This window comes from Phalacrocorax carbo, chromosome 6, assembly GCF_963921805.1.
Source record: "Phalacrocorax carbo chromosome 6, bPhaCar2.1, whole genome shotgun sequence".
NCBI lineage: Eukaryota > Metazoa > Chordata > Aves > Suliformes > Phalacrocoracidae > Phalacrocorax > Phalacrocorax carbo.
Window position 1 is genome coordinate 46,837,022 of NC_087518.1, and position 144,179 is coordinate 46,981,200.

At 41.1% G+C, this 144,179-nt stretch overlaps 3 protein-coding genes and 1 long non-coding RNA gene across 9 annotated transcripts; 2 read left to right on the top strand and 2 right to left on the bottom strand.

Annotated features, from left to right (window-relative positions):
- The first annotated feature begins 2,040 nt into the window (after positions 1–2,040).
- On the top strand, positions 2,041–54,914 carry TTC39A (tetratricopeptide repeat domain 39A). 3 transcript variants are annotated; one of them, XM_064455110.1, is made up of 18 exons: positions 2,041–2,224; positions 15,808–15,912; positions 24,486–24,617; positions 25,299–25,375; positions 25,893–25,960; positions 28,804–28,868; positions 31,310–31,409; positions 32,536–32,601; positions 38,980–39,088; positions 39,666–39,733; positions 39,855–39,914; positions 40,690–40,851; positions 42,033–42,124; positions 43,155–43,275; positions 45,634–45,745; positions 48,380–48,494; positions 49,200–49,316; positions 52,314–54,914. In XM_064455110.1, the coding sequence occupies exons 1-18, from the start codon at positions 2,184–2,186 to the stop codon at positions 52,432–52,434; spliced, it is 1,731 nt and encodes a 576-aa protein (XP_064311180.1). In that variant the 5' UTR covers positions 2,041–2,183; the 3' UTR covers positions 52,435–54,914. The 3 variants fall into 3 exon arrangements, with proteins under 3 accessions (XP_064311180.1, XP_064311183.1, XP_064311182.1); XM_064455113.1 differs by lacking the exons at positions 2,041–2,224; positions 15,808–15,912 and adding an exon at positions 16,206–16,346; XM_064455112.1 differs by lacking the exons at positions 2,041–2,224; positions 15,808–15,912 and adding an exon at positions 16,728–16,823.
- A 6,948-nt stretch (positions 54,915–61,862) lies between these two features.
- On the bottom strand, positions 61,863–95,101 carry RNF11 (ring finger protein 11). The gene is made up of 3 exons (XM_064455114.1): positions 94,418–95,101; positions 63,665–63,834; positions 61,863–63,083 (listed from the first exon to the last, which is right to left on the bottom strand). Exons 1-3 carry the CDS (start codon positions 94,538–94,540, stop codon positions 62,912–62,914), a joined length of 465 nt encoding a protein of 154 aa, XP_064311184.1. The 5' UTR covers positions 94,541–95,101; the 3' UTR covers positions 61,863–62,911.
- Positions 95,102–134,934: 39,833 nt separating this feature from the next.
- Positions 134,935–141,797, bottom strand: CDKN2C (cyclin dependent kinase inhibitor 2C). 4 transcript variants are annotated; one of them, XM_064455115.1, is made up of 3 exons: positions 140,958–141,797; positions 140,442–140,582; positions 134,935–136,863 (listed from the first exon to the last, which is right to left on the bottom strand). In XM_064455115.1, the coding sequence occupies exons 2-3, from the start codon at positions 140,568–140,570 to the stop codon at positions 136,489–136,491; spliced, it is 504 nt and encodes a 167-aa protein (XP_064311185.1). In that variant the 5' UTR covers positions 140,571–140,582; positions 140,958–141,797; the 3' UTR covers positions 134,935–136,488. The 4 variants fall into 4 exon arrangements, with proteins under 4 accessions (XP_064311185.1, XP_064311186.1, XP_064311187.1 ...); XM_064455116.1 differs by having other exon boundaries at positions 140,928–141,797; XM_064455117.1 differs by lacking the exon at positions 140,442–140,582.
- Positions 141,798–141,972: 175 nt separating this feature from the next.
- Positions 141,973–143,415, top strand: LOC135313940 (uncharacterized). Its single transcript, XR_010373445.1, has 2 exons — positions 141,973–142,613; positions 142,691–143,415. It is a non-coding gene; the product is annotated as an uncharacterized LOC135313940 (long non-coding RNA).
- Positions 143,416–144,179: the final 764 nt, after the last annotated feature.

The following is a 144,179-nucleotide window of genomic DNA, read 5'->3' on the forward strand; positions in this document are numbered from 1 at the left end:
CTGGCACTGGCCAGCAAGAGATCCTTGTAAGACTGTTTGCAAACTCACCTTTCTTGGGTTTGTATCTGAGAATGCCCAAGTCAATAAAAGGATTCATCCTGATCCACTTTCTCAGACTGAATTTCCTGTGTGGACAGATTCAGTATTTATTCTGTTGAGACTATGTAGCACTCAACTTTTGTATTCAAAGCCAAAAGGTCTTGTTTTTCACAGGATGCAGTCTCCCTTGAGATCTTACATGAACAGGTGTGGTCACTTCTATTGAAAAAACCCTAATTTTGAAAGGCTTAATGGATTTTTAGTTAAAATCTTTCTTGTAGGTTTTTTAAAATACATATCTGAGGCTCTGTTAATACCTCCTTATTCTTAAATGCTGTTCTGTAAGATAGACCAGGGTCTTTAAGTTCTGAACAGTTCTGAGGAGTTTGGAGTATTAATCCTATTTTGGGCCCACATCCAGTAATAACTTTTACTGAATAAATAACTTGGTTGAGGTTCAAACCAGTGACCCAGAATCCTAAAAACTGGATGAAAAAGTACTAGTTGAATGCTAGTTATAGATTTAAATTCTCTAACTTTCCTTAATATGCTATCAATTTATCTTAAAATATTTTAGTCAGATATTAAATGCATTACTTCTGTTCATGAACAGACAATAATATGCTCAGGAGAATAACTAATTAAAACTGTCCTGTTTTAGCTTTTTACAACTTTCTCCTACAACATAGAATTCCTAAAAGTTGTAAAAAGCAATTTAGAGTATATTCTGGGATGGGTATTAATAAAAATGTTCTTTAGGTTAAATGTGACTGGCTGTTGAAAATGGGCTGTATCGAAAGTAAAGATCTACACGGGAAGTCTGTCTTCACTGTGAAAGCTGTAAGCCGGAATGTATGAGCTTCACAATTTTTTTAAAAAAGATAAAGGTATGTAACAGGTATTTTATGCTGAAAAATGCGGTTTTGCATCTGTACCAAAACAGCTCTGTGAGGGTGCTTGTCACCACTCCTTTACAACATCCCTCATTTAGCTAAATCAAACATTTAGATCAGACAATCATGAATTTTTGCCTGTTGTCAAACTAAAGAATCATGCTCATATGGATCAAGTGTGCTCTCTTCAGTTGTCTTTGCTTCTCCCTCAAAACAGCTGCCACTTGTGCACTGGAGCGTGCGGCAGGCCTGCTGCCTACCTCTTGTTCTTCACATCACGGACCACATTGTCGGTGTTCAGCTAATAAATTCTTTTTTTAACCTTATACACCCACTGTTCTCATTAATGTGCCCATTGTTTCTTTATGTCAACCACATCCTTCTGTTTGTCCTGCCACTCCCTCTGCTGTGTACACCTTTGCCTTCTTTCCCCTGCTCGCTTCCTTCCACAAACTCCTTTCGTTAATCTCTTCTTAACTTTTATCCCTGGAGCTGCGTGACTGATGCGATTACTTTGGCCATTCGTATATTATTTTTCAGTATTGCATATCTATTAGTAATTTCAATAAGTTTAGCTTTTTTTTTACTCTTTAAAATAATTTGAAGTAAATAATTTGTTCACAAACTGATAAATTCGAAAGATAAGCACTGTTGGGTGTTACTCCTCTTGTGCAATTAAGTGACCATTGTGTTTTGGGGTGGAGGGCTCCACCCAGGCAAACACTTTCCGGGGAGCAGGCTCTTAGCCTACACGTTGTAATTTAAAACTCGGCTCAATACGAATTATATTTTCCTCCTGTTTTTTCTCAAGAGGAATTAATGACACTTACACCAGTACCTCCTAATCATGCATGTTCTCCTCACAGCAGCTCTTGGGGCTACCCTCCCCTTCAGCTGAGCAGTTGAGGGCCTGAAGCCCTTCATCCCACCCAGCAGAGCACACGCCCCCAGCCCCGCACTGGTTCCGACTGAAATGTCCGACTGCCGCTGTGTCCCTGGGGGAGGCAGCCGGGGGCCGGGCAGCCCGGGGCCGGCAGCGGGGCGGGCGCTGCCTCAGCCGCTCACCTGCGGGGGCGGCCCCTCGGCCCGGGCCCGGCCCTGACGGAACATGCGCCGAGGCGCCGCCGCTTCACACCATGCGAGGTGGCTGCGGCAGCCGCCCGCCACGGGGAACGGCAGCGCCGCCAGACCTCGGCTCCGGCCTCCCTTCCCGCAGCTACTGGAGCCGGGGACGCTCTTCGCGACGCCTCCATGGACTCCCGCGCGGCCAACAGCGGCAGCGGCGACGCCCGGTACGGGGCTGAGGCGGGGCGGGGGAGCCGCGGCCCTCGGAGGGGGCGCCGGAGCCGTTACCTCAGGCCGCCGGGGCAGCGGGGGTCTCTCCCGGTACAGCCCGCGACGGCGGCCTCCGGCGGGGCTCTCCCTCCCCCGGGGCTTTGGGAGCGCTCCGTCCCGGGTGGGGAAGGGGGTACCGCGGCGGCGGAAACCCCCGTCCCGCTGCCAGCCGAAGGTCTGATCGCAGGAGGCGGAGAGGGGTGTGAGGGCGGCTCGTCTCCCGGATAAGCAGCCCGCCTTGGTCTGAAGCCGGTTAATCGAGTTTGTTACCTGCCTGACCGTGGGGAGTCGGTGCCTCTGCCGCTTCAGCCCGCCTCGCCGCCCCGAGGCGGGCCGGGACCCCGGGCCGGTGCTGCCCCGGCGCAGCCCGCGCTGGGACCGAGCGCGCTTCGGCCCGATCCCGCCAGCGCACGGCGCGCAGCGGTGGGCGAACGCCTCCCGCCGGAACGCGGCGACTGAAGGGGCAGAAACTGGTTCTTTGCACTTTCAGGGGCTTTTTTTTTTTTTCTTTTTCTCGGACAAAAGCCTTAGCTTAAGCTAATTACATACCTGTGCTGCAGTCCTCCAGTAGTTAGATGTCAATTAACTTTGGTCTTCAAAGCGGTGTTTAAGAGCCATGTCACGCCTCTGAAGGCCGAGTCCTTTCCCTTGAGCTCCTGTTTGCACAGCTTGTAACACACCTTGACAGCGAAGCGCTGATGTTAATTACTGTGTAACTCAATGCCTTCTTGCTCGCCGTATGAACAAGCTGCAGGTAGATAACTTTCCTTTCTCCTTTTCACGTGTGCACTCCCGCTGCCCCCAAAATACATAAACTTCTGTTCTGTGTGTGTGGGAAGAGTTGTTTCTTCAAAAGCTGAATCAGTGTGCAAATAACGTTCTTCCCCAGTGTTGACGGCATGTGAGATTTTAAACATGGCTGCGTTAAAGGCCTGTTTGTGGATTCCCTATTTGACATGCGACTTTTTGAAATAATCTGCTTTTTAATCTATGCAGGAGTAGAAACTCCTAAGAGTGTAGTTGTTTGAGAGGTCAGCAAACCACTTCTCTGCTTAGAAGAGTGGTAGAGGGGTCTGTTCATGGCTCTTCATAAAGACCAGAAAGTGGTGTTTCGCTCTGCCTTTGCCTGCATGCTTTCCCTATATCTTAAAGTTGAAACCAGCAAACGTCAGCCCAAGACTTTAATTCATCTGCAGAAACCATGATGGAAAACATTTCCTGAATTTTAGATTATATAAGCTGCACAATAGTGCATGTTTTTTGGTGGCACCTATATTAACAATAGAATTATTACAGAGAGTTGGAGGTAGGTGGTCCAGTGGTACTTAAAGCAGCAAAATCCTGTAGGACTAAAAAATATGGAGTTTGCTAGCCCTGCTAATGATCCAAAATGACATGCGTGTTAGTATTTGTCATAGCCTTATACAATTTTGTTGTCACATTCTCTCTCAGTAACTCTGTAATGGATGAACAGGTTTTGCTTGTTTGTTTGTTTTTTAACTTTCTAGGCTGGGAAGGTGGGCCATATGTTTGCAATAATGATTTTAAATTACATCATTAGACAACTTCCAGGTCTTGTGTTTGCATTGACAATAGTAGCAGCAAAGGCTGAGAGATTGTAATTGTGACTCCATTGCACTTCAGAAAGCTTTGAACGTACAGAAGAACGTTTGCAACAATGTTCAGAAGTAGGAAGGAGTTTGCTGAATTTTGCCACATTCGGCAGGTTGTTCCAAACGTCAGACTGTTTCTGAAGCTGCTGGAGAAGGTGGTGCTGGGTCCTCACCGCCTTTCTGTAGCTCCATCTACTGGAACCTGCTGTCACGTTCCAGTGTAACATTGCACGTGGATATAAAGTACTGCAGGTGTTTTGGTTATTGTGCTACAAAATGTTGAAAACATATATATCAGGATTTTTGCTAATTTTTGGAAAAAATTAGTATTTCCTTGTTGTAGTTCACATTTTACTTAAAATGCTCCTTTAAAACCCTGATGAAGCTCCTAGACAATGTTTTTGCAAGGTTGAGCTTGTGGTTTCTTAGGTTTCAGATATATTTTGGGAATAGATTGACATTATTAGATCATAGTTGGAGGACATGATGGTCTAGTGGACTGGTTGGAACGCAAAACTAAATGCCAGATTTTTTGAGTAGGGATGATGGAAAATGACCTCCTATTTTGCAGATTTTCAACTTTTGTCTTCACTCTGATAATAAAACTTTGTCATCTTTGTGAAAAAAAACAACTACCAGAAGAGAGCCTGTATGTTAGGATGGTAATTTAGATATGCTTGACTTAATGGCTTATCAAACAGAATGCAATACTGAACTTACATATAATTTTATCTTTCCTTCTCTTTGGCTCTATCTGAAATTGTCATCCTGAGCCGATGAAATCTCACCAGCTCTGCATTGAAGTTTTGAATTTTGACCAATGCATGTTTCCTGTCAGAAGGGGAAAAAATGCCAGAAAGATGCCAGACTGCTCTGATTCTGAGATCAAAGTCAGCCTTGCTTTTTTGTCTGGGTTGGTTTTTTTTTTAATCCTCAGGTAGCTTGCTTAGTTGGTTTTGTACTCTGAAATGGAAAGAGTAATAACTATCTGCTTCTTGAAGCCATTGTGCCTAAAGAATAAATCTTTTAAATGGCTTTAGAAATAACTGAGTACCAGGAAAACCTGCTGCTAGTACTTTTTTCTGCTCTTGAGTATTGATTGAATAGGCAGGTTCAAGAAAGTTAGAAAGGTGTATTGAGGTGCTATGCTTGAATTTTTATTTAATTAGAGAGAAAGCGGCATTGTTATTGGTCAAGGTACCATGAAGTATGCTTTGTAGATGACTTCTGACATATAAAGTCAGTTTGTTGGAAGCTCTCAGGGAAACATAATCTGAAATTTAATGTAAAGCAATGATTAAAGGCAAAGCAACAATCCCCCTTTGTTAAAGTATTTTGTGTCATTCCTATGTATGTATTTTTAATAAGAACCTAAAGTACTGTTCAGCAATGGAATTGAAACAAAAGCATGATTATTTTTAAGTTGCAATAAAACATATTACAGAGTAATTGATTTTGAAAATGCTTTGCATAAATTTAATGCAAAAAACCCCAAACCAAATACCAAACCAAGAAATGTTTCAGCTCAGATTAAGTACTTTGGGAAAATGCCTTTTTGGCCAAAATGTGTATTTCATCCCTTCCACGTTCATCACCACACTGAAGTCTGAAAGCAGTGAAGTGTAAGTCACCATAAGGAAGTACAAACCAGACTTTACAAAACGCTGAAGGAAGATGCATAGGTAACTCTTTTGTGACCTACCAGTCAGTCCTTATTGTTGCTAGGTAATGGAGAATCCGGCCAAAAGGGAAAGTTGCAGATCATCCCACCCTGAATTCTCGTGGAATATTATTTAAGAAATAATACAGACCTCTACCTTGATCTTGTAGTGCTTACAAAAACAAACCTCTCAGATTTTGTCTGGCTTCTTACCATGAGTGTGGCAGACATGAGCTTCCATTTCGCTTAATGCTTTTTTTGTTAGTTTGCTGGGTACCTAAATGTGCTCAACACCATTGCAAGACAGTGGTGTGGTATAGCTCTTGTTGGTTTCTCGTTATTTTTAATATGAACAGAAACAGACCTTTAAAAATCAAGAATAACTATCTCAGAAGTGTAGGTTGACCAGAGGCAGTAAAACTATCAAAAGTTAGAGGACTTTGAGAAAAGTGCAAATGGGTATTGTAAGGTTGTCCAAAGTCCTTAGGACTCAAAAAAAAAAAAAACCCCAAAAAGGTAGGATATGAATCACATCTGCCCTTCAAAGTGGCAAAGATTGTAGAGCATTTGAATTGAAAAAGAAGAGTGGTTAAAACCTGCTAAGTGTCAATACAGACTGATTTACGATGAATATTTACTCTTAACTGCAGCATTCTTGCAAATTCCTTTAATGGTAGATATATTTGTTTTCTTTTAGTTTTGACCCTGTGTGAGCTAATTTTTGCTATGTACTTTCCAATAAGTTATTGCACTTCCAGGATGCATGGGTTTATAATTTGTAATTTGCCAGACTGTTTTGTGTGTGTATATATATTTTTTTTTCATTGTCTTTGATGCAGGCAGTTCTACTAACTGGGAATAATCACCCACAATGGTGCATTTAGCTCTCTGTGAGCAGTCATGGCAGTAAAATGGGGAAAGGGAACTGCGAAAATGACACCAATACTTTTTATTTGTCTGAACAAACCTATCTTAATGAATTTATTGTGTTGTTCGCCTGTTCAAATACAGGATGAGAACTGAGGACGTAATGCAACCTAGATCCTGCTTGGTTCAAGTTAAACACCAGTGGAACCAAGGGCAGAACACATCCCTGGACTTTGTTCTGTTCACTTGACTGCTTTGCCACAACCCTTTGTTTTGTGAGCTTTCGCTGAAACAGAAGGGCCAAAAGCTTGAGTATCTTTAACAAAAGACCTTTGGCATTGCCGAGGCATCAACAGCTCGGTGGTTTCAGAGCTCAGTTAACCTCAGGAATAAACTGTGTCATACTCCATGTACAACTTGAAATACTGACTAGGATCTCCTGAATTCCAGAATTGCATCACTGTTGTGTCTCTATACAGAATATCTGGTGAACATGAATATTGAAACCTTTTAATTGCTTTGTTGTTGTTAGAGGTAATGTCATATCTGCAGCACTGAGAAGTCTTAGTCACAGGCCAGAAATGTGTTCTAGAAGACAAACAGATAAATGCTGAGGTATTACTAGCTTGGCACATAGAACAGGAAAGGATACAGTAGAAGTCATTTTCTTGCATTAACTTATTTGCTTTTGAATTATGAAGAAATTCCTGTATTGTATGAACACTGAACAGTAACAAATTATTGAGAGAACTGTTTTGTGGTTCTCCTTTTCATGGTAATGATTGAGCTGTTCATCCGAGGTTATTTCTGATCTCATGTGGTTTTGGAAATGTTTGCAAAAGAGGAAAAGAATTCTTCCCAAGTGATGTAATTTTTGTTTTCTTTGAATGTAGAGATTTTTTTTTCAGTCTCAGGCTCAGAACATTTGTAATGCAGTGTTGCCAAAAGCAGGCATCTATTTAGAAAAGTAGTAGTCATCGATTTAGGAATGACCTGGCAAACTTGAAAAGGCTAAAGAGAGTAACCCCAGGTGTGACCTGGTATCTCATAAGGTCTCTGTGATTATCCAGCATTATGAGAACAGAAAGTGCTGTCATGGCAAGAATTTCTATATTCAGTGGTGATAATTTTGAAAATACGCGATGAGAAGGACACCTGGGTGTCGGCGACAGTACGTGGCCTGCTTATCAGCAAGCCAGGTTGTGTTTATATGCGGGAGGTGTCCTAGATGTTTGGGTTGGTTGTTTTTGTGGGTTTTTTTTACAAACTGAAACACAGACCTCTGAAATGTGCTTTGGTGTGCTCCTTACATCTGTGAATTGTTAGCACTGATGAAGCTTTGGTAGCCCAAGTGGCACAGTGTTTGTAGGCAGCAATATGGTTTTATTATTCCTTCCTCTCTGGAAAGAATGAAGCCGCTTTGGGCATATGAAACTAATCTCTTTTCAGTTCCATTTCATACTCTATAAAGAGGGTGTTTAAGAATTTGTTACTTTTTTTTCTCTGTACCACGTGGCTGGAAACAACCCTCTCTAAATTTATTTGTAAAGATAGAGAGAATGTAATGCTAGTTTTTGTTCCTGTGTATGTCATGAGCTTTCCACCATCATAGTAGTAGAGGTGTGCTGCCAAGTGTATGTGCTATTGATGCAGGTGGCTTAAAATAGCTGCAGAAATGTGTGTGGGTGCAACCCAGTCCTTTCTACCAGTGCTATGAGTGTTTGTGTTGCCTTTTAATAGCATAAGATTAGCATTATCATGCAAAAATTGAAACTGTATGTTACATGGAGAGCCCTTGTTATAAAGGGAGTAAAGGAGGCCAAAACACCGTATTCTCCAAATTGTTAAATATAAAGTTAAATCAAGAGCAAGTACTTCAAAATGACTTAACAGGAAACTTAAGCTGAATGTGTAACCCTTCGGATGAAGAGCCTTCGACGTATTAAGTTTGGATGCCGAACAGTTTCTGTTGTGTTGTGGAAGAAATGGTTCAGTGGGGTGGCAGTAGCAGAAGCCAGCTGTTCAGTAGAGGTAGAGCTATGGCAGCAATCAAGCCAGAACGCAGCTTGCTGTTTACTAGAGTAGCTTTGTGGATGTTTCTGCATAAGATGAAAGCAGCGTCGGTCATTACTGAGCCCAGTTGCTCTGGTGCTGTTCAAGCTCCTGAGAGAGAAGTTCCCTAGTATGATTACAGAGATTTTGCTGTGAACTTTATTTGGAATGGGAATATAATCTTTCCATTAGATGTTTTTCTTTGATCTTGCATCTTACTTGGGTTAAGTGTTTGGGACTAGTCTGTATTTGGGAAAACATGGTGTGCTTCCATTTCTCCCTGCTCCGAGAGTCTCCTGATAATGGAGAGAAGAGTCAACTACTGAGTCACCAGCTTTTGGTCTTCTCTGTGGTGGTTTCTCATCAAGTACTGTTTTAGCTCAATTGTGCTTGACTCTCTGTATTTTATTCTATTCCTCCAAAGTAAGTTACCTGTGCATACTACCTCAACTGACTTATGCAGATAACGCAGATTTGACAGAGAAATTTATTCATATTTTAGGATATGACTGATTTAACTTGCCTTCAGTGTTTCACAATACTGAAGGAGCTCTTGAATTACTATTAAAAGCATGACTGTAAAGGCACAAACTTCAGATTTACCTTTTTTTTTATTGCAAAGTTCTGATAATTACCGAGGTAGTTCAGCATTTTGCAGAATACAAGGTTCAAGATCCTTTTTGTTAATGAAATCCATAAAACTCAGTGACAAATCATAAAGCATATGTGCTGCAAACTTATAGTAAGAAACCAGTCAATATCATGCACACAGTGAAATAAATTTTATGCAGAAATATGGTAATTGCCCTGCTCAAAAAAGCCTTCCCCCCTGCTCTTGACCATGGGAAACATCATGATTCTTTACTTTTGAAAGTGCTTTACTTTTCATTAATATTCAGAAATTTAATTTTGCTTACTTCTGCTTATTTATTTTGTTCTATATTGCTGTTGGTATAAAAAGGATTTGATGTTTAAATAAAAAGGGCATTGCTGAGGGTGTCCCAAGTAATTGCTCATCTGACTAGAGACAATGGGGATGCAGTGGAGTAAGAAGATCAGGCCTTACCTTAAGTCAGAGGATACACTATAATTATGATTTGTGAAGCCACCCCAGTCATGGTCCCCAGGGCAGAGAATGATGATTTCGTAAATAATAAAACCACAATGAGAACCATATGACTATCCTTGCAAGACCTGCCACCAAAAAGCAAAAAAGGAAAGAAGCTTCTAAAACCAAAGGGGCAAATGGCCTAAATTTGGAAATATTTCAGATCTTAATTTTTTTACATTTGTTTCTTTAGTTAAAAGAAAACACTGATATATGTGAGGGAAAAGAGGTTGCATGCATAAGGTTGTCTGGACATGTAATTGTTACCAGAGAAGTGACATTCAAATAAAAACCTCCCAACTCAAGTCTTGAAGAACTTGGCCGAAACAGCCCGAGCCTTCACCATATAGAACTTTAAAGACCATTTGGAGAAATACAGTATCAATTAAAAATTGTATAAGCACTAGTGAAAATGATGAATAATATTTTCAGGGTAGCTCATGATCCTGCAATGGAAGCACCCCAATTAATTTTAAGTTGTAAGCAGTAGCTATTCCCAACTGGGGAGAAAAAAAACCCAGTAATGTCTTTTATCTTCTGCTGTGGCCCAGGTACATAGTGCTGTTATGAGCATGTAATGGAGTCATTAACAGGACAGCCTGTGGATCTGTTACAATAATTTCTATACCAAATGCAGCACAGACTTTTCCTGTACAGGATGTTATAAAAACAGCAAGGGATTTAATCAGGTATGTTAATTGCCTTCAGAGTATCTTCCTGATATTATCCTTCACTTGTTTATAATCTTTGGGTCTTCCTATAGCAGTTGATGTCTTCAGTATTGGTACTGCTTTGTGTAATCTAACAAATAAGACTGGATAAAGGAGAAAAGAAATGTATAGTTTTTAACATTAGATACTCTTGGAGAAACTAACTTAGATAATTAAATCATTGCTGATCAACTTCTACAGACCAGCAACACAGTGAGAGACATGACTGGTTTTGCTGCTGGTAGCTGCCCTTCTTACTACATGACCAGTACTGCTGATGTGCCAGCAAAGCAGTTTGGGAGCATACACTATGTTACTTTATGCAAAATCGGCCAAATGAACTCACTCCACTGATTAAATAGTTTATGCCAACCCATGTCATTTTGCATGGCATTAAAGATTTTTACAAAGATCATGTAAAGTCTTCCCAAATTTATGGGAACCAACAATAAGCAGCTGTTTGGCTGGCAGATTGAAGCCAGTTTTGCAGAGAATCCTTGCTCGGAAGGAGTACTTTCTCATCTCTTTGCCTATCTGCTTCTCACATTTGCAGCAATTAATGCCTCGATTTTCCTGCCTGTCAGCTGGCCTCATTTGACTTTTCATTCTGGTTCACAGGTTTCTGACGTGGTCCACTGCCACATGCAGTAATTTTTGTTGTTTCAGATCTGTAATGACAGGGATATTTGACTTCTGCCTAGTTTGTACTGAATGAAAGATAGCTGACGCTGCACTAATTTCAGACAGGTCTGTAGGTCAAAGATATGCTGGCAGCTGTCAGCACCTGCTACATTAGTAATAAGTATCTAGTGATATGAACTTCATGTGTCATGGATCGGCTTACAAATAGCTCATTTGTAGTAAGCTGTAAGTGAAGTAGCGATGCTCGAAGCTCTCATCGTATCGCCCATAATGACCAATCAGAGAGTACGGTATCGCAGGCAGACACTGCCCTGCCCTGCGCTCGTACTGTGACTGTCACCCAGAGCTGGTTAAGTAGCACCAAGTGCTGCTGCTGCCGCTGCTAGATGGTCGTGCCTAAATGCTGAGTGGGCATACAAATGACTATGTCAGAAAACACAAGAGATTTAGCAGAAAGGTAAGTAGTACAGCATTTTCCATTTGTCTTAGAGGCAGCTCTGATAGTGCTGTTGAAAGCAGGAGAGAATCTGCAGCCCACTGAAGCATGACTAATCACTTTGCTAAAAAGCTCAGCACTCTCTAGTTTAAAGTATTTCTCCCCTATTGTTAACAGGAACAAATGATGATTTGTAGCAGATATGTAAGGTGTGTATTGTGTTCAGGTTTTAAGACATTTACTTGGGAACTACATCAAATGTCAGGTTTCCTTGGAGCATGAGGGAAGTGTGCAACTTGTATTTTTGCTGCTGCTGGGGGTTGCACTGTGTTAATAATTCTTATTCAGAAAAGATGCTGAATAAATAATACATCTTATTTGTGCTTTGAGCTTCAACAGTGTTTTTTTTCTTTGTCATCTTTCTGTTTCAAAGGAATATTTTGAAAAGGTTAATTTGTATTGTATGGGGTAATTTTTCTGCATGACAAAAAACAAACAAACAAAAAACCCAGATAAAATATTACTAGTCTAAATATCTTAAAACAGATGAGAGTATGTTTTATATAGTGTTAAATATGCTGTTTGGCTCAGAACAGAGTTTTTAAAAAGCAGGTAAGAATTGTAATATGTGTAAACAATAATTGGCAAAGTTTTAATTATTACAGTAAGGCTCAGAATAGTTAGGCAGACGTGATATTGCATGTTCTATGAGACGGATGCCAAGACTTGGTTAATCAATGTTTGCAAAGCGCTTGAAGAGTCTCTTGGGTACAGAAGGATTTGCAGTGTATCTGAAGTGTGATGACAACAACTGCTATGAACAGTGTCATATAATGTTTCTCTCAAATATATAATCCTGTTTTTCACATACATAATTATGCTTTTTTTTCTTTGCAGTCATTATTCTTAAAAACAAAACCAAACCACTGCTGCAGTTGGTGGTTATTACTGATGCTATCTGTTTCCTCTCTGCTTCCCTGTCTTTTCCTCAAGATGATAACCAGGACTCTGCTTTCTGTTTTATCTTTCAGCAGGCTGTCTTGTGCCATTTTTTTAAGGAAGTAGCATAGTTTCACAGAAACACAGAATGGTTGGGGTTGGAAGGGAACTCTGGAGATCATCTTGTCCAACCCCCCGTGCTCGAGCAGACACACCTAGAGCAGGGGGCACAGGAACGCGTCCAGCTGGGTTTTGAATGTCTGCAGGGAAGGAGGCTCCACAACCCCCCTGGGCAGCCTCTTCCACTGCTCTGTCACCCCCACAGGAAAAATGTGTTTTCTCATATTCAGGTAGAAATTCCTGTGTTTCAATTTGTGCCCACTGCCCCTGGTCCTGTTGTTGGGCACCGCTGAAAAGAGTCCAGACCCATCCTCTTGACACCCACCCTTCAGTTATGTATAAGCATTGATAAGATCCCCCTCAGTCTTCTCTTCTCCAGGCTAAACAAACCCAAGTCTCTCAGCCTTTCCTCGTAGGAGATGCTCCAGTGCCCTGATCATCTTTGTAGCTCTCTGCTGGACTCCCTCCAGCAGTTCCCTGTCCTTCTTGAACTGGGGAGCCCAGATTGGGACACGGTGCCTCACTAGGGCAGAGTAGAGGGGGACGAAAACCACCCTTGACCTGTTGGCCACACTCCTTTTCATGCAGCCCAGGACACCGTTGGCCTTCTTAGCCACATGGGCACGTTGCTGGCTCAGGGTCAGCTTGCTGTCCACCAGCACTCCCAGGTCCTTCTCAGCAGAGCCGCTTTCCAGCAGGGCAGCCCCCAACATGTAACGGTGCATGGGGTTGTTCTTCCCCAGGTGCAGGACCTTACACATGGTTTTGCCTATAGTTCCCCAGGTCCTCCTTCTTGCCCTTTTTGAAGACTGGAGTGACATTTGCTTTCCTCCAGTCCTTGGGCACCTCTCCCATCCTCCATGACCTTTCAAAGATGATGGAGAGTGGGTTGGCAACAGCATCCATCTGCTCCTTCAGCTCTTGTGGGTGCATCCCATCAGGGCCCATGGATTTGTGAGGATCCAGTTTACCTAGGTGATCTCTGACCCAATCCTCCTCAACCAAGAGGAAGTCTTCCTTTCTCCAGATTTTTTTGTCTCTCCTTGGCGGGCTGGGATGCCTGAGGGCCAGACTTAGCATTAAAGACTGAAGGAAAGAAGGCATTCAGTAACTCTGCCTTCTTTGCATCCTGTGTCACCAGGCACCCACCTCATTCAGCAGCAGGCCCGGTCTTCCTTTTACTGCTGATGTATTTAAAGAAGCCCTTCTTGTTATCCCTGACATCCATTGCCAGATTTAGTTCCAAGTGGACCTTGACCTTCCTCCTTGCACCATTGCATGCCATTACAGTGTTTCTGTATTTTTTCCAAGTGGCCAGTCCCTTTTTCCACATACTGTAAACCACCTTCTTCCATTTGAGTTTTTCTGGAAGCTCTTTGCTCATCCATGCTGGTCTACTGGCTCCTTTGCTTGTCCTCTTCCTCCTAGGGATGCACCGATATTGAGCTTGGAGGATGTGATAGTTAAATATTGACCTACTCTCTTGGACCCCCCCCTACCTTCTAGAGCCCTAACCCATGGGATTCCTCCAAGCAGGTCTTTGAAGAGGCTAAAGTTGGCTCTAAGGAAGTCCAGGGTTGTAATCCTACTTGTTGCCCTGCTTCTACCTTGCAGGATCCTGAACTCCACCATCTTGTGGTCACTGCAGCCAAGGCTACCCCCAACCCTCACATCTACAGTTAGTATAAGGTCCAGCAGCACATCTCACCTTGTTGGCCCCTCCACCACCTGTGTCAAAAAGTAATCTCCGATGCTTTGTAGAAACCTCCTGGATTTCACACTCCTCACCATGTTGCTTTTACTGCAAATACCAGGGTGGTTGAAGTCCCTCATGAGAACGAGGGCCTGAGAGGCCTGAGGCCTGAGACACCCACAGCAGTGTCACCCATATTTGCCTGCCCCTTAATTTTTACCCATAAGCTCTGGACTCATTCTTTCTCTACTCCTAGGCAGAGCTCAATACGTTCTGGTTGCTCCCTCACATAAAGAGCAACTCCCTCACCTCGCCTTGCTGGCCTGTCTTTCTTAATATGTAGCCATCCATGACCACATTCCAGTCACTTGAGCTATCCCACCATGTCTCTGTAACTGGAATCAGATCGTGGCCTTGCAACTGCGCGCAGGTCTCTAGTTCCTCCTGTTTATTCCTCATGCTGTGTGGGTTGGTGTACAGGCATTTCAGAGGGGTAATGGAGCATGCGGGTTTCCCTGGCGGGGTGCACAAGGATCCACTATAGCCATGCACGCCCTTGAGGTGGTTGGTCTTCTGACTGTCATCTTGTGAGGCAGCTAAAACATCTTTGTTGCCACTGTGGTTGGCCTGGCTTATTCCTGGCTTATTTCTAAGTCACAAGAGAGATATCGTCAGTTTGAGCTGTTCGGAGTCAGGAACATGATGAGGATTTGTTTGTATTTTGATGGGGAGCTTTTTTTACAGACTTGTATACAACATATTAGTGCAGTATAGCTATTTGGTCGTTAGATGCAGACGTTTCAACTGTCCTAACTTTGGACAGGTTACCTTAACTTTGTTAGTGCGAGGCCTTATTGTTTCTTCTGTGGATTTTTATGTCCAGCAGTGGTGGTGCTGGTGAGCTTGGGCCAAACTTATTCAGCTCGTGTGTATTATCTTGTTGCCAGTAACCCAAAGACCAGCTGAGAACCCTTGTGTGACAGGTCAGGCTGACATCTGAATGTTGTAAAGGAGAAAAGTACAGCCAGAGTAAACCATTGAGATAATCTTCTGACCTTGAGAAGCAGCAGCAGGTTTTTCTGTTTGAGTGCAGTAGCACTTCTTAGGGACAGTGATGTTCCCAGGAGCATGCACAATGTGAAGTTTTAACCCACCTGCAAGTCTGTAGTGGTCTACTGGTCAGGAACCATACTGGACATGAGCTGAAATAGATGATCCAGCAGCAGTTGATACAATAATCTGATGCAGTTTGGCAGTGTCTCATTCTTAAAGTGACAACATGAGCATAATGTCACCAGCCTGTAGTCTCCGTCAGCCCTACGCACAGTCAGATGTGCATTGTCACCCGGTGCTTCTGTGTTGCTGACACCTGGGTTCATCAAATTGCCATGGCCCTCCATGGCAAATTCTGCATGTCCAGGCTCTTATTTACAGCACATGCAGTTTATCTGATTTTCAGAAAGTACAAAACTTGAATTGCTTTCCACATGTTACAGAATAAGAGCATAGTTTAAAAAAAAAAAAATCAAACAAACAAAATCCCCACAGATATAATGGAAGACACTTTCATTTTTTGCAAACACTGGGAATGGAATAGCAGATTATACACGGGAATAAGGCTAGAGCTGAAGATGGGGAGTTCAAATGTAGCAGTAATGGTAGGAGAACAGATGTGCTGAGTTTATTCTCTCTTCCGGCAGGTCACCTACATCAGACCTCAACATGGCATTGCATGAGTGTATGGCAGCTCTGGATTTATTTCTTAACAACAAGTTCTCAGATGCTTTGGCTTCTTTACAAGCAAAGTAAGTTGATTACCTTTACTAGTTTTCCTCTGTTTATTTTCTTTACTTCACCATCTCTCAGAATTGACTAGACAGCTAATTCTCTGTTCATAGTTGATAAGACTGCATGGTTTTGGTTCAGAAGGGGGCGGTAAGTTAATGTGTCAAGTTTTGGGGAAGACAGAATAAGTGTTTCACTTGGATGAGTAAATAACAAGATTGATCAAAGGTAACTACAAAAAGTAGAGAATTGTTGTCCAAAGAAGTAACCCCTCAGCTGTAGTACAGTATGTGAGATTCTTACTCCTGGAAGAATAAAAATTATCTTCTGTCACTTTTTTTTTCCCCTCCTTTCCCGTATTTTTCTGCATACTGTGAGTATTTGAGAATTTATAGTTTTGTGTCTAAGTGAGCAACTGGCCGTGAATTGCCAGGTTTGGGACACATTACTTTAGGTATGAATTCTTTTTTCATTTGTTTTTTAATAACCACTTGCAGAACCTTTGTCACAGCTTACTTTGCAATTTCGTGTTGTGGTCATGTACTCTCTTTCCTGATTACATTGCAGCCCAGCATGTAATGAGTGGCCGAGCTGCAAGCGGTGAGGTCATAAGATAGCTTCTAAAAATTGTATCTTTACAATGTCAGTGATTTTTTCATGCCCTGCCCTGAATTTACCTGTGCTCTTGGCTTGTTGAAGTCTGTGGTTAAATCACGTTTTTTCCCCCCAATTTGATGCATTTATTTTTGAGCTATCAGCAAATTACATCATGCCTTCTTTCAGGCCACTGGAATACGAAGCAAGTAAAATTTATAGATAATGGGTAGCGTGTGTTTGATATGCATCAGGGGTAACTACAGTGAATACTACATATCTGCTTTGCTGAGTTATCAGCCTCAGTCTTCGATGTGAGAATCTGAAGCTTAACCATGTAAGTATACTCTGTGAAAGACATTAATGATAAATTGTGGGCTCAGATATATTAATAATACTGGTTTGATTCACAGCAGTGTTGTTTTGTGTTTATATATAATCAGAAGATATAATAAAAATGGTAAGAATAATAACTGTATTTTCATTAAATTCTGACAGTAAAGTCCTTGTGCCCGTCTGGAAATGCTTACTCAGTGCTCAACATAAAATAGGGAGATATTTTATTGAAGGGGGTTTCCAAAACACTGCAAAAGTTAGTGAGGCTATGGAGTTTTTTTTTCCTTTAAGTCATTTTTTCTTCTATTGCATATGGTTTTCATTCAGCTTTTGTTGGGCCCTGCGGAATATATTTCATGAGCCTGATACTCTGGTTTTTTACCTGACTGTATTCCAAACTGAAAAACCATTTTGAAACTGATTTTTCATGTTAGCCTGTTGTTATGAGGAGGCCCTTATTCCTGTTGCCTTTGGCAGCGAGTGACTTATGATCTTTGCGAGTGTAATGCAGAAACAGAATGCTAAATTTCCCCACAGATGATACCCATTATGGACACGCTCCATCACTTTAGGGAATGACAAGAGCTGTAGAGTGGGCACATGTGGTAATACTGAGTATTTTCTTTAGGAGTCATCAGTTCCTCACTGTTGCCTTTTAGCGTGCTGAGATTTGAAATTGGTTTTCACAGTCCATAAACATGCTATCTTTGTTTAAAGAAATACTTTTCAGCTTTTACATGCTTGTAAAGAATTTCATACCATAGATTTTGCAGCTTTACCACTTATGTTGTAGGACATACTCTGCTCTGTATTACATTACTGCAGATTCACTAAATTACTCACATTTGGCTTCCACAATAAGTGTATTTTCAACTGATTTGTACCATGTGTAACTAAGAGCAGATTTGGCAATGTATGAGAGTTAAAATCGGAAGATCTTCCCTAACAGCTTAAAAATGAATATCTGAGGATGGTGTCTAGACTTGTGTTGAAGTAAAGCTCTTCTTTTCCTGTTATAAAAGCAAATCCATCATAAAGAAGAGATCTCGTTTCATAAAAATAAATTGATCTGGTGTTTTTGCTCCATGTTCCATAACTTTTCTTGTTTCCTCAGCTACTTTTTAGTTTTTAAAGTCAGTTTTCTTTATTATCATTAACAATCGTTGTACAAGAGTGGGCTCCAGTTATCTTGTGGTTTCTGCAGTAAGTTTAATAAAATTAATCTTTCATGGAGTATTCATACTAAGTGTAAGAACTCTTTAAGATATTCCTTAAATTCAGTCACCAAACAGAGCAGTGTTTTTCAATATGTATCCTGTTAACTGTGACAATGAGTGGCACTAAAACTGTTTAGTTCCTAGAGTGGGGAGAAAAAAAAGTCTCATCTTCCTCCTCAACCCAGAGATACAGTAAATCAGGTAAAAGCTGACTAGATTTTAGTCATGTAATTGCAAACAGATAATAATAAATTAAAGAGTTGATTCTGGTGAGATGTCCCCTTTCCTTCCCCAAGACAAATATTTAATATTTTAACAATTATCCTGAAGGAAAGCATGACGTAATCACCTGATAGTTTGCTGATGTCAAATCACTTGGGAGAATGGTAAATAATAAAGATTACTCTGTGTCATGAATTTATCTGAATCATTGGATGAGCTGCAACACATCTGTGTTGCTGTTTGCAGTATTATAAGAACAATACGAGAACAATTCATTCTGGGCAGTTGACTTTATTCCGAAAATAGTCTCCAGAAAGCACTTGGTGTTGGTTGGTGGAATGTTAATTCTAGAATGACCATGTTTGAAAGGTAAATTCAGTGCTTTGATGTGGGAGTATTTCAGGTGGGTGTGAAAAGGCTGCTCTGCTAGTTACTTGGGAAAGTCTTATTGGAATAGTGTGGTTCTGTGGTACCTATTTACTATCACTGGAATTTTTAATATAAACCAGATCTGCAATATTGAATGTTATCTTGTATATTCTGGTCTTTAAAATGTTTAAAGAGGTTAGTGTGGAATGGAAGCCTTTTGTAATGGCTGTCTTCATGGTATGGTGAAATGCTCTTGCCCTTGCAGAACAAAAGTAAACATGAGGTTATTCAGTGGGGTGGAGGAGCTTTCTCTAGGAACTGACCTAACAAAAGGTGTGTGATTGTCAAATCGAGAGCAGTGAAAGAGTAAGGAGAGGCATGTGGAGGTAGAGTGAAGCTCTAGACAGTGTTTGGATAACGATGATGTACAGCTCTGCAGAAAGCTCGAGTTAGCTATTTATGGTAAAGAATGTCAAGAACATGAACAAGGTCATTATTTCTAGGGTTTTTTAATCTTTTTACGCCTGGAGTCGAAACAACACATTTGTATAAATAAATATAATAAATGTGTATATATATTGCTGCCAAAACCTGACTTAATTGTTGGTTTCACCTCCTAGCTGAAAGAACTTAATAGATTCCAAATTTTGGAGAATGGCTTAGATTAAAAAGGCTTCAAGGTACTGAACTGCGGCTTTTTGACGTAGACCAGACTTAGACCATTCAAGCTTGTGGTAACTAGGGAACCAGGCTGGTAGCTGATTAGAATGGTCCTTCCTAGTTGTAAACTTAATGCTAGTGGGGAGTTTTCATAGGAAACAGGTTTTTATTGGAAAATGTCGATTCATCAAAACAGAGTTTCTGTGGAAGCCCATGCAGTAAGTCTAGTGGGTTGTTTGGACATTGGATGGAACGTCTGATGAAAGATAAGGAAAGCTTTCAGGCCCCATGCGACCACATTCTCCTGATGCAGTTTCAATCTGGGCCTTGATCTCGCTCCTGGGTATACCTGTTGGCTGGTCTGTGGAGGGTCTTCATCACTCTCTGCTGTTGGATTTGTTTCACTTGTTAGAAGCATCTTGATACTAAATCAGGGCATGGACTTGAACCTGGGGCTTCTGTAACCTGGTGATGCATGTCCTGCCTGCTGGAATATTGTAAAAGGATCCACAAAAAGACTTTTGGGCACTGTGTTTTTCACAAAAAATACTAGCCTCTGGTTTAATTCTGAGGTCAAAACAAGCCAAGCTTTTTGATTTTACATACTTCAGCTGGAGGGGAGCTGTCACCGTCCTCACTTATGTATTTGCTTCAGTCTTTAATGCTAAGTCTGGCCCTCAGGCATCCCAGCCCGCCAAGGAGAGACAAAAAAATCTGGAGAAAGGAAGACTTCCTCTTGGTTGAGGAGGATTGGGTCAGAGATCACCTAGGTAAACTGGATCCTCACAAATCCATGGGCCCTGATGGGATGCACCCACAAGAGCTGAAGGAGCAGATGGATGCTGTTGCCAACCCACTCTCCATCATCTTTGAAAGGTCATGGAGGATGGGAGAGGTGCCCAAGGACTGGAGGAAAGCAAATGTCACTCCAGTCTTCAAAAAGGGCAAGAAGGAGGACCTGGGGAACTATAGGCAAAACCATGTGTAAGGTCCTGCACCTGGGGAAGAACAACCCCATGCACCGTTACATGTTGGGGGCTGCCCTGCTGGAAAGCGGCTCTGCTGAGAAGGACCTGGGAGTGCTGGTGGACAGCAAGCTGACCCTGAGCCAGCAACGTGCCCGTGTGGCTAAGAAGGCCAACGGTGTCCTGGGCTGCATGAAAAGGAGTGTGGCCAACAGGTCAAGGGTGGTTTTCGTCCCCCTCTACTCTGCCCTAGTGAGGCACCGTGTCCCAATCTGGGCTCCCCAGTTCAAGAAGGACAGGGAACTGCTGGAGGGAGTCCAGCAGAGAGCTACAAAGATGATCAGGGCACTGGAGCATCTCCTACGAGGAAAGGCTGAGAGACTTGGGTTTGTTTAGCCTGGAGAAGAGAAGACTGAGGGGGATCTTATCAATGCTTATACATAACTGAAGGGTGGGTGTCAAGAGGATGGGTCTGGACTCTTTTCAGCGGTGCCCAACAACAGGACCAGGGGCAGTGGGCACAAATTGAAACACAGGAATTTCTACCTGAATATGAGAAAACACATTTTTCCTGTGGGGGTGACAGAGCAGTGGAAGAGGCTGCCCAGGGGGGTTGTGGAGCCTCCTTCCCTGCAGACATTCAAAACCCAGCTGGACGCGTTCCTGTGCCCCCTGCTCTAGGTGTGTCTGCTCGAGCACGGGGGGTTGGACAAGATGATCACCAGAGTTCCCTTCCAACCCCAACCATTCTGTGATTCTGTGATTTGTTTTCAAGGAGGAATGAAAGTGTTCTCCAACAGCTCTCAAGAAAGAGTAGTGCTACAAGATGATAACGATTGCGCCATAGTTGGGGAACAGGCATGTGGCATAATTCCATAAGTGCCTAAAGATATTACTGATAATCCTCTTATTCAGCCATGTGATACCAACAACTGGGATAAGTCCTTATTCAGAATATTAGTTGTATTTATGTCATAAAGGCTTGTTAACTCCAACAATGTCCTGGGGAAAGTGCTACTGAGGGATCAAAAGAAAAGGGGGAAAAAAAAAAAGCTATCAAGCTTCATTCTGTATCCATTCATATAAAATGCAGACCTTCAAACTTCTGGCATTATGCCATGTAACTGGCAACTTGAATTTTATGGTTAGTATAAATAGCATAGATGACTGTTGTATTTGGTTGCATTTCTATGCCCATCCCAGCCCCTGAAAAAAAATAAAGTAAACTTGAGTGTTGATAAATACCAGCTGAGTAATAATAAACATTAATTATTATCTCCTTTAAATATTAGAAGCAGAACAGATGACGACATTGATTAAGGCAGGAGTGAAATGGTATCAGTAGCAAATTACTGGAGAGGGAAATTCCTTTTCACCATGTATATGTGAAAAGTATCAATTTTCCTTTTAGTGCAGTGAATTTAATATGCATCTCCTTTGAATTTGAAAGCAAATTTCTAAAATTTTGGAAAGGGACTATTTTAGTGCCTTCCCTGTGCTCTGAATTTAAACATTTGGAAGGGTTTTAATCTTGTATTTATTAAAATAAGTGTTTTTCTCTGTGCCCACTGAGGCTGATGAATAGTCAAATGAACAGGAACACTTCATCAGGCTAGCATTTTATAGTATGTTCATATTTTTCTGCTTTGCATTATCAGTCTACTGAAAGAATCATGGCAGAGCTGTCTTGACTCCACTGGATTTTAAACTAATTTCTCCATGATATGTCTGTTTTTCTTACTCATGTTGGAGATGAGATGGATGTTAGCATAGTTTGGGGCTCATAGTGCTTGCAGCAGCAGGTGATTTCCCAAAATGGCTTTTATGCTAGGTTGGTTTAGAGGTTGGTTAGAGTAACTTGTTAGGTAACCTGTGGACATGATGAGGACAACTAGGAATTAAGGACAGAGTAAAAAACACAGACTGAAGTGGGGTTTAAAGATGTACACTGCAAATTTCTTCAGTATGGCCAGCCTGCTCAGTGCCTCGTGTATTGGAAGAAGTAGCCCTTCACTGTCGTTATGAAGGCTGGCAAGGGAAGCACCAGATATCTGTGTAACGCTATCTGCACCAGCACTAGGTTTTATTTTAATCCCTAGATCTCAAAATCTATATATACAAAAGTTAAGATGATATCATCACTTGGATCTTTCTCTGGTGATTTTATTGCATAATGTCATTGAGAGAGGGTTACTTTAGATGTAGACAAGGTTATTTTTTGGTCTGGAAAATACTAACCAAACATCAGGGACTTCTGAGGATACTTAATGGTGTTTTAGTCCATCGAGCAAAAGAATTAATGTGTAATAATATGTGAATTGTTAGAAAACTTAAAGGGATCCAGGTCACCACAGAGAGTTATTAGATCATTAGATCATTAATGTAGGATTGTCTCAAGTTATTCTTAAAATCATTTTCCGGTTCAATCCGGGTATCAAAAGCTGGGGTGGCATGTGTATTTCCAGGGGAGAAAATAAATGGATTGAGGTGTCTTTAAAGTATGGCTTTAAAACAAAATCACTGAATCATAGTGGTTGAGGTTGGAAGGGACCTCTGGAGGTCACCTGCTTAAGCAGGGCCACCTAGACACGGTTGCCAGGACTGTGTCCAGGTGGTTTTTTAATATCTCCAAGGATACAGACTCTACAAGTTCTCTGGACAACATGTGCCAGTGCTTGGTCACCCTGATAGTAAAAAAGTGTTTCCTGATGTTCAGTCAGGGCATCCTGTGTTTCAGTTTGTGCCCGTTGCCTCTGGTCCTGTCACTAGGCTCCAATGAAAAGAGCCTGGCTCCATCTGCTTTGCACCCTCCCTTCACATATTTCTATACAGTATAGGAACCCCCTAAACTTTCTGTTCTCCAGGCAGAACAGTCCCAGCTCTCTCAGCCTTCCCTCATAGCAGAGAAGTTCCAGTCCCTTAATCATCCTCATTGCCCATCATTGGACTTCCTTGAGCATATTCTGAGGAGCCCAGAACTGGTCCAGGTGTGGCTTCACCAGTGCTGAGCAGAGGGGAGGGATCACCTTTCTCAACCTGCTGGCAGCAACACTCCTAATGCAGCCCATGATACCATTAGTCCTATTTGTGGCAAGGGCACATTGCTGGCACACCACTTTCTCCTTGACAGAAAAAGAAAATGAAGTGGCTTGTTTTGAGAAAGAAACACCTGATGTACACATATTGAGAATAGGTGTACTGAGGGTGGAGATTTTGTTGAAAGGATATCCTTGTTTGCCCGCAAATATTTTTTAATATTCCCTGCCATATAGAACTACCTGATCCATTCTAAAAGTGTAAACAATTGAAATAGCAGTTGTTGCTCTTTAGCAATATTTGTCTAAGTCATGCTATTGGTCAGGGGCAGATTAACAAGAGAGTTTCTGTGGCAGGAATTCATCTGAACTTGCCCTTCAACATATTTCCCAAATCAACTTTATTGGACCTCTAGGCCTGAAGATATTTTAATTAATTTGCAGAGGATTACACCATACATAGATACTGGCTGAATGCTGTGAACGTGTGCAATATATGAACCCTTATTCCTGCCAGAGGAAAGATGCTGGCAATGGCTGCAGGTAGCAGTTAATTGTTTTCCTTGCACTAATGCCAAAGTTTTTTGCTTTCTGCAAAAGAGGCACCATCTGAAATCCCACAGAATATTTAAGTTGAACAAAATGTGGTGGAAGGTTGGCAGAAAGGGAGATGAGGAAAAAGCTGTAATGTCTGGTATAGACTGGAACGCCTCTGGTGGGAAGATCTGTTGGAAGAAGGTTCTACTTTGGCCATGATTATAGTATTGTGTTACTTATCTTCTTGAGTCTGTCCTGAGTAACTGTCCCAAAATAGAAAAATAATATCTGGATTTGTGTCATGTGTTGTAGTATTCACTAGATACGCCATTAAAAATAATCCTATGATTCTGTGATCTCTGAATGGTTAGCCATGTGCTTAATTCCTGTACTTTATGTATGTTAAGTACATACCCTTGGCTCAGGATTGGAACATCTTAGCACAGTTGTTGAAACTGGAGCTGTAGACATGATTTCCTGTACAAATCTCAGTGTATTAGCATTTCTTGATGATTTTGCATATCCTTTGTGTTTGATTTCTAGTTTATTTAGACCTAGTTTCCATCAGACTGATGAGTTTCTGGAATTGGATTTGTATTTGTTTTTTAAAATAATATAACTAAATCAGCTGTGTTTTGCATCTTGTGTTTTCTTGCAGAACTAAAGATAGTATGTATCATGCACTGACTTATGCCACCATATTGGAAATGCAAGCTATGATGACATTTGATCCTCAGGACATACTGAATGCAGGAAACACAATGAAGGAAGCTCAAGCCACCTGTCAAAAGTAAGTGTGGAGCAATTCAGTCAATAAATAGTCCCTTCACAAGAAAGTTTTGAAGGACATACAAATTAAAAAAGGGCATATGATTTTATAGAAATCATAGGAAACTGAGGTTGGAAGGGACATCAGGAGGTCATCTAGTCTAGCCTCCTACTCAAAAGGGAGTCAGTTATGAGGTTAGACCACATAACTTAGGGTTTTCAGCATTCTAGTCGTGAAAACTTCAGTTTACTCCAATATCTGATTTTTCTTGTCAATTCAATTTTTGTCCTATCTGTAGCCCCAGTTCTGCAGTGACTGGAAGTTATTTACTATTTACAGGCACAGCAGAATCTTCCCATTTGGTGATGGTTGTACTGTAGCTAGCTGTCTTTGAATTAGCTGTGCTTCCACTTCTGTATGCAGATGCGCACGTGCACACATACACACCCATACACAAATAAATCAAAAAGCTCCCTTATCCCCTTCCTTCATCAAGACAGATTTCTGCATGTGTAGGGTAAAAGATTGATCCCAAGAGGACCAAGTTGGCTAAGTTCTGTATGGAATATACTGAAGTTTGTATATGTGGTAAGATGACAGAGGGTTGTTGACCACTAGAGGTATGTTAGTGGCCAGTTGAAAGATATCATTGTCTGTCATTGATGCTTCATGTTCCCAATAACCAAACGGACTTTTCTACAGATTCAGGAAGAAATCAACAGTAGCTGATTCTATCAACAATCTTGTGCACAGACAGAGCCTTGAACACTTCACTGAAGGTAACATTATCTCTAAATGCGTAATGTTTTAATCTGGGGTTTTTTGCTACAATTTGAATTGCGTAGAATTGTTTCCCTGATGTGTTTTTGCAGATCATGAGTTCACTGACAAAATCTCTGATTTGGCGTTTCCAAAATTGCTGGATCAGGATTTTGGCAATTGCTGTGTCACCACATGCAAAATCATTAACTTTTTTTGTTGGATGCTGACTCAGCATTTCCAAAAATTGCTGGGTAAAGAAATGCCTAGAAAGGTTCTAGATCCAGTCGTTCCTGGAAAGCACCAGAGAAATTCCTGCAAAGTTTCCGTAACTCTGTGTCATTACTCTTTGGAGTTACTTCAGTAGTCTAGAACTGAAACACTACAGCAAATTTGGAAAAGATTTTTCTCAGTTTGAGCTTTGTGATCTTATTCCTATATTGATGAGCTAAGTGTTTTTAATTACTTTTTGTCTGATTGATTTGTTTTCTTCCCTTCCCCCCCCCCCCCCCCCCCCCCCGCCCCCTGTGACACTAGAGGAAATCCATGCAGAAATTTGCTATGCTGAATGTTTACTTCAGAGAGCAGCACTCACATTCCTCCAGGTATGGATTCCTCTGTGGCTCTTTGGGAGAAAAAAAAAAAGTACACACCATACATCTTATTTTCTAAAGATTAATGAAATGATAGAAGACCCTTGTTTGTCCTAATGGTGTAAGACATTTTCATCTGGATTAAATGGATTTTATCTGGATTGTCTGCTGATGAGATAGTGTCATGATGATCTAAGAATGCTTGTCTTGATACACATAGCACGGAGTCCCCTATGACACCCTTCTCCAGTCCCTTCTGGATGTGTGAAATGTAACCACAGTAAGCACCTATTTTCAAGTACTGTGTGTTGGGATATCAGATTTAAATAAAAAAAAAAAGAGAGATGGTCAATGAAGCTGAAGCTGTGCTACGCTGGAATGCAAGCGGGATTTTTTTTTTGTTCCGGTCAGGCTGGTGTTTGCTTCCCAAGACTGCTTTCTTACTTGTTTGTTCTTGAGCAACTATTGTGGTCTGCATAGCTATTAGGCTTCACACCTGCTTTTTGCCAAACAGTGCTGCCTGACTTTAAAAAAAGGGGAGCTCTCCCTCTTCTTTGATTTTTATCTTTCTGTACTAATGAAGCTTGATTTGTTTGGTGAATCAACTTTAGCAATGCTTACAGGGGCTCCAGCTTGCAATTTAAATTATCATAGTTGGAATAACTGATTTTTCTTCTTGATTTGGCTGTACTTGCTATATGACAGTGGGTCTCTTCATCTATGCAGAGGGGATAATAAAAGTCACATTCAGAAAGGGCTTCTGTTTCTTGGCTCAAAGATGCTGATAGAGAATGAAATGCAGGTAGTGGTTTTATAGTGTTTGGTCGTTGCCAGGTAAGCTCTGATTTATGTTGTTTATGAGAGCTTATGAACCATGTAACCTTTTTCAGTGACCCGCTATGCCCCTCTGCTAGAAGCTATTGCTTCATAGCAAAACCAGTAGTCAGAGTAACTTCTTCTGAACCTTTTTAGAGAGCTGATGATGGTGACTTTATGGTAAGATGATGGACTTCGAAATGGCCATGGGTAGCTACCTATTTCCATATTCCTTTGGGGTTCTTTGGGATGAGTAGCCTCTAGCACTGGGGACAGTTTGAGTGATATTTGAAGCTATGGAAGCAAGGCTCTTCAGAACTTCTCCATTGTGCCTGTAAGAAGGGAGTGTTTTAGTGAAGTGTCTCTTGGTTTTAAGCACTGTTTACACAGGTGTCTGTTTTTAAAGCTGTTTACAGATACATGAGAGATTTAAGAGTAAGAAAATAATTTCTTGTCCTCTTCTGCATAAAGAATGTCTGTCTATTTGCTTTGTCTTCTATTCTGTGTTTAATTTTTCATGAACGCATGAACTGGTTTTAAAAATTAAACAAAGACACTTGGTTCCAACATCTATCAAAGTGGGTTAGTTTTGATGCTTAATGTAAATGACCAAATCCAGTTGGAAACATAAAAATTAGTCTCAGGATTTTTCAGTGGCTGGACTATTCTCATGTTGGTTATCTCTGTTGTTGGTATCATGAGCATTCTGAATTTAAACTTTCTTAAACCACCTTCTTTCCTCTTTCCATTTTCCATTCAAAGGAAATATAACTGAACCTTTACATATGGTTAGGGATGCTGTACCTGCTAATTAAAAGCTGAGTTTTTCTGTGGTTATTTTGTTTGCATGTGACTGGGATTCAAGTCTCTGGAGATACATCATCAGGAATTACATGTTCATTTATGGTACATAGTTTCTGTCCTCGATTATGACTCTTGATAATGTTGCTTAAGGATGACTGTAAAGAACACAGGTAGTGGTAGTGTTGCAGGCTGCAAGAGTGAGCCTCTGCCCTTCAGTTCAGGCCATTAGGCTTCCTATACTAGTTAACAGAAAGCAAAGTCTGGAAGAAGTTGAAATGAAACTTTGAAAGGATTGAGTTATCTTCCCGACTTAGAGGAGGATGGAAAGCTGTATGAGGCAGGTTCTGTCTCTTTATTTACATATTGATGAGGACAATTGGGCCCTATTTCCTTAACAATAACAGTAAAACAACCAGATGTTGATCTAATCTGTGCTATTTTCTCCACAGTGCTTTATACAGCCTATTAAAATACCATCACAGAAGAATCGTCTGCTAAAACACCTGTAGTCTGCCTATCCAAAAGTAACAGCAGATAGCAAAACAAACCATAATGTCAGATTATATACGATGAGTGAGGCAAGAAACTGCCACTAGAAAGTTACAAGACTAAAGACTTCTCTCTTTGGGATACAACTGTAAACTAGTGGTCCCCCAGATACACTCTGCTCTAAGTTCTCGGATCATTATACCTTGTAATGTAACATGTTACCATAGTAGTGTGGAACTGATAGGTACTTGAACATTCAGACCAAAAAGAGCATATCCTGTATAACTTAACTTTACCCTACTTCCGTTTTAGAATGTGAAACTATATTCTGTAGACTCCTGAGGACAGGCAGTTATTTGTATCTGGTGCTGAGCCAGGAAACGTTCAGATCTTAACTGTGCTGAAGGACAAATGAGAGAAAGCACTTTTTTGAGATGGCCACAAATGCATGTACCTTAGGTGCCATTCATTAGATTAGTCACTGTGTTCACTAATGTGAATTCAGGTGGTCCAAAGGTCACAGGGGCTAGAATAATCACAGAAGGCATCAAAATAAAGTGTGTATGTCTGAACACAGTAAAAATATTTTAATATAGAAAGGAAATCCTAAATCCATGTATTTTTTCTCAGACTTATATTGTCTGTGTCATGATGGTTATGTTCAAGGCATGTGTTCATCTGAAGAAGGCAAAAGCTCTTCATAATGCTTACAAATTTATATTGCTAATGTGTTTCTTTTCTAACAGGATGAGAATATGGTTAGCTTCATAAAAGGTGGCATCAAAGTCCGGAACAGTTACCAAACATACAGGTAGGTCAGAGTGATGATGTGATTAAGCATACTCGTTCAGCAAAAAGTGCTGCTGATCAAATTGTCCAATTCACAGATTAATTACTGTTGTATTTATTGCAGTGTTTATTATGGGCCTCCTATCTATAACCTTTCTCAGCCCACACAGATTCTTCCTTTACATAACAAAGGACCTTGATATTATGGTTGATTTGGATTGTAAAGATAGTAGACTATAATCCTATTAACTCCCAAGTTTTGCCTACTTCAAATACTATATCCTTGAAATTATGTCAAAAAAATAACTGTTCTAAATGATGTAGTGCACATTGTGTCCACATAGCACAATTTGGAGGTCTCACAGTCATTAGATGTATGAAATGGCATTTCTTTATAGTTTTAACTACAGCTTTTTGGAACATTCAAAACCAGTAGCTGAAGCAAAAGTAATTCTGTAATAAATGCATGAAACTAAAACAAAATTAAGAGACAGTAAACTGAAGAGCTTGCAATGGAAAGCATAAATGGCTTCAAAGATTAAACAAATTTATAGGAAATAGGTTTATGGGGGCTAGTTAGCATAGTAGAACGGATGCGGTCTGTCTGCATCATGAAGTCCCTGAACAGCCAATTCCTAGAGGATGCTTTTCTGAGCATATGCCACTGTCTCAGTGAAATATTTGCTTAGCTGGACTTTTAATCTGGTTAAGTATGGCAGTTGTTCTACTCTAAAGAGAAGGTGCATGCTATTGAAAATGATAAGCAGGGTTGCTTATCTGAAGTCAGAATATGCCCATTACTCAGCGTCTATGAACCAAAACATCTGCTTAAGTAGATTTCTTTTCATCCAGGAAGTTATGGAGAGCTACTTTCAACATGTGCAAAAGGTTTTGAAGTGCAGTAGTAAATTCTAAAAATTACATTAGAATGTACACCACAGGAAGCATACTCAGTTGTGCCTCAGTAAATTAAGATCAGCTCTAGTATATGTAAAAACAAAGTGTTATAGAACTAGTAGCCCTTAGGTGGTCAAAAGAGTGCTAATAACTTGCGTATTACTAAAACAGGTACTAAAACAAAGGGAAAGGTTGTATGTGAGATTGGCAGTTTCGTTGTTTTTACTGTACCTTTGATGTCAGAAGAAAGAATTGTTTGCAGTTTTGGTGAGAGCATGGTGCAACAGGTTGCAGAGGAAACAACAAAATATGCAAATGAAACTTTATTTGCTTTGATAATTTTTTTACAACATATTTTCTGATATAAAACATTTTGCCTTTCCCTGCGGTCAGCAGTACTGCTTGATAATCCTCAACAGCTGCAACCCTGAAAAGACAGGAGGAGTAAATGTTGCAAAGATACAATTTTTAAAACTCTTTCAGGGGGGAAAGGTTACTGTACACTGTAAAAAAGATGGAATTGAATAAAACAATAATTCAGAATGAAACATTTGCTTATTATCAGTGAATAAAAAGTATCAGGAAGCACACGGCAGTACAGACTTACATGAATAATTTTAAAAAGTGGAAGCTAAATATGCATCATATTTTGTTTTATTTTAGAACTTTAAATTGGGGCTCAGAACAGCCACAAAAAGTCACGTGTCTAGTAGACACAAATCAGCATCCAGCCCGGGTTCTCCAGAAGTATGTTGAAAGGGAGAGAGATGACTGTCCATATTTGTGTGGGTTGAAGGTGACTTTAAATGCAGGTCCACTGCAAAGACTGCAATTATAATGAATAGTCCTATATCTATTGGCAACAACCAGCAGATAAAAACATGACAGCCTGAACACAATATGTGGCTGCCATTAAAACAGTGGTGGTGTTCTCCTTAACAAAAGTTAAGGAAGGAAAAGTTAACAAAATAAACTATAACAATAGCGTGAAAAACACATAGCCATAGAAAGCTTGGAGGCAAAACAGGGTCAAATCCATCTGGATTACACAAGTAAATAAAGGGACACTACAAAGTTGAGATCTATGAAAGTTAGAGAAATAAGTGAATAGTAATTTCTGATATACCTGCCCATTTTAAAATATTTCTTACAATTGTCTTATATATATATAAAAAAAATGTTCTTTTGAATGAACAGGCACAAAAAGGGAATACCTAATCCAGGGATTAGTGAAACTCAAATCAAATTTGCTAATTTAAATTTGCTAATTTAAATGTAACTCTCCTGCACTGCCCCGTCATCTCTTTTTGTAGTAGTAAAGGTGGTGTTCCCAGCAGCCATTCCAGAAACATATTCAGGCAGAAAAGTGGTTGCAAGTTAACTATGTCTATTTAACAGGAATCCATCTCCAGGACTCCATATTTTTGAATTGATAGTAATGTGACAGAAATGACAAGTTGGCCTTTGAACTACTGTGTAGTTCAAGATAATTGGGTTATTTTCTTACTGAACTGTAATTGATCATTTTATTTGCTGACAATGTAACAGAAGCATGTGTGTTTTCAGGGAGCTGGACAGTCTCATACAGTCTCCACATTATGTCAAAGGAGAGAACCATCTTCATTTTGAGGGAGGTGTAAAACTTGGAGTTGGAGCATTTAATCTGGTACGTGCACTGAGGTCCTAACAATGTCCTGAAAATATTCTTAACTTAAATACCTGGTAAGTTCCGCTGACATCAGTGTTACTAATCATATGGTTAAAATTAGGTATGTGTGCTGACGCTTGCAGGATCCCAGTCTCTGGTCTAAGAACATTGGATAGTAATATGCTTTAGAAATAGAGACTGCTACCTGCAATATGGGCAATACTGCTCAGTGTGTGCAGACCCACTTGCTCATCCTTACGGGGGGATTATTAACTGAGAAATTATCTTATCTGACATCTGCTAAAGGCATGTTCTTTGGGAATATAGCTGAGTGCCTGTGCCCAGCTTCCAGTAAGAGTGTTCATTAGCCAAGTGACCAATGCTTGGGAGGCATTTGGAGGGGAGGGTGTTACAGTCTCATGAGGAAGGGACCTGCTGGGGTGGGGGCCAGGAGAAGCCTTGCACAGAAGCAGCAGTTCCCTGTGCTTGTTGACTTCCATTTACTGTTTAAATGGCACTTGGTAAGCAACCAGGCACTTGACTGTTAGCAGGGAAATTGGTGGGGCAGGGTGTGTGAATGGGGCCCTGGGTGCTCTTCTGGCCACTGTTGGCTGTTTTTGCTTGTGTATTGGTCAGAAAGCAGATGGTCAAATAATGCAGGATGGTTTCTGGTATGTCAGAGGTGTTGACCCAGGGATGGTGAGGGGTGACATAGTTGTTCAGATGATGGGCTGCAGAAAGTGCCTGGTGCTTCCCCTTGCTTGCATTACTTTGTGCAAGTCTGGCATGTGCCCAAATGTTAGATTTACTGCACAAAGAAAAAAATAAATACTGTGTGTTATGCACCCAGTATTTCTGAAACTCCCAAGAAGTACTAGAGTTACTAAGCACGTGCTATGTAAACGTATTTCTGTGCAGGGAATCCTGGAAACACAGGGTCCCTATATTAAACAGGTTACTTCTCCTTAAATCATATGTAAAATATAGCAGGTGTATACATTTACGCAGGAAATCTTCTGACCTATAAAGACGTTCTTAGTAATTCCAGTGATTATTTCTTGTGTTTGGAAAAGTTGTGGGAGGCAACTGGTAGCTGAGAGGCAGAAAGTCTGTTACCATGTAACTGTTGCATTTCTTTCTATAGACATTGTCCATGTTTCCTGCACGGATTCTGAGATTACTGGAGTTTGTTGGATTTTCTGGAAACAAGGTAAATGTGCACTAAATATTACTGGTATGTTCCCCTCACTCTTTAAAAATGGAGACAAGAGTTTCTCTCTTCTTCCACACGTTAGCTGTAACCCTCTGAAACGCTCCGGTTGGTATCACATGCGCACTGTTGGCCTGACACTTTCATACAGCTCAGTTTTCCTTTCTGTCTTTGTCTGAACTATTTAACTTCAAAGATTGTGATACCATTTGTCAATGATGATACAGTTGTGAAACATGATAAAGCCAGTGGCTAATAATACAATGATGTTGGCATATTTAATTTTTTAGTTAGTGGTCTTTTGATGTGCTTAGCAATGATGTACTTGTGCTTAGAAATCCATAGCCCAAAGTGTATTCGAGCCTTTAATATATTAGCTTATTTGATAGTTACTGTTATCGTATCTGAATGTCCCTGACAGGTTCCTGCATGCATCCAGTCAGGAAAAAAAATTAAATTTATTTTCTGGTTGGTTTTTTTTTTTTTCCTTCTCCCTGTCTTTGATAGCAACTGATAACTTGAGTGTGGCACCTCAACTCTCTTTGCCTAAAAGAGTGAGTGCTTTTTTGCCTAGAGAGTAATCAGTCTGACCTATGTTGTTTGTCCATGCAGTTTAAGGACAGAAGTTGAGTCACGAAGTACCCGTAAACTTGCATGAACGTGAGTTATTCTTCAGGGCAGATGCACAGAAAGTGCTGTGCTAGGTTTTTGTGGATTTGTTGTTTCAAAATAGGGTACTAAATTGATGGGAATATCTTAGACTTGATACCTTGTACCTGCCCCTGTCTCGTTCTGCCAGCAGGACATGAGATTCACTCAAGGCTGGGTTCCTGGATTAAGAAAACATGGTCCATTCAACCTAAACCACTAGTCACATTTATTTCTTAAATGCTGGGTAAAGTGAATGCTTGATGTCCTGCAAACACAGCAAAAGCTGTATAAACAAGTTAAAACTTAACTGTTTTGTAATGCTTTTTATTTATAAAACAAATTTCAAGGAGGAAGTTGTTTCCTTAATCAGAGCTGCAGCCTTACATGACGGGTAGATGAGTGTCATCACCATTTTATTAGTTTACAGGAAGGATCTTAGATCTGAAAATAAAATGTCTTGTTTAAAAGGAAGGAACTTTTGGCAGAGCATGGATTAGAACTTGGAAATTTCCAGATGACCAGGAGCTGTTTCACAAGCAGTAGAGGCAAAAACCAAACAGTTCTACCTGTCAGTTTGGAAAACAAAGAGCATCTAAAGCAAAATATTCTCCTAGAAATGTAAGGGCAATTCCCATACCAGCAGAGTTCTGAGAATCCTTTGCTGAACACTCATCTTATTACTGCAGATGAAAATTGTCCCTCTAATTGAATTTCTCTTGTTTTCTTTTGGCCCTGGGATTTCTTGTATGGCTATGAGTGGGCTGATATTTGTGTTGATGAGTCAGCTCCTGTTCCAGTTTTTTAATAACGCACTGAAGTATGACCTAGATTAACAAAATTTAAACAAAAACCTGCTGTATTTTAAACATGTTGTTCAAAGTTCATTGATGGTCATTTATTTTAACAACCTAAAAAAGCCTTTCTGTATTTAACATTTGTGAGTCAGATGCCTAAAGCCAAAAGCAAAATTGCTATTGCATTTGCAGTCCTTACCAGTGGTGGTTTTCCAAAGCTCACAAGAGGAAGCTGTGCCCTGCAGTACAGACAGGAGTCCAGAAGGTGAAAGAAACAGTGACAGAGGAGGAGAGGGAAAGTGTGTGCGTCATGTGCTGTGCCCCATCCAGAAGAAAGGAGTTTTGAATGCATCTGTGTTTGGTCTTGCAGTCTTTTCCATTAGATGCTCATGGTGAGCATCAGACTGCACAAAAGACAAGAGCCAAGGTTAGTGCCTTGAGCTGTTTACAGCTTACCTGACAGCTACAGTGTACTGGAGGACAGCTTGCTTTTGGTATGAATCATGTGTTTATTAACACTGGATATAAAATTGCATTGTGATATCTTCCACAATACTAATCTGCCTTGAAGCCAGCAGATTTGCCCCTAAGGACTCTTCTTGTCTCTTGGACATGACATGTCTGATAGTAAATGAGGACATGCCCAAAGGTCCATTACTTCCTAAGCCATTTGTGGGCACTGTGGACAACGTGATCAACTTAACAGCTGTCTGGAGACTCAAAATAGGAGGTAGGATAAGATCAAGAAAGTATAAAAGTAGCCTGAGGCCACGTTTGTTCCCTTCGGTCCAAGATGTGCCAGTTGTGCCCTTCTCAGTGTTCAAGTTCCTTTCCCCTGAAGCTTTAATCAAAATATGGGCTTACTTGTGTTTAAAGGCATAGGCCCTGCATTTGGGAATTGAGATTCAATGGATTTTGCCCAGTTTTGTGAGATATTTTTTGTGGGCAGAGGTATGTATTACACACCGTCACGTACGCCATGCTGGAGGGGCATGCCTTCTTCACTCACTGGGCCATAGGTGGAGTATGTGTCCCATCTGGACTTTTTGTGTTTAATGATAACTAACTTCTGGTGTGAGGTCAGAAGAGTCCTTGTACTATCTCCTGTCTAAGCACTGAACCCTTCTTACTGGACCCTCTGCCAGGTCTCAGGCTTATCTTTACTCTTGTCCTTATTTTATAGACAATTACAAATACTGTGCTGCTAAACTGCAGAAAAGTTTGATATGAGCCCACCATTTGTTAAGTGCAATTTGTCAGAGGGTCAGCTGACAGCATGATTTCAGGGGAAGGCAGGAAAACTCTCAGATAGAACCAATTTTTTCAAATTATACTTTTTGATATGGGAGGACATTTTTCCCAAGGCAGCTGAGCTGAAGAATATTTTTCATGTCTCAATTTGTAATAAATTGAATTTGTGTCCCACTAAGCATCTCTTTGATTTGCATTTTGGTCTCTTCTGGAAATGTTAAATGAAGGTTAAATCTAAAATTATTTTATAAGATACATTTAAATGCCCCATCTACCAGTTTAATTAGTCAGGTCTTCATAGAAGCGGTTAGTAGTATGCATCCTCCTTCCTAAGCCTGCAGTAATGTGATCAGGTCATGGGGCATGAACGATGACCTTGCTTTTCTTTCATTGTCAAGATTCCTAATCAAAAGAGAGTGATATAAAAATATAATTCAAGAACTTTCACTTCAGGAAAGTAGATGGATTTTAGTCAGCAACAGCTGAAATAAATATGAGCCAGTCTCAGTGTTGCCTGATAATGGTTTTGAGCATTGTCCTTGTTCGTCCTGCATTCACTGTGGGAATCCCCACTCCTCATGTGCGGATTCCTGAATGAGAGAGCATTGGATGTCTTGTAACAAGGATCAATGAAATACTGACATAATACAATGTAGTGACAGTCTTGGGAATTAAAAGGTTATGGGATATTATGAGCAACTTGCACAGAAAAGTGAGATTATCATATTGGATCACATTTGCCTCTAAGAAGTGTCATTGCTCCCTGCTCTGCTTTATGCCCTTCAGAGTAACTTACATTTTGTGTGAAAACAAACTAAATGTGTTAATGTCATTTAAGTATTTTGAAAAAAATTATGAGCATTTACTGCTTTGACATCTGTTTTATATTGTAGCAATATGCCCTGTAATAGGCTTTGTTTAGAAGCTCATTCCTGGTGTTTTGGGATTGCTCATATCACCTGTGGCATAGGTGTGGGATATATTTGTGAGTTATTTATGGTTAGAAGGTGTGTCCTAACAATTACATATAATATACTCACTTAGTGACCGGCGGCAGTGAGTGTAGTTTGTTTACGGAGTTACTTCTTAGGCTGAAGTAGTAGCTGCTTGTGGTTTGATTCTGAGATCCTCAGTTTGATCCCCAGTGAGGATTAAATGGACATAATAGTACTGCCCAACTCATGGTACCTCACTTAGTTGATTAGGTTTGCTGGCTAATCTCCATAGGCTCCTTGTGGAGAAAGAGTAGGTGCTTGAAAAAGTGATTCATAATGTCTGACCTAGGCTTCTGTGCTCGGTCATTCCTTGGAGGAGTACCTCTGTGTCTGCCAGCCACAAAGGGCGGCTGGCTGACTGCATGTGGTATCTAAAACATGTTTCCCAGCGACACCCTTCATCATCCCACTTTCCTGGGGTTCTTATAACAACAGAAGCAGTTTGCAAGAGTTGTTTTGAGGACAAACAGCTTTGTTGTGGCCTTTTCTACAAGCAAGCATTGTAATACTAACAACTACTTCTAGATTTCTTTTTTCAGACTGTTTCTACTGATTCTATTGTTACTGTAATATAGAAAGTTTGGGGTATTCTAGTGGCAGAGTGAAAAGTAAACTTTTTTAAATACCTGGACCAGACAAAATAGGATTATGGACATACCACAGAGTGAAGTAACTTGTTCCATGAACTTCCCATACCTGTGTAACTACTCAGTTTAAGAATTCAGGCTCAAGTATGCCAGATTTGCAGCCCTCTTCTGATGAATGGGCAATGTTCTTAATCCAGTTACTTAACAGTTACTGCTTTCCAGGATGCAGTCCCACGTAGGGTGGGTGTGGATTGCATTCCTTGTCCATACAGATGATAAATTTGTGTTTGGCTGTAATAAAACATATTTTTGGGACTGAAATACTTACGGGAGATCAACTTGACAAATTAAGTTATTGTATATGAGTAATGCAGTCTGTTTCTCTATCATTTTTAGTGCTGTTCACAAATGAGATCACCAACCATTTTATATGTATTTTTATATTATATAGAAGATATCAATCACTGTAAGACCTAGTACTGATGTCAGTAAAGGCTTAGTGAAATATCCAGCCTGAAGATTTTTCAAATGAAACAATGTACTTTGGAAATCTACTTTGGAAATTTTTTTTTCTGCCAAAATTAATTCCACAGAATTTTTTTGTCTTACTTCTACCTTACAGTGCTACTTTTTTTAAAAAAATCCAAATATTTGTGGTTCCTCTGGGCAGTTTAAAGAAACTCAATATATCTTATTTTGTAACTTATCTGCATCAACCAAACTTCTGGTCTCAGCAGAAAATGAAATTGGCTTTATTTTGCCGAGTGCTTGTTTCCCATTAAGTCATTGATTTTTCAGTAATGATTTTACTATCTTTTAATTTCTTCTGAAATGACTTGCACATCAATATTTTCATTATTTTATCCAGGCTAGATGTTACACTAATTGACCTGCAAATATGTGTGTTAATGGTATCTTTCCCTGTAACAGTAATTCATGTAAAATATTAAGATTTTTTTAAAAACACAAAATAACTGTATTTTCACAAAAACAATTAACCATACTAGTTAAGTGCAAAAGTACATGTATGATGCAAATTAGAATATGATTTCAGGGTTTACACAGTAAGTGGTAAAGGTGAGGTAGCATAACACCCATCTGTTGGCAAGGACACACAAAAGGTGAAAATCTGTGAAATCATGCTTCAAGTGTTCTCTCTGATACCTTCTGCAGTGGCTCTGACAGACATCCCTCAGGGTCCCTATTTATAGTGTAGCTGGTTTGAAAGGATGTCCTTCCAGTCACATATATCATCCAGTAAATTTCCATTGCAGTCATAGTGTAACTTTTAAACAGAATTTTCCCCAGCATACAGTGGATGTCTTACTGTGCATATTTACTAGTAGACAGATCCCATGTTTAATGTTTGCATATTTATATTCTCGCTGTTGATACCATGGAACCAGTCCTAGAATGGGCTGCTAAACGCTGTTGCCTCAGGAACTTCAATCCTTAAAGCTGGTTATCTATCATGCTGTCACTGAATATGAACACAATGTTATACTTGATTGCTTTAGTTCTTCCCAAAGGGAACAGAAATATTCTTCTTTTCATCATATTTTTCCACTGGTGTTAGTGGGCCAGTATCATTGCAAAGCTCCTTTTGCTCTTAACATACTTAAGAACATCCTTTTGCCCTGTTATCCTTTGCCCTGCTAGTTGCAGATTTTTTTTCTTGACAACTTTAACTTGCTTATGCAATGAATAACAAGCATGGGTACACTGCATAATGGCAACATGTGTTATTTGCCTTGCGTTTCAAAACTCTGTTTTTTTTGTTTCTGGAATGATGTTTAGCAGCACTTGGATGATAGTGATGAGGTGTCTAATGTTCTCTTATGTTAACCAAGTAATAAATCCCAAGTTTCTGCTCTGTCATCGGATGTTCTCCAGGCTAAGCAGTAACTCTGTGAAAAACTGTTAGATAATTTCATATGGGTGTTTTTATGTTTGATTGGTATGTAAGCAATGTATGTCAGTGCATTTTGGGAATTTGGTGAGTGAGCAATCTGTAGATGACACTGCAGAAGTTAACAAACTAGCAAAGTACAGCTTTGGTTCTTTTGCAGTACTTTTTCCTCCTCACCTCTCTTTGCACAGGAGCATGGTCTGCTGCAGCTTCAAGAAGGAGCATCATCATACAGCTTTAGGTCGGTGCTGTGTACCATGCTGTTGCTTTGCTATCATACTTTCATGACCTTTGTGTTAGGTAAGATTGTTTATAATAACTCTTGGATATGATTAGTGGGACACGGGGAAAAAGATCACCTATTTGTTGGTGAATTGTTTGTTCGTGGTCAGATTAAATATTAACTCATTTGTGGGTGATTTTACAATAGTGATCATAACTGAAGAGAGCGTCTTAATCTTCAAAATGGAGGTTTGTTTAACCTAAAAATGGAGGCAATGGGATAGCAAAGGAAGTTCTGAGAACTAAATCTGTCTTCAGTAGTCAGGCGCATTATTTGGGAGGTTAAAACAACAGCTGTAGGTGATGACTTCCTGAATACTTTGTTCATGTTTATATGTCATCCCTGATTTTTCTGGGAGGTGGTAGCTTCCTGCTGAGATACAGTTCCCTGTTATCTCTTGCTAAAGCATTCTACAAAATGTGTTGGGCTGTGCATAAGTGAATTGCTGGCTTAGTGCAACACCAACCTGTATTTATGCCTTACTTATCAGAGAGAGGAACTTAGGTATTGGCCAGATGAGGATGGCGGATGAGTACTTCGCATTCTTTTTTCTTTTCTTACTATTTTTATCACTTGCATTTTTATGCATTCTAGGGACAGGAAAAGGAAATGTTGAGGAGGCAGAAAGACTACTTAAGCCTTATTTGGCTCGCTATCCAAAGGTAAAATGAATCATAATTTAGTTTGGTATGATTGCTAAATGTCTTCTTGCCAAAACTAGACCGTATGGTCAGCTTGAAAACTGTTATAGAATACTTGTATTTTTATTATTATTTATTACAGGGAGCCATATTCCTGTTCTTTGCAGGCAGGATAGAAACACTAAAGGGTAATATTGATGCGGTAAGTAATCCTTTTGCTCTTGGGAAAGTAAGTCTTGAAAGCTTTAGGAAAACTCCTCCGGGAACAATGTTTCATTTTTGGCTAATGCTTCCTGTGGCTTTGGCCTGCATGTAATTTATAGTTTATGAATTACAAATAGGAATTTTGCAAACTATATTGACTAGCTTGTTTGACCAGCTGGTTTTGCTATTCTTCCCATTTTCTGGTGATAATCTAGTCCGCCAGTATTAATGACACAAGTTTTCTCGTTGTCTTTCCTATCCAGAAGTGAGTGGTGCATTTAATAAAATCCAGTGGTAACCCTTTGCCTTCAGTCTGAGTGGAGAGTCATACAAGACTTGAAAGAATTAGGGAGGTGAAGAATGCATATCCAAAATACTCTGAGACAGAGTATCAGCTGGTGTGCAGTGTGGTAGCTCCCTTGAAATCTTTGGAGCTGCAACAATAAATGTCAGCCGAGCATCTGTCCTTTGACTTCAGTTTCCTACTTTCCCTAAACACAAACATTCATTTTGCCTATGCTTAGGACTCAATAGAACTTCCAAGAATGGGGAGCTCTGTGGCAGGGGTAAACTTGCTGACACCAGGTTGACTGTGGAGCCAAGGATCTCTTACGTGAAGCCGACAGATGTGATTTTGGGGATACTGGGCTGTTAATAATTTGGAAGGTGCAGGAGCCACGCCAGCAGATTGTGGAGCCCTAGTGTCTGTTACACCACTGGTATATGTGCATTTACACATGATTGAGGTAGTGTTTGGAAATCTCTGTGTTCAGGCAGTTAATAGGTATGAAGAATGTTGCGAGGCTCAGCAGTACTGGAAGCAGTTTCATCACATGTGTTACTGGGAGCTCATGTGGTGCTTCACCTACAAGCGCCAGTGGAAGATGGCTTTCTTCTATGCTGACCTCCTAAGCAAAGAAAACACTTGGTCAAAGGTAAGTCAATTGGAACAGGAGGGCAGAAGGCCCTGTAGTATCTATTAACTTTCAATCAGATTAAGTTGACTTTTTGTGGCTTTGAAGCTTTTATAACTTTGAAAATGAAGATTGGAAAACAAAACCTGGTCTGCTGTGGCTCTTATAGAACAATGTGAATTGTAAACATTCAAATCTGAAGAGATTGCGGGCAAACAGAAATCTTTTGGGCCTGACTTGTAGATGAACAGCAGCTTGTTCTGCTGTGTGTTGACTGGTTGTGTCATCAACACATTGCAATTAATGGCACAAGTTCCCACAGAACTCCTACAGCCAGGGATGCACCACCTGGCTGAAAGCTTTAATATCCTGAAATGCTGTAGGTTTAATATTAACCTGTATCCTTTTAAACTGCATGTAGAACTTTTTACTATATTGCAGGGGCCTTAGAGAAGCAGAGATGATGCTTCCTATTAATATGTCATCTACAGTGCAACATGATAGTAATAAACTGGTAACTATGAGCTAAATGAAAGATGGTCAGATCTGTGCACTGTTAGATTGTGGTGTAAATAAATAATCACAGCTTAAAATATTCTAGAAAACTCCTGAAATGTATGATTACTATAGACTCCTTAAAGCAGTACTCAATAAGTCACCAACTGTTACTCTCTACTGTTGCAAGAATTGTAACATCTTCTGTTGCTTTACTTGCCTTGGTTGCTGAATGTATGATTGCTCAGGAATCCCTATGAAATCAGTACTTTTATTAATATGAAATCATTAAACCCTTCAAAACTGTTTCATGTTCTCTAGAACCTAGTATTTGGGATATGCTGCCAAGTTGTGATTGGACACACAGATTATATAATAGTATTGCTTTTTCTCTGAGCATGACCTTTTCATGGGTTTCCTAGAATGTGTTCCTGAGAGTAATAAAAACTCACTTTTACATGGACATGACATTTGTTCTTGGAATGTGGACATAAACTATAAGCTGATATGAAGTAACAAAGACATACATGATAAAAATTTCTGTATTCCGCTTTCTAAAATACTTACCTTCTGCTTAAGATTTTATGACTTCTGTGTCAGCAAAAGCAGCAACTTCGTCTCTTTGTTGCTGTTTTGTGCTTTATGTCAATAATGGTGATGCTGTAAATTGGCTTTTCTGTACAGATATTCTTGATTTGCATTTGCAGGCTACTTATATTTACATGAAAGCTGCTTATCTCAGTATGTTTGGACCAGATGACTGCAGTCCTTTTGGAGACAGCGAAGTTGAATTATTTAGGTAAAATTTGCTAACTCCCAGTTACAAGAGTTTCCTGTCTTTTCATGGCACAGTGTTGGGGGAAGAGGCAAAACTATTCATTGTGCAGTTCAGAGGATCTGTACAAGTAGCTTTGGATTGGTAAGAAATTGCAGAATGAAACATTCATTTAAACTAAAGTGGACCCTGAGTTCAGACAGCAGATTTCCAGTGGCCTGGAAATACTTTAGAGACAGGATATTAGGTCTTCAGCCATACAGTGGCTGCTGCGGTGCATGTAATATCCACATTCTTTTTCATTTTTTCCCTTTAATCAAAACGGCATGCAAGATTTGAAAGCCTGCAATGGATTATGCTACAAGATGTGTGCCACCTTAGTGGAGACAGCATCAGTACAACTTAACTCCTGGGTTTTGAGTCTGAGAGGAATACGAAATAGTTAAATGTGCAAGTGAATATATGTATTATTAACACAGTGAATTAACGTAATTGTAATGTTATACTCAAAAATGTCTAAATTTTGCTGGGCCAAAGAAAATGGATTACTTTGGTTTTTACAATTTTTCTATAAAAATCTAAATATCGCTTTCTTATATGCTTGCAATATATTGATACTTTTCAGGCCTTCTGTATCTTATGTAATCATTACAAGCAGATTTCACTGGATTTGGGATCCATTACAAAGTGAATCAGTTTGGTCTTTGGGAGAATGGGAGGAACACTGAGAAAAGCTAGTTTGCCTCTTAGTCTGTGAAGAGAGATGGCCCTTTTTAAGTTAGGTGCATCATCTGATTTACTTTTTGGGTGGGGAAGAGTCCCTCTTCCTCCTGCTTGATTAAAGCAGGAGCCTAGAATGATACGTGCCCTGCATAAAGACAGCTTTTGTGAATATGCATTGCTCAGCTTCCCTAGAGGTAGCAATTGCTCAGTGTGTAACAGCTTTTTAAAGTTCTCTTTGGTCTGATTTTTTTTTCTTTTTTAAAGTTTTGAATGTGTGTTCCCCCAAGGTTCACAGAGGAAAATTTCCTTATATTTTCCTTTAAACTTTCAGGATTGTTCCCAGTTTGAAACTGAAAATTGCAGGGAAATCACTGCCTACAGAAAAGTTTGCAATTCGGAAAGCTCGACGATATCTTTCTTCAAATCCCATTCCTTTGCCTGTTCCACCTTTGGTAAGTTAAAATTACACACACACACCCTTATTACCATTTTTTTAATTTATAGAAATAAACCAGAGATAATTAGAATAGTATCTTTCCATGTTTCTAAGGTAAAACCTCTGCAGGAGACTGGAATGTTCCCAAAGCAAAGCCAAATGAATGCGAGGAATGCTGTAAAACTGGGGCATGCACCAGCCACAGGGAACTAAGCCAGTTGTTTGTGACACGTAAATGTGTTGCATGTGTAACTCATTATTCCTGCTATAGACCAGCATGCTCCTAACAGCTTTCTTTTGATTCCCTTTTGAGGAACTTTGCCCTAGGTCTCTTCTGTCATGTGTCCTTTACTGAGACTACTAAAAGAAGACTTTAAGGTACAAGTTGGGGGGGGGACAGATGGGAAATCAAGGAAGCAATGCAAGAAGCAGGGACTGCATGTAAGCATCTATTTAATGTGCCCTTGAATGTTTGCTATTTGGTGCTCTCCAGAGCAACCCATGGGTGCTGGGATGAAACAGCCAAATCCTTTAGCCACTCCAGAAACCCATTGCATGCTGGTTTTTTTTTGGGGTGGGTTGGTTGGTTGGTTTGTTTGCTTGCTTGCTTGTTTGTTTGTTTGGTGGGGTTTTGTGTTTTTTGGTTTCCCCCCCTCCAGTAATGCTGGCCAGTTCCCTGTGGCCAGATGAGAACAGCTGCATAAAGCACCCATAGCCTTGCTCATGGTGCACTCACAAAAATGTGTCTGCAAAGAACATAAGAGGATTTTGACTCCTCAGGTTTGTCAAGTGCAGCGGTGTTAACATTTGCAGTGCTTTGAGCTGCTGTGTTTGAGAAACAGATGGATAATTAGTAAATACTCTTTAAGCAAATGCCTGAACAAGAGAGCCTCTTGGAGACACCAACGAGTAGTCATTTCTCAGCCCACCAGCTGGGTATGTGACACAGTGCTTCTTGAAGAAATATGGTTGTTACAGCATAGCGTGGGTATTCACTAGGGACCGCTTCCCACTAAGTCATAAGACTGAAATGAGAGAAATAATTAGGTTACTTTGATTTGCCTTTCAGGTTTCAGAGATTGTAGAGAGTAAGAAATGTACACACCTGGGGTTTAGCTGGGGCTATTCTAATGGGATTTTAGCAGAACAGGTTTCAGAGCTCTCCTTGGAGTGGCTGGGCACTGTGTCCTTTGGTTCTGCTGCAGTTGCATTTCTGAGGCAGCAGATGCCGCAGCTGAACAGTTAAAAGCGCTCCGAGGGTGTGGAATTGGGTGCAGAATCTCATCTCTAGGACTTTTCTTTTCACTGTGAAGGGACTTGCTGAGAGGAGCAAATCCTCAAGCAAGTCTTATCTCAGAGATTTAGCCCAGAATAAATGCCATTTGAGTAATTTTGTGTCAAAACAGTGTTAACAAATCTGCACTAGATACAGTAAGTTCAGCATGGGTTTTCCAATCAATAGAGACCAGATGGTGAAAGCAACAGTGACTGGGGTTAACATACTGTTTCATCTATTCTAGCCTGACAGCTTTTTGTACAATAGTTCCAGAACTCAGCTATTCTATACAGAAATTTTATTGAAAAGCTTTAAATTATCAAATACAGACTAGTTTCTATAAATAAATAGAATAAATAACGTGTCATGAGGACCAGTTGTAAGTTTATATAGTATTTCCATCTTAAACTTTATGATTGCCAGTGGCAATGGGCGCATTTGGTCTGGTGATATACTCTAAGAGAGAACCCCAATAACAAACAGGAATTAAACCAATAGTTTTTAATAAAATTTATTCTATAACAGTTGAATAAGAAAGAAGTTACCTTCTGTGGGAACACCAAACAAACCTGAGGAATCTAAGGCGTTTACAGTTCAGCTCTAAAATTCTGTTGGTTTGTCTGAAGCTTGGCTTGAAGGTTAGGGTTTTCTGTTTTGTTTTCCTTAGATTTTATATTTTTTCTTTGGAAGCAATACTTTGTAGTTATTTATAGTTACTACTGCCCTGGCTAGGACAGAACTGAAAAACAAAGAGGAGACCTTAATCAAGGGAAGTTAGCCATGTGCCATGAATGTTTTAAGACTGTCTTTTGTTGGTACTTGCCTTGGTCCATAAGTGAGATTGTGTTTGCGTTCTGTTCAAGCAATCTATCTTGCACTGTGTGTAGTAAATGGCTCTTCAGTTGTCTTCCAGGGCTAATTTGTTCTGAAAACCATTGTAACAAGTTTTCAGTTGGGATGAAAATATGTTTTGACAAACTGACTTTTTATTTGAGGAATCTGTAACTTTTTCATCATACAGAGATCGACTCAAGTATTTGATAACTGCATTTATCTAGTACTATAATTAATGATGCTGTCATTTCTCTCTGACCGTAGGAAATGATGTATATCTGGAATGGCTATGCTGTAATTGGAAAATGTCCCAACTTAACAGAAGGCATGTTAGAGACTTTAATTGAAGCAGAAGAAGCACTGGCAAGAAGTTCAGGTAATCAATGATACAGTTTAAGCAGGTATTTTACAGTGCAATAGCTAAAGATATTATCTGTGAATAGAGAGAGACACTTATTAGTAAAGTTAATCTGATTATAGGAGGAATGCAGATGATGAAACCATAGACTGTTTATGCAGATAGGAATAATGTTCCTTTTTACTATAGCAATAACTTACAATAGCAGCAAGTGGTTTTACATCCACAGATGTGTATTAGGAATAGTTTATGACATGTATTAAAGGACTGTTTATTTTACTAGATCAAAATCAGCATATGCATTGCCTTGATTACTTGGATCATGAAGCTTTGTTATCCTCAGGTACTGTATCTCAGTTTTTAAGGATACATAGGAGACAAAAGTCAGTCTTCTGTTTTAAAGTGCTGTTAATTTATGATGTGTCCTTGGGCTGAACAGTATTGGTGTGTCAACAGTATGCTGTAGAAGGCCGGGACACCAGGGATGGCTTCCTTTGCACTATGAATGAGCATAAGTTAGGGGACAGTATTGAACAGGAACAGGCTCTGCTACCACATCTTCTGTCAGTCTGTTAATTAGCCATCCATGAGAAAGTTCAATTGATGTTCATTTCTTGCCAATTTTTCCCAACTCTTGGGAACACAACCAGTCTGCACAGCTTTTATCAAAAAGTTTGGCCTTACTAAATATTTTATCTTCTTATTATAAACTGCCTTCCCACAAAAGGATCAAGCCTCTGTTGACAAAGGAATATGTGCTAAAGCACTGCATTGCAGTCTTTTCTAGGACCTTGGTCTTCCTGTGCCCATTGTGTTACACAAGATTTGAAAGGGGATAGCTAAAGCTATCCTTTTTAGTTAATTGTGAAAGAGAACAGAAAAATATTTCCAGTGAAGACATCTTAGAAGTTTTTTTGACCCTTTCACTTTCTTTGTCACCCATTTTGCTACATTATTTTGAGTAAGTGAATTATTTCTCTATTCCCTTTTTTTTAGATGGTAAATTGTGGGTAAGGCTGGCTTTTTGTAGGGACTTGTAGAAGCTGATTCATGTTTATAAAACACTATGAGGACATGTAATCGAAAAGTGGGATATATTTTAAATATGCCAACAATTTAAAGAATTACCTGTTCCAAATAGTGACTTGCTGTTTCCAGGTGTCATGCCTTTCTTGAGATGTCCTGACAGAGTTTGAAGCTAAACTATTGTATTTTCTGTCTCACTGTTAGATTTGTAATGCAAGAATCTAACCCTATAAAATAATTAATCTGAGAATGTGCTCCTAGCAGTGTAATACCATATAAAATATAAAAGGAAGACACTGGAAGTAGTGTCTAGAAATGCAAATCTGATATGCACAATTGTGTCTAGGATAGGTCCCTAAATGTTTGCTTATACAATCCAGGGTGGTTTGTAGGACATAAGTAGAGAAAATACGTACATGTGAATGTGTTCATGGGACAGATGTCCAGAGAGACAACTAATCTGCTTTTTTTTCTTTAATTATTCTTATGAAATACCTCTTATGTGACCCTGAGTCATCTCGCTGTGCACATATTTAGCATGTCAACTTTTGCCCTTTTCCCTGTTCCTTCTGATTTAGTTTGCTTTAGGCTTCTAAAGCAACTTTAGTTAGTCTTTAGGCATCTTGCCTCAGATTTGCTTTGCTGACACATGTATGTAGGTGTGGGACTTAGCAATAGGAGTGACTCCAACTGTAGGATCAAGGCCTCCAACTGCATAGTCCAAAGGGAAGCAGCTGGTTCGTGCAGTGTCTGTCAGCATTTTATCAGCTGGAGTGGTAGAGGAAGAGCCAGGTAAGGATTGGAGTAGTGGAAACAAGGTGAGATTCAGTAGCACACAATGCACAGCGTTGCACATTTTGCAGAAATTATTATCTAGTATTTCATGAGTTGGAAATGAGCAAGCAAGCTGAAGATTTTGCTTTGTGAACTTTAAGACTATGCTGCCTATATGGAGTGGCTATGAAAAAGCCAGATGTTTTCTTTGAAATGTATCATGCAAAAATTTTCAGGTGGAGAAAGGTGGTTGTTAGTCATGACTTTGAACTAGGCACTGGTGAGGCTGGTAAGACTCGGCACTCATAGTTAGAAATATAAACTCAAAAGAGGTGAAAAGAAGGTAGGGTGAGAAGATGAGGGGATGTGAGCTGCAGGTGGCAAACTTTGGCATATTTTTCTTTAGTCAAAGAAAGATGGAGAATTGATAAAACACTTGCCTATGAATAGGGCATGTGACTAGAAGTCAAGGAAGAAGAGCTATACATACTAAAGGGCAATAAAGGCATACGGTTAAGAGATTTTAAGCTGAACCTCAATACTGCCAAAGTGGATGCTTTAAGTTAGTTTTTGGGTGTTGGAACAATAAGGTTGTGGAATAGTCTTTCAGTGGGAAAAGGGAGGGAAAGAACAGCCCAGCAATTTTTCGATAAAGTTTGATTTATTTATGAAAAGGTGGATATATGTTTGTCTCTGCATGAAATGAACTGAATTGACCAGTTAGTTCATTCTGTCCTGTGTTCCAGTAAATGGATTGTGCTCACGCCTACCTATGTAAAAGTTTTCCTACAGGTAGGAAAGTCTCTGCTGCTCTGGAGTTTTCTAAAATGTGCCATTTACTTCATCTTTCAGCTACAGAATTACTAGCAGATGACCAGTGTGTGATAAAATTGTTAAAAGGTTTATGCCTCAAGCATTTGGGCAAGATCTCAGAAGCAGAAGACCATTTCAATTACATCTATTTAAAGTAAGTTTTCATACCTGGCATATAGGAGAGCTCTTGAATTTCTCAGTAACTATTCATCTCAAGTAAGAGGAGATGCAACCATGATATGAATAGAAAGGAGGGGACTGCAGTGTCTTCAGTATTTATTTCAGTTGCTTTGATATCAAGGAATTGCAATTTTAATTGCCAGTGTTGTCAGCCATGTATGGAAGAACAATTGCAAATCTGTGCTTTTTACTGAGCTATTTTCCCATATTGGGGGACTATACATGCATAAAATTTTTGAGATACCACTTCCTTTTTTTCACCTGCTTCATCTTACCAGTCATGAAGAAGCTGTACACAAAAAGCCAAGTGCAGTCTGCAGAGACAGATGGCAGCACGATTGTACTTGGAACTTCTATGCAACATGCAGTGAATGGCATCTCTTTTTGTCAATTCACATGGATAGAGTTCATAATATTGTAATCTTTTCTAATAATTCCCTGATAATAAAGGCAATATTTCATAATCCTGAGAAATAACATAATGTGTCGGATGGTTATGCAAAACACACATTTGAAAACCTGGAATATAGCTTTAGATAGAGAATGTGACAAGTGTCATAATAGAGACTTGACAGCTCCTTCTGATCTTAGCTAATCTAATTATTTGTGTTTGGAGCTGTTAAATGAAGGAAACAACATATTATTTCAAGATCTTGAGGCTATTTCTTTTCCAATGCAGTGAGAAGAAGGTAAAATATGACCATTATCTAATTCCAAATGCCTTGCTGGAGCTGGCGATACTGTATCTAGACCAGGATAGAAGAGAAGAAGCAATAAAACTACTGGAAAGAGCAAAGTAAGCAAGTGAAAAGTCTGTGCTGATGCCTGATGGGTCCATATGGTATTCTGGTTAGCAGGAAGCAGAAACATTTCATTAATACCGTGGAAACTCATTGTTATATTTATTCAATGGAAGCATGCATGCACTAGTTTTGGTTTGTACCTTTCTATTGGTAGACATTATCTGATCGTTCAGTCTGTGACTTACCCATCCATTCTGGTAAGAGCAAAAAAAATTTTAAAGATGTTAATATGAATGTCAAGGGCTTCCATAAGAAATAATCCATGTATAACAAAATGTAATAATATTTGTAGTCTGTTTACTTATTCATAAAAGATGTATTGGATTAAATCAAAGCTCTGTGTTATGGCTAAGATAGCATTCCTCTAATTGATGGCTAGCAGCGCTGTTTTCTTTCTTTGATGAAATACATTTAAGGTAATGTTTCAGGTTGCGTTTACTATCTTTGTATTGTTTCATCTGCATCTGAAAGGCAACTGAAATACTTGCTTCTACTGTTTTGTGGGATTGGTTTTTCTAGCAAAGTAGGTTTATCAGGAATAGTTGGACTTGATCGTGTATGTTCTCTATAATAAAATTAACAAAATATGGGGGTGGAGGGGATCCAAACCAAACAACCCTCGCCTTCTTCAAGCATCCTGCAGCAGGGTGGTTCACCCCTCTGCCTGGATCCTGAATGAGTCCAGATGTCTCCATCTTCCCAAGTGCAGAGAGCCGCACCAGTCACTGCCACAGGTGTTAGTAGCTACAAAACTGATGTCTGGCCCCAAGTTTCAAAGAGGTCAGGTAGAATTTTTGTGTTGAGCTTTTGTCCAAGTCAGTCCACTATGCAAGACGGAGTGGTCAGTCAGCCTACCGAAGATTATGCCAAGGGCCTGTCGACACAAAAATTAACATATTGCAATTCTTAATCTCCTATGCTTGTGAGCCTGGTTCTCTGTAGACTCATGGAAGATATTACGAAGAGCAAAAATTGCATTAGCAAAACGCTATGGAAAGTGTTTCAGTTGGTTTCATATTCTTCAAAGCACGCCTCTCCTCCTGTCCTCATTTCCTTAGTTCAAATCTCTATTGAGATCTAGAAATCAGTGATTCAGAGCTTCTCATTCCATCTGGTACTTCTGTTGCTTGCTGCTCAGCCATCACACCTTTCCCCTGATGGCTCTGTGTGGCTCGGGTCACAGGCTGCCTTGAGGGATGGTGTTTAGCTTCAAGAAAAGCACCAGCAGACAGCAGCTCTTAAAAATCTGTTGTTACTCAGTGAATGGAAAGCTAATACTCAGACATACTATGCTCAAAGAACTCATGGAAACTGTAATAATATGCAAAAAAAACCCAACCCAACAAACAAACCACCAAACACAAAACCCTTCCTTGTTTCAGTCAGTCGTAAAAAATGCAGTCCATACATTTCCACCTGTGGCTGCTACACTGCATTAAAATGCACAGGGTTTGTAAGCTTTCAGCTAGAAATGCTGAATGTCTTTGCACCCACGAGAGGGAGGCGCATTGTCCACAGTAGGTTTCAGGACTGCAGAATTATGTTTGCAGTTGGCAGGAGTGCAGACAAGCACTCGGCTTGTGCATGACGCTTGATTTGCTTGACCTAAATCCACATACTGCTGCTGGCTTGAATGATTCAACTCTGGGATAAAGAGTGGAATGAGATGATAAACAGTTTTGGCTTGGTCATCCATGGAAATATTTCTACTTGTATTACTGTAAGCTACCAGCAAGAATATCAGCCTACTGAGGAGAAGTACAGTATCTGCATGACAAAATCTACTTAATTTAAATAAAAAACTTCAGAGAGTTTCAGATCAGCATACAGTACAACCCAGTCATCTCCTTTTCTCATTCAGCCTCTTGGGTATTATTATAAGCTGGTATAGGATGGGTGTGGAATTTCTTGTTTCCACCAAGAGACTTCCACTGCCATAGCAACAGATACCATGCTTCCATGCTTGATTCGAATTATGAATTTTGAACCAAAGTGCTTTCAAGGTATATAGACTGTTTAATACTTAATGTTTCTGTAAAGATGACAAATAGCTCTAGAAGAAAATTAGCGTGGTCTTATCTTTGGTATCTGGATTCTGTATCCATCCTGCAAGAGCTGACATGCTAATTCGTATTGAGTAGGATCTGCACTTTCTGTGTGGTCCTATGGGGCAAAATTTCTTCTTTTATATGAGCTTGTCCATGAAAATACAGATCCTTTTAGTGTTTCTGTAACTCTTCAGAGTGTGACATAGCTACTGGAGACTATTGGCAGATGACACTGCTGAGTCAGCCACTAGATGTTTGTGAGGGAATTCCTGTCAGTCTTTCCCCAGGGTGGTGAATTGCTCATCGAAAGCTGATATGGAGTCTCATGTGTGCCCACTTTCTTTTTCCAAGCTTCTAGGGCAGCAAATTGTCTGGCCTTATTTCCTACACACAGTACATATTGTTGACAACCACAGGATGCAGGTGGGGTGTTCCCCTCTTCTGAATCAGCACAGCTTCTCTCTTTTTCTCCCGCCCCCCCCTTTTCTTTTTTCCTTTCTTTCCTATTTTCTCTACTTCCTTGAAATGTGTCTGATGAATTAAGCTGAGTCCATTTTATTAGAACGATAAAAAAAAATATCCTGAAAATGTTTGTATTCAAATTTGTCAGTTATACTGGGGGGGGATCTAATTTCTGAATGTAAACTAAGTGGATGTTATAGATATTTAATGTTAACTCAATATTTTGATTGAGTGGAACAGATTCAGTTACTTATTAGGCTATATTTTTCTGGTAATTGCCAGACAGTGGAACTACAAATAAAGAACAAAGAGCTGTATTGTTTGGCTAGGAACATATGCCTTGTATTTTAGAGTAGGCAACAAAGGAGCTTGTGAAGAAAAGCTTTTTTGCTGTCTACTGTTGTTCTGCTTAGAACAATAATATAAAGATGACTTGTTAAAAATATATATATTCATCAGACTGATCTGCTTTTGTTTTAGACAAAACTACAAGAATTACTCCATGGAAACAAGAACACATTTCAGAATTCAAGCTGCCTTGCACCAGGCCAAATCCCCCCCTGAAAATGGAATGCACTCTGGAGCCTCAGCAGTGTCGTAACTTTTTCTTCTTTGATGTCCTGTTTGTTGCAAACTTTGGTGCAGAAAATTACTGACATTTTAGAATTCTTTTTCCTTCTCTTTCAAGTCAGTTGGAAACCAAATCATTTAAAATTTTAAAGGTGATGCATAAAACATTAATCTAGTGTAATAACATGGCAAAAACCCAGTCAAACCAACCATAACCTGAAAAACATTGTTTTTCCAACGGTGGCTTTTTGAATACTTACATCTGTGTAATTAATTTTTCAATCATGTGTGCCTTTTTTCTTGCTTTGGCAACATTTACTAAGCAAGCTACAACATAAAGAGGAACAATTGAAAAAAAACCAAACAACAAAACCTGAAAGATTCATGGATTTAATCTCAGTTGGCTGTAAATGTTTGAATTCATACTGCTGGGGGCTGAGAAGGAAGCATCACTTTTTCCAAGTACCTACTTAGCTGAAATGATGTGAGAAAATCTCAGTGCACAAGAAACACAGCAGGGAGGAGCTCTGAATCCTGGGCGTTTCCAGTTGTGCATCGAAAGCTTCTCTTTACCAGCTTTTACTTGTCACATTTTTGCTTCTATAAGAAACTCACTGGTGAAAAAAATGGTCTCCCTTATGAAGTGTCTTGACTTTTTCTTTAATTTGGTTTTCCTGTCAAGTCTGCTGCTTGTAGCAGCTGAATGATTTACCAAGGATTTGATGGGGGCAGGGTGATGACAGTATAAAACTGCATCACCACTTCTTTGACAAGTTTAAAAATGGGAGGTCCTTAGGAAACAGTTTTTTTCATCAGAACGAACATGATTTGAAGTTTATATCATATTTAAAGCACAAGTCCTTGAAGGTCACTTAAGAAACAGCAATATTGCTCTGGCTGCACAGCAGTATAGAGTTACTTTGACCATCAATTCCTTCTTAAAACAATTGTTCTTAGGTTTGCCTAACTCGAGATGTCCATGTTTAAAGAGATCATATGGCCATGTTTCCTGTGTTCAGAAGCTGGGGTTGGAACAGGCAGTCTTGGCACAGTGCTCTCCTTTTAACAAAGGAGAGCCCTTTATCTTTTAGCTCTTTAGTGATCTTTCGGGGGAATTCCTATGTAAGGGGCTTTGAGGATAGAGCAAAGAGCTAGCTCTGCTTTCCAGTGCTGTCTGCCATAGAATTGCTGCTTTTCTGCAAAACTGTTGAAGTCAGACATAACACATTTGACTCATATTTACCGCTCTCCAGGCTAGCTCCATGTTGTATGCCTGTGGTTTTTTGGGGCACACTTCTACCTCCCTTTTGAAAGAGCTTCTTCCCCATGACCTGTTCTGATATGTGGAGATGGGAGGTCTTCTGACAGCTCTTTTACTCCAATGGAAATGTTTGTCAGGAAGATTCATGTCTATGTACCTCATAGTGAATATTCTTTCTAAAGTGATTGTTCCCAGCGGAAGAGAAAATTGACAGTTTATAGCTCTGCTTTTACCTCCTCTAAGGAAATTACATTGTTTTATAATTCCAATTTAATATGCAAGGAGACAGAACCACCTGTTCCTCAACACGGAGAACCCGCATTGTCTTAAAAATAGACACCCTTTATAAAAGTCTTCCCAAGGTAAAAACATTAGATGAAGAATGAATTTTTTTTATAGTTACTTTCTCAGATAAATTCAGTTCAGATAAATTTCTCAATTCAGATAAAATTCAGTATAAAGTTATGCTATTTACATATTGCACATCAAAACTGAAGTGTAAAAATTCAGTCATTCTTTGTATAGAATAAAAAAGATTCTTGTTCTATTTCATGCATGTAATGCCTCTTCTTCCAGTTGTGTCCTTTTCAAATATTTTGGCAGTCTTAGCATCTTTTAAGCAAGCAATGCCATGAAAATTAGCATAAATTGAACTTTGCAGAAAGTGAACGGTCCTTCCAACTGTAGATTCATCTCTCAAGGCCACTGAAACAATCTATGAAATTTCACCCACAATCGAGTTTTGCCTGATCTTAGATACCTCACACAAAGAACATACTGTGCGGTATGCAGCCAGCTTCCCTGATTGTTTGCAGTGATGAAAATCCTGAGATTTTCATAATCCTCTTTGGTCGACCACAAACACCTGTCAAACGATGGACCTGATCTCCAGCTTCAGCTGAGGGCTTTGTAACAGCCATGATCAAGTAGTCCGTGCTTTCACTCTGACTTTCTAGCTCGCAATCAACAGAAAATATTCACCTTCCAGATGCTACACTAAAGATTTACGGCCTGTAATATTCTGAACTCAGTAAAGGACGATAACACCTTGCATGAATGGAAGGTCTGGTACATTGTCACTGTATATGTTTTTCAACATGTTACATTTCGAATTGCCCGCCGTTACTCTGTTCATCAGTGTACTTCATTTTGATTCTGTTCTGTGACTAGAGATCAAAAACTCAGTGGTTTCAGTCTGGGCTGGAAGGCTGATGGGATTGTTTTTCCATCACTTTTCCTGAAGCTGCTCCACACTGCCTGAAGTGGCTCTCCGGAATGGTAAATTGTTTCATCTGTTTGGAGTCCCGAGTATAATGAATTAAAGAAAGCACACCTGGTGCAAGTTCTCAAACAGCTTCAGCATTCAATATGTTCAGTATATCCACTTACCAGAAAATAGCAGGCACTCTAATGAAATCACAAATCAAGGATTTTCAGCATGGCCTAAGATTCAGGAAATGTAAGTAGTACTTCAGTTGGATATAGCCAACACCTCATTTGCAGAAGCAGCACTTCCTTCTGCTTTCAAACACTGCATTGCCTGAGCAATGCTAGAGAAACCAACTCTGCGTACTAGGCTTCAGCCAGCAACTGCTGGTATCAATTCTTCTCAGTCCTCAGCAAAGCCAGAGAAGTTAACCAAAGGCAAACTACTAATTCACATAGCAGAAAACAGTTTTCTGCACTTGGTAGGACCTTTATCATGAAACTTACAAACTGTATTTCTATGTATTTTTTTTTCAGTAGGACTGATAAGTGGTTTCTGGACAGTAGCTGAGGAGGTGTAGAAATTCATACTCGGTTTCCTGGATGCCTGCAGCAATTGCCATGGTGCCCCACATGATATCGCTATGCCATCTGGAAGTGGTAGTGGTCAGGAAAGGAAAAGCGGTAAAACGAGCATCGCTTTTATCATTAGATCTGATATGTGGAATCCATGTATGTATGGTGTCTCATTAAACTGAAGGGAGGATATGGGCTGAAAAGCCAGCAGCTTATACTGAGGTCTAACGAGGTGTAACTATATGAACACCTCACTACTATAAATAACACTAGATGACATAACCTGTTGGATGAAGAATGGTGGGCTGGACCTGAACCTAGTCACAGGTTTTCTTGATGATCTGAAGAGATTTTGATGAAGTCATAAACATGATACAACTACTATTACTTAGAAACATCCACTTATGATTGCTCAACTCAACCAGTAGCATAGGAACGTGCTTTGATTTATTACTGATACACAGTTCTATTACAATCTACAATTAATGCATTTTGTCATGGATGATTAGTTTAAAGACTGTCCCATTCTGATACTGCCTAGCCTCAGGTTGTTTACAGTGCAGTGGTAGAGCATTCAAAACTTTCCTTAGGAAACTGCCTTTTATAAAATATAGCAGCATAGAACAGGATCATATCAAACATTTCCTCCCATTTCATACAGTTTTCAGCATTAAATCCTATATTAATTTGAGTGCCTTTTTAGTTGGCCTGGGTCCAAGACCACTGAAAGGTCATGGGATGATAGCTTTCACAGTTTGCATGCCTCTGGCCCAAGAGAAGCATCAAGTAATGTTCCTCTGTGTGAAACAACGCTTTCCTAGAGGTCGGTCCCAGAATGCAAAAGGCATTCCTGAGAGTTTAAACACAACCCTGTCAGCCTCCAGTTCCACCTGCGAGATGCGTGCGTTTGCCTTCTCAAGCATAAAAACAGACCAGCAAAGCAAATGTATATGAAATGACCAAAACAATGCGTTCCACGCAGTTCCCCCTCTGGGAGGAAGAGGAGAAGATAAAGAGGTGAGTCATGCTGTTCACAGCTGTACAGGAAAACGTCACTGATGAGCAAGATTGGAAAACCTGAACAGACTAGAAATGAACTTGCTTCTTTTCTCATTATGTTCTGCAAATACCTTTTTGTGATATATTAAAGCAAAGCGTGTATTGGCAAGTATTTTAATTGAATGATTTGTCATCATAAAATATTTTTAAGATGCTACCTGGGTTTGCTTCAGGTGTTTAAAAAAAAAAGACAAATACAAATACTGTCTTTCAAAAACATGCCCAGTCAATCACTGCCTCCAAGATTTATGAACAGCAAGAGAGCTAATAAATACCTGCATTGCACTGTAGTAAAATTCTGCATGGTGTTTGCTCCAAATGCAACAATGTTTTTGTAGGACTAGGCTGTGTTCCACTATTTTCTGGGTACTTAACTTTCATTCCTGGCTAAACACAGGCAAAATGTTTTTTTTAGCATTATGTATTGTGTTCAATTCTACTTGCTTTGTCTCTCCTTAACTATTTTACAGAAATAATACAAATCAAAGCAGTCACACACACCCCTGCATGCTCTCTTTATGGTCTGCTTCAATTCACAAACGAAAAAAAAATGTTTATCTCACGTTAGTCAAGTGCTGTGACAACAGCTTCGGGTCTGTGGCTGAAAAGCAGTGTAGCAATGTGGTGTGAAAGAGTAGGTAAGTAGAAGCTGCAATATTCTGGACAGTTGTCATCCCTTTTATCCTGTGTCATGCAGGGTGTGAAGGTAAGAATGACTTCCTTAGCGCTGAAGCTGTATGGGATGTTTGTCTGCAAGCGCTGGAGCCACAGGGGCCTTGCTTGGTGTGACAGCGTCATAGGGGCAGTTCTAGGATGAGCTGGTGTTTTGTTTGTGGATGTGGTGCTTTTCCTGACATTTTGGTAAAAATGTCTGAGGATCCTATCTGAAGATGCAAAATAGGAACTTCTTCTCTAACCGTTATTCGGTAAATCATTCTAGAGAGAAGCAGCAATGCCGTTTAACTCTAGAAGATTAATATATGGATCACGTTCAATATCATCTTCATTTGGGTACAGTACCCAGTACTGCTGTCATCGCTACCAAGGTTACACAGCCTCTGTTGGGCAGCTGTGAAGTTTTTTTAGAAGCAACCAGCAGGGCAAGTTACAGGTTGGGTATTTGCTTTGGGCTTCATTCTTACCGTTCATGGATCCTGGGTCTTGGGTCAGATTTCCGTTCCATGATGCTGGGCTCATCGCTAATGCAAATAATTCTTGGTATTCCTAAGGAACAGCAGGAAGCTCACGTGTGCTGCCTTTGCTGCACGTCTATTGAAAGTGTATCATCTGTGACACACACACAAAGAAGTATATATAGGCATACACAAAAAGTATATGTATGTATATTCACGTACACCAGTAGCAGGCTCTGTAGCCAAAGCTTTTTGAAAAGTTTGTCAGAACTGTTTGAACTATTAAATTCAGCACTTAAAAAAAAAAGGTGAAATACATGAAGCAAAATCTTCTTTGACACCTTTTCAGATGATGGCCAAGGAAAATACAGGGAGGTTAAGGGCCTTTACTAATGGTTTGCTGTGGGATCATAAAAGAAACAGAGTATCCCAAAACAAATGGGCAATCTAGCAAGAGCCCCGCCATGAGGTAACCTCACCAAAAAGCAGTTTTAGGCTGGAGAGTTCAAGGGCATCAGTTTTTACTCTGGAATGACTAGCAGGGCCCTGCGTCAGGGGGACAGCACCTGGGATGGCTCTGGCCTGCTCAGAAAATAGTTTCGTGGTGATTCATCATTTTCCCCTGAATTTCTGCCTTGTATGTCTTCCTCAATCTGCTTACCCAGTGTGAGTTCTTGGTTGGACAGGCAGCTACCACTGTGTGGCAGAAGGTAAGAAAAACATGCTAAAAAGGTGGATGTGTGGCTGTCTTTCTGCAGTGAGAACCCTGGCAAAAGTGTCTAGTGAGCAAGAACAGGGCCTGCTGTATCCAGGAGAAGTGCTTGGTGTGGACAGGCAGGGTGCATGTAATGTGTGCAGTGAATTGACCATTTACTGTTGTGTGCAGAGTTGTTGTTGACGTGCCTTATTTAAACTGAACACAAATATTTTTCTAGGGGCTGGTGCTGCACAGAATAGGTTTATCAAGTTAGTTCTACTTGTTTTCCAACTGAGTGGACAGAGAAGGTTTGGGGGCTTTTTGTTAGTTTAGTATAGTAGTTCCACTCTTGCTGAGTAAGTACATACCTCTGTGCTGTTAGAGACATGTACAGGCATTTCACAAGTATTGTTTTTCATTATATAGATTCTTTGCTGCAGCTTTTAGCTAAGTGTCTGTGCAAAGCACAATAAATCTGTTGCTAGCATGCAAATATAGTTATTCTGCTTAAATCAAAAAGATGCTTTTGCAGAGTGTTTGGACTGGTCTTTTTATCAAAAGGCACTAACTTTGCATTTCATACCAAGAATTGCAAAGCCCCTAACTCTTATCCCAGAACAGGTTTAAATGTAAGATAACCCGCAAAGGATAGTTAGCATAAATTATATTCTTCAAAGTTAAATGCTGTATAAAAGGAAAAGTTAATCCTCAAAGCTAATTTTTATTCAGGGTATTAAGAAGTGTCCTTCTGAACAGATTTTATTCATATTTTATTAAAAACATACATACTAGTTGATAACCTATTAAAAAAAAGCATGGTGTTCATAATAAACTGTATTTGTAATCAACTAGCATCCACCTTGCTTTTAAATCCATTTTAACCCAGAATTTACCTGATGAGAGGCCTTGTCTGTTTGGTTTCAGCCATCTTGTTATTCAACTGACATTCTGACTCAGAAGAATTTTAATCTTTACCACGATTGCACAAGGACAGGAAATGTCGAAGTCTTGAAACTGTGGCAAGTTAAGTAAGTTCAGGTAATCGCTTAGACTAGAAATGTACACTTCGACCACTGCAAAGGGAGACCTGTCAGCCTTCCAAACACATAATTGCTTTCAGCCCTGGGAAGCTGCAAGGCAGTAGGAACTTTTAAAACCCTATGTGGTTAAAGCCTTGCTACAACGCTAGTTCCCCACAGAGAAATTCTCCAGGCTTTTGTTGTTGTTTATGTATAAATTTTATTATTCTCTCCCAGATATGCATAATGAACTGGCAACAAGTAATAGGGATTATCATCCTTAGATGTAAAATGATTAAAGTGGTAATTCCAGTAGCCTGCAAGCATAAAGGTCTGTCTTTGTAAAATTCATTACTTGTCATTGCATCTCTTTTGTCTGAGATTTGTGGGAATTTTGTTTTCTTCTGCTGTGTGAGACAAAATCCATTTCCTACTATAATCTGCAAATGTACCCCAACAGCGTCCTTGCTGTGCAAGCATCACGGACAGTGGCAATGCCCTTGGTCCCTACCTGCTGTTTCTGTGGCAGCTCTTAGTCTTTAAATGGGATAGCAGGTTGCTATGAGAGGCACTGACACGGGCTGTGTGGGCTTCCAAGCTCCATGTCTCTTGTATTGTTGCCTGAAATTGCAGAGGATTGAGCCTGACAATCTACTCAGCTATTTCTGGGTCTGGGCCAGGGTTGTTTTGCCAGTGACGGGTCTGAAGTACAACCAGCATTGTTGTACTGAACGTTTCCATCATACTGCATAGTCACTACGCAATGCTTTAAAGCAACATATTTTGATGACTGGTGATACACCTACAAGCTTGGTTACTTTTACAGCTACTGTGTATATTTTTTTTCCTTCAAATATCTTTGCAGACATTTTTGCCATGGGCCTGTCCACCCTGAACCATAGAGCCCTGCCATAAAAAGGGCAATGGTTGAACAGGTCCAGATGAACAAGAGCCAGCCCTTTCCACTCACTGAGCTGACGCAGACACCGGTTAGGAAACAGCTGTGCTGTAAATGGACTGTCTAATATGTCTGAAGTGTAAGTAATTTATTAGACACCTCTGAGACAGGAGGCAAATATTAGCTTCATCTTACAGATGGTGGAATTAAAACAGATCTGTGTCTTCAGAACTGTAGCTAAAATTCAGGTTACCCAATGTTTTGTGTTAAATTCAGATCAATTACTTTTTTGAATCAGAAATCATCCAGAACAGCACTGCGCCTAAAAACTTGAAAAACACTTGATTTATTTGTTATATTTACACATTTGCTTTAAGCTAGAATTTGAACTTTCTGGAATGTTTTTATGTAATCAGCTTTAGTTTTAGCCCTTCACACCTTTCTGCTATTTAACAAGTATTTTAATAAAAGTAATTTTTTCCCCTTAGCCCAGTAAGTATATCAGTGTTAAAAGTTCAACTACACAAAGTGCCTAGAAAAGGATGCAGCTCAGTAATCAGCCACTCCGTATTCCTTTCAAATCTTTCTTAATCAAGTCTTGTAATAAATAAAAAGACTAATATCAACATGACAATGCTGTTTTTCAGATTGTTCATTTGCCAGTTTTAACAAGATAAAGAAATGAATACTTAATGTGGACATTGTTTTACAAAAAAAAAAAAAGAGAGAGAGGGAGAAACCACACGCCCAAAACAAACAGACAAGAAGGAGGACACAAAGGAACACACATGGAATGATGAAAAGGAACAAAGGAACAACAATATTGCACAACTTCACATCTCTCTGCCCAGATTTTGACCCATGTAATTAGGTGTGTATGAATTCAGCAAAAAGTTGTGTCCAGATAGCTGCGTAGCAATTTGAGTGACTCTAGTACTGCAGGCTGCTTTCAACTCCTTCTGACTGCTACTTGGGGTTCCTCTCTAAGAGAGCAGGTTGCTGTCATCTGCAGGAATAATAAATAAATCAACATGGTGATTCTACACTTCGCTGACCAACCCTTCAAAAATTATCCGTAACACACACAACTCTCATATTTTAAATGCACTACGTCTTCAAAGTGCTTGAGTCTTGATACAACAAGTTGTGTTTAAAGTACTGAAACCTATAGATGAAAAACAATCAAGAATGTTCCCTGATTTGTTGTGGTTAACTCGAGATTGCGTCTCATTTTGCAAGACCAGGACTTCCCAATGTATCAGCATTGCACTTTTATACAAAAGTCACGGTGGGCTACATTGCAGGCGAGGCAGGGCAGGGAGAAAAAAACCAAACATGCTAAGTGGATAAAAGGTCTTTGCAGCCTCAATCTTTGCTAGACCATCTCTAAACAAGCACAATCTGTTTGCTACAGAAATTAGGTGATTGTGTCATTCTGGCTATAGCAGTACTTCCCTCCCCAAAACTGCTAGTATGACAGGCTGTGTTTATATTAACTCTGCATTTACATGCAGAACAAAATATATTTTTCTCATACCTGATTCCATACCTGTTTGGTGGACTGATGCATCAGCCAGCAGGGCTTAACAGATACATTTAATACAGGAGACTGAGATACAGTATGTTTATTCTTAACTTCTGGTAACCTAAGAACTACAAGAATGAGAGATGCAGTATCCATTTGCTGTGATCCAAGACAACCATTTTTAGGGAGGGAAAAAAAGTAGAACAAGTGATCAACACTAACACTACATCAGTTCCAATTTTTTTTTCTTCTTTTTTTTTTTTAAGTCATGGTAGCTTAACTATTTACTGTCCATCTGGCCTACTTGATCAAGTTAAAGGTGACATATAGAGTTTAACGACTGCTGTTCATCAAAACAAACCAAGTTATAAAAATCATTAAACCATTTCACCGTAGGACTTATTTCATATCTTCATATTCTGCATCACTTGTAGAAAAGGGATAATGCATCTCAGTTTGCTTACAAGCTAGGAGATCACTTTGAAGTCTGCATATTCCTAACTGCAAACAAAATATAGCACTTTTAACAGGTTATAAATAAACTGGTTTTCAAGCATAGAGCCAGCCCAACAATAACAATACACTATTAAAAAGACCTAAGGCAATGAATTCCATCTCCAATGGAAAAAAAAAAAAAAAAAAGAAAGAACTGTGCAAACAAGCTTAAAACTATTTCTTTGTGCCAGTGTTATAAAATGGAGATTTCAATAAAGCCTTGACCCAAATGCCAGGACTTGTGAAAAGAATCAGAACAAAACTGGTTACTTTATTTAAGAAAAAAATAATCTTATCTTGCTGCTAATAAAATTGGATACACGCAGTTTAAACATTTACAGTTGCTGTAACACTTTACACAATTCCTATATATGGGTATAAGAACAAACATTAAAAGACAATGGTGGGTCAAGGCTTTACATTAAAAATAACAACCTACTTTTCTATAGTCTCTAAAATACTATGTTTTTTTCAAATATTTGCAGCCATTCAGGAATATTTTTTTATTTATTTATTAGGAAATGTATACTTTGTGCATGATCTTAAATCCTAATTCCTGGCTCTTTGGGCTGAATGACAAAAGGATCAAACCCATTAAAGTGGATGGTCTCCTTGAAGGTTCAGTGGAGAAACCCTGGCTCAGTTAGTCTCATACGATGAAAGCAGTGCTGCATCCACTGGCTCCATGCAGGATGGACAGGTAAAGGATCTCATCAACCAGTCATCTATACAGTCCAGGTGGTAAATGTGCATGCACGGCAGAAATCGGATAGGGTCCCCATAAACAAAGTCCATCATACAAATGACGCATCTGGGGAAGAAAAAAAATCATAAAAATATTTAAGCTGGAAATGAAAAGTAGTGTGATACCTACTCCTGGACGTGTTTGAGTCAAACAGACTTTTAGCACTTGCAGATGCTGTGAGGAGTTCTTCGCTCTGTCAGTGCTGGCTCCACCAAGCACTAGAATTTTTTTTGTGTGTGTGTGTTTTCTTTGTAGTACGTGCCCATCGTTACGATGTTAGTTAGGGCGGGAAGCCTTCTGGAGGCATGGCGGGGGCAGCTCTACAGAGTGCATAAAATCAAAATGCTAAAAGGGAGCCATAAAGGTGAGGAAGTAACATGAAATTATTTCCCTGTGAAGAGAGGATAAAGAGGAAAAAACCTGTAAGGACATGAATTACATGGGTCAGGAAAGTAAGTTTCATCTGTACAAGAAAACAAGCGAAGACAGAGAAAGAGCCTTCTGCAGGGTCATTTTTTTCAGAAAGCTACATTAAATTACAGCCCCTGAAAATAAGGCAAAAACAGCAGGACAAGGTCAGGTTCCCAGGGTGATATCATAAACCAATGCAACAGCCACGTCAGTTCAGCTAGGTTTCTGTAACTTACTCTCTGATCTTCTTCTCGGAGCCGTCTCTTCCAGGATCATAGACTCCTTTAGGTAGGTGCTGAATAAGGCCTATCCTCTGCGCTATTCTGATTTGTTCCTCTTCTGTCAGCTGTGTTGCTAGCCGAGTCTGGCTAGGAGTCGGGTGATAAACAGGAACGGGGACCTGCTCCTAAAATTAAAATATTTCTGTTAAATCCACAGAGGCTTTCCTAGCATTGTGTAGCACAGGACAAGCAATGTATTTAACTTTTCCTCTCTTAGTCCTACAAATGTTTGTACGATCTCCCACTCCTAATTTGCAATTTTAGGACTATAATTACATTGAGAATGGGATAAAGAATTGAGGCCAGTATCTTGAGTAAGGAGCTGCTTGTGGTTGTTCTCTGCAAAAGCTTTTTACCTCCAGGAATCGCTTGTCCATGAAATACATGCAAAACAAATGCCACATGACAACGGCAAATAAACCTTACAGGCACCTGGTGAACTGCTAAGATACCGAATTAAACAGTGTGATGGCTGAGGAAGAGATCCCAGTATTTGCAATAAAAAGTACAGGGTTTTTGTTTGTTTGGTGATTTTTTTTCATTTAGGAAGAATTATTTGCAAAGATGAGGACAGAGCCTATTCTTGAGAGTTCTAGAGAGGACTGTTTTACTGATTCTATAATAACTAAAATTTATGTAAACTGTTCTGGGCCACACAAGCTCCAGTCCAGAATTGTAAATTTAATTCTTGTGTGTTTAAAAAGTGTCACCTGGACAAGGAAAAGAATAGCTTAAGTAATCAATCCAAGTTTTAGTTTTGTTCTCATACATTAATATGATTTTACAAGTTTTCCCAAGCTGGACTTCAACAGCTGCATGTTTAAAGTACATGTTTCCCAAACAAAAAAATGGGCAATGTGTAGGTATTTATTATGCAGTCCTTCCTCTGCCACATTCTCAGAAGCTTCCTCCACATATTAACAAATTTTAGATCAGATGTTTTCACTAATATTCGTATTAACATGGTACTTATTTTACTTGCTTTTAAAGCACTTTTTTGGACATAAATACCCATTTTGAACAGTGGTCAGTAGCCATAAATCCACTGTTAACAGGGAGACTATTTCCTGCAATAGCCTGTACTCCTTAAACAGCAGAAGAAAATTCAACTTAGAGATGTGTTCTGAAAATAAGCCCGGTGCATCAAAGACAATAGCATCAATTCACCTGTTTGAAGAACTGCAAAACTGATGTTTCAGAGGACATTGCTACAGAACAAGCAGACTCAGGAGTGTGTGCAGCTGCACCACAGTAAGTGCTGATGCAGCACACATCACCTCCGACAAAGCTCCCATTGGCAAACTCCCCTCTCTCATCACTGATACGGAAGACGTGGGCTTTCCCACCTGTGATGGAGCAACCACCTTCTGAAACGTGCATGTCCTGACAGAGCATGGATCACAGTGGCATCTCCAGATATTTCTAGCAACAGGAACACAGCTGCGTTCCCCTCTCCTGTTCCCTCTTTGCCTTTTGGCCTGCTCCTGCAGTGGTCTAGTGCAGTGTTCAGGGTTCAGCTGACATCAACACCTGGCAAAGTCCAGATACGGGGTTTAACACACGTAATACTGTGCTTGTAAAACCTGATAAAGCAATGATTCTTTCACTGCTTGGAAGCATGGCATGCAGAAGGACAGACAGGACTCCTGGAAGGCGAGGGGAGAGCAGCCCGAGGGGTGCGCAGCCTCTCACTGGCCATCACCAGGGGTACCCTGCAGCAGAAGTCCTTGCTTATGAGAAATGCTAATCAAAAATACAAGTCTGCCTGGCAATTCGTCTTTTAACACCATGCCTACCACTTGCAACTCAGCTGTGGGGTGAAATTCACAGCCTTCTCTTAATTTAGCCACACTAGGATTCTCCCCTCTGATTTCTGAGCAGAACTCAGAGGATTTATGAGAAGGTTCAAAAGACAAAGTGCTAGCGCTTCTGTAAATTTGATTAATTTCCTGACTACTCTAAAATGTATCTCTCAGAATCACAGATTTCTTCTAGATCAGCTGCCTTTTAATGATTTAAATAATCTAAAGTATTCTCTAATCATTGCTTGGATAGGGAAAAGCACCAGCTGAAGCTAGGGATGATCCATCAGCTATAACAGTATTCATGAAGTGGCTCTGCAACCTTTGGTGCCAGCAAAACAAAGCATTTTTCCCCTTCCAAATGCTGCAGACCCTCTGCACTAAATACATCAGCTCAAGGCAGAGCCCAGGCCTGGTTTTATGTTTCAAAAACTTAACACCACAAACTATCAGTAACTTTTTTTTCCCCAAGGCTTTGCTGTACTTCTTTGGACAGATTATTAAATCAATACGAGAAGATATTACTGCTAGCTCCTTTATTTGTTACAAAGATATACAGAACACTTAGCATTTGGAGAGAGATGCACCCTCCTCCTCATCTCAGAAAAAGAGAGGAACAGTATAACTAACTGCGTGCATGGCAGAGGTTGGTGCTAATAAGTGCAGAAGGAGGGGAGGCTACTGTATTTGACACAGCTCCCCTTGGCAAAGCCATGACTGCAAGTGATAACACAGAAATACAAGGAAAGGCAAAAACAGGAGGAGGAAAAAAGATCCAAGGCCCTCTCAAGATGTCACTGCTGCTTTCAGACAACTGATGGTGAATGCCCATAGCAGAACAGCAAACTGATCATCTCAGCAGAAACTACACAGCAAAAGGAAACTACAGTTAAGTAAGAATCTGTTGTGAGTTAGGATTATCACATTTGGAAAACTCTGACATGATAAATCAGTCACACTGTCCAACTGATGACTGCTTTGGTTAAGTTTTGGAAGTTTTTAAGCCTGTAATAGGCCAAACAAGAATGCAACCCATTTCCCTTGTTCTCGTCTTCTACAGGCACTAGCCATGAGCGACCACCGAGGGACTATGGATTTGGGGAACCCATTGCTGCATTATTGGAGTGTCCCACTCCCATCGGTGTTGTCTTCCCCACAGAGACCTGAAGATGAGGGGCCTGATGGACCCCCCAGGCCCCCTTCCCGTGCCAAATGCACAAATGCTTTCCCGACCGCCAGCACTGTATGGAAACTCCTCCTTTTGGCATCCTGTGTCAGGTTCCCTCACTGCAGAGCCACCACCCTGCGCTACATGTCTGACATAACCAATCGGGGCAGGAATTTATAGTTGCCAGCTGTGGACTTCTACAATTTCACGTACTAGAAAAGAATCTCTTGTCAGATTAGTAACTCTGGGTGAAAATAGTGCTGCCTTTCACCATGACATCTTCATGCTTGTGAATATAAAAAAACTGGGGTTGGTGTGGCTGCCACGCTGTTGTGAAAAAGGCGTAAATTGTACTAATGTTAAAAAAAAAAGTGACCGATTTGATACCCATGATCTGGGGCACTTCCTTAACATGGTGTCTGGTGGCACTTGAATCTCACCTCCTGATTACTATTAAAAGCCTGCCCAAACAGAGCTAGCAGTCCACTGGATACAAACATAGCAGTAAAATGGAAGAACGCAGCTGCGCACATTGCAGAGAGTCAAATTATAGGGTACACCAACAACGACCTTTTCAAACCAGTTCTCTCCCCTCCGACAGATAAAAAGGTGTGTTTATACCTGTATGATTCTAAAAATATTTATGCATGACAATACGAGAGCCTAGATTTCTCTCAGTGCACCGAAATGATGGTCAGTATCCCCAGAGGGGTCAAAGTAAGAGATGGAGCAGACTGCATGAAGTGCTCCCTCAGCTAGACCGTGAGTACCACCTGTCAGCCAAGCTGGGCTCCTTCAGCCCCCAGTAGCCCTGCTGGCATGTGCCCAGGCTGGCTCTGCACACAGCCGCCACCACCCCGCACTGGCAGCTGCATCCTCTGGTTCCTCCACTACCAAGTCTCTGAAGCATTTTTGGAAGTTAAGCTCATCTGACAATAATTTCAAGCTGCCTGTAAGGACAGAGCACAGCCCTGCCTGTGTGGGTTTATCACCCCTTTGCAAATCTTTCACAGTTTATAATGGCTACTTCTATCAGCCCACATTAAAGCAAGGTCCTGCTCACTTCAGCATCGGTGTTCAAGGGTAACGGTGTGAGGATTCAAGACTTCAGTTTACACTTGTAGCTAGAGGCCCCCTGACATGTATGTGTATATATAAAAGAAGACACTATTACCCAAGTAATTATTGTTTTACTCCAAAGATAAGCATGAATTTATTGCTCTGGTGTCTCACTTTTCCCTTATCTACCATGGAAAATATTTTTGCAGAAAAAATTACAAAATACTGAACTTCTAGCCACAGTCCGTGTTATTTATCATTTGGTGAAGATGTCAGACATTTCAAACTAAGATGAAATTTCACGTTAACTCTATTCCTCCATGCAAAAAAACCTAAGAGAGGCCAAAACAAATAATCAAAACCACATACTAGTGTCAGGCAATGACATAAAAATCACTTTCTGGCACTTAATTTGCTTTAATCAATTGGTTTTTTTCCCCCATATGAATTTAGTGATGATGAAACATCTCAGATGGCTGCAGTCCTGGAGACACACAGCTTTTTTCTTGGTCACAAAGGAGGTGGTGTCAGCACAAGTTTCCCTGGCTTTTTGTGCACAGAAATAATTTGTTCCTAATGTTTATTCAGCCTTTAAATAACAGCATTAATTTAGGCTTGAGGACTACAGCAGGGTTTGTGTCTCCATCTCACCCATTTTCCCCTCCGGGGCGGGGGGGAGGATATCACAGAGAGCATCTGGAGGTCTGCATTTTTCACTTCTAATGAAAATAAACATTTTCACACATGGCAGAAAAGGCCCAGACACTGTGTTTCTGCATGCAGATTCCCAAGCAGGCTTTGGATTCTTGCCTAGAAAAAGGAAGTTTCATGAAGTACAACTTTTAGTTTGAAGTTTTCTCATCAGTGCAACTTACCTTGGTTACTTATGCTGCTGTAAATCTGCTTTTCTCTTGTTTTACAGCATTTTGATCTTGTTTTTAGAAGTGCACTGAATTTGTAATACTCTGAAAACAGGTCAGTATTAGATCAGAAACTCTTAATCCCTGGATAAAGATTATTTTAAGATCCCTCTATGCCACATATCACCAGTATGTTCTCAGGGCTTTTGTTTGGTTGTTGCTTTTAGTAATTGCACCAACATGCACAAATTATCCTTTCAGGAAGGTCAAAGGTGAGATCAATAATTCATAACATCTACTAGTTCCAGAGGTTAAAGCTTCACTGCTGTCCCCGAGGTCCTGTCTACAGCTCCCTGCTTCCCACTATTGACTGCTTTGTCTGGTTTCCATCTCTAAATTTTCTTCCTCATCTAATCCAGTGCTCTCAGTCTGGCTCACCCTGGGATATTTATTTGCATTTGAACACCAAATCAACTGCATATCTCTTAATTCAGTCCCACAAAGGACACAAATGTCTTCCTAGCGATGGTTTTCCTAAGTCTTTTCCACCTTTTTAAAAATACCAGTAGGTATAGTGCATATGCTCCTTGCAGTTGCTGCCTAATTAATTAATGCAAATATAACGGTTCAAGTTGAATTTCCCCAGCCTTTCCCACAGCTCTTTTCTGAAATCCCTTCGATATGCAAATGTCTTTCTTGAAACATGTTGCCTGAAAGCAGCTGCACTGGTTCACATACAGCTGCATCAGGGCCACATACGCTTTACTGCTCACCAGCCCTCAAACTGATCTGGAAAGCAGCCTGGCCTTCTGCAGCCCTAACAGCCATATCGCTGCCTATTACGACACACATTGTCACTGTACAAATCTTTCAGCCTTGCTGCTTCCCAGTTTTCTCACCTCTAAGGTGAGATGCTTAGCAGAAAACCTAAATAACTCATCTAGACAAGAACAACTTCAGTTCATTGATGTCGAGTCAGGAGGCAAGAAAAAAAAAAAATCATGCTTTTTGGTTATTTTGCAAAATCCCTGCTGAATTTTATGAAATTTTCTTGTCTCGCTACTTTATTATTCATAAGGAACTCACTGGGATGATGGTCCAGGAGCCTTTTCTGTGAATGCCATTGTGATCTGGGTGAAAAGACTCAAAACTCCATCCATATGTGAATATTCATTTTGAAATAATATCCTCCCCGAAGACATATTACTGTAAAACCACTCACCATTATAATGTGCATTATACGACAACTACAGCTTACTTTAATAATCCTTAGAATATTACAAGCAGCCTGCCAACTATAAAAGCCTTTTTCTGCCACACAGAAGGGAACAGTTCATTTCTAAAGCTGAATACCAGTTGCTATAAAATACCATGTAATGAAATTGTTACCCAATCTTTTATATTCCTGCTTCCAGGTCGCCAGTCAGCATAAATAACTGCATTAGCTGAACACTTATGCTAAAAAGTTCTTTTGAAAGAAAAATCCCTTCCTCTCACCTCTCCCACTTGGAGGGGACACCTGGGACAGGCAACCAGATCAGACACACACCCGTGCCAAGAGGAGCCATTCTGGCACAAGCTGGAATCTAACGCATGGGTTTGTGTAGCAGACCCCATTCACTCAACAGCAATATAGTCAGAAATGAGATTAAACATTAAATAAACACTGTATTAAGCAAAACTGTAACTGATCCTTTACCAAGTTTTCAAGCATGCCGAAGACCGATTCCCTTTGTTCATGTGAGAAGCGTGAAGATCCGAGTAGTTCCCTCCCAACAAGTAATAATACGTTCTGAAATGGATTCATTGCACCGCTTTACTAAACACACGTTCACCTTTAAAATACAGTTCCGAGTCCTGGCATTTCTCAGGATTACCACATTCCTCTCCAAGGAGACTAATCACACTATTTAAATTTTTTATGTATATTTGATTCATCTGGAACTTAAAGGCCAATTAACATACACTTCATTTTTAAGATTTATTAAGGGATTTTTCTGCTACCACTGCTTGCTGGAGAGGGCTTATTTTAACTGTTTGTGACCATTTTAAACAAAACCATTTTACTTTCACGTTCCTTTGATATATTCCTTGATAACTGACAGCATTGAAGGACAAAAAAACACAGACTCACAACGTACAAAATTTCACATCTCAGCTTCTCCTTTAAATTTTTATTAGTATCACAATTATAATTTAAATATTAAATAGAAAATTTTCATGCAGAAATAAACATGTGCACTAGCATCTCAGTGGTCCACAGCCAGCAGGAGAGCAACACTCCAAAACGCAGCGAGGGCCCCCCCTGCACCTGGGATGTGTTCAGGTTCATACACGCTTCCCACCAGGGTGCTCTTGAGGGAAGATTAGTAAGAGTTCTGGCGCAGGAACAGGGCATGGTAGATACGGTCAGTAATTAATGTAATAAGAGACTAAGGAAACAGCCTGCAACAGAGGAGATGAACCTGCAGAATCTGCGCGGCACTTCTCCGGCTGCTAACAGCAATTAAGAAGCAACACCCGGTTTGAGTCATGTATCATTTCAGAGGGAGGTGTTTTTTGGTGAAAGCCACAGCGGTTCTGCAGTGATGGCGTAGCCTTATTTAAGTTACTACTAAAACTGTAACATTGTCCTTTGCATTTTTCACAATTATTTCATTGAGATTACTGAGAAATAAACGTACCTGAAGAGTTGGAAAACATAAGCAACCATGAAAGATGGTGAGTCCTGGCTGCTAAATCTTGCCCCTAAGCTCAGTTTTGCTACTGAAAAATCAGGCTGGGGCAGAGATTCAGGAGGTACAAACTAAATACATCCTGCCTGCTGCTTTCCTACACAGTGACAAGGGCTATTAGAGAAAGGGACTTCGTTTTCAAGCTTCTTACCTGTGCTGTCACACAAAATCAAAGAGGCTACCTACTGCCAAGATAAATAGTTGACAGTGCCCTTTTCAGCTTGGCCAGTGCAAACCCAGCCTTACCCGGCAGATGGAAATCACCTGCTGCTCTGTAGAGTCACCTGCTCTGAAATTTGATTAACCGTCAACGCAAACCCAAATACAAAGGATTAGCAAGAAGGAGGTGTAGGGGAAAAGCAGTAATTAAAAGGCAGTAATTAATCCCTGGAAGCACAATCTCCTGACACAACCAGACAGTTTGCACATTTCCAGGCTGCACAGCAGGTTCCTCTGGCTCAAGGGCCATATCCTTGGGTACGGTTCCACTGAGTTCTTGTTCACCAGCTTCGTGTTGGTTTTAGCTGTCCTTGTTCCTTTCTCCAGTGATCCCATCAAACATCGGGGTGCGAATTTCTTCAGGGAAGTGGATAACATATACACCAACACATCCCAGACCAAACTGCTCACCAGAGAACTGACTCCATCTCTGCAGACAGCCCCACTTGCAGCATCAGGCCACAACTGACAGACAACAAAGTCCTCTTTTTACAGCTCCTAGCATGTTTATTTTAATAGTCTTTTTTTATATATATATAGGGAGAGAAAAGATCCATAAACAATTTACAAAAATTCATGCTTTTCTGTCAGCTTGCTGCAGTGAACAAAGCCAGGAAAGAAGAGTTGCCTCTAAACATTAAATTAAGGACACTCAGGCACAAGATGCAGCCTCCTTGTACAGCCCAAGGACTACAAAGCAAAGCAGCTGGGTAGGGAGAAGATCTAGCAGAAGGGGCCAGCAGTCATTTCTACAGCTGGTGGTAGAAGAACAGGACATGTATGTGGATCGTCCTTCCCCATAAGCAAACCACAACATCTGCATTATTGGTACACGTTCTCTCCTACTTATGCCAAGTGGTTATCTTTGCAGAAACCCCTTCTTACACCTGGCAAGCGCAGACAGTTATTATAGTGCTATGGCTATGTTAAACACAGCACTTATGGTTCAAGCAAGACAGTTGCTTGAGAAATGAGGAGCAGATTTAACAACAAATAAAAACCTGAAGTTTTGGGGAGAAGAACATGGTCCTGTAGCGGAATAGGCTGAAAACAAATACATCTTTCAGATTGTCTCCTCTGGAGAAAGGTACAGAGTGAACCTACTTGTGTCCCATTCACTCACTGCTGTGGAATTGCTGGCTAACAGGCAGCAAAAATAAAAAGAACACCCCAAACAAACAAATGCAGTTAACATCTTCTTTGGAGGCTGCATTCAAGGAGGAGAGACGGGGGAAGCACTCTGGAGCTACGATGGAAAGCTGACAGAATGCTAACGGTCCACGCAGAAATAGGAGAATCATTCACACTTCCTCCAGACACGCATTTACTTTCTGGAAAGGGTAAACATCAATCAGTGCAACTTGTTTATAGTATAAATCAAAGGCATAAGGGCTAAAAATGCTAGTACTGATCATCCTGGGTAACATGTAACGTCTGCAGCCAACCTGGACTCTTGCTATGCCAGGTCCCGTACGCAGTGCAGCAAACAGGCTCACTCACAACCTGCCCTGCTCATCCCGTGATCTCAGACACGTGTGGTTTGTACTGGACACCGTTCCCCATGCACACCCACCCAAACCACTCACTCAGAGGCTCTTACTCACCTCAGGGTACAGCAGACAGGAAAAAAAAATAGCTTAAGCTCACACACACTCCTGCCTCCTGACATATAAACTTGGCCCAAATCTGCCATCCCATGACCCCCAAAGCATCGCAGTGCTCGCACAAGTTCATGCAAATCCCTTACATCCAGTGCTTGATATGGATCACTGGGCAGGCAGGCACCCTACAAAGAGTATAGGCATAGAGGTGACCTCAGGTGGGCAACATAATGCACGAAGTAACTGTGCATTACGCTCCGAACCAGCTACTGAGTCCCCAGACTCAGCGTAGCCGAGCTGAGCACACGCAGCCCTCGCTTCCCTCCTGCTGCCATTTCGGGGAGTTTGGGCATTAGGGTGCAGCTGACTCCAACTGGTCTAAACCAGCGCTGCCTCTGCAACATGGGTCCTGCCACCTCCCTTGCACTGGCTCCAGTCGCTGCTGTGAGGATGCTGATCTGACGGACTCTTCACCTCATGAAAAGCAAACAAGCCATTACCATCGACTGTGCAATCGCTATAGCTGCTGGAAAAGTTGGGAACAGGCAGCCAAGAGGAAAATGGAGGAGTGCCCCTGTCAGGGACTTAAGCCAATTGTAAAATACTGAGTCCAAACACTTAAATAACAAGAGTGCTAAAATTTATCTTTTGGCAAGAATTTTGTCAGCTTGAAGACAATTCTAAGAGCAAAACGGCCCTTCTGAGTACTTCATGAACAAGGTAGCAAAATTACAGAAATTGGACCTAATTAGCCAAGAGGAAAGGCTGGGGACAAAAAGCCAAAACAGGGAGTAAACATGAAAATGCACATCAACCCAAGACACAAGCAATCCATCGGGGAGGACTGCTGCAGTATAAATACAGGCTGTGCTTCCGTGTGTAAACAGAACATGTGCATATGTATATTTAAATGTGCTAGTTTGAACTAATGAGAACATAATAACATAGAGCAGAGAAATATTATGCATAACTATGAATGTATTTTAGAAAAAGTACAGTGTGTGTAGGATATCAAAGGATCTGTGAAATCAAGTGACAAATGATCTCATTTCTAGGCTCAGCTATGGTGTCGCCTGGGCGTTACAGTTCAACGACACGGCAGGCATCCTCCTTGGGCAAAGAGGGCTATCCAGAATGCAATTTAACAGCCCTGCCTAAAGCAAGTTTCAACACACATCCAAAACCATCATATCAAATGCAAGTCCTCATACACCAAGTTCCTAAAACAGGACTTAAACAGACACAACAGCCCCAGCTGGTACGAGAACATCCCCCATGTGGGGTCTCCTGGGAGGTGTCAGTGCAGGCTCAGGTAAGAGGTAACAAAGATAATGAAAACAGGCAGGTCAACAGCAGCTATCTCAGATAATCTACCCCAGCGTATTATCCTATGTGACAAAATATACTTTTCCATAGCTACCCAGTTGCAAGCAAGCACCAAAAAGGTTTGAAAAGGGACAGAGCAGTTATTTTTATAGAGACACAGTATGTTACCCGACAAAAACACACAGAAGAGGCAACATAGGAGAGGGTTTCTGCAAACCTTGACAGCGACCTTGCCCTTGACCAGGGAGAGGGTGAAGAATGGCTGACAAGGCAGAGCACTGCAGCCAAGCTGCACTAGCCCAGGAAGGTGGGCTAGCAACAGGCTCCCCCAGCAAGGTAAGCCAAGCAGAAACCTGATGGAGAATTTTCCATCGGGCGTCGCAGCAAACAGGGAGTCAGCAGAGCGGGACTCTCACACAGTGCAAACCTCTGCCAAACCATAGAGAAAGGAGAGAAAAAGAGATTGCTCTGCTACGGGTAAATGACTTGGGGGAGAAAAGTGGTAACAGTCCACATCCTACTGCAGAAGAGCTTCAAAAAGCAGATAGACACAGCTCATCACCAGCCCCATGTCACCTCAAAGCAAGAAAAACTGAAGGAAAGAGGCTGCTGGCACGGGGCACCTGCTTTGAGACCGTGTCAGTGAAACAACCCAAGACAGCAGGGTTTATTTCAGAACTCAGGATTCTGCATTATACTTTGCTTGATCATAACTTTGTACTCAATTTGAAATATTTTAATTGCCTTTTTAACAAAACCATGGTCAATTACAAATGCTTGCTCAAGCAGGAAGCCTCCCCACCTTGGAAGTTTGATGGTACACTCAGATGCACAGGCCTTTTTATTTTCTTAACAGCATCTGAATTTCTAACAGAGTGGATGCCCCTAAGATCCAGGTATGTGACTTGAAGCCCCAGCCTCGGCAGTGCAGCAGGGGACCAGGCTGCGCAGAGGTGGCCAGGAGGCTCCTGCAGCCAATTAAAGGATATAATCAATGCTGTGTTTCTGCATTAGCCTGCTAGAAAGCCACAGATAGATGAAGCCTCACATACGTGAAGGATACACAGTATAGCTACCATACATTAGGGCACCTCAAACACAGTACGAGCCTTTGTGCAGCTGTCCCGGCTGTTGACACCATGCCGGCTTGGTAAGGATGCCCCCACTGTCCACCCAGCCAACAGCTCCTCCCTTCCATCAGATCCTGGGAAACCGATGGTTTCTTCCATATTTTGAAGCTGAAGCTGGAAATGGGGTTTGAGTCAGGGGTACCGACAGCTCCCTGAACTGCTGAGCTGTACACAAGAGATGTGGGCGCAGCCCGGGGTGCCGCATCATGCGGCCACAGTCACCTCTCCCAGGCACACACTCACTGCCATCTCCCAGTTCCGTGAGAACGAACAGACAAATCACAGTTTTTGTGTGTATTTGTTTAGCGTACTTTGATGACAACATTAATTATTTCAACTCTGAGTTAATGAGCAGCAGCAGTAAACAGCCAGAGGCACTGATTGAGGCTATCAGCTCATCTCAGCCAGTCATTTATTAATCTTACAGGAATGTCTCAGGTATTAACAGATTATTACTAAATCTGTTGGTTGGCTGGGGTTTTTTTTAAAGCAGTGCTCTATCTAAAAGCAAGGAACAACTGTATGAACATTAAGGGACACTAAAGCTTGATGAAGCTCCACTTTTTGATGCAGTATTAGCAGTGAACACAAGGGCAATGTTTCTATTTTTTCCAGCAAAGTCTTGTCCTCGCAAGCAGTGACTCTGCATTTTTAGCTCACAGGGCACAAATCCAAGTGTGATCTCATGCAACTGTCAAACCTCTTCTAACAGAAAAAAGGCCTATGCCAAGAACAGGTAGAAAAATCATAAATAGCTCTCTCAGGAGTCAGTTATACAAGCAAAATATTTCCCGAACGTGTTTTTCCTACTTAAAGTCCTCAACGCATAGAGACAGTTCAACGAGCATCTAGTCTTTTCTTTAATCTGTCACCAGAAAACATGTTCATTTTACTGCTATGTATGAAACATACAGCGAGTCGCTGGTGCAGCCGGGACAAACTGCATACATCCAGCTTCATGGATGAGTAAGATACAACGTCCATCGCTAACTGTATAGGCAACTGTGTGTCTGATCGGTATTTTTAGTTTGGTTTTTTTTTTTTTTTTAAACTCTTCTTCAGATCTTACCTGTGCTGGTTTTACACCAAAAATACTTGGGTTCATTTCAGCACAGGTGCTTCCGAAATAGGTGGTTTGAAGGGGGAACTGAAGCAGGTCCAGAGCTCTGCAAGGGTGAGGGGTGGGAGAAGGGGAGCGTGGTGCCTGGCCCAGCCTCTGCAGCCACCACAGCTCCCATCTCACCTTGTTAAGCCCTGACAGGATGAAGAAAAACCTCTAGTCAGGCCATTCCCCTGCTTACCCCTGCTCTCACGGAAGGTGGCAAGAGCTTTGTTTACACTGAAACTGGCTTTCTGAAGGAAAACTTGGTTTCCACAATGGATTTCTCCTGCTGATTGCAAGTATCAGATAATAAAATCTAGCTGCTCACGTGCCCTACAGATGTCCCCGCTACTGCCCCAGTAGCACACTTACTAAGTCTTTTTAACAGATCCTTGAGGGTTTTTCACTTCAGTGCCAGGGACAGGGTGGTCTGTTTTAGCACACACCCATGCAGCCACCGCGGTGATGGAACCTGGCAGGAGGGGGCCCACCAGCTACCGCCTTGTCACCACCACACTACCAGGGACGCAGCACTTGAGCACCTACTTAAGTACTTGCCTGAATGAAGGCTCAGGCTGCTACAAAATCCCAGAAGAACAGAAAACTGAAAGGAGGGATATCAACACAGAGAGGTCATTTTTCTGAGTATGTACTGACTGGTTGGAAGACAAAGGCCCATTTCACCCCGACACACCCGTATGAGAGCAGCTGCAAAGCCTGGAGATCTCCAGCCTTAGCTCATCCGTATGCAACGAGGGATGTTTCATGTTGTGTGAAGCACACCAGAAACCCTGAACACCTAACACAGTGACAGATATGATGCAGTTTTAGGGCTGGAGTTAAGAAGATCACATGGAAACACGAAAGTTACCTGTGCAAATGTAAAAGCACTAACTTCCCAAGAACATTACCTGCGACTGTCAAATACTATGATTCAGACACATGGGTGCAAGGAAACTGCTCAGGCCCTGCACTGAAGCCTAACTTTACCATAGGTGAGGTACGTGCTACTTTCGCTGCCCCTCAGAGGCAGAAACGAAAACCTAATGGCATTAACATCATATTACTGACACTCTTTCAGGCTTTATGAAGTTACAAAGAAATACTTTTACTTACCTTATTCTCCTGACTTAATATTTGGGGTAGAATAATTATGTCCTACTACAACCCACACTATCACTAAAATAAGTTTTGCCAGTTTATACTAACACAGACAAACCACAGTCCCAATAAAGCACTGTAAATGGAGTAACACTGAGCTACAGCTGGAAAGCTTTGAGACAGTAAAGCTGGAGGTATTTGATATGTTATCACGTCAAAAAAATACACACAGCAAAAGAGCTAACAGGAAAACCCTGGGAGCTTTCTAGGTTTAATTTATAACATTTAGTCTAAAATACACTTTGTTACTTTGGAAGTCATTAATATGTAACTACAGAGGTAACTGTAATAGCTAGACAGGCTTGAAGAGAAGAGAAAAAGATGATGGGAAGCTTCTTGCTTGTGTTTTAACTCCATAAGCAGAAGTATCACCACTCAATTACTAGAGAAATATTTTAGTTATGTTTCAAGACTTTTTAGCTTACCATAGAGTCCCCAAAAGGACACCTCTCAAATCATCTCAGAGGTAGTGGGTGCACCAGAGAATAGCCTAGGAAGCAGATGGCATTTACTGCTGCTCCTACAAGTCCCAGGACCTACAGGACTACACTTTGTACCCTTATGCGCCACTGCAGATAAGTGAAGGTGCTTCCCTGGGGACACCAAAAGACTTGCTGAGTAATCTCTGAACCAAATAGACACAGTAACAAGATGAGTCTGAATTCCTGTCTTTATTTGGGAGACCTCCTTTCCTATAGGCACATCTCCACTGCAGTAAAGACACTAGTAGAAATCACTGCAGCAAACAATTTGTTGTTCTTTCATTTGTTGTTTTGGATCAGATAGTAGAAGCAGAAATAAACCAATCGTTTTGGGAGATGGGCAGCTTTAGATGTTTCCTTGGGGGCAGAAAAGGGCTTCGCATGACTTTCTCCATGAACTTCGGTAAAAATGAGTCCGGCGTTCCTCAAATGAAATCTGCTGAAAGCCATACAGCAAGTACCCTAGGGAGCAATTTCAGACTGGCAGATCAGGTTAAAAAAATTTCTTTGCTCCACTGAAGCTTTATACAGAAATTAGCCTTGAAATAACTTACAGGCCTGGTCCCGATTTTTTTGTATCGCTTCACGTAGCGCTGCGTTCCTGGTGAGGTCTTCAGCATGTTAAGGAATTGTTTACTCCAAGGAGAGGGGATAATGGCTAGCAGTGCATGAAAAGGTGCTTGCCCCTTGGACTTTTGAGCTGCGTGTTCTGCAGATTTAAAGTAAATCTTGTCTATGACTTCCATGGTGACTATCAGTCACCGTGACAAAATTCATTGCAATTTTTAAATTCTTTTAAAATTAGCTTCACTGACTATGGATGAGACAGATTTTGTTTTACAGGAAAACTAAGTTGCTTGAATATTATATCCACTAAAAAACAAAATAAAAATAGAAGCATTAGCCTAGAAAAACAAAGGCTGAAAGGGATATAGGACTGATCTTTAAATAAACCAGGAGAGTAAACATCACAAAAAAAAGCCTAAAGATCTCTTTGGTACAAGAATAACAAGTGCAAGTTCACCATAAGTAATCTAGAGTTGTGAAACAGCTTCTAGAGCCTTAGTTCTCAGTTGATTAAAAGAGGCTCCCTGTAGGAGCACTAAGGGCAATTCTTGACCAGCACCTTGTAAAAATCATACATCATCTGCTGAAAATAACTGCAGTGAACATGTGCATAACTGTCCCTATATCCCCTTGCTCACAGGCACCAGAAAACAGTCCAATTCACACACTTGTTAATATGCAATTTCCAAAATTGTGCTGAACAGGGCTGTTATAACCTATGATACAGAGTAACAACTAGCAATAATGCTTGTTGTATTTAACTGAAAGCTAATTTAAATAAATACAGAAGATAATGCTTCATTAAATCTGAGCCTTATTTTGATGAGGCTATTATAAATGTCTGCAGACAGTGTCATGAGTAGATCCACCTGGAAGTCTAAGACATTAACAAAATAAAAGCTTTAACAGTGATATTTTTATTTTTTTTTTAAACAAAATCACTTTGCATCAACAATTCAGGTTTGATCTCTGCCAGGTTTGACAGCCCACTGGTAGAAAACACCTACAGTGGAAGCACAGGGTTTCTTGGCCAAACCCCATTTCCCAAAGCACACTCCACAGGTAGAAGCAGGAGTGAAGGCGGGGCTGAAAAAATACATTTATAAGGTCATCCTGCTGACTGTATGCTAGCTGGAAGTTTTACCACATACAGAAATCCCCAGTTTTACGAACCCACTTGTGTCGCTTGCGTAGCCCCAGGCAGCTGCACCACTGATGAAGATTTGGCCTGTGGCAAGCAAAATGTAAGACCATCAGTGACCAGGTATACATAGGATTACCGCACTCTATGTTGATATACAGGCACTTGATTGCTGGAACATGGTAATCATTCTGCATCTAGGATTCTTTAAAAAAAAAGAAAGTACCTTACTTCAGTTTGATGCATTACTTAAGTCTTTTTGAGGGAGAAAGGGCAATAGTTATTGGTCTAATTTAAATAGTTATATTCCAACCAGCTGAAATGTGTTACTGTATTTGAACTGAAACCTGGCCAGCATATTTTGTGAAATAAACCAAGGAAACATTAGTGGCAGCAAGCGACCTCATTCAGAAAACTACTCTACAGCCTTGCAGTGCCCCACAGCCCCAGTAATGTGCTGAGCTGTTTGCTTACCAGTGACCACAAGGGAACCGTGTCCCTCACTGCCACAGCAGCCCCATCTCCTGCAGCTTTGGGCCTTTTTTTGTAGGTGTCTAAGCCAAAATGTGACTTAGCTCAGGAGATCAAAAAAACAGTAAAGACTGTATTTACTGCTTCTGTTCAGTGCTAACTGGTTCTGAATTCAGAGAACCGAAGAGAAAGGTATCAAAAGCAAGAGGGCTCGAGCCATGCGAGAACGAGGCATTACTGCGGAAATGACAAGAGTGGGTAACACTGCATACATGGATGCATGAAAAAGCAGCAAGATCATCTTCTCAAGTTTCATTCCTGAAACAATGTTTTTGTCCCTCAATTTGCTTTAAGTAAGACTGACTCCAACAGGAAACAAGTAGCCTCTCTTGAGCAAGACCAAACTGGAATAAGGAGTCGCAACATACAGAACAGGACAGGCAAACTGAGGTGGCCAGCTAGGCTTCTGCTCTTGCATACTGATGTAATTTCTTAATTCTAAACGTTTTAGACAAGAGGGAGGTTGTTTTAATAAAAGCCACATACACTGGCAGTCCTCACATACATATGCACAAAGGTAATCAAACTCCTAACAGCAGTGACAAAGCTTGCCAAGTTATGTTCAGACTTTGGAAACCATCCACAGAGTCATAACTGGAAGGCTTGTGTGAGGAAAGAGGCAGAGCAGCACCCCACAATGCAGATGAATGATGTTACTGTAGTCAGTTGCGTCCCAAGGGATATCACAGTCTGCTGCACAACATGAACAGGCTGTGAAAGTCTTCACCCATTCCTGTACTTACCAGATATACTCATGAACTCTTAGGTAACATTAACGAGGCATCTTTTTTAAAGAAAACAGTGAGGAAAAGCATCCAAGCATCTTTAATGGCAGTTGTGGTAGACAGACTTATATTGTTCTATTATGTTTTGTTGGGTTTTTTTTTGTTTGGTGGGTTGGGGGTTTTTTTTGGTGGGTTTTTGACGGGTTTTGTTTCTTTGGTTGGCTTTGTTTGTTTGTTTTTTAAAGCCAGAAAGATCACATTTAAGAAAAACAGAAGTAAGGCTTTGTCTACATAAGAGATTTGTCCTGAAACAGCAAAATCCCTCCAACTGAAATCACTACCCCACTGAAGTTAGAAATGGCACCTTCAGGCTCCATTTCATGTACAGACCATTCCCAAATGCACTCACTGCCCAAACCAGTATCAGACAGAATCACAGAATGGTCGGGGTTGGAAGGGAACTCTGGAGATCATCTTGTCCAACCCCCTTGCTTAAACAGGCACACCTACAGCAGGGGGCACAGGAACGCGTCCATGCCGGTTTTGAATGTCTCCAGGGAAGGAGGCGCCACAGCCTCCCTGGGCAGCCTGTGCCACTGCTCTGGCACCCCCACAGGAAAGACATTTTTCTCATATTCAGGTAGGAATTCCTGTGTTTCAATTTGTGCCCACTGCCCCTGGTTCTGTTGTTGGGCACCACTGAAAAGAGTCCAGACCCATCCTCTTGACACCCACCCTTCAGTTATGTATAAGCATTGATAAGATCCCCCTCAGTCTTCTCTTCTCCAGGCTAAACAAACCCAGATCTCTCAGCCTTTCCTTGTAAGAGAGATGCTCCAGTGCCCTGATCATCTTTGTAGCTCTCTGCTGGGCTCTCTCCAGCAGTTCCCTGTCCTTCTTGAACTGGGGAGCCCAGAACCAGACACAGTACTCCTGATGTGACCTCACTAGGGCAGAGTAGAGGGGGAGGATACCCTCCCTTGAAATTCATTCTGTGCACGCTCTGGTATGCAGTTAAGTCCCAGCATATCCTTAATTGTAACATGGAGATGCCAAAACTCCTGTAGTACTTGCGGGTAATAGCACGTCTAATACCTGACACATCTGGACCTTTCCAGGGATGTCACAAAGTAAAATGCAATATACAGATGGCAACGAGTGCAGATAAATCCAATCTTCACCAAGAAGTCAGTTCAGTTCACTAAGCTAACAGGAGGAAAATAAGAGCGAGAACCCATTTCAGACACTTTAAGGGTATGAGCTGACTTACTGAGGGATCACATAAGCACCAAACCCACCAAGAAGAGACTGTGGAGCACATGGCTTGAAGCAGAAAACAGGAGGGAAAAGCAGTGCCTTTTGGCAGCAGTGGATCATTCAGTTGGACCTCTCTGCACCATAAACATGGACACACACAACGTGGATCACAACACATGCCATGTTTTCACCTTGTTTCAGCTTGTGGTCTGCTAAACACAGAGATAGCCGCCAAGCCTCTCCTTTGGCCTTGGATGCATTCACTCCCAAGCAGTGCCTATCAAAGCCATTATTTGTAAGTGCTGGAGCAGAATCCAGCCTCAAATCAAGTTAAACATTGATGCCAGTTTCCACGTGCTGGAGGTGTACACATCCCAGCACAGGGGCACCGATGGTTTCCACTGGCACCCGTCCCTGGTGTGATGGCCCCAAGAGAGGAGTATGGGGTGGTGTTAGACAGCAACACTTTTTTTTTTTTTAGGGACATAGAAGATACCCCTCTCTCCCCAGAAAGGCTGCAGAAGCCCAAATAGCTCAAGTTGCTGATCCACTGACTCAGATAAACTCCCTATATTTATAAAAATGCCTTATGCTGACAGAGGGATGGACAAATTTCCCCGAGCCTACAGTACACTTCACTGTTTGACTCGTAACCCTGAAGTGGAAACATTTCTCTCATCCCTCAACACCATCCTGTTTGCTAGCATCAGTTACATAGTTGTTACTACCATTTTCCCAGTTTTTACTTTCCAATAAAAATACTGGCATGCCAGCAGTGCCGCTTGGAGGAATCTCCATCTGCGTGATCCGACCAGAGTCAAGAACACATTGACCCCAGGATATCATGTTCAGAGTCCACTGCAGGAACTCCTGCCAGCACAAAGGCGTGATCCAATTCACTCATTAACCAAGATAATTGGTCATTATTCAGCCACAGCACACTGAAAAGACAGAGACGTGAAGCTGGGAGTTTGAAAGTCTGGCCTTCACCACACTGGAATCCAGATAGTGCCATGTGCATAGGATGTATTTAATAGACCTCAAAAAAAGAGGAAGGCTCAAACACCCCTCCTTTCCTACCTCAGCCTAAAACTATAGCTCTTTTCTCCTCAGCTTATCAGCTCAGAGTAGGTGACAGCTACATAAAGACACTTCAGGAAAAGCTATATATAGGGTGAAGCAGCAAGGTGACCCAGATCTAGAGCTTCTTGGGGAAAAGTTCGCTTCTGGGAGGTGGGAAAAAAACAGGTTTCTCATTGAACAAGAGTGCAGTTTATAGAGGAAAACAAAGATTACTTGGAGCACGAAATTGTGTGGATAGTATTTTTTCTTTCCTAAAGGATTTTGAAAAATAAAACTAATCAGTCATTAAACACTGTCTCTGAATGCCTGACTCCATCTACTGTAAATCAAGAAACCTACTATATTTACAAAATGAATGGGCATTCCTTGGTAAACTTACTTTTCAGTAGTTTAGCCACACAGCCAAATACATACAACAAATTCTGAGAAATTCCAGAGAGTTTGTCTAAATTCAGACACGATATAAAAATCTCTCCTTGCACCTCATTTTTGGTTCTTAGAGATAACTGGCTGGAAGGATTATATACAACCCAACAGAGCTCCAAGTGAGTTATCATATGAATCCGCTTTGATGGATTAAGTACCACGCTACCACTTCCAATCGAGGGCAGGGTAGGGGAGCAACTGAGCATCCCACTTGGGTTTGGGCCAAAGGCCATCATCTAACTGCATCCAGCTGCTGGAGGGTACCTGGCCACCACAGCCACTACAGCATCACACAGATGCCATTAGCTAAAGAAGCGTGCCTCTATCAGGGCAGGCAGAGGAGTTTTCTTGGCTCAGCTCAGACCTTGGAGTAACACTACCTATGCAGTGCTTCTTACTAGTTTCCAATTTGCAGATCCCTAAAAATTGTCACGCAGAGGTGTGGACCTGTACTCTCAGTTTAGTGACTACAAACGGGATTTTGTTAGCTCTAGTGAGCACTGTAAAAACAGTCCACAGAGCCTCAGAGACCCAAGAACTAAGAGATGAAAACACACTAACCTAGAAAAGAAGTAACAGTTAATTTAAATTTAGTATTTTTGCTTGAATTTTAGAAGTGATGTTGTTCCCTTCCAAGAAGGGCAATATAGTTCCAAGGATGCAACTCTCTACAGGACAATCCACAACTGCCTCAAGGATTCCAAATATATCACTGTAACATTACAGAACTCTGTGAAGCAGATACTAAAGCAATGAGTTAGTCATATTTCATAAGCTAAATTGATGATACATAGATGCAACTGCAATACAAATCGTAATACCTAAACAGAAAACAACCTGGGGAAATCCCAAAACATCAGAAACTGGCAATGGCAATTAAACAAGTACTATTATAGAGCATAAAATAAAGTCTACAGGTGTTAAAATATGAATTTCAGTGTCTTAACTAAATCTGAATTTAGAGCATTAGTCTGCTAATCTGAGCCTTTTATGTAGTTCCCACTGACTAAAGCAGTTAACTGCTTTCTGTTAAGCAACAGTACAGACCAAACCAGTTTAGCAGTTTGGTACGTCTGTAGTCAAGCAGTGCTTGCACCTGTTTGCTCAAAACCTGAGAGTAATCACTTCTCTTTCTGAAATTTAAATAAAATGGAATTATTCAGGCAAAATAAATACTCGTCTTCGTCTATACTGCAAAATTATACTATGTCTGAATTACAGATTTCGACAACCATGTTAATAAAATATTGTGATTCATGTCCAGTGCACAGAACAAACCCTGTATCTGGGTTTAATCACAATGATGAACAAAAGGCAGACACAGGCATCGTCCCAGAGTAGTCATGCATTATACTGTGCCATAAATACTGAAATAATGGAATCTGATGCACTTTGATCTCTTCGATAAGTCTCCCGCAGCTCTGAAACAGAAAGGGTAAGAGCACCCAGCCTCATCCAATTCTGCAACGTTTGCACACTGAGTCATAAGAGATTTGTATCCCTCGCTACCAAGATGCATCTTATGGGATTAAATAAAGTCAGATAAATACTGCTCCATTTCCATCTGCCTAGAGCCGGTATACAAATCATCAGGAGAGCCATACAGAGTCATAGTGGTGACAACTACAGGGAAACCTTACAGCCTCCACAGAACTACTGTCCAGGTACATATAGCTATGTTACACATACATTTCTGGTCTGACTTCTTTTTTTAAAAACACATTTTTGCCATGACAAAGGTTAGAAGCTGGCAGTATCTGTAAATTTAATGGTTTTAATTGTGGGTGCAGGAAAGCAGGTTCCTTGCTTTTGTCCAAACCAGCACTGAATGGTTTTTTTTTTGCTTACCGCTGGATATTCATGGGCCTTCGTTAAATTTCATTAGTCATAAACCAGGCATTTCCTTGATGCTTCTAGGACCTCTCTTAGCAGTCCAAACTCTAACGGCATGTGGGGTAGCTACAATCCCAACCTCTAAAAAACTCAGCATTGACAATGCCAGCTGAGATTTGTCTTTGAGGATGAGGTTGTCCCTGCATGGGCATTTGGCCTTGGAGTTCAGTGAGGTGCATATGAGGACTGCTTCTTAACTATGCCTCTAGAAACACAAGTTACTCTGAGTTGGGGGAAAAAAAGCAGACGAGAGGACACTGAGGCCTCTCCAGTGTCCAAAAACTATGATCAAGGGAAACAGGTTTCAGTTTTACAGGGATAATAAGTCTGCACATTCATTGCTGCACGCTGGGGCTAAGGGAGAAACTGAATTTCCTGAGTCACAGTTTCTCTCATTCCTCCCACAGTTTCAGTCCTCCCCAGGGCACCTCAGGTCTACATCATCCGTAAACTAAATCAGTGGCTAAAAACAGAGGCAGGATGAGAACGCTCAAAAATCAGCCCAGCCTTTGATACGATATGTGTGCACGCACGTGTGCGAAGCAGAGAGCATGCGTAAGCATTCTGGTGGATCAGCAGAAATGCCCAATACAATAAACCAGCTGGTTGCGATCTGGCTGACGCAACTGTGGTTGAAAGGACGGTTCTTTTATCTCCTCCTCCAGTTACTGCACGCATCTGCTGTTTGTCCGTGTCACTGCGCGTGGATCGTGGCCCAGCAGCTTTTATGCCACTGGCATTCCGACTTTCTTCTTCACTGATGAGAAACAGAGCAGCCAGCAGATCCCTATGGAGGACTGGTAAATAAAACAACCACTCTCTAACTGTTTGGTCTCTTGGAAATTGTTTCATTAGTTCATAGGAAGGTCATGGTTGATTTGCGTTAATCCATTCCACAGAATAAACATAAAACTAGTTTATTTTCCGTGGCTCTGAAACCAAGTCCAGATGTACGGCCAGCAACAGCTGCTGATCACAAAAATGAACCAGCGGTACATACAGGAAACATAAGAGCTTCCTAACCACATGGTGGTCCTACATTTTGGGGAGGGCGGTACTGCTTGTTTGGGTTGGCTTGCCTGAAAGAATGCACAAACTCCCAGCATAACAAAGATTAATCATCCTGATTAGGCAAGATTTCTTATTACCATCTCCATGGCCTCTTCATTCCTACTAATCGAGCATCTGGAACACGGGCTGCCAAATAAATGCTGAACTAACAGATTTTAGGAGACTTATCCACTGTGTTAAACAGATCTTCTGATGAAACTCCCTCTTTACAGCAGTAGGTTTGTCATAAAATGAACCTCTGCAGTAACTGACAATGGAGGAATATTATTTTACTAAAATCAAATTATCACAGAACACTTTACAAACAGGAATTAAATTACTAAGCATGCCTGCACTAAAGAAACTTTATCACTCCTTCACTCCTCATTTTACAGTGAGGAAACTAAAGTGCAGACCAGTTAAGTGATTTGCTAGAAGTTACAAACTAAATAGCAGACTGAACTAAGAACCATCAATGCTTATGCTGGGTCTACTAGAGTGATTTTTTTTTGTCGTTTTTGAAGTTTTTGTTTAGGTTTGGGGGTGGAGGTTTTCTTTTTTCTCATTGAAGTCCACAATGCAGTTTTACCCAGCAAGAAGCTACACATCAACTCTAGCTCTGCTGGGACAGGTCGCTGCTGCAGCTGCCCCCCAAGAGGCCAACAGAACGACAAGAGGTAGGGGATGTGTTTTTGTAGAAGATGCTATCTTCAGTAAAGGAGACACATCTTCACTTGAGACCTTCACAATGTCAGGGCATATTTTTCTTGCGGTCTAAATCAAAACTGAAGCTTGCTTTGCCTTTTAGAGTCAAAGAATGGTGACTCTTCAGCTTTTTCCCCTGGAGAGGTTTTATTCTAACTCAGCCATGACATCCCTAAAAACCTGCTCATTTAGTAATTCTTTGGTCTCTTAGGAACTGTTTCATTAGCTCATAGAAAAGTCACAGCTGATTTGCTTCAGTGTATTCCACAGACCATTACCTCTTCAAAATATAAATACGTTTCTCTTTGTGTGTCTATGGGGAGGCAATAACAAGGACAGGCAAACATTGGGAGACACAAGTCTGTTACAAGCAAGTGGTGTTATTTTTAGTTTCTTGACCTTACATTCTGCAACTAGTTTGTCTACAACCATTACCAGGGTCTGCAGAAGTGTTCATTAAGCCGAGCTTATTTCCTTTGTTTAAGTGATAAACAGGGACACGGGCAGACAGGGAGGGACCTTGTATAGCACCTTGATCCAAACTAAGACATTTCTTGCAGAAATCCATGTAAAACAGCAAGCAGTATTCTGTCAAATATGATTATAAGCATATCCTATTATTTTCAAAATTCCCCTTGGAAAACCTTCTGGACAAAATGGCTAGGAACAGATCTTTACCGACTGCCAACTCAACAACACTGAGACTAAAAACTAGCTCTAATTTTCGTAAGAGAGAGATGATAACATAGAGAACTCAAACATCAGCATATGCTTCCCATTTTCTCTATCCATATCTAATGTATATTTATAACCAATAGGAGTTAAAAATCTATTTTAAGCAGACAAAGAATTATAATATTCAGCCAATATTCATTAAAATAGTCATTAAAAGCAGTTTATGAATGAGTATTTTCAAGATTAAAGTTACCTAGGTCTGTGATACCATCTGGTATCCTTTATTTCCAGGTTTGCATTCCTTCCTTTCTTCTCCCCCTGCCCCGCCCCCAGCTTTTTGCACTAGCAAAATGGAAGACGGCACCCATCAGCCAGCCTGGCAAGCTGTGCTGAAACCAGTATGCATTAACACAGGAAATAAAGATGCACAGGTTTTTTTCTAACTGTTATCTGGAAAGGAAGTTAGACTTAGTACCCTCAGGAAACTTTCCATCTAGCACTGATCACTAGCAACAAAATTCTCTAGACAACTTGCTAAGTTTTTCAGACATGGAAGGAGTAAGAAGTGTCATGGCATATTGTTCACTAACCAAATAACCTTGGATACTATTAGAATGAAGTTCAAAATAGATGCAATTCATAAATATCTGGATAAATGAACTGTATATCCCTACAAAACATTAAAAAAACAAAACCACCCCAAGGTTTATTACTGCTTTACACATACAAATAATTTAGCAGAACAGCACCATAAGACATGGTGGGCTTGTAAGTTTTCTGAATGCAGCCATCTAAACTGTATTGCAACAATTTATCAGGAGTGACTTCAGCGCTTGGTCTTTCAGAGTTAGAGATATTATTCCAGAATGTTATTATAGCACTTGTTCATTTCTAAGAACCAGTTATATAAGGTGGCTTATATAACTGGTAGCAATCATATTCTTGAAAAGAAGTAAACACAAAACATCACCATTTCTCACCCATACAGCAAACTCTCAACTTCAGCTCCTCCATCACCTTGCCTCCTCATTGAAGCTGATCTCCAGGTAGGGCACTGCTGCCAGAAGGCACTAGCCAGCAACACACCAACAGAGACACACTCTTGCTTGAAGCCCTTTGAAGTTTCCACTGGAATGAGGAATTGTGGACTGGGGCAGTATTTCAGTTCACATCCACAAATGCAATTGTATTTCATTACATGTCATCAGTGAGATGTGGAGGACAAGCAGTAAAAAATGCAAGACCCACATGTGGAAATTTTAAATATACTCCTCTTATGTGAAAGTCAACTTACTAGTTGGTTTGCTCATGGCTAGCTTTCTGTATATAATGTTTTCCCATCACATCTTTCCTCCCCTTACACTGTTCCAACATATACCAACAGGTCTAGCTTTCCACAACCACTCAATGTCAAATTGTAACGTGTTACACTACTGTAGTCTTCTTCCTTGTACAATATATGCAATCACAGATGATAAATCATCTCATTTGTAGCCCAAGAGAATTTTATATGGATGTTTCTATTAATGGGTGCAACCCCTATATCAGAATTAATTTGGTTTGCAATTTTTAATGATACTAATTACCATGCCTTTGAGAAGACAGCATCGGAACACCCATGTAATATACTACTTAAATTGTGACGAGAGCATAATAAAAGCTTTGTTTCTCTGTTGAGCAAAAATACACCCAACACATGCATCCATGGGGGCCACAGGGACAAGCTTCACACAGAAATGCAGAAAACTATTTCAGGAAAACTTTCTGACTGTTCGAAGTGGGGGCTTCTTCAGCACCTTGGATAAGCAACACTCCAGGCCTGCATCTGCCGCACTGCGCCCAGGCTGAGGGGATCCTGGAGAGTGACACACTAAGGACCTAGGGCACCATCATCATGGGAATGGGGGGCGTCGTGCTTTGTGCCAGCCAAGACAGATGGATGGGAGGAGGGTGCAATCCTAAACTGCGCTTTCAAAAGCTGCTATCCCCAACAGCTTTTGCAAGATTATGGGAGCACGACATCCGGTTAAGCTCGTGCTTGTGATCTCGTCTCATTTTGTGCCTACAGCCTAATCAAAGGAGTATCCAGGTCAAAAGGTTTTAAATTAATCCTTCAAAAAAAAGAAAAAAAAAATCCACCAGATCCACTGAAACAACATTTTATCTGGGCCTGTAGGACAACACAGGGTGGTACTGAGTACCAGAGTGCACTTTGGATCCCTTCAGGTAAAGGGGTAAAATATTTTATTAGTCTGTCACATCAACATTTCAAATATGCTTTTATGAGTTGAGTATCAATACCAAGAACTTGCGCTTATTTCTCATGCTTTTAGCATATTAATATAGCAAGTGGTATATATCTTTTTTAGAGGACTGCCATGTATTTTGTCCACAGTACTTTCAGACAGTTTCTTTTTCAAAACTTAGGGAGAAAAGATGTAAAGTATTCTGTTCTTTACTGTGTAAGATTCCAAAGTTTAATAAACTAGCAAGTTATCTCCTGCAACTATTATGGAACTGCTGAAGAACAGATATATGAGACAAGGATTAAGAAAGGGGCACATCTGTTCCGCAAAATAAAGTCTTTGAGAAGAACTACTAGAAGTAAGAGAAAAATGGAAAAAACAGTAACCCTGTATGGAAAAACAGCAGAAGGCATATTGCCAACAGATGGCGAAGAAGTCATACACAGAAAAGGAAAACAAACTTGAAAGCATACTCAATTTTTAGGACTAGAGAAAAAATAAAACCAAAGCTAACTCTTTCCTAATCACAGATTCACTGGTTAAAAATGGAGTTGCATATGCTTAGCACTTAGAAAAACAGTTGTAATTTCTGGGTTCTAAAATGGAGGCATCCAAAATTAGCATCTATGAAAATGTTGGTCCACTCTTGATATCACTTCCTTCCAAGCCCACACACAAACACACTCTTTTTTTTGTTATGTCTTAACTATTTTCTGTGTTAGCCGTTAAGCTTGATGCACTGAAAAATGGCTGATGTTTCAATGGACCACATTCTCATTAACTCAGATACCTGTTTAAAATTATGCTTCCTCTCTGAAGCCCTTCTGCTGTAGCTTATAACACAGACTGCCACAGAAGTCGAGAGCAGAGACAGGTATAAGCAGAGCCTCTGAATGGAAGTTATAGTCCCCATTACTCCATGTGTCCATACTGCCAATCAAATTTGGAATCTCACTTCTGGACGCAGGAATTTCATACAGGCGGTTCAATAGCACTCACTGTTAGAAGAAATTTGACGCGCAATACTGAAGTGATTTTTGGGGATGAGTTTTGCAGTTAGAAATAAGTAGCTAAATAAAATTACGGTTTAACATGATTCCCATTTGAATTTCCATGGCACAGTCCTGTCAAAACACGAAAAAGTATTTTAAATGCCAAAATAATACAGAAGTTAGTTACAAGAGACATAGAAGTCACCTTCTACAAGTTGGAGGCAACAATTTCAGACGTCAAGACAACAAACTCAGTCTTCACCCAACAAGCTTCTTTCTCCTAATTTGCATACCCTGCAAGATCTATTCAGGAAGTTGACACACCATTGCTGCAAACCCCAGAAAAGCAAACATACCAGATTTTGTTCTCTAAAATATATCCATTTCACATCTGAAATGTCAGTAGTTAGATTTTAAATTGCTAGTTTCTTGCACATACTGCTAGCTGCCACAAGCTAGTTTTCAAACTCATTTTATCCACTTCCTTGCTTTCCTTCCTCAGGTCCACATAGTCTCATAAGCACTCTTAATTCTGGTTAAGATACCGTGAAAGAAGTAATTATCATACACAAGGACAAAACTGCTAAATTCCCATTTGTAACACCGAATCCAAGCTGCCACCTAAATGTTAAAATGAGAGCGTGACCTATCACCAGCACAACTGCAATAACAGAGCATGAAGAATTCTTCACCTTTAGAGTCTGCTTTGTGCATCTTCTAAACCCAAAACAATTCAAAATTATAAATCCCCCCAAAGCACTTGAAATGCTGCACAATATTGTAGGTAAGGCTTTTTTTTTTTTTTTTTAAATCACAAACCATTGTGGTTCAAAATCTGTGGAAAGAGTGACTTTGGATTTTGACTATACAAGCCACAAAATGCTACCTTAAGGTGAAGCTTTAGGAATTGCTAGGATCAGTGGAGGGGCCTTCAGGACAGCCAGCGATGTTCGAGACAGCTAAGCACCTACATGCACATCACCAAGTGTTACACTGCTTTATTCAAGTGAGGGACACTTACTCAATAACAGACATCACTAAGTTCATTTATTTTACTGTCTTCTCAGCCATCTGCACTTATGAGCAAGAAGTTCTTAAGAATAAAATAAAAAAAAAAAAAGCAGCAACACTGAAACCCACATGAGAAGGCCTGCACAATGTGTACACGATTCATCACTCTGCACTGCAAGAGCTAACAGGTTGTTTTCAAGGGGGAAGGGAACGAACTCCACACATCTTACTTTATATGTTAAGAAAAATACGATGTATTCCTAAACCGCATGGACAATTCATGCTTAATATAGAACAACAAGCCCTTTAAAAAACTTAATCTGCCACCAAGCACTTTGTTTATTAGACCTCAGCAGACATAGTTTAGAAGTCAGAAAAAAATTCCCCACATCAGGAAATTTATTAAAATATTAATCTTTTGCACCCAAACAAAACAGCTACACACTGCCATGCAACACCAGTGCTGCTTCACTGCATCAGCAAGGGCTGCTACATATGGGGCTTCTCTTCAACACTTCAGGGGCTTCCTAGCAGGGCTGTAGTTCTTGAACTTGTTAAAGCACTTGTAGATTACATGTCTGCCCGGATAAATACTTCCTGCAATTTTGTTGATTATACGTCAAGGTCTGCAACTACTGAATGACTCCCATCCTAGAAAACAGGGAGCTCTCAAGTCACCCTCCAGAATTTGTCTCAACTGTCATTTCTATAGATTCCCCTGGAGCATATCCAATTATTTCAGATTGGAAAATACTTTTAAAACCTGAATAAAATATGCAGTTATACCACTGGAATTATTTTTTTTTTTAAGTGCTGCACGACCGTTTACTGTAGATGGCTTGTTTAGGGCAATATACATTTCTATATATGGGGATGGAGATGACAGGAGCGGACAAGTGCAACCCCAAGTTCAGCTTCCCCTTTCCAGCACCACCCCTCCGAGAAGCGGCCAAGAGCAGGAGGGCTTTCACATTAAGGCCATCACTACCCGACACCAACCTTATCCTTCGCCGGAGAAAACCGATACATTACCGCCCTCCCCCCCCCACCATTCGTCATCAAGATGTAAATTAACAGATTCTCTCAGACGCAGAAGGAAAAAAAAAAAAAAACAAAAAAAAACCGAACAATGGGAAACACTTCCCTGCTGGTGCCGCGCACCACCGAGGGAAACGGGATCTCCTGCGCCGGGAGAGTTACTTACTGGGGATCAGGCGCTGCTAAAAATACGGGGGCGCAGCCGGGGCGGCGGCGAATGCGGCCGGACAAAGCTCGCGCGCCGCACGCGCCCGCGGTCCCCGTCCCGGAGCGTCGCCCGAGCAGCGCAACGCCAGGCGCTGATGTCACCGCAGGCAGGCAACAAAGGACGCGGCACCGGCCGGAGGGCCGGCGCCTGCCCACCCCCCCCCCCCCCCGCCGGTCCCCGCGGCGGCCGAGCCCCTGCCGCCCCCAGCCGGGCCCGGCCCGCCCGACGCTCCCCGCCGAGACCTGCCCTGCCGAGAGGCCCGAGCTGTGAGGCTGGAAGAGACAAAGCGGCTCCCCCCGGTACGCCTGAGCGGAAAGGGAGAGGTTCGGGCAGCCGCCCAGCGCAGGAGCGGCGCCGCGGGGGGAGCCGCCGGCGGCCCCCGGCCCAGCCCTCAGGGCGAGCGGCCCCGCGCTCCTCGCCTCAGCCCGTCCCCAGGGCCCCGCCGCCCGCCCTGCGCCTCCCCGACCCCCCGCAGCCGCCACTCTCCGCCGCCCGCTCCCCGCCCCCTCCCCTACCTGATATGGCGGCGGCGGCTCCTGATCCGGCTCAGCCCCGTCCCCGTAGCTGGCTCTGTCCGACTGGGACTCGTGGAGCAGCGAGATGTCATCCGAGGTGGGGGACTTGAGGCAGTTCCCCATCTTCCCCCCGGGAAGCGGAGCTCCCCCTCCGCCGCCGCCACCGCCTCCTCCTCCTCGTCAGGGACGGACCGCCAGCCCCCGCCGGCGGCGGCGGCCCCGCGCCCTCAGCCTCCCCGCCGCAGCGCGCAGCCCGCAGCCGCCGCGCTGGGGAGGCTCATGCCAGCCCCGGCCCTAAGCGGCTTAACAGCAGCTCGGCCGCCTCCTGCTCCGCGGCCGCCCCGACCCCCGAGCCGGGGGGGGCGGCAGGACTGGCCTCCCGCCTCCCACCCCGCGGGGGGCGGCGTGGGGCAGCAGGCTCCACTGGACTCCGCCCGCCCCGCGGCAGCCCGACGCTGTTCTGCTTCCTGGTCACCAGCTCCCTGCGCACTGGGCTTTGTCGCACAGGCCGCCCTGGCTCCTCCTCCCACTGCTCCCCGCCGGGCCAGGTTAGCGGCCGCCGGGCTCCGCTTCGCCGCGCCCGGCCCCGGCCCCGCGGCGGGGGGAGCCCTGCCGCCTCCGGCGGGACGAGGCGAAGCGGGGCAGGGTCGGAGGCCCGGGGTTGCTTCTGCCGCCGGCTACGGGGCGGCGGGCTCCCCCCCTCCCCGGCCCCAAAATGGTGGGTGCCGCTTTGCTCCACCCCCGAGAGCGCAGTTTTTGTTTGTTTTCCGGGCATGGCGGCGTGGCTGGGGCGGAACGGCCGCCGCGGACCGGTGGGGAAGCGGGCGGCGGGGCTGCGGGCTTCCCCCGCCCCAGTTGCCCCGGCTGGTGGCGCTGGTGGCGCTGGCGGCGGTGGCGGTGGCGGTGTGTGTGAGGCCGGGGGTCCTTCCCCGGCGCGGGGTTCACCCCCAAGCTGTTTCTCGGGGAGGAAAGGGGGTTGCTCTGGTGCTTGCCGCTGGCGTTACTCGAGTGGGTACCGTTCATAGCTGTAGGGCAGGGCGCTGAACCCCGAATGGGGAGCAAAAAAAGCAACAGGTGCTTTTTGTATCACTTCTCTCTTTCTGAAGGTAGCCGTTACGGCTCTTAATATGATAAGGAGATACTAAGATAAACCATATATGTAGCTCCATTTTTTTTTCCTCATAGAATTCTTTCCATGCTTGGATATAAGTATAGATAAGTGTAGATAAATTCAAGAGAGCAAATGCCCCCCTTTCACTGCGTGATTGTGCTAGCACAGACCCACACTGAGGGGAATGATGCTCACGTTTTGCCCTTTACAGGATGATCCTTTAAGTGGTCTTTCCAGCTTTGTCACCTGGGACAGTTCCTCAAAATCCCTCACTGGCTTTCAGATTCAGACCATAGAATATATTTTAAAATCTGTTTAGTTACAATATTTTTTTAAAGCAAAGCAAATTTGGTGCAGATGAGAACAGCTAGAAAGTACAGTTTGTAATGTAGCACATCACGGCCTGTGTTTATCAGAGGCTTCTCTGCTGATACATGTCAGTCCTGCTTTGCACTAGAGCTTCCATCTTAGGTCAAAGTATCTACAACCCACTTGTCCACAGTGATGTATTTGGCTCTACAGCTTTTACTTAAGCATTTGAGGTCTTGTGGTGGACCTCTCAGTCTGGGAACAGACTTTTTGCTGATTATACGTAGGAGTTCTTTCTTGAAGATTTCGTTTTATTACTCTTCAGGAATTGTGTTTTGTTGCTTGTCAATGGATAACCTAAACAGCCCCAGTGTAAAATCTATAGCAACAGAAAAGTTATTACTGGCATTTATGGGTTCAAACAGTTTCAGGCTTCCCTAAGAAACTGGGAATAAAAATGGTTCACAAATTGGGAGCGTTGATTGTGATGGAAAGGCTTTGCAATGGGCTGCTGTAAATAATAATGACTGCTGTACATGACTTGGTCATTTGGGTGTTTATCCTATGAGTATGTTGACTCAGTTTATAGGAGAAAGGCAAGCAATCGTTGGAGAGGATCCAGCAAACCACTGCCTCACCCAGTCATGATGTTAAGGTTAAGGCAATGTCAGAGCTGTCTGCTGTAGAACCTGGTGGTGAGACTCCAGCTCCATTACTGATATTTTCAGTTGTGCAATGGCAACATCATGAATAAGATCACTGGCAACTAGAAAGACTTCTTTATTCAGCTATCATTTCATGGTTTATTCTCTCGGTGGAGCTTCAGTCTGTGTTGCTGGTGTAGCTCAGAGTAGACCATAGGCATGTGCCGCAGCATGCCCTGCAGTCCTGATTCTGTACAGTGTGGAGGTCCTGTGGGAGCATGCAGTGCCTCCCCTCTGGCTGGCATGCCAAGAATTTCCTTTCTTTGTAAACCAGCGTGCAAATGTGGGTCCCTGGTCTCATCCTGATATGCAGTCAGGACACAGCTGGGACATACTCAGGGATCCCACAGTATAGCTGTTGCCTTTATTTACCTTGAGTCAGATCTCCAAAAGCAGTAACTGCTAAGCCCAGTTAAAACTTTCCCATTAGTAGGTACAGGATGCTCCAAATCAGGGCTATTTTTAAAAGATGGAGGTTTGTCAAATGCCACAAGAGATCTATTTTTTTTGTGGTGGACTCACAGAGGCTAGAGAGGAAGCACCACTTCGCGTTTGGCTTTGCAACATGGCAGACTGCACCCGTGAGAGCTCTGAATGAGGGAGAGCTATTACCAGTCATTACTGGGTCCTCTGAAGTAGGGATGGTTTAATCCACTTGTTTTCTAGGCCATTCACTCCTGTGCTGACAGACTTTGCACCACCAACTCAAAACGTGGAGAATGGAAAAATTATTGTGTTCAGAAATGCAGAAATGTTGTCTTTTAATATCCCTACGTATGTTGTGTTTTGACTGCGGGGCTACTTTTTTTGCTACCGCATTTCTTGGGGACAAAAAAGCAGTCGAAGAGCTTTTTGGTTTGAGGTTGGTTGTCCTTATTACTCAATAACTATTTGATGGGAATCTTTTTCTAGGGAGCACATGAACTGTTTTCACAGTTTCTCAGTATTAAGTTACAGGAAATTGAAAGGACCTGGCAGGCTTCACTGTACCTGCTTTCTGTAGATAAGTATTTTTAAGTACAGAGGCTGCTTAGAAGGAACTGCTTTTATGGAAACAGACACAGAGGTGATCCTTGCACATGCAGAATGGTAGAGGTGACTATGGACCAAATAGACTATAGACCCAAACAAAATAGGCCCCTGTTTATGAGCTGTTCATGCTGTAGGAGATTCTTGTTCCATATAGAATTTGAGGCTCACAAACAGGTTTTATGTGGTCCTTTTCTTCTGAGATTATGTGATTTACAAGTACAGTTTCCCTGTTCCAGCAGAACCATAGGACAATTTAAATGATGGCTTTGATTGTCTCTGTTTTTTACTTCCCCCACTTAATTTGGGGAACAAATAATTATCAGGCTGGATTTTCTAGAGCCTCAAAATGATCCTCCAGATGGGAGAAAGAGCCATGTAGTGCTTTAGGGCTGCATAGATACTACTGGTAGAAAAGACGATTGTAAATACAAAAATTTGTATCAGACTAATATCAATAGAGAGCTGGTAACCTAAGTCAATGAAACATCTTCTTACCTGTAAATATTTAAACAATTGGCTATAATCTGTTGTCAGAAAGGAAATTGGGTAGTCTGAAATTTTCCAGTGCACAGGATTCGTGTTCTGGTAAGTCTTGATATGACAATGTCATGTACAGGTTTATCTGACCATTTTTTGGCAGCTAGCATCTTCCAAGTGAAATGTATTTTTAGAACCAAAATGGAAATTCATGAAAAATGTTTTTAAAGGAAGCAAGAAATTGGATTTTCTATTTTATTTTGGAGGGTTTTATATGAGGGGAGAGAAGTTACATAACGCTGTATCCTTAAGGCTCATATGAGCTAGCCAGTGATGGTGAGGTATCTTACTGAAAAATCCCTTTCTTTTTGAGTTAAAAATCTAAAAACTACTGAGGACATGAAAAGTCTTTCTTGTTAATAATTTCTCTGCAAAATTGACATAATAAATTGCCTAATTTATAGATAAAAGACCCTTTGGTGACTTCATTTTTATGTAATCCATGGTCACATTATTGTTGGACAACATTTTGGGTATGTTTAACGTGTCATGCTCAGCAAAAGTTTTTGAAAGACCTTTTCTGTCCTCAGTATGGAAAAGTTTTTTCACTTACTTTTCTTCCATCAGACTTATTTTCCGAGTGCTTATCATCTCTTATTATGTCTTATCTTTCTTCTGGATAAGATTGTTTTCTCAATTCATGTACAGAAGCCCAGTTAACTTCTGAGTGCAATCTTTCCACGCCATGGTACCCATAGGTTCAGAGATAGCGCTGTTTGCTTGGGTAACATTGGTGAATAAGATGCATTACAATTCTAAAACGTTTTGCTGGAAAAAAAGGCCTTGTATACCTCTGGAGAATTGAAGTAAATGGCATTGTTCTGTTATATATGTGAATCTGATTATGGGAATGACTAAGTTAGTTCATCTGGTTATAAAGAAAATAGCATCTTCTAAAATGCACATGATTAGTTTTGTTGATTTTAGCTGAACGATAGACATTTCTCAGTATATATTACAATTGTATACTGTTTTCTGAGAGAGAGTGAATGCAGCACTAGAAAGCAATTATGTAACTAATGTATTTCCCTGAAATGCACTTTGTGATGCAGCATTTTGCTCATTTGTAAAAACTACTTAAACTTCTGCTTAAATTATCCTCGTATCACAAATACCATTTATATCAATTTATCCCAAGATTACCGTCTTGATAAGGATGTGTTTTCCATTATTGGCATAAATAAGTTGCCTTCCATAATTACTGTTCTCCCCAGATCCAAAATGTTTTATCACCAGGGAATGAAACGCCTACCTACTCATTGCATTGGGGCACCTACACTGTATGTCACAAGAAAGAAAAAGGACAGGTATTTTGGCATTAAAAAACCCAAACAACAAAGCAGACAGTCATCATACAAAAGTAACCTCTTTAAACAAACCCTCTGTCACCCAGCCTCATGGTGAATTTTGTGTAGGAGTCAATTTTCCTTTTTCTCAGTGTACCACATATTACCACAGTCTCAACTTCAAGAGAGATCAGAGACCTAGAAAACATGATCTAAGAGGAAAGACTGAAAGAACTAGGGTTGTTTAGTCTAAAGAAAAGGAAAGTGTTGGGAAAAGTGGTAATGATATAAAAAAATGTAAAAAGTTTCTCTGCAGAGAGAAGGAATACATTTTTCCACATGTTCAGGGAGTCTAGGGCAAGAGGTGGTGGACTTGGATTGGGAGATTTAAGGTAGACATTAGGAAATTATTTTAAACTGCAAAAGTAGTTTAGCACTGGAAACAGTTACCTGGGAATCTCACTTACTGAAGGCTTTGAAAGAAGATTAGGTCAAATGTCTCAGGAATGGTTTTAGTTGCAGTAGATAATACACAGATAACCCCAAAAGGTTCCAGGCTGGTTTATAGTGTTTTGTTTCTCTTGGGTGTTTTACCACACATGCTTTACTGCTGTTATTTTAATTCTCACTCTTCTTTATGTCCTTAGAAAATGCCAGTAAGAAAACATGACAGTAGGTAAAAAATTGGGTAACTAGAATGAGTGGTGAAGTTCCCAAGAGCAGAATATTAAGGAATCACAGTTACTGCAGGGTAACTGTTGTGTTTGAGCGGGAGTGGGACTTGCTGACACATCCCCCTGACAGACTTTGGGACACTTGAGTACTGGGCTGGCATTCAACAAGTAGTGGATATTCAATACACAGAAATGTGATTGAATTAGTCTTTTACATTTAAATTTAATTTTAATAAATTTTAATTCAATTTTAAATTTTATTTGAAGTGTTGGTCCTTCTTCACTTTTTGGTGTGTGTAAATACTTTCTGAATTTGCAAGTAGTGAGTTCTATCCAGAGTTCACCAGTGGCCAGTGTGTCAGTCATCAGGTACCACCACTGTGGGTTCAGGGAATATTCTGCCCAAGATGTGGGGAAAAGATAGATATTTGGAGTGGCAGGTCCAGAAGCAAAAATTACCTCAACTAATGAGGGGTATGAAGTTGAACATGATATTGTTCATCTGAATTGACTTTTATTTTGGGGACTTTTTGTTCCTCACAAAGCCTTCAGTTCCCTGCAACATTAAGGTAGTATCCAAAATACTTGTTTGTCTTTGAAACAGAATTGGGGTGTTTATCATTTGTCCAAGCTGAATGTGCTTTCTGCTGCACGACTTAAAACACCTCTTGTTCACTGTCTCCTAAATCTTCCTGATTTTCTGATTTTCACCATTTTCCCTGTAGCCTAAAGCCTGTTTTCTTCTGGTAGCTAGCTATAGGTCTCCTGCAACAACAGAGTGATAAAATGATGCATGGAAGATTCATGAGACCTTATGGAGTGTGACCCTCATATATACAAGTCTGTCCCAGTCCAAGATCACCTATGTGTTTGTCATTCGTTGACAGAAAACTGTTGAAACTGTTTCTGAATACTGAATGACGTCTGTAGGTACTGTGTTCTAATCCCTTGCAATTTCAAAAATTTTCCTAATATTTTTCCTAATATTTTTCCTAAGGTTGCTATAAGACAAACTCTTTATTACATGTCCTGTCTGCATTGTTGCAGTGATTTTTAGATATCTGAAGATTGCTACCATGCTGCTTTGTTTCAGTTTTCCCTTATGGATCATGGTTTGTAAATCTCCCATTCATTTCACTGTCCTGCAGATTCTTTCTTTGGCCCACTTTTTCAGTAAGCATGGCATCCAAAGCTGGACAGAGTACTCCAGTTAAAACCTCAGTGTTGAGTAAAGAGAATATTATTTAGTATCTGCAAAAATGTCATGTATCAAACTTAGTGTGCTTCTTTTTTCATAATACATCATCATTGACCTCAGTTTGTAGTGTACTGTCACTCCCTATCCTTTTCTGGGTAATTTCTGCCTACTCAGATTTTGTTATTTTATGCTTCTTCAGAGGATTATTCTGAAGTGTACTATTTTGTATTTCCTGTTGAAACTCAGGTCTGTGACAGCTATTCAGCGAGCTGAATTGCAGAAGACAAGTTACTGGAAACTAAACAGAAGGGATATGAGGAGGAACCACTGAAGATTTTGTACAAAAAGTATTAGGTGATTGTGAATGCCTCTGGTGCTGGGGAGGAATCAGTCTTTGGGAAATTAACTCTACCTCTGGCCAGAAGTGTTTCCTCTTCTTAAGATTCAGTTTTACTTTTTGAATAGTGTGTATGTGTATGTGTGCACCCTCCTCTTGGAGGGAGAGTAGGCTGGAAATTTGTATCAGAATTTGCTTTTGCATGCACAAACGTTTCTCTTGTCTGACTGAATACTGTGCTGCCTGCAAAAATGTCTAGAAAACAGCTACATAATGCAGAAAACAGGAATGATCATAAATTGAGTTGTCCTGATTTCTCTAGTGATACAAGAAGGGATACAAGAAGGTAATTGTAGAGTCCCAGTTAGTCTGTCCTGGTTTTGGTTGTGTGGAGATTCCTATAAGACATTAAAATCTTGATTGTCTAAGCTTACTTATCTGACAAAAGAGGAGGGAGGCCTTTTTTTTTTTTTAGCAGAACAAATCACATACTGTTTAAACAAACATTACCCACACACTGAAACAAGACAGCTAAAGGTACTATAAGTCTTCCTATTTTTTGAAAAAATGTTTCAAATGTATTGTGTCTAAGAATAAATTATTTTTCATTTATTTTGAAGTTCATGCCTACAGTTAGTTTTTGTAATAGCAAACTTTTTCCTCTTTCAGTTAAGTTTATAAAAGTTACGGACTCTGAGGAGCTACTTTCTCTAACTTTTTTTTTTTTTTGAGATGTTATCTTAACAGGAACATCCTAACAGTGGGCTTGCAGACTGCTTTAGAAATTAATATATTGGACTTCATATTGACTTAGGAAATTTCTCAAAACAACACACAGTTCACTTGGAAAAGTTTGCAGTCCAAAACACCACAAAAGCTGGCGTAGAAGTAGCTGACCTTAAAGAATCTCTGCAAGACCTGTGATGATTGTAATGGTGTGTATTGCCTCTGAGTCATAAGTTGTACACCAGCAAAATGCAAGGGTTAAGGAGAAGGTAAAATCGCTTCCTGCTGTTTAGATTTCCCAAGGGACTATTGTTTTTATGTGAGAAATGGGGAATGGGGTTCCTTATGTGAGGACTGTTCCTGTGCCAGAAATTGAAAGTATGGGCCAAAAGTGTTCCTGTCAGCAGTGATGCCATTCACAGCTTTTGCATCAGGATCTTAAATTTGGATACAAAGATCTCTGTTGTAGAAGCCCCATCTTGTGGACAACTAATCACTACTTCAGCACAAATGAGATTTGAAATACTTAGAAAATCTGAAGATATTTTGGTAGTCTTTGCAATAAACTGCAGAGTCTTTATATTGCTGGACAATATGGGAATTTATTTCCTGTTCAGAAATTGGCATATGCTTTTTGAAGACTATTTCCACAGGTAAGAAATAGTGAACTACAGACAGGTGATAAACAGGGATGGGAAACAAGGATATTGTCCCCAGACCTCTGTTTTAAGACTGAATCAGTTGACAACAGCTAGAACACTAACAAGCCTGAGTCTTGCCTTGAATTCCCAGAATAGTTTCTTGTAGCATTTGTATAGTATAAATGAGTCTTTGGGTGGCAAAATCATACAAGAGCAGAAAGGCGTTCTTTGAAAAAATTAAGACAGAAAGAATAGCAAAGCATGCATGAAAACTGAGTTCAGAAACTTTGGGAATATCCTTAAGGAGGTGCTTGGTTTCAGTGCAAAGTGATGGAAAAGGGCAAGCAAATCCAGACTCAATGAGCCAACGTAGTTTCTAGGAAGGGTGTTACAAAGGTAAAAAGAGCCTGAAAATAAGCCTGTGATAAAAGGTATTTTCAGATTTCAGTATGACATTAGTAGAACAAATAATTTTTTTTTTGTTATAGAATAATATTTACATATAATTAGAATATCTTTTTGTCACTCTGAAGAAATTGAGTTACTATATGATAGTCTTCTATTTCTTCTATCTGAAGAAATTAGGAAGCTATATGATACTTTTCCATTTAATAAAGGCTACAATAAAGTAGCCAGAAAGTGTAGCGACATCTAGAGAAAGTTTGGCAGAAGTGCCGCCATGCTAAAACACCTGTAGCTCCGTTTTTTACTTCTTGGGTTGGCATTTGATGGTTACACTCCATGCAAAAAGAATAATGTCTTGAGCAACATAACCTCTTGAGAAATAAACATAATGAATATGAGAATATTATCTTTATTTTAACGTTTCAGAATGATCCCAGTAGGAGTTTTGAGTGGCAATAGTAGAAAAGAGCTGCTCTTCACTGAATTTCCAAGTTAGATCTGTGTGAATTTTAAGCAGGAGATGGGTATGTGCTTAAATCCAATCTACTCTTCAAAAGACATCCTACTTCTCTAACTGAAAATGTAACCACTTTTTTTTCTGGGAAAGTAGCGTACCCAGGGACAGTTTGGTGAGAGTGGCTTGCTTGGAAATGATGAGAAGAGTAAAGAGAAATATGGCATGTGAATAGGGTGCCATACCAGCCCCTCTGTTGGGAGGAGAACAGAGGTTGCTTTTCTTACAGATGGCTGTCTGACTAAGCATGATGATTAAAAAAGAGACAGAAGTTCATGATCTGGACATCACAAAACCAGGAAAGAGGTTCCTAGTTCGTATCAAGCGGGGTCTGCATGAAGTCTTCACGTCAAAGACATATCAAGTACAATATATTTCAATACTTAAAATCACCTGTAAAAGTGAGTGTACGTCTGCCACTTTACAGTTTAGTTGAAAATAACTTTATGTCATACTAAATCTAAAGACTTAGATTTTCATCCTTCAGTAGTCTGGGAATTTTATAAACAACTTACTTGAAACATAAATAGATTTTTAAAAGTCACCATTCTTAATAAACTAATAGACAAAACTATAAATGCACATTACCAGCATATTAAAAAAAAATAACAGAAATGCCTGTGGATGCTTAGGAGTTCCTGACTGACTCCTTTTGTTTCTAAAAGCAATCCAAAGCCTCTTTTGAAATAGAATCTTAGGGTTTTGGTGAAGGGCATCTTTGGAAAATTGTCTGAGTCAGGGCAAAAACCTTTGAGAAAAATACATGTTCTCAATTTTTACCTCAGTCTGTTCCTTAAGGGAGAGACTTTAGCAATATAGAGGACTAAACTTTTTACCTGAAAGCAAATTCTGCTGGAACCAGCATGCACAATAAAAATAAAAATCTTTCTTAATGTGAAATGAAGCCATGAAAGGAGCTTTGTCATTCCTTTCTGTGGAAGGTGTTTCTTCCTCAACAGACAGGGAACAGCAGATGCTCAAGGGAAGAGCATATGAAGTGGGAACAGCTACTTATAAATCCCTGCACTTAAATAATTAAGCTTGAACAATTCAGTAAGAGGAGTACAGACAGATATTAGTATGGCGTGAAAGCTAGAGAAGAAGCTGTAGCCTAGGAAAAGAAAACGAATGTGTAAAGCTTGTACTAAAAGGGTGTTGGAAAGCAATAATTTATTCTAGAGGTGTCTGAGAGGGAATAATGATTGCTCAGAATCCCTACTCCATCAAGTGAATTCATTGTAGTACAGAGAAAGGACAACCCCTGGTATAAGGGACAGACTATTTCCTTATTCTGAGCAGAAGGCTCTAGAAAAAGCCAGTGTTGGTAAAAGCAGAAGTCTCTGGAGGAGGCAAGGGCAAGCATTCAGTGATACTTTTTACATTAGATTGTATTAGAAATTCTAGTTTCTTGTATATGCCCATATAAGAAGGAAGGAAAATGACATCAAGACACTGAAGAGTGACCTGTTATACATTCCTCTGCTAATATGTACAATAAAATGGTCAGTTGCAGTGTATCATAAACAGAGGGTTAATTGCTAAAAGTTGCAGAGTAATATAAACCTCTTGTACTAATAGATTTTATCAAGAAAATACAACAGGACTGGAAATTCAAACTTTATGTGTGAACTTGCAGTAGTCAACTGGCAGAAGAGTTGTGTAGGTGTATAAAATTGATTTGAAAGGAAATGAAGAGGTGTGATGTATGAATTGCTACTTTTTAAAGATAAAAAATTAGTGCACGTGTAGGTCATGTTAGAAGAGAAAGTAAGTCTTTATCCTTATATCATTGTTATGCACATTTTTGTAAATGTTTTCTTTGGTTGCCTCTAGCCTTTCTACTATTCTAAATCTTCATACATTAAATTTTTATTTATATCAATATGTTAATAGATGTAATAATACTAATATATCACATGATTTAACGTTAAAAAAGATAGATTGTCAATGGCCATTTGAAAACAAGGCTTGATGTGTTACATTACTACAAAATTAAATATATGCAGTTGAACTCTGAGCATTTTGGTTTGTAATATATGAAGGTGTTCTCTTAAATCTGTATCTCCATTACGACACTTGAATTCCAACTTTGGTACGTAATTTTAGCATAATACTTCATGTTTGATTTTCAGCAGTGTAGGTTTTTGCAGCTAGGTGGCTTACGCTTTGAGCGGATTCATTGTTTTAATCAAAAGGACGAAAGGTTTTGCTCTACCTTTTTATAAACTTACCAGAGCAAATCCTTCATACCAAAGTGCATGTTTTATTGACCAGACAGTGTTTTGTATTTGGAATTAACTTCTGCAAGGATATAGTGCTTTAGAAACTATTAAAGATTAGTATTGATGTTACTGTAGTATTTTACCAGAATAGTTATTTAAGGTATACCGTTACTTACATTTTCATGTCTGTGGTATCAGCCTGTTCCAGTACTCTGCACCTGTACTGCCTCTGCCTTGTGTCCCTTCCTCTTCCAGCCCTGTCCCCTTCTCGAGAGTTGTGGTGGGGCCTCATCGCCATAACACCACTACAACTTGCTTTAGTCACCTCCATAGGATCCACTTCCCCAGAGGCAATCCTTGTCCCTGTGCATTAAAAAATCATCAAGGTAAGGAGAAGGAAAGACCCCTCCCATCACCAAAGACAACTTGAATCTATTCTGAGCCCCATCCAAAAGGCTCAATAATTCTACAGTTCCTTATTTGGTGTTGATGTTGTGAACATTTTTAAATGGCATCAGCCATTAATTACAACTATTAATTCTGGGTTTCTGTTTCAAATCTTCCCCAGTTCAGTTAGAATCAAAAGTTAATGCCCGTTGATTCATTTTCAGTGCATGCCTCCACAGAACAACTGTTACCTTTAACTGGTGGAGAGATCAAGGCTTGAACTGACAGAAGACATCTGTATCTTGGAAAACAAATTAACGTTTGTGTTTTAATTTATAAGTTCCTGGCTCTTTTATGGTTCCTGTTTTTCAAGTAATGTCTCTCTGGATCCCTAGCTGATGGAGAGTCAAAATGGAAAAGGCCCATCAGAGAATTATCGCAATACAACATCTGGTGTGCATTGGAAAAAGCCGAGAAAGATATTCAGCATCTCTGAGACAGAGAGGCAGCTATGAGGCCCTTTGAAAGTCAGTCTATGAAAAATCATGCAGGCTGTGGCCACCTGGACCAATCTAATGTTGTTTTGGTAAGAACTGTTCTGCTTCCTAGCATCTGAATTTTAATCTCACTTCAGCACAGATATCTGAGAGCTGGCCATAGAGAGATATGTGAGAGAGTGGTATGAAAGGTGTTTGCTTTTCATAATGTTAACCTGAATCCCAGCACTATCCTAATTATATTGTGGGGTTTTGCCAGTCTTCCAATTTTCTTTTGAGCATGTTAGCTGAAGAGTCAAAAGGCTTTCCCAGGGCTTTTGGCATAGCTTTATAGAAAAAAAGATGGAAAGGACTTTGTGTATTATTGGAAGAATATTTTGCATCCTGCTTTAAACTAGTCCAGAAGCTAAAAGGACATTAACTAGACTGCATATTGGCTCATGTACTGGTATGTCACTAATGGCAAGGAGTTTTGCTTTGCCTAATTGTTCCTGTTTTCTGCAGTCACAGACTATGAGATATGCAAGAAATCATGGACCAACCGGGGCAGTAACAGTACCACTGAAATCAGAGGGAGCAAACTCCTTCCACCACCTGAAACTTTGGTCTTTCAAATCATCATAGCTCATGGAGAACAGAAACAATTTGACATGTACAACAAGAAACATTGCAAATTGTTTGCCAAACAAAGACATATACTGCAGATGGAAGAACTGATGAAAATTGTTTATAGTTAAGGAACTAAATGTAGATTTTTCAAGAACAAGGTTGCTCTCTTCCTTGCCAAAACAAACAAATTGGGTAGAACATCTCATTGCTTTAGGCTGCCCGAGGACCCACTGGAAAGTCTATGGACCTTTCTCCATAGAAAATTTGTGTGTTGTCAATACAAAAGTGTATTGTCCATAGTTGCACTGTGGCAGCTGCAGAGGAAGTGGAAGGTTCTCAGGAATACATGAGGGAGAACTGGATTTTTGGCTTCTGAAACAGTATGGAGTGCTTTTGGAAACTGGAAGTTTATGAGCTGGATGTCATTGCTACAAAAGTTTATCCGTGAGTTAAACATAATCTTAATTAATCTGCTATCTTTAGATCTCAACACTAACAAATTGATGAAATTGAGAATTCATATTCTGTAGAATTGCAGTTTTCCAAGATGCCTTCATTCCTGCGAAGATACCCGGATTTGCACTGTTAGTGGTTTTCAGTGTTACCGTTAGAAATCTGTCACAGATGTTTTTACAAGGCAGTATGTAGTCATCCCAAACAACTGTTTTTAATGGACCAGATATTTAGGAACAGCATGTAATGAGAGCATAAATACAATCCCTGACACTGACATAAAACATGTATTAGCAGAATAATGTAGGTTTTATTTCCCTGGAATATAACAGGCCCTGGAAATATAAAACTAATTGTGTCCTTAAAATTCTGTTATATCTGTAAACATATATATTGGAAAAGAGAGCCAGCAGCATCCTGGGCTGCATTAGGAAAAGCATTGCCAGGATGTCAAAGGAGGTGATTATTCTCCTTTGCTCAGCCATGGTGAGACTTCAGTGTGAGTACTGTGCCCGGTACTGCGCTCCCACCAACAAGAAGAACATGGACATACTGGAGCGAGTGCAGGAAAGGGCCATGAAGGTGATTAAGAGACTGGAGCATCTGTCATATGGTTACCCAAAGAGGTGGTGGAGTTGGCATCCTTGAAGACACTCAAAACGCAGCTGGGCAAGCTCCTGAGCAGCCTGCTCTGGGTGATTCTGCCGTAAGCTGGGAGCTGGACGGGATGATCCCCAGGGGTGATCCTAACCTCAGTGATGCTGTGAATATTTGAAGCAGTTTGCTTATGTCTTGTCAGCATTTTAGCTGGAACTGGACTTTGTAGAAATCCTAAAGAAAGCAAAGGCTGTGACCCTAGAAATACATCCAGATGGCTGAGGCCCAGAAAAGGCAAAATGGGAGCTGCTGAGTATTTTCAATGTCTCATCAGAGTGACAGTTGACTTAAAAATACAAATATAGAAATGACTTGGGTCTTACTATCAATGACACTGAATACCCAAAATGATCTCTCACTTCAGCTGGACTGCAGATGATGACAATCTATCTGAACACCTATTTTACTTTAATATTGCTTTGGAAAATCTCACCATATACTTTACTCTAGGAATGAATATTTGGTGCTTCATGATGCAGAATTCATTTGTTACATGCTTTCTTTCCTTACTAGTACTGATATTAACAAATTGCAATGTATTTTGACAGAGTACTTCAGTAATAGGCACATACTGTGTCTCAAGATGTTGAGAATATCATAATTGGAGCAATGGAAAATCAAAATATATAATTACATTGCATATTCTCCAGCACTTACTTTGTAACTGTTCTTAAAGCACCTTCACAGTAAGAACAGAGATGATATTCAAATACGGCTTTCATATTCTAATAGACACAAGATTTATATAGAAAGGCAAAGATAATTTATTTTTTTTAGATCAGCTGATAGGAAGATTTACCTGTGGTTTTTCATCATGAAAATGCCAAGGAACTAACTTGCAGTGTTGAGAATTCCTGGATCCTCCTTCTTTAGAAAACTCTTTGTCTTTCATATTGCCTCTAAGAAAAAGGAAAAGCACTCTGGAAAACAAGAAATTGAGGAATGTTGTACAAGGAATTAGGAAATAAAAAGATTATGAAGCATTTTATTTTTTTGCAGTTCAGCAAATGAAACAATAAGTAAATAACCTGCTTCTTTATTATCGATACAAGGAGTCCTGTTGGGTCTGGCAGACCAGGACGTAAATGTATAAATGGCACCTGAGGTAATTATTAGAAGACATCAAATTTTGCTATGGATGAACCCATCCTGAAGCCACAAAATTAATTCTTTAGACATAAATAACATATGAAGGTCCAATACACTTAGTCATAAGTTGCTATCTTCTACCACCACTTTCCCCTGACTTAATGCTTTTACAGCACATCTCCTCAGATTGCAATAGTCTCTGCGAGGGATGGGTTTTTTGGTGGGGAGAGTATTACTTTAAACTGACACCTCTAGCAGCAGTTCCTACTTCTACTGTTTCCCTTTTATAAATTTATAGCCTATTATATCTCTCCAAACCTGGCATAGCTCCAAGTGACCCATTTCTCAGTAATACAGGAAATTAAATGTAATGTCTAATAAACATGGAGGCTCATGAAACCTTCATTCACTGAAAAAAGTATTAAATAATATTATTTACCTTGTCTTTTGAGAGCTAGAGAGTTGTGCACTTTGTTTTTCTGTAGACCGAATAGGTTCTGCATTTGGACTAGAGGAGGCTAGGTTTATCCATCCTTTTCTGTAAGCTTTCTGAATTTCACCTCAATGTTCTTCTCTTGTTGGAGGACCCCCTGAAACTTTCATGCCTAGGGTTTGCTGCCCCTCTCCACTTCTCCTGTGGTAGGAACCCTCTTTGTTCCCTGAAGCAAGGCTGTGTACCCTGTAGTCTTTCCCCAGGGATGCTGGATGCTTTCTCACTCATTCTCCCCCTCCCAGGATTTTCTCCAACCTGACCAGATTGCTGCCTGTTCCATCTCATTTTCTGTTAATACCCACTGTGGTTCCATGTTGGTGGGTATGGCATTTAAAAATGCAGAAATCTGACTTTAAACCACACAGATTAGCACTGTAATTTCAGGGGCTTGTCTCCTTCATGTATCAGTTTAATAAGTGGATTTATATTGAATAATTTTAAACTGTTATAGCCCTCTGAAACTGTTTCTGTCTAGCTTCTGTAATACGGAAAGTGACATAAGGTCACCAATGCTGTGGAAATTGGTTTTGCAGTTGATATGCTAATTCAGCAAGAAATCAGTTCTTGCAGAAACCCAAAGAAAAATATTTTAACATAGTGCCATGCTACTTCGTTGACTTTCAAGAAAGAGATAATTAAAACATTCAAGGGAGTTCCGAGTCTCTGGAGAAAATACCATTATGGAAATACAAGGTTATTTTTACCACACAGCTTATTAGTTTCTTTTCTAAAAGCAAATCAGCTGAATGTAATGGACACAAAATAACATTTTCACCTGCTCAAGAAGATGACAAAGTATTTTTATAAACTGAATTCAATATAAGAATAGGCTTGGCACAATCTCTTCTGTGTCACTCACCCCACATTTATAGTAACCTCTGCTGCAACTTTCTGGATTAAAACTTCGATCCAAATGCATCCAGGGCCATTAATAAGGCTGCGTTGCAGTGGGGAGCAGGACTACATTGATGGTGCCTAAGAAGGAGGAGAATCTCTGCGCGCAGTATGAATTAAGGGTAGCAAATGCTTTATTTTTTCAGAAACAAATAATTAGGTTAATTTGAAAATAATAATCACTAAGAATTTAGAAGCCAAATATTTTTTCCAAACAGTGCATTTACACTAGGGAATTACTGAGCACAGAAAGTAAAATAACTGTAATATTTACTGTATGAAGATACTAGAGGAAAACAATCTTACCAGCATAAACTGCTTCATCTTTTTGAGATGAGGACTAAAGAAAATAAAATTGAGTTTCTAAGAAAGAATTCTAAAAATATCTATATAGTAAAAATTACATTGTCATGTTTTAAGAGATATTTTAAATTTTATGAGATATTAAGGAAAAAAACGACATTTTGCTCTATGTTCTTTCATAAAACGGGTACAATACTGCTATTCCTGAAGGAAAGACACCAGTTCCAACAAGAGTCGTGCCTGTTCTAGAATGAAGGATAAATGGTGCAAAATATCTACATAAACAAAGTTTAAAAGTTTAACATGAAAATAATGTTATCGTACGTAAAAACATCCACTGTGTTCAGACTATTCTGTTTCAGATGGCCCAGGAATGCAAACATGTAGGACATCGTATCATTTTATGTCATTAATGGAAATGCTTTCTTTAAAAATACATTGTTATTTTCTGCTCAAGCTTTCTTTCATTAATTCCAAAGTTCTTTTGGCCCAACCATCTTTGTGTATGTTTAGTTGTTAGCTAAAGATGGCTTTCCAGTGTTTTCTAATATAGACCTTATACCGAACAGTATGTTTAATTGCATTACTTAACATTTTAATAAACTTCCTAAAAAAACTATGTTGATGTATATTCTGATCTTTCCTGATAATCTGTTTCAGGGTGACATCATTATGGAACGGACTACCTCACGGGCTGCTTTAGCTATTTTAACTCCATTCCACTCCAGTCTTTGTTTTTCAGCTGGTAACTTCTCTGGCAATGAACATTATTATAAAATGTGGTTATTTAACAAAGAGTAAATTTGACTCTGAATTTCACTGTAATCTTGGTGCAATACTTGTAAATCAGATTATTTTCATCTGACAGAGTTTTCAGAGGCCGTGCCAATACCTTAGCTGTACTCCTCATCCCTCTTCTTCTGAGACTATGCAGCAGCAGGTGGCAGCAATGATTATTTGCCGCCTTTACCAAAGATACATAACTATAAGGACAGAGAAGGGTGTAGGTTGTAGAATCCATGTGAGTAACGTGTCACCAAAACCCAGTAAGCCACAGCTCCTGGGTAAGATGTGCAAACTCCATTGCAGATGAGTTTGCTTCCCTGGCTGACAGTGCTCTGTATATCATTTTAGCTAGCCTGAGATTTTCTGTGCTTGGTTTCTTCCCAGAGTGGTTTGCTTCTCTCAAATGCTAGACCACTTCTTCTAAGAGTTACCTTAGATGTCAAGCAACCACCCCTGTAAAAGTTCGTTAACTACCTGTATTTATTAATTTCATTCAATTTAGTGAACTCTGATGGTGGTTTGCTGTAACACTCCATTTCAGTTAGAAACTGCACGAGGGCAGTGGGCAGTTTTGGAGCAGACTCTGAGGCTGCCAGCCAAAAACTTGATTTACCAGTTATTCCTATCACTATAATGATTAATTGGGAAGAGTTTGTGAATGCACAAAAATCCAGAAGTGAGAGAAAGAAACTTATACAAACTTCATTTAAAAAGAGATACTGTTTAACAAAGAAAATAATCAACTGAGGCAGATACTTAAAAGAGGTTTTCTCAGCTGAAGGCTGCAGAGTTTCCATGCCTTGTTTTAATAGTTACATATTTGTCAAAGAGTTAAATTAGAAATGGAAATGCTCCAGTGTGTGAACTTGCATATACTACTACGGAGAGTTTGGGGAGGGACTGTGGTATGGTCAGTATTAGTTGAAGGGCCTGCAGTGTTTGGGCTGCAGAGGTCCATATTTGAAAAGGGACATGAAATTAGGGGTCTGTGCCCCAAGAGTGGAGTGTGCCAGAGACGGAAGCTATTCATCCCCAGGAGGGTTTATGCCTGTGAAATCCCTAGGCAGAGTTCAGCACAGTCCGTTGACAGTCCAAGAGGGGAGGAACTTCGTCCAACTCTTTGTCTTCTCCTCCACCTTCACTTTATGCTGGTGTAAATAACAACTTGTATGCAGTTACTTTTTGAAGAGATAGAGATAGAAAATGCAATTCAATGTTCAATAATATGCTTCCCAAGCTTACTCATATAGGCACACACAGGATGGATATATGCTGCACACAACTTGGGCATCTCCTTCTGTTTAAAATTCTGGCTCCTCTGTGCTTTACTGATTTGCCTGTATAGCAGATAGAGTATTCGTAACAGTAGTACACTGTTACTTCAACTGTGAAAGGTTGTTTTGGAAATCTAATTGCCAACAGAGTGGAATTTAAATGTATTCTTTGTTTTGTTTTGTCTTTCAGCATGCATTTAGAAGATCTACCAGTTCATCTCTGTCAGAGATTATTTTTCTTGTGGCTTAGCTTGGACACTAATCTCACTGTTTACATTTATGGGGTAGGACCTAAGGTTTTGTCCATGTGTTAAGTATTATGGTTCTGATTTTGCAAGTCTTGTTGCTTGGGATACTTGAACAAGTTGTGTCTGTTTGCACAGCAAAAACAGGACTGGAGTTCAGATGCTGCTAGTTAATCAAGAAGGAACAAGGCTACCACTCTTCTTGGCTGATGCTCAGAAGAGTTGGTAAAAACTGCAATGACAACAGAGTACACTGATAACAATATTATTATACATTTTATTTCATTCGTGGATTTTTAGGAATCAGCTTTTGGTTTAGTTATTCTACTCTGCTTTAGCAAATCGTGTGAATATAGTTGTTTTTCCAAAAGTGCCTGCTCTGTTTTAGTTGCTTTTGTTGTCACTATGGTCAACTTTTCATTCCATGTAGTGATGTCCACAAGGTGGTGCCACAGCTAAAAAGTTAGCAATAAGTAAGACAAATATAAGTTGATAATTCTACTTGCTTTTTATAACTGCCTAAAGTATCTGTCATTAAATAATTAATAAATAATTTATAAGCATAATATAATCTGCATTTCCAATGACATCACAAGTTTGCAAGGCGTTTTTTTTCTAAATCACTCGTGTAAGCAGAGCTGGGTCTATCTGCTGCCTGAGTGGGAGCAAACACCAACACACCTCTGACAGTTCAAAATCAGGTATGAAAATGAAGAGACAGCTCAGGCTTAAGCAAACAGGCTGATGAATAATGGAAAACTGGACCCATAGAGTCTAAGACCAGCAGAGCTGTATATGTCCTAGCATATAAAGTGTATAAACACCATGCCCCACAGATGTGCCTTCTCATGGAGAACACGAGGAGATGTATGTCTAGATTGCTTCAGTAGTACCACAGGAGTCAGCCTGAATCTGGACAAGCAGAATAGTTCATCCTCAGCTTCAGCTAAGTCAACTTCTGTGCAGTCACCCTAGTGTGGCTATGGCACACCATAACCTAATTTTCAGAGTTTTTTCCACAGTCAGGGATAGTCAGGCTCCCCATTACCCTGTCATACGATAACATACGGTTGACTATTAATTCTGAAGGGGTATGAAGTGCTTAGAGAGGGGCCTGGTGTGACAGCAACTGGATTAGTATACACAGGAAAAATTTACCAGTAGTCTTTTTTTCTTCAATCATGGTTAAAAACATAGCCATCCCAAACTGTGTTTAGTACAAGTCACCAAGTTTCTGAGCATCTTTGTACACAAGATCAGAGTATAGAAAGCAAAAGGCAATAGCAGAGAATGTAAAAGGAATTAATTAACCACCCAGTACAGAAAAGACAATAAAACTTACAGGAAAAAGTTATTTGTGTGGCTCTGAATGGCTACACTGTTTTACAGCAGACTAGAATGTCCTGGAAAAGCTGAAGTGCGGAGGAGGTTGGTGATTCCTGAGCACATGTGTGTTCAGTTCTTCAGCTACCCTTGGCCATGTGCCCTGTGTTGCTTCTTCCACCCTTACCCTGGTCTCCTCAATGGCCTCTGCAATGCAGGTATGCATGCTTACACAATAAATGTTCTTTATGAGCTTCTGCAATGGATATATTGAGTAATTTAGTCATCACATTATTTTGTACCAAAAGCAGCTAGAAAAAGGGATAAATAAAATACCTTTCAAGCAAGCACTGCACTGATTGTTGCTTCCTGCTAGAATCTCTTTTTTGTTTGGTAGAGCTGAATTAGGAAGAAAAAAATAACAGGTTTGGCATAATATATTTTCTCTAAATTGCTATATTATTATTTTAAAATATACTTAAATGCTGGTGGCTTCTAAGAGACTCAGTGGAAATTATATATACCCATGAGGAGATGGTCTGTCCTCCAGCTATAAAGCAGAATGAGAGTCAGAGGCTTATTGAGTCCAATTCTGAAAGTTGTCAAATAACACAGCTGCCACCTCCTTGTTTTTTTTTTTAAAGGATCGTATTTTTAAATTATATTTTAAAGTGGTTTACAGCATTTTAAAAGTTTGTGGTAGTTTTAACATCTGTTTGGAAAAGTCAGAATCAGAGAACTAACTAAAAGTACGAAGTTACTGAATAGGTCAGTCAACTAGATTTAATTTCTGAGTCAGTCAGTCCAGTTAGTTAGTTTGGACTAACTGAATCATGACAGTCACATTCGGTCAGAGTATTCCTGTAAGTTGTTCTGAGTGTATGGCTGCAACGTGTGTTGCAATTAAAATGATATATTTCTGTTTTAGTTTTGACTTTGCTTTTTCTCTGACTTCATAAAATTACTTTCAAAAATGTGTATTTTTCAGGTATTTTACATAGAGAAGAAACGATGCTCCGTTCTAAAAGGAATGGCAGAGCATCTGAGATCACACATTTAAGCCTCCACTGTATGTAAAACCCAGGAATCCATTATGTTAGCACTTTAACAACCAAACTGAAATCCTGAACATTTGCCCTTGCAATGTTTGCAGTGATTTTGCATTCCTGTTGGAAGTCCTGTAAGTATTTTTAAAACATCAAAACTCTTTTTCCCCTAAGTCTGGGTTTCTGGTTTCCCATTTAGGCAAACATGAATAAAACATGCTTTAGCTCTATGTCTATACATAAATCTATATTTAGATCCCATTAATTATTAGAAGGAAGTAACTTCCAGTATTCTAAGTTAGGAGTCACTCTGAGCACGGCTCAGAAATCATCCTGCAGATGTACAGTGTTACAGGAAGCAATTTAGAATGGCAGTGGTATCCTGCAGGATGTGTGCAACTCGTTCAGCTATGTGTTGATTTACACAGGACTACATTATAGATTATACATTCTGGTAATTGTGGTATTGTTATTGCTAGGCTGTATCTAAGCACAGGAAATACATATAAGCACATTTGGAGTGATAACATCCACTCCTGCTTAAAGAGCAATATTTTATTCTTGTCAAAAAACTCATACATAGTACGGCATTTGCAAGAGAAAATAGACAATTTCCTAATGAGTACTTAGCAAGACTTTTAGGAAAAAAGCTGATTCATTATGGTAGGCTCGTAACCAGCATTTACAAATAAATCCACATAAACATTTATTCTTAATAATTATTTTTTTTTCAGTGTGACTGTAATCCAAGATCAGGAAGGAGACAGTACATTTGCATCTGAAAACAAGAAAGATCAAAATAAATTTTCAGTGTGTCACCAAAACCACAGTACTAGGTTTCTGTTAAGGAGAATGAGTAATACCATTCTAGCTATGTAGAATGCTGTGAGTAGGTAATAATTCCATCTAACTGATAGGGCAGATTATGCATTCTGCAAGAAAATGAGACGATCTAAAATATTGCCCTATTTCTTCAGCTCAGTAAGAAAGCTTACCCATCATACCCACTTACCTGAAGTCCTTCTATGCTTGCTCTTTAATATTAGGATTCAGGAACAGACCTGTTCTCCATCCAACCCCAATCCTGTCTTGCAATTCAGGAACAGATTGGCTCCAACCTTCACTTAAAAACAGGCATCGCTTCCTGCTGCTGCTCCCAGGATGAAGGATTTGGGTTTGTGCTCAGCTCTGCAGCTGGAGATAACGTGTTGAGGCCCCTCTCAGAGCCTCTCTCACCATTTGTCTTTAACGGTGTAGGCTTCAGACCCCTCTATGCACTTAGGAAAATTACTGATGAAGTCAGGGGTCTCCCAGGTTCCCTCCTGGAAGGGCGTATGGATCTGGGAGGGAATATCCATCAGATTTTTTGTGCCAAACTCTTCTCCACAGAAAACACTAACTGACAAAACATAGTTAACATATTATGCATGCTATGCCTATTTCTTACTTCGTTTCACCAGGGAAAATAGATTAAAATTGGTATAAAGTTTCCCTCTTGTTCCTCCCAACAATAGAAAATTACCAGGGAAGAGAAAATAAAACAAAGATTTAACTTTATGGAATAATTACAGGAGAGCATATGATGTTCTCTCAAAAGGCCTTCCAGCTAAACAGGGGTGGGGGAGGCGGGTAATATTATGAAACATTCTTGCCTGTATTAATGCATGAGAAAAATAACACAGCAGAACTGTGAAACAAATTAATACATCCAAAAAATATAAAACCCTGGGGCATAGCTAAATCTATATCCATATTGCAGCATGATGTCAATTGTATTGCAGGGTAAAATCAGAATCAAGAGTCATTGCGATTAGATACTTTTCCTGTTCATAATCCTGGAGCTTGTAATACTGTTGCAGACCAATAATATAGTGCTATACTGTGTAAATTGATTTGTTGAAATGATACTTATGAGTGAGGCTCTAAACAGGCACTGCAACATATAATAACTGATTGACCTACTAACAGATCTAAAGGTGGTGTGATAAGCACATATACAAAACAGCCCAAAGCCTAATGATTTATTTCATGATTTCCTGAAAAGCTTTTTATCGTTTTCTATCTATATTCTTTAACATTAAGAATACATTCATCTTTATGAATTTATAAATGCTACTGGTCTGAAATTTTTGTGCTGACAGTCAAACTAACACTGAACAGAACTTCAGTTTTGTCAGATCTCATAGTAGCAAAATTTTAAAATAATAATGTGGCTAATGCCTCTAAGTTAATGCCTTTGCTTTGGGGGAGGCCTCATTATAATACTATTTTGGAAGTGTGACCTACTTAGGTAAGCTTTGATTTACAAGACAATAAGAAGATATGTTTAATTTTAAATATGATCTTTGGTATTTTCCTGTATAGGAATGTCTGTCCCTAGATTAAACTTGTAATAACCTGTTTAACAAAGGAGCAGCTTCAGTAGTACTTCAAGTACTTAATGTTATGCAAGTTTTCAAAGTTTGGTGCTGGGATCAGGGCTTTAAAAGCAAAGGTCAGGTAAAGTTCCCTTCTTGGAACACACTAAGATATGACCCCTGTTCTTAGCTTTTTCTTTGTAAGTCTACCTGTTAAATAGACCGATAATAACTTTACCTTTAACATAATTAAATACATTTGTATTTTGTGAGTCACAGGAAAGGAACAAATATATGTATTCCATTGAACAGCACACCTAACATGGCTGCAGCATGTGTGAACCTTTCTGCAGTACATTCAGATGTTGGCTTTCATTAAGCAGTAAGAGATGTTGCCTGCAAAAATATCTCACTCCTTCAAAAAGAGATTCTAATGTCTATCTATCTATTTCACATGGGAAATATATTTCATTGCTTTTTTACATGACATCAAGATCATTGTGTCCTGCCTTAATCATGACTATGGAGGATCAGTTACAATGGAAGTTAAATTACCAATCTCCACATGCCGTACGATTTGTAATTAGCTCTAGATATCCAAAGGAAATTCTGTAAGTTACTTCAGCCTCTTCATTTTGCCGTGTCTCAAGTCTGTCTGATTTTGTTTGAGTTTGTAAGAGGAACTTGTTGCTGAATTTTTAATGGAAATGTATGTGTTTCAATTGAAGTGCTCTAACGAGTCCTCATCATTAAAATCCTATGAGTTCTGTCGCTTTCAAGGAGCTGTGCGGAGCCCCAGTGTCCTCGTGACTGTTGGATAACTCAGAAGCTTCCTCATCTTGCTTGAGCAGTATGATGTAACTCTAAAACACCTGAGATATCTCTAGGGCTTAAATATTCAGTTTAAATATCTAAAAGATAAGAGTTTCTTAAGCATTAGAAGACACAGAATTTACATTTCAGATTGATCCATGCCTCTTGCATTTACTTCCTTAATAAAGCTGTCAGGATGCTGACCAGCTAGCCTGCCAGGTGCACTCTTCTTTTGGGTAGGTAATCACTTGGGCCTGGGATCTACTGTACAAGCTATGTCTGAACCCATTTGCAGTTATTTTTGGTGACACGATAAAGTGGTCAGCATAAACTGATAAAACGGTCCAGCACTTTGGGATTCAGAGTCTAAGGTATAATTTCAATGAATAGTCAGGATGCTGAATCTAATTTATTCTACACTAGGGCTCATTTTAATTCAAACACTGTCAGCTAGCATCAATGCAGGCAAAATTATATTTCTTTCTACATAAAGCCCACCTAATATAATCCAGTTTGCTCTCCTGTCTCTGAATTTGATCTGCAAGGACAACAGGAACAGAGACTGCAGCTGACCTGGGATTCCCTTGCACTTGATTGTGTGTCAACAGCCTGGTCTAATTAGGCAAGTCTATTTTTCCACAAAATAAAATTATTATAGACAACAATATGATGAACTGAAAACTTCTCAAAGTTGTTCAATTATATCTAGTTTCAAAAAGGAGCTGCATCGAGCAGATACTCAGCAAGGCAATGAAGCCCCCTGGGCAGAGTGCTGGACAGGGATTGAGAAATCTGGGTTCTTTTCCAAACTCTCCTGATTTTTAAATGACCTTGAGCTGCCACTTCCCTGTGCTTCAGTTTCACTGTCTGTATGAGGAGGATAATAATCCTCCATAATGATTTTAGATTTAATGAAGAAAGGATCTGTATCAACACTAGGCATTTCTTGCACTAGCCTGAGCTAGATGCAGCTGTGGTTAAAGATGGCCAGGATTTGATCAATACCTCGTGTATTCCAGAAAATCTGGGAGACTTTGGTTGTTAGATTCCTTGCTTTCTATTGTCTCTCAAAACATATTTCCATGTAAAAGGTCTTTCTTATCTTTCAGACCATTACAAAATATCTCCAGAACATTTCATATTATTTAGTTGCCACATTAACACTCACGGTTCTTACTAACATTATGGGGAACTGTGATTGCCAAGTGCCTTTCAAGATCATACAAATGATAACATAGATAATGTATTTTTGACCAAAAACAGTGTTTTGCAATGTTATATTTAACATACCTGGGGAAATTTTGTATCAGTTAGTTTACGTTATATGATATTTCAACTGGATTTTTAGCATGAGTTTAAAACACTCTGACTGAAACTCAGAAAAGGTTTTTTTTCTTAAATTATATCTTGATTTTACACATTTTGTATTGACACACAACTACAGGCTCTGTGCACAAAAAGAACAGTCTACTTTCAAAACTGTTGAATGCTTTGACCTCAAGGGCATAGAAACTGTTGACTCATTGTTTTTACTGCATATAATATTAGTCCTTTGTCACATCCAGGGAATGACATCATCTTCTTCATTGTTAGCAGCAGGTTTGAATAGCAGAAAAAGTGCAGCATTAGTTGTCTGCTGTATTTGTTCATAATAAATGAATTGATATCTAGTATCAAGATTTGGATTAGAATTTTTGAGTAGCATTTAGAAAAAGTTTGTGCCCAGTTTCCCTGCAAGGAGGTTTCCTCCTGCCCTCCTGCCCACCGTCGGCAGGGCAGGCAAGCTGGCAGGGAGCACCGAGCCTGCAGAGTGAATGTCACTGATGGTACTGGCTTCTCAAAAGCGATAGGGGAGACAGGAAAGGAAGAGACTACGCACAGAATGAAATAGATCTTTTCTTCAAGGTCAGTTTAGTAAAAGGAATCCCTGAACTTCTGGGAATCATATTTCTCTGGAATCTAAAATTGTGAAAGGTAATTATCTGAAAATAAGTACTCTCTAAGACATGCTAACAAAATGGGAACTGATTATCTTCTAAATATACCAGATAAGTATTTTATCTATTCCAAATTTGAATTCATGTCTATTAGTCTTCTACTCCCCTATAACTGAAATATCTATGTCCTATTCTTATAGAGTAATTTCCTATTAGAAGTATTTGCTTATGCCTGCCTTCTTCATGGGAGAAGGATACATTGTTTTCAGTATTCACACTAGTGGAAGTCGTCTTTAAGGTGACACACCGCCTTCTTCTATAGGATTCTGCTGAATTCTTTCATGGCAGGGAAAATTTTAAGTGTTGCTTCCTGAACAGTAAATATTCCCAATGAAACAGAGTTTACTCAGGGAGAGATTCCTTGAGAGACTGATAAAATGCCAAATCCTAATCTGCCTCCATTATCCACTGCCTTTAAATTTTCCCAGAAAAATGTGATGTGTTTCACTATAAAATTATACCTTTGTGATCCCAAAAAGATTGTATGCCAAATATAAGTTCCTGTGTTTACAGACTGAATCAAACTGGACTTTGAAAAGCTGAAATCCATACAGCTGTGAGAGAACAACTGAGGCAGCAGGCTGGGAAAGCTGGAGGCAATGGGTTAAGGATCCAGGATTGCTTAATCACAGAGGCCCATGTACCAAGAGTTGACTCAGGCAAGGGGTACACACATGGAAATATTTCTTAGAATGCCAGAGCTTGGAAAAAAAAAAAAATCCAACAAACCAAGCTGTAAAAGATTAAATGCAGACCCCACTGACTTGGAAGCAACAGGGACCTAATGCATTGGCTTTTTTGCAACAGACTTGTCTGTACTCGTGCAGGTAGAAACAGCTGCCTTGCAAGTAGATGGCTCAGGTTTACGTATGTGCATCCATCGCAGTTCCTATCCCAAACTTACATTCCTGATTTCAGACTTATCTGTTATGAAAAGTACAAAATGTTTATTCTCTTTATGCTTTTTTCTTTGTATTTCACGTGCTCTTGCAATATGTAAGCCTCGCTTCTTTTCTCAGTCTTCTGTTCCAGTCCACAGTTCCTTTTCAGTCAACATCTCCAAAAGATCTCAAGTAGCATGAATTTTGGTAAAGCTAAATCACTTGATTTTTCCCTTCCCTGTTTGAAGAGGCTTGGCTTGAACAGAAGCAGTAATGCTAGCCATTTCTCTTCATCCCTTTAAAATTATTGGCCATCTCTAAAGAACACGGTCTTTCTTTTTTGTTACTTTCTGACAACTTGTCTGAGTTAAGCAGGTTGCTGTGGCCAAATTAAATGCTTGGGAAATAGACCATACAATTAGTTTGCAATACTAAGTTGTCTCAGTGTCATTTCTCTTCCTCTTTGCTGGCTCAAGCAAAATAAAAGATTAATGTAGTAAAAATATTCTAAAGACATCCTGTTAATTGTCCCAAGCTCGGATAGTATTGTCTATTCTTTTGTCGTATGTCGCCAGCAAACAGTGTAAAATTCAGGATTTCTTCCCACCACAAAAATATAGTATGTATCAGTGCTAGAGGATAAGCTCCGCCTTTCTGAAAAGTGGATGAAAATGTGGTGTGGCAGAGCTTTGCTTTGGTTCTCATAGGTGATATCAAATTTGCCCCGTTTATGAATATAATAATAGGACTTGTTAATTTAGACATGTCGGCAACTTTCATGAAGAGAATGAAGGTTTGTGAACAAAAGGAAAATCGCAAGCAAAATAACAGCAAATTTTGGAAAAATAAGGAAATACTTTTTCTCTGAATATGCAAGTAAGGTTTCCCATGTTTGTTTAGGGTCAGAAAAGACTTGATGTTTTAATTTCAGCCAAAATAGAAGCTTTCATTTACAACTAAATGTTGACATTGAATATCACACTGAGTGACAGCTAAAAAGTAAATAAAACTCAGAAATATTCACAAATGACTGAGTGAAGCATAGCTTACAGGAAAGTTACATGTAGCAAGAATCTGTATATCTCTATTTGGTCTAAAATGTCCTTTCCTTAAAATAGACCAAGTCTGATTTCAGGAATTTTTTTTCTTATATGAACATAGTCATAAAATATGGAAGAAAATGTGGAATGTATTTGCTTCAGTTCATGTAAACTAATCAGGCTGAATGATGAGAAAGCCTTCCTGTAATTCACAGCACTACTGAATATTATGCATGAACAGTGTTCCTCCCCTTGTAAACAGCCTGAGCTTTGCATATGTATCAGTGTAGAAAAATAAGTATTGACTTATTCACAAATTACTTTTTAGGCACTGGATTCCCAGAAATATATTTGTATAACAGCATCTAGAAGCAAATTAATTTGTTGATAATTTAATCAGGTTTTGTTTCATTTTATGGCCTTAAAGACACCTTGATCTTAAAAAAAATATGTACATCATTTTGAAAATCAGAACTTTTATCTCAGCTCTGATGCTTGCTTCCTTACTTCTTCTTCCAATATAGATTCTTGATATGGATTCAGTATGCCCTATTTAATTTTCTTTCAGACTGCCAATTAAGAAGTTTCCTAATATTGTATCAAACAAACAGGTTCTCTAAAAAAGGCTAACTTGTTCTCCTGCTTTTATTATTTATGTACCTTTCCAAAATTAGGTACTTTGAATGGGTTACCTTTTTTTTTTTTCACATCTAATATGGATTTTTTAAAATTCTGTCATTCTGCAGGACAGCAAGGAGAGAAAATTAATCAGATGTTTTATCAGATTGTGCCTTGATCGTATTTTTCTGTGCTCTCAAAGGAAACAGTGTAGAGTAAGGCAGTTCCTGCCTTTTAGCTTTGAAAAGACTTTAAAGACCCAACACTAAGAGTGGAGTTCTACTCATCTTAAAAAAAAGATTCTTATTGCTCTACCATGGTCATATCTGACCATTTAGGGTCTCCTGGTGTTTAGTCTCCATTACAAAAATTGGGAAAAACTTCTCAGTAGGAGCGAAACTACAGGTAGAATTTCATCCACCATAGTACTTCCTCTCACTGTCCACCACTGACATGAGTGGGTGATGAAAATTGTCTGTAACTGTGCGTCTGGGTTCATCCTGATACGTGGCAACCTAGAAAATACTGACACTGTGTGATAGTTAGGTATTAACTGTGGTGGGAGAGGTGTGTGAGCCTTCACTTTTGGGAATGTTGCTGTCTTTGAAGTATAAATTGAAATTAATAAAGTTAATGATAAGTTCATGGTGGCTGTGGAAGTCTAAAGGTTGTTGTAAGGGTTTGTGTCTTTTAATAGACAAGTTAGAAAAGCTAGATAAGCTTTTGGGCAGACAAGAAAGTGACGTAGCCCTCCTAGTATGATACTCTTGCTATAGGCAAAGGACGTTGCAGATTTGTTCTGAACATTAAGTAGTGCAAGAAAACAGTCCAAGACTGTGAAAAACCAAAAGTTAGGCTTTAACTCTTTTCCATCTCCTTTATTACCTTCTCAAATTATACTGCAGAGATCCAGAGGCCAGACCTCTGGGAAAGTTCCTCTATCTATGGGGAGAAGTCTGAGGAAGATGTTTACCATTTAGCTTCCTCAGTACGGTAAACGCTAGATATAGCTCTTCTGTCTCCTCTCAGTCCCCCACAAATGCATCTCATTTTAAAAAGGCACCTAGTAACAACTAAATCTTTCTGAAACGTTTGAAAGGCTTCTCAGTGCACCAAGATAGCTAGTATTCTCATTATTTAAGATATGTATCCAAACTGATTTCTCTCTTTTGGTACCTCCTGTACAAAACTATTACCTTGTCAGAAATAAATCAGGTCTAACTTGTGGGGAAAAAAAATTGGATTCCATCATGTGCTTCATATTGTACCATTATGAAAATGATATATTAAATTCAAATACTTCAATTGTACCATTAGATGGTGTCATTACGTGGCTTGCTAATTGATAGGTTATTCAAATGAACATTATAATTTTAGACTTCTTAGAAGCATCCATATGAAGAATTTCCAAACTACAGAGAAGTGAACTGGGTGTTAGGAAGGAAAAACATTGACTGAGATTATTTGCTAATGCATGTCACTGAAAAATTGTTACATAACTGCTGTGTGCATTCCAGGACTTGGTGCAATCTATTTTTAATACCTGGTATGAAAACTTCCTGCTACTTTTTCTCTTTGAAGGCTGCTTTGTGGTTCATTAGATCATGTTGTTGGGCCAATTTTTCTGCTATCCTTAACTCTCATTTTTCCTGCTAAAAGAAGGTGAAACAAATGGAAGAAGGTGCTGAGCATAAAATATCACTAAGAGTAAGGTATGTTATATAAATGTTGCAACGGTCCCAGAACTAAGCATTGCCAACTCAGGCTTAATATTAAACCTGAAAATAAATCTGAACATGCTAAACACATGCACTTTTAAGAAAAGCAAAAAAAAAGTTTTATGGAAGCAACAGCACCTAGCAAGAATTTTCCAATTTGTGTTTATTAAGCCAGATTGTTTTCAAATGAAGTTAGAGAAGTTTTAATTACGCACTATTCGCCATAGAGTGTTATTACAGGTCACCATTCTGACCACAATTTATATAATCATGATCATTAACATAAAGCATTTTGCTTAAATGTAACCAAACATCTTCAGACATAGTTTATGCAAGATATTTCAGAATATTTTAACTGCCCAGAAAGTTTACAGCATTAGTGTAATTTTGCTGTTAAAATCCTAGTTAGCCAGTGACTGATAGAAATGAAATGACCAGAGGGACCACCATTTTCACTTCGTCTGACTTCCTGCAAAACAAAGGCCACAGGACTTCCTGAATTAATTTCTTTTCAAGCTAGAACATATCTTTTAGGCAAACGTGCAGACAACTGACAGCCAATCCATGAGATCTGCTAAAAGAATTTAAAAGTATTCATTTTATAGTTAAAAAAATATGAATGCACTTGCAAATTATCAGGCACTTTGTTGTGTATTAGAAAGGACTTCTGTGACTCTCTTGCTTTCATCCATAGCAGAGAAATTGAATTACAATTTTAAATGCAAAATAACATTCAGTGGTAGCTGCTGCCACTGTTGCCGTGAGCCTGCAGAGCGTTTAAGTCAGGTGACTGAAACAGGTAATACCCTCAGCTGTCCAACCTGCCGCTCTGACATATATCACCATTGCCACAAAAGGGAGGTTTCAGCGTATGGAGCAGCTTCCAAACTGCCTGAGGTTTCAGCTGAGTGGATGAAGGCAAACAGTCAACTATGGGAGATGTGGAGCACCTTTAGGGGCTGTTAGGTTATTCTTTCCCTGGGATTTGTAATGGTAAGCTGCACCAACAAGAGCACGGGACGAGGGTACCCGCTTCATTCTGCACGTTTAATCCATCAGCATATACAGAGCAGAGCCAGGGTATTTAAGACCCCCAGTGCTAACAAAAAGTTTGGACTTCCCTTACTGTTGCTTTGAGGTCCTCCCACCAGAAGCCATTCCTTTCCTCCCCTTCCCTCTGCTGTCTCCATAATGTGTAATCTCCACAAAATAGTTTTTGATCATTTATTTCTGCACTTCTGTAGATCTTTCAAGTTGGTTTTGTTGCCAGAGAATCTGCTCCAGCCCTCAGCCCCAGTGCTCCCAGTCTCAATCCCAGCACATGCCTCTGGATCATAGCCTACATTTTCAGAGGAAATATCTTCACCCAAAAATGAGAAATCTGAATTCTGCTTATTTCAACACTGTTGTTATTAAAAAACTCATTACAGGTCACTTAAAAATCTTCCACATTTAGGCCAAAGTCATGGAACTGCTCTGCCTAATCTTGTCCAGTGCTTTAAAATAACGTCTTGTTTTCAGCTGCTTGTAACTCTTTGGGCTGGTATTTTCCAAGCCAAGCATCTGCCCCAGGTCTAATTTTTGGCAGTTTCCAGCTAAACCACTGTAGTGATTTTCAAGAACAAGGTTAAAAAAATATTTTGCCCATATTAAAAAATAATAATCTGGTTGCTTCATTCAGAAGTGTCTGTATCCCTATTTCTCTACAGAATTAATCTGAAATGGAACACCACCACTGGTCCAGTTTCACCCATGTACCTTTTGAGCAGCAACTTGGAATTTGGCAGCACGATAGCTGTGGTTTCACAGATGTGCATCCAAATGTAACAAAGTTATAACACTCCATAAAATCTCAGTTTGCACATGATCAGTTAAGAATTGTTAGCTTTTGGCAGCTAAATTTTCCGAAGATCAGCCTATGCTGACGGAGCCCACTCTGCACGTAGCGGCTGTATGGTGTGCAGGCATCACGTGCAGCTTTTTCACAGAGCAACCAAGTACGCTCTTCGCCTGAGGCAGTGGGACCAGGCAGCATTTCTCTGCAATTTCTCCTCCCGTGTGCCTAAGAGATTACTGTCTGTGAGATCTGGGTATCCCTCCTCTGTACATCATCTCCCTTTCTTCTCTTGCCACTGAGGCAGTGAGAAAAGGAGGATGGATCACAAAGAGTTTGGGAGGAGGCCTGGAACCAGCAGAGCATGGGAGGGAGCAGAAAGCGAGAGGCAGGAGGAGATGAAGGCAGTAGGTGTCAGGGAGACAACTATTACAGACCACTGCTAGGACTTCTAGGACAACTAGGACATCATGGACAGAAATCAGTTGTGGAAGCAGTTTTTCATTACGAGGGAAAAAATAAAAGATTATACACATAATGAGATTTTACTAGGCAATGGGGAGAGGGTATGATATATTAGGTAAGGAGGTTAATAAGCATAATGGTGATAAAGAAAAGATGGCAGGGGAAATACTTAAGAAAAAATAAGTGGGTGGATGTGCAGATGAAGGAAAGGAAACTAGGAGATGAAAATAAAGCATGAAGAGTGCAAGAAGGCAGGAGCCGGGGAATGGAGGGATGTATAAACGAAGTGTGGAAGAGCAAGAGCTGGGAGTTACCTGAAAACAGCACCAGGAAGAAAGACAAGGCAGGAGCCAGGCAGAAGGAAGATTAGTTAAGAGCATCAAGGGAGAGAAGGAGTGTGAGCACAGACTGACCTCTAACAACAGGCTGATTTTTTGAGTCAGACATCAGAGCAAATTGTGATTTATCTGCAATGGTACAGGAATAGGAATCAGGTATGGCTAGCATCTACAGCCACACTTTTTTCCTGTTAGAGAGCTTCTTTATCGAATATTCTGGATCTCTTGAGCCAGAGCTCCAGAGTTAAGGTGACTGCATGTCACTAGCTGTTTACTTTTCAGGCTGCCTCTGACTTTATTAACAAACATCTGAAGTGCCTGGAGTGCAATATGCTGCCTTTTAACCGCAGTAAAAAGTATTTCTGCAAAATACATTTGAAAATATTTTAAGTAATTTTAAAATTATCGATAGGGCTGCCAGCGATGCCTCCCCCTGGCAGCACAAAGCAAGGCCCTGCACTGAGCTCGATGGCTTTTCACTGGGGGTGTTTGTCATCTAAGAGGGCTTGCACCATCACCACAGCCATTAGGCATGCTTCATTACAGGGATCAACAGCACTGCCTTTGCAATGTTTTTTCCCACCAGCTAGGAACACCACCACCAGAGACACGGGAAGAGAGAGGTGGAGAGGGCTGGGTGCGCTGGGTGGCCTCTGCGTGCCCACGGGCAGAGCAGAAATGGAGGTCACTTGAGCAGGAGCCAGGGAGTGCAGCAGCTGGAGGTGGAGAGGGAGGTGTCCTGCCCCGTGGTGCTGCTAGAGCTGCAGACACCAGTTACACTCTTCCAGTAATAAGAGTAGGGAGGAACAGTGATATTTGTCTCTAACGTCATGATTCAGCTTGCAAGCTGGAATTTCTTTAACATAAATGGCAAACACTTCCCCCACGAGCAGCACGTTTGGTCTGTCATGTTCTCTGTCAGCTGGAAGGCAAACTTTGCAGAGCTGAGCTGCTTTACTTTCCTTTTGAGAATGAAAGTAGCACTGCTGTCAGAAGATTAAGTTGTTGGTATGCATCAGGTGATAGGAAAAATTACTCTGAAACTGCAAATGGTCTGACATACATTTGTTTTTATATACTTGGGAGTTGCAAGTGTTGATTTGCTGTCTCTTTGTCTGTTTGTCATCCTGATAGCTTAAAAACACAAATGACACCCCTAATAACAACTCCTAGGGGTAAGGCTGCTGTTACTGCTTGGTTCCTCCTAAAGATTAAACAGAGCTAAGAGTTCGTACATTGACCTATTGCTTCTTGAAGCAGATCTCTGCTCAAATTCTGACCTACGTCCCAGCTAAAAATGCATTCAATCTTTTCTTAATTTGTAATAGATACTTGTGTACATTACAAAACTATCTCGCAATTTGGCAAATAAGTTGTCTGTGGTTAGCTCTGGAATTGCAGAGATATTGCAGTGCACTGCAGCATTGCATAACGAGCTTTCCCAGACTTTGCCTTACTCAAGTGAGTAACAGTAATCCTTATCTCCAGCGAGCATCAGATTCATCCCATTTTTGAGAAAAGAATTAGTATCAAATATACGATGGGCATGTTATGCCTTGTGGCTGCAATGTTTTTTCAATTAACTTCTCTGAACATACCACAATGAAAAGTGTCAGCTTTTTGCCTCAGAGGCCTATAATTAGATTAAATGAATACAGTTAATTATCTACTACCTTCTTTACACAAAACAATATGTTTCTATAAATTAAAATGCTCGTATGGGAAGGAAATTGTTGTTCATTCCAATATGTGCACACAGTGCTGGATTGTGAATACTGTGAATATATCAGTGTAGCACAGCTTTTTGTCTGCAGCCCTCATTTTACAGGAGCTAGGACAAATTAAATCTGACAAATTGACAGACATCACACTATTTAGAGCATATATGTTGGTGCAAGGAGGTGATATGATTAAAAGTTATAGTACTTGTGAAACAAATACACTTCTCTCTTTCACAGATGTTCCCTCAGAGAGATTAAATACAGCTTTGTTTGTGTACCTACAGTCATACCCTCAAGGGCTATGGTATGTCCAGATACAAATCTGCTTTTTTCTAGCAAAGTGTACTTCTCCTTTCGGAAAATTTTTAAAAATCCATTCCATAGGAAGTATTTACAATCAACAGTTCAGTTTCCAGGCCTGCAGGTATTCTAGCTAGTGTGGACTGAATATCTTCTCTGCCTGTTTTCCAGCATTACTAAACGCAAGCAAAAGTTCGTGACTGATCAATAAGCTCCCATCCTCTGCATCTGAAGTGCAGCTATTCAAATGGTGGTACGTCACCTCGGTTTCTAACATATCTGAAGCAGAAAGCACTCTTTTTGATTTGACGAAGTGTACCCAAATGTCCCTATTTCCATCAGAATAGATGTTAATAACTTAAGGCCTAAATATGCGATCCTCCCTCACCAGAAAATTACAATTAACTTTAGCAGAAGCTCTTATTCTGGCCTGCAGTAACTCTGCATATAAATGCAGAGTGTACCGAGAACTGGTCTTGTATTTCATTAGGGTCAAACCCTGAAAAGCTTTTGAATACTCAGTGTTCTTACAGGACATCACGTTTTATTGTGGTTTGTGCTGTGTATCTTTTCCTTTAAACGTTCATTAGCACCGTGTATAAAAGTGTTCATGAAAAGATCATTGCGTTGATAATAATCTTAATACTGAGGAGTGAAGAGGGCTGTGTTGCCATATAAATGCTGCCCCGTTTCCTGCTCTCAGGGTGTAACAGGAGAAGAGAAAGACCATCTTGATAGGCACTATCTGCTGCAGGAAAACTTTCACCAGGAGCTGTGAATTGACTTTAACCTTTCAGTGGCTGCACTGTGAGGCAAAATGTTTCATGCTTCCTACACAGAGCGAAGCTTTTTTATTTAAAATCCTCATAAATACCAGTGGCCCTCCTAATTACTTCTACAAATATCAGTAAGCAGTTACAGAGGAACAAAGAAATGCAACTGGAAACATGGTTCAGTGGTCTTGCACTTCCCTGAAAAGCTGATTATACTTTTGGCTGATTCAGTTTCTTTCAGAGGGAATTTACCCTTTTTGGCAGTTTGTGTTTCAGCAGTGCTGATTGGACTAAGGGCAGAAAATGCATCTTGGGCTGAGGAAATTAACTGAGGGTCCTGTGTGTATCGAAGCGCACTTTGCCAGCGAGCTCCAGATTTTGCCTTTTAGCCCCTCAGTGTCCCTCGTTTTGTAGGATTCAGAAGCCACTTCAACACTAGTTTAAAAATAGAGACATTTCATTTCTGCTTTTGCAGGTGCCTTGCCCAATTCCCTGCTTTCCCTGGATGACTTATCGTTTAGGATAAGCACTAATGAAAGGTCAAGGTTATTCTAAAGTATCCAACGCACGACAGTTCTCTTCCTCGTAGTTCCTTAAGATTAACTTTGCAAAATTATAACTGATACCGTGCTGAAAGGTAATTCAAACGTTCTGAGAAAATGAATGAAATGACAAGCAGTAACCTTCAGCACTGTAAAATGTCCCTGGTGATTTGTGCTTAGTGCTTCTTCAAAATGCAAGAAGCCATCTTACCACTCAGTGCCATGGCTGAAGTTTATTTTTTTCGAGTGGTGGTGGTCTGTAAATTAGGTCTGCAGAGGAAGACTTGGCACATGAGGCTATCAGAAACGTGCCATGGACTTTCCATCCGAAGATAATCTCCTCACCTCTGTGACACAGAAACCAAGAAGGGTGGATTTTTTTTTCCTCCCTTCTTTCGCTTGTCTGTAATTTTCAAATGTAACAAAAGGTCATGAAAAGCTCTGCTGGCAGATACACCTTGCTTCCCATTTTCTAAGGAAACCTGGAGACGAACCAGCTTCTTTTTTGTCTTTTGCGTGGGCTGCGCTGGGAGAAGATGCTTCTGCATCCCTGAAATCCGGGGGTGGGGGAGGAGAGCCCCGAGCTGCGGCGGGAGCGCCGCCGCCACCGCAGCCCGGGCAGCGGGCAGCAGCCACAAATATGTGTCATAAACATCCCCCCGGCAGATGTGGGTCCCTTTTCTGTACTCACTGCGGCTGAGGGGCTGCGAAGACACCGGGGTTATGCTGAAGAGGCTCCAGTCCCGACTGCGGGGAGAGGGAGGGAGGAAAGGGAGGGAAAAAGGGGGGTGGGGGGGAAAAGAAGAAGGAGACAAAAAAAAAAACAGGCGCAGCGCAAGTTGCGGAGAAAGGCGGCGGCGGCGGCGGGGAGGGGGCGGGCGGCGGCGGCGGGCGGGGGGCGGCGGGCGGCTTGCGGCGCGGCCGGGCGCGGGGCGGCCCCGGCGGCGGGGGGCCCGGCCGGGCGGCGGCGGAGCCCGCGGAGGAAACTAAATAAATAAAATCAGACTGTTATTTAAGGCGCGTAAATTTAAAAATATTTGGACAGGAAGAGAAAGGGGAGAGGAACCGTAGAAGACAACCTAACGGTTTCGGAGCCGGGCACCCCCCCCCCCCCGCCCGGCGGCCCCGCTCCCGGGGGCCGCCCGACCTGCCCCGCACCTCGGCTGGCCCCGACCCTCCCTCCTCCCCGGGGATCCCGGCGGAGCCCTCCGGGAGCACCGACATTTTGAATGCATGTGTTGTGGGGCAGGCTTTGCTGAGACGCGGTGAGAAATCGCTCGCTCTTTCTCTCTTCCCCCCCGCCCCCCGCCATGCCCAGCGCAGCAGTCCTCACAAATAAACGCAGCAGCTTTCCTCCCCTCGCTTTTTTTGGAGGGAATTTCAGCACTTTAGTAAGCAGATAATAACGTATGGGTGCTTCTACCTGTCTAGTGAACTGCCAGGTACATTTGTGGAAGAGACCCCTTCCTTTCTTTTAAGAGCTAAAAAGTGGTGGTTTGCTACTGTTTTAACTCTTTCTTCACATGAACAGTGCAATGGCATCTCCTACGAAGCTCATTTCTTATCCCACCTTGGAAGAGAGCATGGATTTCATGCCTCTCCCCACGCAGAAAACTGGAGAGAAAGTCTCGTCGTGTACTTGGACGTGCAGTCGGTTACTGCAGCGGCGGCTGAGCCGCGCTCCCGCTCCAGCACGGGGCCGCCTGCGCTGCCCGCGTGGGAGCCCGGCCCTCCGTGTGCCCGCGGCCGCCGGGCTCCCCTCGCCCCCGCCCCGGCGCTCGCACACCGGCTGCTTCACCCTCTCCCGGCGCTGCTGCCGCACATGGCACTCGCTCCGTTCCCTGTAGGATCCCGCTAGGATCTGCCCCTTCTCAGGAGGAGTTCAACAGCCCCCGCCGTTGTTCCGAGGATGATTTAGAAACAAAGGTCAAGTGTAACAGCTTTGCTCATCCGTGTAACTGAAATAGGGGAGAGGGCTCTTTCCCCATAGCTGTGTTCTCACGTAGCCTGCTCAGTGCGAATCCTGCTACAACTACGTTTTATACTCTATTGCTTCACATTTTTCTGTGCTTGCTGTATTTGTTTCTATTTATACATCTCATCTCGATACTATATGGTTTACTGCCCATTCCTGGGCTGCTGCAGGGCAATCTCTGCTCCTGCCTGGGAGGCTCACTTTTCAGTTGGTTTATGTCTCAGTAAAAGCTCTCCAAAACATTTCGTTCCATGTCACACGCTGCAGTTTTTGCATCTCGGGGTCAATATTATTCTCGACAATTTCACAAATATGCGAAGCTGTAAAACTGGGGTTTTTGGCGTTGCCGGGCTGCTAAGGAAAAAAAAAAATCACAAAAATAATTTCTGAAGCCACATCCGATATTAGAATCCTTTCTCGGTATAAAGATCCCCTGTTAATGAGACTTGCTTTCTGTTATTTTCTTCTCCTCCTCCAGTAAACGCAGAAGCTTCTGCAGGACAGCAGGCTCGCAGCGCACCCCCAGCAGCCAGGCAGGTTTTATCACCTGCAAAGCCTGTGAGGTGCACGTAACCCACCAGCTGATTTATTTATTTGGTTTCCCAGAGGCTTTTTGTAGTAACTACTAACTTCCTGGGGCAACAGAGGGTAATTTTCTCTTTCAAAGTATCTAAGTAGGAATTGCAATTTACAGTATTGTTTCTGATAAATGGGGTGGATTGCAGAGAAAATGCAGTAGTACAAGCAAATAAAACATAGCTTTAAACCAGACTTAATACCGCCCGTGACTCACCCTCTAGCGCTATAGGCACGACCGTGGTGTCCTGGCTTTAAACGTGAACTTCTGGCATGCAATAAAAGCCGCTATGTCTGACTAGGTGGGGCATTTTTCTCGGAAAAGCAGTTGCTTTACTAAGCCACTACTTAAACTTCGCCTTAGAGTAAATTAAATGCTGATGGAGCCCAAAACGGGTCTGGGATGAGTGGGGTTTTTTTTTAGCAGCACAGGTGAAAAGTAAGTGAGAGAGGTGAATATTACCTTTCGGTGTTCACCTCTGCTGTGGCAGCGAACGGGAGAAACCCAGGTGGTAGCGCGGATTTGTGCTTTATAGGAAGAGCGCAGGGCGCTAGTTGTGGAGAGGGAAAAAGCTCGGCGCATTCTCCAGGACATAAGGAACGGAGATGGATCGCAATAGAATGGTTTGGGTCACTTCACCTCGGGGACCTGCGGATTACGTTGCTCGGTTTTAATATTTCAGGTAGTTTTAGTGCTCTTTAAGCCGGGTATTGTGTGGGTTATTTCCCGAGTCGTATGTCCTACGTGCCGGGCTTCTTGGATTAATGATCTCTAGATCCCTTGTGAACCAAAAATGATGACAAAAGCGGGCAAAGCTTCATATTTCACAGAGGTTTTTAATCAGGAAACACATCAGTGGGACAGAGCGTATAGTAAACGTGACAGACAGTTTCAGCAAATTACTTTTTACTCAAAACCGGTAGTAACTGATTTTGTGGGGCTAAAATATTTTTTAAGAGTTAAAAATCTAAACTAATGTACACCCCCTCCTCTTTTAAGTGCTATTTTAAGTACTATTCATTTTGCACTGATTTAAAACCTTCTATTTTGAGCAATTAAAATGTAGACTGGTCAAAATAAAGCACTTTAAACTGCCCGTCTGTCCAACAACTAGATCCAGTACAAATGTTAACAGTTTCACACTAAACTCTTTCTCATGCTGTGCTGAGCGTCGTTAGCTCCTGTTGTAGCTGGAGAGGTAAATGAGTTTGAGCCTGATGAACACTCTCAGCAGTGTTGCAATGGCAAAGTTTTGATAGTTAAATTGTGCTTTAGGTGCAAGCAATAATATAACTTCCCGAATACCAAACGTGCTGCTTCCTACATGTCACTGTATTCAAATATTCCCGTTTTGTGAGATGCATCTATGATTTAAATAGTTTATTTCCAGGCAAAACAGAAGAGTTGGTGGAAAGCAAATATTTCTTAAGGAGCATCTAAACTGCACTCAGCTTATGAAGCGACCAGAAAACTTCTTGTACTGCAGCCTTCGTGTTCTCTTGCCTCTGACAATGGTTCTCTGCTGCTTGTTTTGAAACTAGAAAAAACGTCTTGTTCAGTGCACAGTAAACACGAACTACTAAACAGAGCTGTTTAAAACCTCTGGCAATCAAAAAAAAAAAACAACCAACACAACACCATTTATACTGTTTCTGGTAACTAAATTCAAAACCAGCTTGGTGAAAGTTTAAATATACAAAGAGGAAAAGTGTAATCTACATTTAGAAAGTAAGTGACCTACTTCTACAAGCTCTTGTTAGTGTCAAAATGCAGCTATTTCCCAAAGCCTCTAAGCGCCATCCTCTGTCCTCAGGCCAAGCAGCCTTTGACTTCAAGCTCTGCCTGAGCAGGGGGGCGCAGGTTACCCCTTACACGGCTGTTTTAATCCAAAACAAGACTAAAAACTCTTAAGCCTGACCGAAGGGGGTGGGGGGGAAGGGGGTTGCGTGGAGAGGTGGGAGAAATCACAGCAAGCTTTTTCCTTTTCTTAAAGTCCGGCAACATTAAACATGTGAATATGTAGATCTTGTATTAATGACTTAATACAAATGAACTAAAATAAATTGTAAAACTTGATACTGGAAAAACTAGGTATGAGCGACCAACCATATACATGGCCAAGTCTGTGACTACTTTATAAATGACAGGTGTAATAAAATTGTTGGGAGCGTGGATTTAAAACATTTCCATGATCTAAAAACCCACCTCTAGAATTTCTTGAGACTTACACTATCAGCTGATTTAAAAAAAAAAAAAAAAAAAAAAAAAAGAAGTAAGGTTGCAACAAATGTTATTAAAAAGGAGGAGAGAGGGAAAAAACGAGAAGGCTGAAAGCCTTAATGTCCAAATGAGAGTGCATCCGAGCTGGGTTTAATCCGTGGCTGCAGGGAAGAAGCTCCTGTCCTCCAAGAGCTTCACCACGGCGGATCTCTTGTAGAGCTTGGCCAGGTCGTAGGCGGTGGCCCCCCGCTTGTTCTGGTGGCCCACCTTGCACTCGGCGCGCTCCAGCAGGACCTCCACCACCCGCACGTGCCCCTCCCGGGCCGCCAAGTGCAAGGGCAGGTTGCCCTCGTTATCCTCAATGTTAACATCAGCCTTAAACTCCAGCAGAGTCTGCAAAGTGTCCAGAAAACCCTCTCTGGCTACATCATGAATTACAGCGAAGCCAGTACTGTCTTTCAGATTGGGGTTGGCACCGTTAATTAGCAACCTGCGGGCAATTTGGGGGTTCCCGAGTTTCATTACCTGCGGAAGAAAAAGAAGAGTTGAATGCCGCGGGGGGTGCTGGCTTCAGCACGGGGGCAGATCCTCAGTTCTTATCTCTGGCTTTTGTCACGGCTCAGTCCTCATTTAAAACAGACAGAAGAGCCCCACTATAAAACCACGATACACCAGAACATCTATTTTTAATGTAGTTTTTACTAAACTCGCTGAAATGCTGGAAGACGTTATCATTTCGGTGGTCAAAGCTCTCTGCCTCAAAGAGATTAATGTCTGAAACAGGCGGTGTAGAATGGGGATATAATCACCTTTTTTTTTTTTTAAACGTGGGTTATCTCAGTTTCTTAGCATACGAAAATTAAGTATGGTTCGGTTTTATTTGCCTAAGTTTGGGACACCTTTGCATTACTGTTTAATCTCGTTAAATATCAAATATAGGGTCTCTGAGGAACAGATATTTTACCTCAGCAACAGCAAATGTAGGATGTGTTTTTATAAGCTTTCAGGTGTTTACATTGTCTGTGCATTATCATAAAACAAATATTTGGACTGTACAATAGCTCTGTCTGCTAAGAAAAATAAATGCTAGAAGAAATTTTTCTCCCCAATATTTGTGTTTCGTTATGTCACCCAAAAAGGAGAAGTTAAAAGGAATGTTTCAAAGTTCCAGAAGTTTTCTTCTAAAAGCAGTGTATTCTATTGTACTTTCATAATTTCACTATAAGTAAACTGTGGCTATATTCTGTTGTTAAAAACATTCCTTTTTAACAAAAAACCAAACAACAGTAATTGAATTTTCTGACTGTTTCTCCCAGGGAAGAAAGAAAAAAAAAGCTTCTTTAAATTTTCTCGATTGCATCACAATAATGTCATAATTAGAATGAAAATCTCTCTTTTTTTGGGACTTAATAGCTTGCACGGATTTCCCCCAAAATCCTCGCTTTTTGTTTTGTCAAGGACTTTCAAAAAATGAGCACAGTAATGTATAATCTTCAGCCTACAGGCAATATCTTCCTGTTCTTGTAATTAGTCTCATTTTAAGTGTCAAATTCGGAAAAAAAAATTATTTTCTTAGAAACATCCACACATTGATTTGAAAATCTTGGTTAAAAAAATTATCTGCATAAATGAGCACTACAGTGAATTAGATTTAGCATAATGTACAGTTTCTGCGAGGGCTTTGCCGAAAAAACTCTCCTGGTGAAAAATATATATCAGGCTTTTTAAGAAAAGCAAGCTCTAATAAAGATAATTACTGCAGCGTTTGGACTGTAAAGCAGCCCGGTATATCACATCTACAGACAAGAGCAAAAGCACAGATAAGACAGGCTGGGATTCAGGGCAGGAGATTTCCCTGTGCCCCAAGGCTTCCAGCTTCGTATGTGCCATTTCTTTCGCTTCTGCCCAGAGATGGAAGAGATATAAAAGAAAACAAGAGCATTGTGATCTCTCCTTCTTTAGTAAAATCTGGACATTTTGATCTCTTTTTGAGAGGCCAGGCTGTATTATTTGTGTATTCAAAACATGTATTTGGTTTAAGTGGGAGTTTTCTGTGTTCAGGCTAGGGGACTGAAGGCTTCAGTTAAGGATGCGGGGGGGGGGGGGGGGGGGAGAAAAATCATATCAAAGGTGATGCTGTTGGGACGTGGGCTACAACTGTACAGCAATGCCCTTCATTTAGCGAAGTTTCACTTGGGGGGAGGGAGGCAAAGAAGGAGAAAGCATTAACTGAACAACTCTGACAAAGAACATAAGGGCAGGACATGTATTTGAGGCCTGCATAGGTACACTTCGTCAGAAACAAAAAGTACAGAGCAAGACAAGCTGAGCAGTTGTTTAATTAAACAGAAATGCAGAAGAAAAATATAAATTCACTGGTATTAATATAGCAGCATTCTCTCCGTTTTAATTGAGTGAGATATTATGGAGAGATTATCTCAGGTTTGGAGGGTGCACTGACAGAGAGCTCTTTCGAGCGTGGTCATGCACCCACAGCACATTTCGGGATGATACATATTGAAAATAAGTCGACAGATTCTCCTGTTTTGATTTTTGTTGTGGTTCATTAGCTCGGTTATGATTAGGCAGCAATAAGAAGTATTGTTACGACACGGATGCGTGTTTAATATAGCTGGATGCTATGCCATTGTGTAAAACGTTCCCTAATTCAGGATACGGACAGTTAGCTGCTTTTAGAAAAAAAAAAACCAAACCAAAACCCCAAACCAAGCACATTACTGTGGGACAAATCGGTTTTCAGCCCTCGTCCCAAGGATAAACCAGCTAGCTAAATGTTTCCTGCTTTCTTAAAGAAGTTAGTTTGTGTAAGTTTTAAATTTCAATCCTTTCACTCTTTCAAAAGTTGCTGCAAGTGCCTGCGCTGCCATGCGATGCCCTATTTAGGTGTTAACAGGACAGAGAGGAGCTCACAGATCTCCAGGTTCGGCGAAATTGTCAAAAAAGGGTCATTCCTGCTTTTTTTAGCAAGAGGTGCTTCTTTTCCAGCTCTAACATTTTGATGTTAAGCCAAAAAAAGCTGTAAATACCTCGAGCACATTTGCAAGATATATGCTGTTTAAAACCCCAATTCAGAAATGATTATCGTGGTTTCAGGGAGGGGGGAGAGAGGAGTTAACAAACGATTTTTCTAATGTGTGAAATGAAAAAGACCTATAGCTCTGCTCCCACATTTCATTACTTACACCTTAAGTACAAATAACCACACATTTTTCCTCCGGATTTATAAACCACTTCTTTCACTATTCGGTAGCTATTCTAGCCTTTTCGCCATCATTATCTGATATTATTAAAAGCAAAATCTTTCATCAGCTCCAATAGTTCGCAGTTGGATGAGTTCCAACTCCTGCCTGCGCAGCCACACACTTAAAATTTAGGACGTAGCACCCTATACGAACAGAAAGGAAATAGCTGGAACCAGTGCCCCGCTAGCCGATCTAAAAAAGCAGATTTTTAAGCCTTAATTATGAATGAAGAGGCAAGTGATTCAGCTGGAACCCTAGCTCGTCGGGCTAACTCTTAGTGTACATCGGAGGTGCTCGGTTCCGAGCAGCATGCTCCCCGATGAGAAAGGTCATTCCTCACAAACAGCGTATAAAGGCAAAGTACCCTCTACAGCAGACCCCAGAACCGAGACAAGCCACGTTTTAAAAGCACATTGCAGGCAAAAAAAAAAAAAAAAAAAAAAAAAAAGGAGCGAAGAGAGATAAATCCTAAGCTTCAGAGACCAGCACATTTGTGTTTACAGACCTGCTACGAAACCCTGCTCACCTAAGCTGATTTCTTTTCATCTCAGCTCTTTCATTCCTTGCCTCCTCCCCACGAAGTTACAAAATATTAGCAAACTCGCAGCCCGTTTGACATTGAGGGTGATCCCCGACTGAAATAATGGTTTTGACCAGTTTTATTTCAAGTACGTCATTTTAGGGAGTTGGAGCCACTAAAGTTATAAAATATGGCATCCAACGAGTTTGAAAAACCACTCGAATTTCATCCACCAGCCTGTTTAAAACGTTGTCTTTTTTGGAAACCCGGGTCACGTAGGTACCAGTGATGAAATATTTTCTCCCTCTCTGGATACCAACCTGCAGCGCAGTCCTCCCAAATCCATTTTGTGCATTGACGTTTACATTCTTTTGCAACAAATTAGTAAGTTGCACTAGGTCCCCCTTGGCAGCCGCGGACGCCAGCTCGTTCCCAGAAGGCTCGGCCATTCTTTAGGGTGACTGACGATCGGAAAAAAGATGAGATTTTTTTTTTTTTTTTTTTTAACCAGGCATGGCATCGGAGACTGACAGAAGGATTGGGATGGTTAATCTTCTGGAGTAGACCTTGTAGTAAATAATCGTAAAAAACCTCCTTGCCAAGAGCCCGCCCCTAACTCACACGTGATTATTCAGCAAAAGTGCAGCTCCACTTGAAAGAAGATTTCTTTGCTTCCACATATAGAGTAACTCCTATTAAAGACTTTGGCCACTTTCGGGGGAGGGGGGGATAGATTAATAGCTATGTAATAGATTATATATGTTATAGGTAACATATATACACGTACACCGGAGACTCACTCAGACCTGAGATCTTTGAAGAAGGAGACAACCCACCCTGTTCACAGTCGGGGATCTGAGACTTAGCAGCAACAGCTCCGAGGAACAGTCTTCCGTAGCAGTGTGCATCCAGCTCCCGCTCGGGATCCCCCCTTTCATCCCACTCCGCCGCCTCTAGTCCGGGCCGCGCGGGGCCGGGCCGGGCGAGCCGCGCCCGCGGAGAGCGGCCCGGGGCTCCCTCCCGGCCGCCGAGCTCGCTCCCTCGCCGCTCTCGCTCCGCGCAGCAGTTTCACTCCCGCGGCTCCGCGCAGCCTCCGCGCAGCGGGCGGGCGCGATCCCGGCCGGCGGCCGCCCCCGGCGGCGGCGGCTCCGGAGCATCCAGGAGGGCGGCGGGTCCGCGGGCGGCGGCGGCGGCCGGGCGGCGGCGGCGGCGGCGGAGGGGGGGCTGCCGCGGACCGCCGGCCGCGCTCAGGGCGCGGAGGAGCCGCCGAGCGGGGCCGTCTCCGGGACCCCGCCGCCGCTCGCCGGCGGCGGCCGCGCCTCTTGCCCCGGCCGGAGAGCGGAGGGCGAGCCCCGGGCGGGGGCAGGGGCTGCGCCGGTGCCCGCCGCTGCCCGGGCTGTGCTGAGCTGAGCTGAGCTGAGCTGAGCTGAGCTGAGCTGAGCTGTGCTGCGCTGAGCTGTGCTGTGCTCGGCCGCCTCCCGGCGCGCAGTGACAGCCGCCGCTCGCCTCCTCTTTCAACTTCGCGAAATAAAGCTGCACTTGCCGGTCCGCGGTCGCTGCCGCCGCCCGCGACTTTGCGCTCCCCCTTTTTTAAGCGCAAACAATCGCTACTTCTGTTTCCTACGGACACGAAGCCGGTTTCTCTTCCCCCCCCTTTTTTTTTTTTAACCTCATCAGCTTTTTTTGAAAAGAAAAAAAATTTGAGCGCTTTTTGAGTTGAAACACCCGCCCACATTTTAACGGCAGAGATTTAAGGAGGCGCGGCGGAGTTGCGGCGCGGCCGGGCAGGAAGGCCTGCAGCGGCGCGCACCCGCCCCTCGCCCGGCCCCGGCCCCGGCCCCGGCCCCGGCCCCGGCCCCGGCCCCGGCCCCGGCCCCGGCCCCGGCCCCGGCCCCTTGTGTCGTTCCCTTGCCCTGCAGCCCGGGCACGGCACTGCCCCTCCACAGTCATAACAGGGTGCTTTTAGGAGGAGCGCTGCTGAGGCCTAGGGGGGGAAAATGGGGGGTGTGTGTGTGTGGGGAGAATGAAAGGCAAAAGGAGGATTTAGTGCCGGGAGCCCCTGCGGGAGGACCGGGGGTCGGGGGGGGGGGGCGGCCTCCCGCCGCGGCTCGGTCCGGCGCTTCCTCCCCGGGCAGCGGCGGCGCACGGCGGCGGTGCGGTCTCCACCTGCCCGCGGGGGGAGCGGCCCCGGCCCCGGTCCCGGCCCCGCCGCCTCGCTCGGCACCCCGCGGGGCAGCGGCTCCGGGGCCGGGGTCCGCCCGGGCGGCGACGCGAGCTCCTCTCCCCAAAGACAAGGTCAAGGATGAAGGGTCAATGTCAAGTTGTCTTAGCGGTGGAAGGCGACCGTCCGCGGCAGCACTCCTTCCTTTCCGCGTTTCTGGTGTCCTTGATTGATTTGAAAGTGCCATTTTGAGGGGGAAACGCACCCGGCCACCGAGAAGACGTGAGGGCTTCGCTTTTCCTTCGGAGGGCGAAGAAGGGACGGTGGTAACGTACGGAGATTTCATTGCCGTTCTGCCTGACGGCGTTTAATGTCATAAAAGTGCTTTAACGGCCGGATTGCTTTAAGTTTCAGGGACCCTCGGAAGGCTGAGTCCTGCCCACGCGAACCCTCCGGGAGGTAGGATGCAATGTCATGGCTCCCCGATAAGCACGCGTAACCTATCGGCCGCAGGGGCACCCCGCTCGTCCCTTTTCCGCGTGGACGCTACGGGAAAGCGAATTTGAATGTAAACACGCGTGATGCGGCGCGGGGCGGCGCGTCAGCGAGGGAACCTGCGTGGCAGCAGGCGCGGTGCTTGCCCCGGCGCTGCCCCGCGGGGGAAGCCGCGGCGGCAGCCGGGCGGGGCGGGAGGCGGCCGCGGCCTGACCGACAGACACCGTCGCCCCAGGCACGACCAGCTCCGCAGGGATGAACCTGCGGCCCGGGCGGCTGGAGGGAGGCGGCAGGGCTTCTGCGCCTGGCTCTCCTTTCAACGTCGGTCGCTTCTTGCTTTGCAATTACATTTTCCTGTACCGATTCCCCCACCCACGCTTGTTTGTGAAGATACAAAGGGGGCAAGTAACGAACCGCCTACACACGGAGCAGGGAAAGCAGCTATGCTCAAATCGCCGCTGACCCCCGCTCCCACTCCCATGAAAGGGGAAAAAAGCGCGCATTTTTGCGGGCCTCATGATGATAATTCTCGGCCAGAAGCAATGGTGCTAACAGTTTTGTAAACAAAAATATGAATTATGATTTCTTTCAGTTAACTCGAGAAAGGTAAATGTATAAATAAAACCCATGTATTCAAATATAGTTGCTTTTCTGCAAAAGGAAGAAATTTACATGCAAAACTTCGAATATTCAGTCAGACGGCTTATAAATGGCTTGTCTTGTGACTGATCGGTGCCTAAAATCCACAGGCGTTGGTGGCATTGCTTGTTGCTAGCTCACTGCAGAACTAGACCCTCAAGTCTTACAACAGCCCCCCCCCCCCTTTTTTTTTGTTGTTGTTCCACAGTTCAGAATAACCCCCCATCCTCAGTTAACCGTGCCACCTAACAAAAATCGTGAAGTGGAGCGCAGCCGGGGTGCTGCAGGCCTCCTGCAAGTACGGCTGCCCGGCCACAAAACGCCGCCAAACCACCTTCGCCGTGCGGGTCTGTCAAAAGTCTTTGCAGAAAGCAGCACGTTAATCCTAAACATTTCCTCTCAAGAATGATAAATGCACTCCTCCTAAACCAGAGTTGCCCCAATCGGCTCCAAAATCAGCGGCCAAAACACCTTCTGGAGGGAGATGTCCTCGCCGGGGGTCGCGGGGGGCTTGGCTGCGCTGCCGGGGGCGCAGAGCCGCCCCCGAGCGAGGGCTTGCGAGAAGGAGAACAGAAACTTTCGCTGTGACTTGAACGTGAACTTCCTGCGACGTGGGGCACGTGCAGCTTTTCACCTTTTCTTCACGTTCTGGATCAAATCCTTCCTGTTTTGATCTAATATAGATATCGGTACTTAAAACGTGACTGTAATAGACGTGAACGCCGTGTAACTAATCCTGACAACATACCTATAGCTCCAGTTC

Bases quoted from the DNA above. Each gene is read 5' to 3' on its own strand.
- CDKN2C (XM_064455115.1), bottom strand. From the start codon at position 140,570: ATGGCCGAGCCTTCTGGGAACGAGCTGGCGTCCGCGGCTGCCAAGGGG. The intron at 136,864-140,441 runs GTTGGTATCCAG...TTTCTTCCGCAG, and splicing joins TTGGGAGGACTGCGCTGCAG to GTAATGAAACTCGGGAACCC.
- RNF11 (XM_064455114.1), bottom strand. From the start codon at position 94,540: ATGGGGAACTGCCTCAAGTCCCCCACCTCGGATGACATCTCGCTGCTC. The intron at 63,835-94,417 runs GTAGGGGAGGGG...TTTTAATTTTAG, and splicing joins AGCCGCCGCCGCCATATCAG to GAGCAGGTCCCCGTTCCTGT. The intron at 63,084-63,664 runs GTAAGTTACAGA...TTTCTTCCCCAG, and splicing joins TCCGAGAAGAAGATCAGAGA to ATGCGTCATTTGTATGATGG.
- TTC39A (XM_064455110.1), top strand. From the start codon at position 2,184: ATGGACTCCCGCGCGGCCAACAGCGGCAGCGGCGACGCCCG. The intron at 2,225-15,807 runs GTACGGGGCTGA...CTCTTCCGGCAG, and splicing joins AGCGGCAGCGGCGACGCCCG to GTCACCTACATCAGACCTCA. The intron at 28,869-31,309 runs GTAGGTCAGAGT...GTGTGTTTTCAG, and splicing joins AACAGTTACCAAACATACAG to GGAGCTGGACAGTCTCATAC.